General features: G+C 41.4%; 5 protein-coding genes across 18 annotated transcripts; 1 reads left to right on the top strand and 4 right to left on the bottom strand.

Moving 5' to 3' along the window:
• Positions 1–15,060: 15,060 nt before the first annotated feature.
• On the top strand, positions 15,061–18,379 carry LOC138366811 (autotransporter adhesin BpaC-like). The gene is made up of 2 exons (XM_069328095.1): positions 15,061–15,124; positions 17,442–18,379. Exons 1-2 carry the CDS (start codon positions 15,061–15,063, stop codon positions 18,377–18,379), a joined length of 1,002 nt encoding a protein of 333 aa, XP_069184196.1.
• A 25,776-nt stretch (positions 18,380–44,155) lies between these two features.
• LOC123755518 (clumping factor B-like) lies at positions 44,156–56,205 on the bottom strand. The gene is made up of 4 exons (XM_069328096.1): positions 56,199–56,205; positions 55,485–56,033; positions 55,126–55,398; positions 44,156–44,250 (listed from the first exon to the last, which is right to left on the bottom strand). The coding sequence occupies exons 1-4, from the start codon at positions 56,203–56,205 to the stop codon at positions 44,156–44,158; spliced, it is 924 nt and encodes a 307-aa protein (XP_069184197.1).
• Positions 56,206–73,194: 16,989 nt separating this feature from the next.
• On the bottom strand, positions 73,195–88,769 carry LOC123755311 (double-stranded RNA-specific editase 1). 8 transcript variants are annotated; one of them, XM_069327852.1, is made up of 9 exons: positions 88,631–88,769; positions 86,118–86,263; positions 85,683–85,727; positions 82,658–82,742; positions 81,364–81,542; positions 79,052–79,304; positions 75,757–75,893; positions 75,365–75,583; positions 73,195–73,827 (listed from the first exon to the last, which is right to left on the bottom strand). In XM_069327852.1, the coding sequence occupies exons 1-9, from the start codon at positions 88,641–88,643 to the stop codon at positions 73,735–73,737; spliced, it is 1,170 nt and encodes a 389-aa protein (XP_069183953.1). In that variant the 5' UTR covers positions 88,644–88,769; the 3' UTR covers positions 73,195–73,734. The 8 variants fall into 8 exon arrangements, with proteins under 8 accessions (XP_069183953.1, XP_045593766.1, XP_045593764.1 ...); XM_045737810.2 differs by lacking the exon at positions 73,195–73,827 and having other exon boundaries at positions 75,317–75,559; positions 75,757–75,884; XM_045737808.2 differs by lacking the exon at positions 73,195–73,827 and having other exon boundaries at positions 75,317–75,583; positions 75,757–75,884.
• An 8,911-nt stretch (positions 88,770–97,680) lies between these two features.
• On the bottom strand, positions 97,681–115,869 carry LOC123755312 (double-stranded RNA-specific editase 1). Of its 7 annotated transcripts, XM_045737820.2 has the most exons (10): positions 115,739–115,800; positions 113,522–113,659; positions 112,846–112,921; positions 108,019–108,188; positions 107,130–107,214; positions 103,312–103,490; positions 100,551–100,803; positions 99,136–99,275; positions 98,719–98,932; positions 97,681–98,303 (listed from the first exon to the last, which is right to left on the bottom strand). In XM_045737820.2, exons 4-10 carry the CDS (start codon positions 108,082–108,084, stop codon positions 98,212–98,214), a joined length of 1,029 nt encoding a protein of 342 aa, XP_045593776.1. In that variant the 5' UTR covers positions 108,085–108,188; positions 112,846–112,921; positions 113,522–113,659; positions 115,739–115,800; the 3' UTR covers positions 97,681–98,211. The 7 variants fall into 7 exon arrangements, with proteins under 7 accessions (XP_045593776.1, XP_069183956.1, XP_045593775.1 ...); XM_069327855.1 differs by lacking the exon at positions 113,522–113,659 and having other exon boundaries at positions 99,136–99,266; positions 115,739–115,818; XM_045737819.2 differs by lacking the exon at positions 113,522–113,659 and having other exon boundaries at positions 115,739–115,818.
• An 8,128-nt stretch (positions 115,870–123,997) lies between these two features.
• RpS2 (ribosomal protein S2) lies at positions 123,998–135,372 on the bottom strand. The gene is made up of 5 exons (XM_045737822.2): positions 135,309–135,372; positions 131,402–131,615; positions 127,349–127,456; positions 125,916–126,089; positions 123,998–124,353 (listed from the first exon to the last, which is right to left on the bottom strand). The coding sequence occupies exons 2-5, from the start codon at positions 131,612–131,614 to the stop codon at positions 124,030–124,032; spliced, it is 819 nt and encodes a 272-aa protein (XP_045593778.1). The 5' UTR covers position 131,615; positions 135,309–135,372; the 3' UTR covers positions 123,998–124,029.
• Positions 135,373–144,179: the final 8,807 nt, after the last annotated feature.

Consider the following 144,179-nt stretch of genomic DNA (forward strand, 5'->3'; position numbering starts at 1 on the left):
GTAGACGCACGCATACACACAGGAACACACATACACAAGAACACGCACTCATACACAAAGCATACACTCACCCAAAAACCCTACCCTCCCCTCCCCTCCCCTCCCCTCCCCTCCCCTCTACAACACACTTGTGGAACAAAATCTCCAGCGCTGTTGTCTTGACGTACTTCATCTAAGACTAAAGTGTCTCTCCCATCTGGCCGCTTCACACAGTTACTGTGAGGCCCTCGGTGACGCCTCCAGGTAACTCTGCCGTCTAACTCAGTAAAGTACCCCAGGTAACACCTGGTAACTGAGGGACAGGCGGATAACTAAGAGACAGGCGAGAGAGAGAGAGAGAGAGAGAGAGAGAGAGAGAGAGAGAGAGAGAGAGAGAGAGAGAGAGAGAGAGAGAGAGAGAGAGAGAGAGAGAGAGAGAGCGAGAGAGCGAGAGAGCGAGAGAGCGAGAGAGAGAGAGAGAGCGAGAGAGCGAGAGAGAGAGAGAGAGAGAGAGAGAGAGAGAGAGAGAGAGATAGAGAGATAGAGAGATAGAGAGAGAGAGAGAGAGAGAGAGAGAGAGAGAGAGAGAGAGAGAGAGAGAGAGAGAGAGAGAGAGAGAGAGAGAGAGAGAGAGAGAGAGAGCGAGAGAGAGAGAGAGAGAGAGAGAGAGAGAGAGAGAGAGAGAGAGAGAGAGAGAGAGAGAGAGAGAGAGAGAGAGAGAGAGAGAGAGAGAGAGAGACAGAGAGAGAGGGAGAGAGAGAGACAGAGACAGAGAGAGAGAACACACGGCCAAGACACTAGCATAACATCAGAGACACCGACGGACCCCATCATTTGGTCTGGTATCCCATCCCTGTGATGAGTTGCTCCTGCCTCTCTTCCTCCCCCATCATATCATCAACATGATGACCAGTCCCATTAGCATGCACCCATTATGCCATTACCGTAATGGTGTACTCCATTTTGATGCACCCATTACACTATGCCTATTAGTTTATCGTGCACTACTGGGTGCTAACACGAATTGTTCCATTAGGTCTATTCAGAGGACTATTTTGACATGATAGTTAAAATAAATCAATATTTCATAGCAGTTAGACTGTTTAACTGTTATAAAAGACAGTTAGTTAACTGTAGATAGTTAGGTTAAACCCCCCAGTCATCACATGATGTCAATTACACATACATACATACACACACACACACACACACACACACACACACACACACACAGAAACACACACACACACACTTGGTAGAGCTAGGAACTATCTCCCCCAAAAAAGAACTGGGAAACAAAGGGCTGGCGAACCGAAAGGGAAATTATGAGTAGATGAGAAGTTTCCTAAGGGATATACCATGGGACCCAGAACTCAGAGCTAAGTCTGTACAAGACATGATGGACTATGTCACCCAAAAGTGTCAGGAGGCTGTAAACAGGTTTATCCCGGCCCGACAGGAAAAAAACCGAGAAGCAAAAGAAGAATCCGTGGTTTAATAGGGCATGTAAGAAAGCAAAGGAACTGAACAAATGGGCGTCGTTATCTTGACGTTATCTTGAGATGATTTCGGGACTTAGCGTCCCCGCGGCCCGGTCCTCGGCCAGCCCTCCTTTTTGTTATACCCCCTCCCCCCCCTCCCAGGAAGCAGCTCGTAGCAGCTGTCTAACTCCCAGGTACCTATTTACTGCTAGGTAACAGGGGCATCAGGGGGTGAAAGAAACATTTTGCCCATTTGTTTCAGCCTCCACCGGGGATCAAACCCGGAATCTCAGGACTACGAATCCGAAGTGCTGTCCACCCAGCTGGTAGGCGTGGAGGAACTTTCAAAATAACAGAACACCAGAAATCAGAGAGAGATGCCAGAGAACCAGGAACAAGTGTGTTAGTGTGAGAAGAGAAGCGGAGAAAAAGTATGAAAATGATATAGCTAATAAAGCCAAGACCGAACCAAAGCTACTACATAGTCACATCAGGAGGAAAACAACATTGAAAGAACAGGTGATGAAAACTAAGAATGGATGAGGACAGGTACAGAGAGAATGACAAAGAGGTGTGTGAAGAACTCAACAAGAGGTTCCAGGAGGTATTCACAATAGAACAAGGAGAGGTCACTGCGCTTGGAGAGAAGGCAGTAAACCAGGCGGCCTTAGAAGGGTTCGAAATTACAAGAGATAAGGTCAAGAGGCATCTGTTGGATCTGAACATGAGAAAGGCTGTTGGCCCGGACACCATCTCACCATGGGTATTGAAAGAGTGTGCAGGAGCACTTTGCTTGCCACTCTCCATAGTGTATATAGTAGGTCACTGGAGATGGGAGACCTACCAGAAATATGGAAGACGGCCAATGTAGTCCCAATATACAAAAAGGGTGACAGACAAGAGGCACTGAACTACAGATCAGTGTCCTTAACGTGTATACCAGGCAAGGTGATGGAGAAGATCGTGAGAAAAAACCTAGTAACACATCTGGAGAGAAGAGACTTCGTGACAACCCATCAACATGGGTTCAGGGAGGGTAAATCTTGCCTTACAGGCTTAATAGAATTCTACGATCAGGTGACAAGGATTAAGCAAGAAAGAGAAGGATGGACGGACTGCATTTTTTTGGACTGTCGGAAAGCCTTTGACACAGTACCCCATAAAATGTTGATACATAAGCTGGAGAAACAGGCAGGAGTAACTGGTAGGGCGCTCCAGTGGATTAGGGAGTACCTAAGCAATAGAATGCAGAGAGTTACAGTGAGGGGTGAGACTGGCGTGAAGTCACCACTGGAGTCCCACAAGGCTCTGTGCTTGGACCTATCCTGTTTCTGATATGCGTAAATGATCTCCCAGAGGGTATAGACTCATTCCTCTCAATGTTTGTTGACGACGCCAAAATTATGAGAAGAATTAAGACAGAGGACAGCTTGAGACATCAAGAAGACCTGGACAAGTTGCAGGAATGGTTGAACAAATGGTTGTTAGAGTTTAACCCAAGCAAATGTAATGTAATGAAGATAGTTGTATGGAGCAGGAGACCAGATACAGGTATCATTTGGGAGATGAAATACTTCAAGAGTCAGAGAGAGAGAAAGAACTGGTTGATATCACGCCAGACCTGTCCTCTGAAGCCCATATCAAGAGGATAAAATCAACGGCATTTGCCAGGTTGGCTAACATAAGAACGGCCTTTAGAAACTTGTGTAAGGAATCTTTCAGAACTTTATATACCACATATGTCAGACCAATCCTGGAGTATGCGGCATCAGCATGGAATCCATATTTATTCAAGCATAAAACTAAACTGGAAAAGGTTTAAAGGTTTGCCACCAGACTAGTACCTGAACTGAGGGATATGAGCTACGAGGAGAGACTACGGGAATTAAACCTCACGTCACTAGGAGACAGAAGAGTTAGATGGGGACATGATCACCACATACAAGATTCTCAGAGGAATTGATAGGGTAGATAAAGACAAACTATTTAACACAAGGGGCACACACACCAGGGGACACAGGGGGAAATTGAGTGCCCAAATGAGCCATAGAGACGTTAGAAAGAATGTTTTCAGTGTCAGAGTAGTTGACAAATGGAATGCATTAGGAAGTGATGTGGTGACTCCATACACAGCTTCAAGTGTAGATATGATAGAGCCCAGTAGGCTGAGGAACCTGTACATTAATTGATTGACAGTTGAGAGGAGGGACCAAAGAGCCAGAGCTCAACCCCCGCAAGCACAACTAAGTAAGCAACTAGGTAAGAACACACACACACACACACACACACACACACACACACACACACACACACACACACACACACACACACACACACACACACACACACACACACACACACACTCACTTTCTTATGGGAAAGAGTGATCACGTCCTCTTGGACATTAAATGCGCTATGCGAAATATTCTAGTATAGAATGGGGAGAGTGAAACAGTTGTTAAACTCGATTTCAAGAGAGGACACTATGGGGAAGATAAAAAAAAATTCATGGGTATAATTGGACAGACTTGTTGCTAGGCAAGGAAGTAAATGAGATGTATGCCAAATTTTGCGAAATATACGATGACGGCACACAAACATTCATACCAAAACAGAGCTGCAGACCGAGGAAACAGGGTTGGTTCAACAGGAATTGCGAGAGGGCCAGAGATAAAAAAACACAAACATGGAATCATTATAGGAAGAGGGCCAAACCCCCAAACACACCAGCGATACAAAGATTCAAGAAACAACTACACGTCAGTAGGGAGAGAGGCAGAGAGGAACTTTGAGAACGGCATAGCAGACAAATGTAAATCAGATCCAGGCCTTTTCTATAAATTCATTAAAAGCAAGCTGCAGGTAAAGGATAATATTCAGAGATTGAAAATGGGGAACAGATACACGGAAAATGAAAAGGAAATGTGTGAAACATTAAACGTAAAGTTCCAAAGTGTGTTTGTACAAAATGAGATCTTCAGAGAACCAGACACAATAAGAATTCCAGAGAATACAAAGAGGTGTCTAGAGACGAAGTGAAACAAGTGCTCAAGGAGCTAAGTAAGAACAAAGCAGTTGGCCCAGATAGAGTTTCACCATAGGTTCTGAGAGAATGTGCACCTGAGCTCAGCATTCCACCAGCTGATTTTTCAGGCATCCCTGTTTACAGGAGTTGTAGCTGATGTGTGGAAAAAGGCTAACATAGTTCCAATCTACAAAAGTGGCAGCAGGGAAGACCCCCTCAATTATAGACCTGTATCATTGACAAGTGTAATAGTCAAAATATTGGAAAAAATAATAAAAACTAAATGGGTAGAACACCTGGAGAGAAATGATATATATTATATCAGACAGACAGTATGGTTTTCGATCTGGAAGATCCTATGTATCGAATTTACTCAGTTTCCATGATCGAGCCACAGAGATTTTACAGGAAAGAGGTGGTTGAGTTGACTGCATTTATCTGGACCTAAAAAGGGCTTTCGACAGAGTTCCACATAAGAGGTTGTTCTGAAAACTGGAAAATATTGGAGGGGTGACAGGTAAGCTTCTAACATGGATGAAAAATTTTCTGACAAATAGAATAATGAGGGCAGTGATCAGAGGCAATGTATCGGACTGGAGAAATGTCACAAGTGGAGTACCAGAGGGTTCAGTTCTTGCACCAGTGATGTTCATTGTCTACATAAATGATCTACCAGATGGAATACAGAATTATATGAACATGTTTGCTGATGATGTTAAGATAATAGGAAGGATTAGAAACTTAGATGATTGTCATGCTTCAAGAAGACCTGGACAAAATAATTATATGGAGCAACACTTGGCTAATGGAATTTAATGTGAATAAATGCCATATTATGGAATGTGAAATAGGAAAACATAGACCCAACACAACTATGAGGGGTCTATGTGAGAAAATTAAATTATGTGAGAAATCTTTAAAGAATTCTGATAAAGAAAAAGATCTAGGGGTGGTTCTAGATAGAAAACTATCACCTGAGGACCACTTGAAGAACGTTGTGCGAGGAGCCTATGCTACACTTTCTAACATCAGAATTGCTTTTAAATACATGGATGGCGAAACACTAAAGAAATTGTTCACGACTTTTATTAGGCCGCAGCTAGAATATGCAGCGGTTGTATGGTGCCCATATCTTAAGAAGCACATCAACAAACTGGAAAAGGTGCAAAGATATGCTACTAAGTGGCTCCCAGAACTGAAGGGCAAGAGCTACGAGGAGAGGTTAGAGGCATTAAATATGCCAAAACTAGAAGACAGAAGAAAAAGAGGTGATATGATCACCAGAGCCAGAGCCAGAGAGCCAGAGCTCAAACCCCGCAAGCACAACTAGGTGAGTACACACACACACACACACACACACACACACACACACACACACACACACACACACACACACACACACACACAGGGGGGGGCCTCGTAGCCTGGTGGATAGCGCGCAGGATTCGTAATTCTGTGGCGCGGGTTCGATTCCCGCACGAGGCAGAAACAAATGGGCAAAGTTTCTTTCACCCTGAATGTCCCTGTTACCTAGCAGTAAAATAGGTACCTGGGAGTTAGTCAGCTGTCACGGGCTGCTTCCTGGGGTGTGTGTGTGTGTGTGGTGTGGAGAAAAAAAAAAGTAGTTAGTAAACAGTTGATTGACAGTTGAGAGGCGGGCCGAAAGAGCAAAGCTCAACCCCCATAAAAACACAACTAGTAAACACACACACACACACACACACACACACACACACACACACACTAATAATTAATAAAAATAAACCACTACGTAAAAAAAGGAGAGAAAAAATATGAAAATGACACAGCATCCAGAGCAACGAGGCATCCCACACTAATGAACACTCACGTAAGACGAACACTAACGATGACCCAACAGCCAATCACACTACTGAAAACATAGGGCGGTTACACAGAAAATAACAGAGAAGCATGTGAAGCTGTAACGAAATATCAGCATGTGAAGCTGTAAGGAAAGCGTCCATGAAGTATTTAAGAATAGAGAATACCCGGCAGAACTAATAGAACTAAAAGAGGTGAAGATAATGATTGAAGATAAAAAGAAGATAATAATAAGAAGTCCGGTAATTAAGGGGAGAAAACACTAAGCCAGTATGCACTATAGAGCACTTGGAAGGAACGGGAGAACAAGGAGCTGGGATAGGAGGACGGTGAAGGTATCCAACCTCTTGGACCGCTGGGGATCGAACACTAAGCTAGGGTGAGGACAGAAGAGGCGAGGAGACAACTGCAGGAGCTGGATAAGACGATACAAAGAGAACACGTGACAAGACGGATACTGGAAGACTCACCTAAACCTTCCCTTGACACCGTTCTTAAACTCATCGCTACAAACGGGTGAATTGCCAGAGATATAGAAGACAGCAACTGTGGTTCATATATACAAAAATGTAGAGTGTGGGAACCGACCTGTGAGATTTATATTTATTTGATTTATATGAATTTATATTTACGTTAATTTATATACTTCGATAGCAATTTGTATAATGATAAGTGGACTGTATTTCTGCAATAATCTCTTAATCTCACAAATCGATCCTCTACACATTAGGGGGGGTTTATATTACACATATGCAGCCAATCAAATTACAGTAATAGCTACATACATTGATGAGGTTCCTTATCTTATAGTACAGCAGGTTAGTCCACCAGGTATAACTAGGGTGTAGACACCTAATTATCCTCTTTGAGGTAGCTTCCATATCACCCAGTAACTGGTGCACAAATCTTGCATCCTCGACTTGACCTGTCAAAAGTGCGCTAGCTGTGAAGCCAGATACCTATATATGACAAGTATATCAGAGAAAACAGTACATGGAACATGAAGACCTGGCTTAATTACCTTTAGTTTGAGGCTTCCATGTGATCTAACCGGATAACCCTACCCAATGACATTAATGGCCACTAATGATAGATAATGGGTTTCGGATAGACACTTAACTTGAATTTGTAGACAGCGTGTTGATAATGGTACACTTTTAGTTTCCATAACACTACGTCCAAGTAAATTTAACAGGAGCCGAATTTGCTCCCGTGTGAGCCTCTGGTCTCGTATAAACAACAATGGCTCCCTCCTTCCTCCCTCACGCCTGGCCTACTTTGTCCAGATTTCAGAAAGTGATAGAAGGGTCACATTTACTCTACTTTAATATTGATAATTAAGTTAATTTATATAAGATGTTTTTATGATGGTAAAGTCCAAAGACTAATGTATTTAAGAATAATTCCCAGCAGAATAGCTGGTGAATTATAATAGTATGTGGTGATGATATCCCGTTTTCTTTAGACGGTAATTCCACTACAAGTTACGTTTTCTATGGGTAACTTGTTGGTAATACAGCAGCAAATATTATCTGTCTGTATGATATATTAAATGGTGTCGGATTTTCCGACATAATTCCCCAGGGGCTGCTCACGGGTCGAAGTCCTAATTAGAACAGACGAACACCGATACTCCTCCTTCGAATTATTAGATTAATTTGATGTTAGTAGTTAGTAATCACACATTTGTGCGTCTGTTCGTGCAGGACGGATGTCCCGTACTAGAGTTGCAGGGGTTAGAAGTCTAATGCGATTTCATTTCCCTGTCAACTCTTGAAAGGCTAATATTCAAGCCTTATTACATATTATTTAACCCAGAAGACTGGATGTGATCAAGTACTACAGTCAAGTATGATTCAGGGACTGCAGTGAGATCAGTGACATTAGATATAACTTGAAGTTTCTTCAGGTAACTGGTCACTGATATATAAACACTGAGGCCCATTGAATACATCTTGATTAAATAATAAATGTATCAAATCAGTCATCAGATTTATTGGGGTTTAATTTAGTTAATTGATTCAGAAGATTGAATAGCTCATCATTAAAGTAAAGTATAGTTCTGAGACTGCAGTGGGTTCAGTGACATTGGTCGCAGTGACTTGTAGCTGTTTTAGGCTACTGTTCACTGATTTGCCACTGAGGCCTCATGAACTCCTCTTCAGCTTTAAATGATGATACTAACATCAACTTCTGTTGGTATAGTCAGCTGTAATCTCCTTAGTATAATGCTACTGGAGAAATATAATCAGCTGACAAATTTAGATTCTATTGGTATTGTTTATCTGCAGGCATAGGTCTCCTCAGGCTTGATACTGGGCCTGAGAGTAATTTACCTCCTGCAGAGTTTAACATGGTTATACCCTGATATTTAGTAGGGCTACCGATGAATCGATGACAATAGTCTGTCCCTACAAGGAGACCGAAGTCAGTGAGGTGATCAGACTTAATATTATCTGCCAATTTTATTCCTCTATTTCTCAGGAATTTGGCTGTTGCTCTCAGACCTTGAACTTGTAGGTCTACTGGTATTTTGTCCACCACAATGGCTTGTACTCGACAGATGTACCTGCCTAAACGTACTGATGGTTGTACCACCTGGTAGACTTGAGGTCCTGCATCTGTTACAAACCCTGAGATGTTGAATGACGTCTGGGCTACAGGCCTTAATTGTAATTCATCTGCCAACTTTTTAGTGATATATGTTCTCTGGGATCCTTGGTCAAACAACCCACGGGTATGGACCTTGGCCCTCTTATTCAGGATGGTAATTTGGGCAGTAGGCAAAGTCGTATTACCTTTAGACTTTGCCGATTGGACACTCTTTGTTTGTTGCACCTTGCAGTACTGTACTGTGGTGGGAATGCTATCTTCCACCTTGGGGTTTGGAGACGTTGTTTTGGTGTCTCTGCACAATGCTGCATGGTGCTGACCTTTGTTACACCTATTACAGGTGTGTAATTGGGTCTCACAATCCTTGATGTTATGTTTCCTGAGGCACCTCGTGCAATGTTGCAAATCTTTGAGTCGCTCAACACGGGCGTCACTATCAGGAAAATTAGGGCAGTGGTACATTGAATGTTTCTCATTGCAGAACAAACATGTTCCATAGTTTCCAGTACCCTTTGGTGTCACGTTCTTGGGTGACACAGTAACTATAGGCTTGGAGGGTCCCACTGCATATACGCCCACACTGCCACTGTTCCACTTTGGTGTTGAATTATATTGTCTAGATTGATTTGGAGTACCTTTGGTACTCTGTGGTTTACTATTATTGGTTTCTGAGGGTTTACTTGGTGGTTTTAATTTGTCATGTGTTCGTAATTGATGAACTACTGACTTTAAACCTTCAGATATTTCATTCATGGATAAGATACTTTTATTGTAATGAGCACTCATTTGTCTCAATATGTCCCTAGGTATTTTCTCCTGGACAATTATTTTCAAGACCCACTCAGCCCCGTTTGTATCTGCTGTCAGGCTGAGGGCATTGATCAATGATTCTATCTCCAGCTTGAAAACTTGGAGTGAATCAGCTGAAGCCTCCGGTGGGGGTAAATGCAACAGCTCATGAACTAAATGTGATGTTCTTACTTCTGGATCAGCATAATTATCCTTGAGGAGTTTTACTGCCAGATCATAGCCGTCATTAGTTAATCTCAGATGGGATACTACTGTTTTAGCCTCACCTGATAATTGGCCTTGCAAATAAGAGAATTTACTACTCTTTGGTAAAGATTGTTTTGAGTCTACAAGGTCAACGAATTTGTTCCAAAATTCGTCCCAATCTTCCTCATCTTTTCCTGAGAAAGTGGGTAAATTAATTGGAGGGAGTCGAGCTTCTGCTTGACTCGTATTAGATGCAACTGTTGTTGTTGTTGCTGTTGCCTTGTTCTGGGCAATTAATTTGACATAAGGCTGTAACGTGGCCTGAGTCTGATCTTCATAATTCGCAAGATCAACCATAATGTCGTCTATTTCTGTTTCTGATAAATTAGTGTTGGCAAGTTCAGCCACATATGTTGCTATTTGACATTTGATTTGCTCAAATTTACCTGCAGCTGCTTGATAATAGCTTTCCAGGTCAGCATAATCAACTGTTGATTGTTGTGACAAATCTTCACATTTCTTGATCTGTCTTGTTAAGTGGCCTTTAAGACCTGCAAGGGTTCTTTTCATTCTCCCTGCATTATCCATACTGGCTAGTTGGTAAAGCCTTGTGGGACTTGTACTTGGGCTGCTCATAATACTGAACAAACTCTAATGATAGCCTAGGGTAAAATGCACTCACTAGGCAATAATCCTACCTCTACTAGAGGTTAGCACTTAAAATTAATACACATTATATATATGTACAATCATACACACTAATGATTTGAGTGATAAACCAGTGTCACTGGAAGTACCTTTAGGTTAGCTCTTCAATATCACCCTAGGATGGTAGAGACACTAATTAATCACTCAAAGGTGTAATGATCATAAGTAAATTATTATATACACAACTCAACTCGAGTTGTTAAAAATTACACCCAAAATAGGGTCTGGACCATTCATTAATGGTGTTAGGTTGTTCAATATAGTACAACTGACTATAGTAATAATGGGACTAGGATGAACAATAATAGTTCAACTAGTCAATGGTAATATCCTACCCTGTTGTGGGTTGGCAATTAGTAAATATTATACTGTGATCACTAGTGCAATATATATTAAATAATTCTCTATTTTGGAGAAATAATATACACAATTATTGTTAATAGCCTCTTAATTAGCCTCTATGAAACTTCTATTATTATCTAGAAGTATTAAATATTATTAGTGACCTCGCGAAATAAACTCCACAAAATTCGTAGATAATCTCTCGCGAAATGTAACACCACGAAATCCGTGAACAATCTCGCGAAGACACAGTCACTAATTTGGCTGGATTCTATATTAGCGCTGTCATTTCACGAAATAACACGCCACCAAATCTGTGGGTGTGCATGAAACCGCTGACGAAGGCTGAACTGGGCTGAGGGAGGCTCCTGAGCTCCCACGAGGCTTCGCCGCTGTCTTTGACTGGCTGGCCTTTGTTTAAATAACACTGCACTAGTATATTTAATGAATCCACTGGATAACTGGTTCATCCGGTACTAAGATGACCAAATGTGGGTTCAAAGGACCGAATATTCCGGTTCCGAAGGTCCAAATAATGTGGGAACCGACCTGTGAGATTTATATTTATTTGATTTATATGAATTTATATTTACGTTAATTTATATACTTCGATAGCAATTTGTATAATGATAAGTGGACTGTATTTCTGCAATAATCTCTTAATCTCACAAATCGATCCTCTACACATTAGGGGGGGTTTATATTACACATATGCAGCCAATCAAATTACAGTAATAGCTACATACATTGATGAGGTTCCTTATCTTATAGTACAGCAGGTTAGTCCACCAGGTATAACTAGGGTGTAGACACCTAATTATCCTCTTTGAGGTAGCTTCCATATCACCCAGTAACTGGTGCACAAATCTTGCATCCTCGACTTGACCTGTCAAAAGTGCGCTAGCTGTGAAGCCAGATACCTATATATGACAAGTATATCAGAGAAAACAGTACATGGAACATGAAGACCTGGCTTAATTACCTTTAGTTTGAGGCTTCCATGTGATCTAACCGGATAACCCTACCCAATGACATTAATGGCCACTAATGATAGATAATGGGTTTCGGATAGACACTTAACTTGAATTTGTAGACAGCGTGTTGATAATGGTACACTTTTAGTTTCCATAACACTACGTCCAAGTAAATTTAACAGGAGCCGAATTTGCTCCCGTGTGAGCCTCTGGTCTCGTATAAACAACAATGGCTCCCTCCTTCCTCCCTCACGCCTGGCCTACTTTGTCCAGATTTCAGAAAGTGATAGAAGGGTCACATTTACTCTACTTTAATATTGATAATTAAGTTAATTTATATAAGATGTTTTTATGATGGTAAAGTCCAAAGACTAATGTATTTAAGAATAATTCCCAGCAGAATAGCTGGTGAATTATAATAGTATGTGGTGATGATATCCCGTTTTCTTTAGACGGTAATTCCACTACAAGTTACGTTTTCTATGGGTAACTTGTTGGTAATACAGCAGCAAATATTATCTGTCTGTATGATATATTAAATGGTGTCGGATTTTCCGACATAGAGAGGGATAGGAGCCAGTGAACTACATAGCAGTGGCATTACCAACCATGTCATGCCAGGTATTAAAGAGAGTCACACACACTCTCTCACACACACACACACACACACACACACACACACACACACACACACACACACACACACACACACACACATGTGTGTGTAAATATTTTCAGATATATAAATAATTATTATAAAAAATAAATATTTTCAGATATATAAATATTTTCAGATATATAAATATTTTCAGATATATAAATATTTTCAGATATATAAATATTTATTATAAAATATAAATATTTTCAAATATATAAATATTTATTATAAAAAAATAAATATGTTCAGATATATCAAAGATGGGGGGAACCACCTAACCATTAACTGAGACAGGGTCAGGTAATTGACAATGACAGAATGGGTGGCATTCTAAATAAGTCCATTATCTCTGGATTTACAAGCAAACAACTTACAGATAAGCCAGAAACGCTATGCGTACTAGTGGCTTTAGGTATTGTATGCACTAGCTCTATCTCTAAATCAATCAGAATGTTTGTAACTCTGCATCTATGTACGTACTTTTCCTAAATAAAATATTATTATTATTATTATTATTATTATTATTATTATTATTATTATTATTATTATTATTATTATTATTATTATTATTATTATTATTATTATCTGTGTAGGTAGTGAGAAAATGGGAAATTGAATTGTTTACTTATTAACAGGGAGGAAGTTATTAAATACAGAAACATTGGAGCCAAACAAGTCCCCAGGACCAGACGAAGTCTTTGTCAGGGTCCTTAAAGAATGTAAGGAAGAGCTGAGCGAGCCCTTGACTTTCATATTAATAAATCATTGCAGTCGAGCAACGTGCCGGAATCATGTAGAGTTGCAAATGTTTTGACAATCCTTTAGAAGCGAAATAGATCACTTGTATCGAACTATCGGCCAATTAGCTTAACATCTATTGAGGAAAAGCTCAAGATGTTTAAGCTTGAGGAAAATTGCTTAAATCTAAAATCACAATAACTATTCGTCCACATCTTGAAAAACATAATATAATAAAGAATTCACAACATGGCTTTACAAACTTGCCGTCACTTTATTCCAGTATATTTGAGGCCGATAATAGAGAACATTATAAGGTTTTTACCTTGATTTTAGCAAATGGTTGTTTAAAACGTCTATGTTCGTGCTTTACTCCTAACTCTTTCTACTGCATCTCTTGCAGGCCCAATCGCTTCATGCCGCCGTTCAATCCCCGACCGTCCACAAGTGGTGGATCACCATTCCTTCCCCCCGTCCCTTCCCAAATCCTTAGTGCTATATAGTCGTAATGGTTAGGCACTTTCTCCTGATATGTTTCCTTCCTTTCATCTCTTCCAGCGCTAATACAAGTATCGGATTTGTTCAAATTGCCAGACATAATATCACTTATATTGCACCAAAATTCCTTCTTGACGGCGTTCTGGGAGTTCTTCTACTTCCAGAGTTCTTCTTCTAGAGTTCTTCTACTTCTGACTTGTGAGAGCTTGGTCCACCAGGCTGTTGCTTGGAGCGGCCCGCAGGCCCACATACCCACCACAGCCCAGTTAGTCCGTCACTCCTTGAAGAAAACTATCTAGTTTTCTCTTGAAGATGTCCCAAGAAATCACTTTGACGTGGTTAGACTTAGACTGATGAGAGAATCAGTAGGAGCCGTGTGGAGGATTCGAACCCAGCCGGAATGTTTGGGAAGACTTTCGAGAAGCGAAACGAAGCCATAAGGATCACCTTCGGACGTTCCTGAACGACCAAGTTTCTCAACGTCCTGCATAAGGCAAGACTTGGCGCCTTCTTATATTTACTTTGAACAAAATCAATGTTGAAGCACCAGGGGCCAGATTCACGAAGTAGTTACGCAAGTACTTATGAACGTGTGAATCTTTCCTCAATATTTAACAGCTTTGTTTACATTTATTAAACAGTTTACAAGCATGAAAACTTTCCAATCAACTGTTATTATTGTTATAAACAGCCTCCTGGTGCTTCGGGGCTTATTAACTGTTTAATAATTGTAAACAACGCCACCAAAGATTGAGAAAAGATGTACAGGTTCGTAAGTGCTTGCATAACTGCTTCGTGAATCTGGCCCCAGATCTCGTACCGATGAAATGAATATTAACATTGTAAATACACAGTCAAATTCTCTAACCATTGTACAAAAGCCCTCCAAACTTTCTTCGTTTACGAGAGCATTCCTCGAAATGTATTATTAAAACTTAACTGAATTTAGAATGCCGCAGAGTTACCATCTTTACCCGGAGGGAAAAAAGAAGCAATTCCCTACACCATGGGTGGTTTCCCCTCTCTTAATTATTCTCCCTCCTTTTTACCCAAGAACCCAATTAAGAGCTCAGCCCCAGCTTCGTCGTGAAGACAAGTGAAGGCAGATAAATATTCCAGTCACAGAGTAGTCCCTCCTGCAGACCTGTGGCCTAATAGCAGCAGCGGTCTTCACCAACCCGATGCTCGGACGGTAGTGCCTTCTTGATGGCAGTGAGGACTGCTGCCTTGAAGGTTGGATTCGTGCAGGATGGTGACTCGTATCTTGAAGGTTGGACTCCTGAAGCTGGCTCGTCCTAGGATACCGTCTAACTAAGCTGGCTCGACCTAGGATACCGTCTAACTAAGCTGGCTCGCCCTAGGATACCGTCTAACTAAGCTGGCTCGCCCTAGGATACCGTCTAACTAAGCTGGCTCGCCCTAGGATACCGTCTAACTAAGCTGGCTCGCCCTAGGATACCGTTTAGCTAAGCTGGCTCGCCCTTGCCGAACGCCTGACAAGTCCGGACGATCTCCGGGGTGGGAATGGGTTTATTAGCTTGAGTTTACCAACGGTGAAGACCGCGGCGCGTGTGGGTAACAGCTGTGTTTAATGGGAGAGAACGGCGCAGTCTTCCTGTTAATGAGATTCTTAGCAGGATTGGCGCGTTCTGTCCTCCTGCGACGCCTCGATGCCCACTCCCCACTTGACGGGTTCCCGCGTAAAGTCATTATAACCAAATATAAAATCACGCCTGCATCTTGGCGTCGGGTAAGCTGATGTAGAAGTCAAGTACAATGGTGCAAATGGTATTGTTGGCACTAAATTGTTAGAATTATTGTTCCATAACGAGTATTTAAGTGTATGGTGTAACACGAGACCATCTGTCGGCAACATTGCCCTGAACCCTGGCTAGGGTTTAGGGTTATGGTCAAAACGAACACACGACGGTTCAACAAAAGCTCATTTTCTGCTTGCCAAAACTATTAGGTTAGGATGCACTAGTTTAACTTAGGTTGTGCTAGGCTTGGTTGAGTTAGGTGAGGTTGGGGAGAGTTAGGAAGGTTTTTAAGATAGGTTGAGGAATGGTTTTGTGTCCGGCGTGTTAGTTTAATTTATTTATTAAGCGCTCCATGACTAGTCTGTGAGCGGTGATGGACTCCGTACCCCATCCTGTGGGCGGTAGTGGACCCCACACCCATCCTGTGGCGGTAGTGGACCCCACACCCATCCTGTGGGCGGTAGTGGACCCCACACCCATCCTGTGGGCGGTAGTGGACCCCACACCCATCCTGTGGCGGTAGTGGACCCCACACCCATCCTGTGGGCGGTAGTGGACCCCACACCCATCCTGTGGGCGGCAGTGGACCCCACACCCATCCTGTGGGCGGCAGTGGACCCCACACCCATCCTGTGGGCGGCAGTGGACCCCACACCCATCCTGTGGGCGGCAGTGGACCCCACACCCATCCTGTGGGCGGTGCAGTGGACCCCACACCCATCCTGTGGGCGGCAGTGGACCCCATACTGACCCAATTAATTGTGTCTTTACATAATACCTTGTGAAGACGGTAATAGGTTATATGTAGGGCAAACATCCAAAGAGTGCAAATTTAGAATTTCGCAGCATTATATTACCCTCCTAATATATATATATATATATATATATATATATATATATATATATATATATATATATATATATATATATATATATATATATATATATATATATATATATATATATATATATATATATATATATATATATATATATATATATATATATATATATATATATATATATATATATATATATATATATATTAGGAGGGTAATATAATGAAACCTTCCGTCACCCGCTGACAGATGCCGGGCTGCAATCTGTCAATCTTCCTAACGTTAATGAGATCAACTCTTCCATCAACGTCAACGCCATCAACTTTTTTTTATTTCATGTATATATACAAGAGTTCTTACATTCTTGTACAGCCACCAGCACCCATAGCGTTTCGGGCAGGTCCTTAAATCTTATTTTTTCACGGGAACATAACCCACCAAATCGTTTAACAACCAGGTACCCATTTACTGCTGGGTGAACAGAGGCTAAAGTTAAAGATTGGTGCCTAGTTAATCCTCCCCGGCCAGGATACGAACCCAGGCCAAAGCGCTCGCGAAACGCCAGGCGAGCAGCCCGTCCTCCAAACAAATACCCAAAAGTGATTCCATCCACCCGCCAAACCCCAGCTGTTTATGAATGAAAAACGGTTTACACACGACTCACAACTGATTTCGTTCGAACACTTCCGGAACAAGTGCTTCACTGACGACTTTTGTTCAAATCACAACGCTGTAAATGCTTCACCCACGTACTACCAATACAAATAATCGCCAACAGAACCTAAACACCTAACCTAACCTGTGTCTATGCCTAAGCAAATATATGCACAATATGGTAATATATTATAATATCAATTTATATTTGATTAAATTCCCGTTTTAAATACACTGCATGTAAAAATTTATGAATGCGTCTGTGGGGTCGACCGCTGGATGGAATGGACTTGAGTCGAGGACGGGTTGAGGCGAGTGTTTCCACTTCGCCAAGGGGACTGCATCAACTCTTCCATCAACGTCACCGCCATCAACTCTTCCATCACCGCCATCAACTCTTCCATCACCGCCATCATCTCTTCCATCACCGCCATCAACTCTTCCATCACCGCCATCGCCATCAACTCTTCCATCACCGTCACCGCCATCATCTCTTCCACCACCGCCATCGCCATCAACTCTTCCATCACCGTCACCGCCATCAACTCTTCCATTACCACCATCAACTCTTCCATCACCGCCATCGCCATCAACTCTTCCATCACCGCCATCGCCATCAACTCTTCCATCACAGCCATCAACTCTTCCATCACCGCCAACAACTCTTCCATCACCGCCATCAACTCTTCCATCACCGCCATCAACTCTTCCATCACCGCCATCAACGTCATCAACTCTTCCATCACCATCATCAACTCTTCCATCACCGCCATCAACTCTTCCATCACCGCCATCAACTCTTCCATCACAGCCATCAACTCTTCCATCACCGCCATCAACTCTTCCATCACCGCCATCAACTCTTCCATCACCGCCATCAACTCTTCCATCACCGCCATCAACTCTTCCATCACCGCCATCAACTCTTCCATCACAGCCATCAACTCTTCCATCAACCTCACCGCCATCAACTCTTCCATCACCGCCATCAACTCTTCCATCACCGCCATCAACTCTTCCATCACCGCCATCAACTCTTCCATCAACCTCACCGCCATCAACTCTTCCATCACCGCCATCAACTCTTCCATCACCGCCATCAACTCTTCCATCACCGCCATCAACTCTTCCATCACCGCCATCAACTCTTCCATCACCGCCATCAACTCTTCCATCACCGCCATCAACTCTGCCATCAACCTCACCGCCATCAAATTAACACTTTATGCTCTTTTTTACGTTCAGGGAGGAACCGTGAAATTTGTGAAGTGATTAATATTAGCGTAGAGCGTATACACCTTAATGGAGCAATTACCTGATAGCATAACATTGTTAGTGACTGTTGCTACTGGTGACTTAGGTAAGGCTAAGTTGGATTAGGTAAGTTAGGTTTTAACCTAAGATAAATATCCTTTAGTAATCCCTCTATTGTATTAGATTACCTGTTGTATATACATCACTCAACTGTTCATCAGGTGACGTGTTTAAGAAAAGTCAGTTAGTATATATATGCCTAGAATATTTCTGATTTTTCTGAGTTATTAACTAACTTCAGTTGTTAAACTACTATTTAAACCCCAGCTTGGTATATAATGCAAATTAACCGTCTTTTTCCCCTAGTTCCTTTAAAAATAAACCGTCTTCTCCCTGACTATCCTAAAGGAACGATTGGATACACACACACACACACACACACACACACACACACACACACACACACACACACACACACACACACACACACACACACACACCGGTTTATCAATTAATCTGTATTACACACTTCATCGTTAAAACCCGAGACCTGGTAAGACGTTCATCTGTTAAACTGTTGACACACACTAGACAGCACACACACACACACACACACACACACACACACACACACACACACACACACACACACACACTGTTGTTGGGCTCCGCCTGACACACTAGATAACTCCTCCCTCTAATGTAAAGCCCCGCTTGGCCACTCAACATGTTGTTTATCTATTAACATGTGCTAGATATCAACTTCTCGATCCTCCGGCTGGGCTCGTCCAAGCTGCAGCCGACCACAAACATGCATTCCTCAATTTTAATGCATTGTGTAATCAAAAACATTTATTTTCTTCAAATATAAATTGATAGTTGAGTATTGTATTATTTTTTTTGTCATAGGCCAAGGTTAGGTTAGGTAAGGTGTTTTGATTTTGTTAGAAATTATTTGTGCACAGCCTGCCCTTAGGCAGGTCTCGTCCAAACAGCGGCCGACCCCCTAATGTGTATTTTAAAATTGAACGTGCTGTATATTCAAAAGTTTTTCTCATATATGCATAAATATTATAATATAATATATTGCAATTTTGCGTATAGTTAGGTATATGTGTTTAGGATGTGATGGCACTTATTTGTATTTCCTGTACGTGGGTGAAATATTTATAGAGGTGCAATTAGACCTGTCTCGGGCCAGGTTCGTTAAACCGGCGGCCGTCTCCTAAGACACCAATTTTAACGTACAGTGCATTAAAAATTGGTTTGTTCTCATATATAAATGAATGTTATTATACATTATAATTCTATGTATAGTTAGGTTATGTTAGGTGTTTAGGTTCTGTTGGCGATTATTTGTATTTGTAGTACGTGGGTGAAGCATTTATAGCGTTGTGATTCGAACAAAATTCGTCAGTGAAGCACTTGTTCCGGATATGTTCGAACGTCAGCAGTTGTGAGTCGTGTGTAAATCGCTTTTCATTCATAAACCAGCCCGTCCTCCAAACAAAGATCCAAAAGTGATTCCATGCACCCGCCAAACCCCCTGTTTATGAATGAAATGCAGTTTACACACGACTCACAACTGCTGACGTTCGAACATATCCGGAACAAGTGCTTCACTGACGAATTTTGTTCGAATCACAACGCTATAAATGCTTCACCCACGTACTACAAATACAAATAATCGCCAACAGAACCTAAACACCTAACCTAACCTATCCTATGCCTATTTATACACAATATGCTAATATATTATAATATTAATTTATACTTGAGAAAATTCCCGTTTTGAATGAACAGCATGTTAAAATATATGAATGCGTCTGTGGGGTTGACCGCTGAATGTAATGGACTTGAGTCGAGGATGGGTTGCCATGATCAGCCCGTCCTCATAAACAAAGGCCAAAGTCCATTCCATGCACTCGCCAAACCCCCTGTTTATGAATGAAAAACGGTTTACACACGACTCACAACTGATGATGTTCAAACACTTCCGGAACAAGGGCTTCACTCACGAATTTTGTTCAAACCACAACGCTGTAAATGCTTCACCCACGTACTACCAATACAAATAATCGCCAACAGAACCTAAACACCTAACCTAACCTAACCTGTGTCTAAATATGCATAATATGCTACTATATAAACAGTATTAATTTATATTGGAGAAAATTCCTATTTTGAATGAACAGCATGTTAAAATTGATGAATGCTTTGGGGTCGACCGCTGGATGGAACCGAGTTGTTCTGAGGACAGGGTGCTTATACCGTATTTAAATTTCAATTATATTAATTAGATATATTTGAACAGCTAAGGCTTAGCGGCTAAGCTATCAAAATGAAGCTTATATTTACGTCAGTCTTATGATGCATAGCAAACTAAGACTCATTATAATTCCACAAGGAGCTACGACCGTAGCTCAGTCGATTAAGGCAGCGTCTGGGATGCTCTCGGACGTAGGTTCGAATCCTCGCCACGGCCCTTGTGGATTTGTTCATGGCTGGCAAGTGCAGTGTGTGTGTGTATTTATTATTTGTGTCTGCAGAATCCAGATATTAGCTCTTGGACCCCGCCTTCCTAACCATCTATTTTTCCTCTATTATATCCACTACATAAATTTAGCTCTAACACGCGTTCGCACACACACACATTCCCAGGAAGCAACTCGTAGCAGCAGTCTAACTCCCAGGTACTTATTTACTGCCAGGTGAACAGGTGCATCAGAATGAAAGAAATTGTTAATTTGTTCCCGCCTCCGCCGGGAATCGAACTCGGGCCATTAGGACTACGACCCCCAAGCGCTGTCCACTCAGCCGCGAGGCCCTCTGTGGTGTGTGTGTGTGTGTGTGTGTGTGTGTGTGTGTGTGTGTGTGTGTGTGTGTGTGTGTGTGTGTGTGTGTGTGTGTGTGTGTGTGTGTGTGTGTGTGCGTGTGTGCGTGCGCGCCTGCCATCCAGTACTCCTACCATCATCCCTGGTATTGACTCGAGTAATCAACCCGCCCTCAAGAGGGCTGCAGAGTAATATAAAACGTGTGTCAATAATTTTGAGAAGAGTGCTTCAGAAATCAGTGAAGCACGGAAAAGCTGGAGAACGTCATCAGTTATGAGTCATTAATCATTTACACGACCACTTACGGAACCTGTACATTTTCCTTTATTCATAGCGGTTTGGGTTACATCTATTAAAACACTCTACGAGCTTCAAAACTTCACAACCCGAGCTTAATATTGGTATAAACAACCTCGTAGAACTTCGGAACTTGATGAATTCTGGCTCAGTTGTAAATTACTTTAATTATTAAACATGAGAGACGGATTTCACATGGATCTGATGCTTTTGGTAACTAGTTCAAGGGGGAACGGAAGGCAACTATTAGGAGAGAGCACCAAGCCATTACCACTGTAGCACTTGGAAGGGGGTCAGGATAAGGATTTAAGATGGGACGGGAAAAGGAAGGAATGGTGCCCAACCATTTGGACGGTCGGGGATTGAACGCTGACCTGCATGAAACGAGACCGTCGCTCTACCGTCCAGTGCAGCTAGTTGAAGCAGAGAACACACACAGCCGCGCCTGTGTTTACCATGAGACAGGTGAGAGGTGTGAGTTGCACTAGGGATGAGAGCGGGAGGGGTGAGGGGTGAGGGGCGAGGGGTGAGGCGTGAGGGGTGAGGGGTGAGGGTGAGGGGGAAGGGGGGGGGGGTGAACGTGCCGACCTCTCCACCACCTCTTTAAACAGGCAGATTTACGACCGCAAGTCTCTCAACGCCTCTCCCGCCACGAACGGTGGTTGAGGCGGCCGCCGCGGGGGTCACCTCCAACCATAGGTCAACACGGGTCACCTGGGAGGTCAAGTTGCGGCGCGGGGACCTGGCAGAAGAGCTCTCAGAGCTCAAGGCAAAAACTCCGAGGAAAAGATAGATGGTAAAATATGGCGGATGATATTTATATGTGTACATTTGTATGCATGTGCCCGCCTACCTGTCACTGATCCCTCTCTGTCTCTCCGTCCATTTGGACTGGTTGGTAGAGCCTTCGCTTCGTTCCGGGTCGGTGTTCGATCCCGATGGTCTAAGTGATTGGTCACCGTTCCATCACTTTGTTCCATATCCTTTCCTTCCGAGTGGTATAGTCACTCTGGCTTAGCGGACTCTCCCGGCAACAGCGTCTTGTCAACAAAGCCTTAAATAGTGTCGCTTAAACGCCTACTCCAGAAATATAAGACACAGGTTCCCGGAGGAACCATAGAAGGCAGGCTTCTGTTAAGGCGCGCGTCTGGGGGGAGGGCCCAGGACGCTAGTTCGATCCTACCATCCTGCTCCAAAGATATTCTCATAGAATGTCACTTTACTCTGACTTCAGTGTGTGTCGTGATACTTCAGTAGCACAGAGCTGTCACCATCACCACAGCCGTCACCACCACTACTACAATCATAGGTCACCTCACTATTGCCACCTCAATCACCACAACTACCACCATAAGAATGCTTCCAACCACACGGTGGTTTCTATAGGCCATTGCTCCTCATGCCTCTCCGAGGGGGCCAGGTCATCACCACCACTACTACAATCATAACTACCATTGCCACCTCAATCACCACAACAACCACCATAATAGTACTACCCTCACTCCCACCACCATCTGTATACCCTCCTGGCCAGACTAGAAAGGAATTACCCTAACCATCCCTCACATCCCCTCACAGCGCAGGGGATGTGAGGGCGTGGGTAGGGTAATTATGAGGAGGAAGCACTAAGCCAGTATGAGTATACAGCACTTGAAGGGATATGAAAACAAGATATGAGTTGCGATATGAGGACGGAGCGAGGGAACAGTGTATATCCTGCTCGTATATCCTGCTCTCCAATCCTGGGTTGGCCGCTTCTGTGGTTGCAAGGCTGCAACCACAGAAGCGAAGCTGCGATTCTGTGGACTTGCCTTTAAGTCCCAAAGGCAAAATGCTAGCTAGAGAAGCAACAGTAGTGTATGGCTGGCACTGGGATTGCCAGAGTACTTGGGAGTCTGGCAACGGGCGGTATGTGCAATGGACCGGTGGAAAGGGAGTGAGAATGTGAAGTCAATTAGTGCAGTTATCTCGTCCCAAATATGGAACCTTCCTTCACTTACCGATGTGTCATATCGAATCAATTGTAGCTGGCTTACGTTCAAGGTGTTGCAGTGTCATAGCTGCGTCCTTATTGCCATCCACGAAGACATCTCTCTAAGGTAGGTGTCAGCGCAGCATCTTCACTGCGACCCACGAAGACATCTCTCTAAGGTAGGTGTCAGCGCAGCATCTTCACTGTGACCCACGAAGACATCTCTCTAAGGTAGGTGTCAGCGCAGCATCTTCACTGTGACCCACGAAGACATCTCTCTAAGGTAGGTGTCAGCGCAGCATCTTCACTGTGACCCACGAAGACATCTCTCTAAGGTAGGTGTCAGCGCAGCATCTTCACTGTGACCCACGAAGACATCTCTCTAAGGTAGGTGTCAGCGCAGCATCTTCACTGTGACCCACGAAGACATCTCTCTAAGGTAGGTGTCAGCGCAGCATCTTCACTGCGACCCACGAAGACATCTCTCTAAGGTAGGTGTCAGCGCAGCATCTTCACTGTGACCCACGAAGACATCTCTCTAAGGTAGGTGTCAGCGCAGCATCTTCACTGTGACCCACGAAGACATCTCTCTAAGGTAGGTGTCAGCGCAGCATCTTCACTGTGACCCACGAAGACATCTCTCTAAGGTAGGTGTCAGCGCAGCATCTTCACTGTGACCCACGAAGACATCTCTCTAAGGTAGGTGTCAGCGCAGCATCTTCACTGTGACCCACGAAGACATCTCTCTAAGGTAGGTGTCAGCGCAGCATCTTCACTGTGACCCACGAAGACATCTCTCTAAGGTAGGTGTCAGCGCAGCATCTTCACTGCGACCCACGAAGACATCTCTCTAAGGTAGGTGTCAGCGCAGCATCTTCACTGTGACCCACGAAGACATCTCTCTAAGGTAGGTGTCAGCGCAGCATCTTCACTGTGACCCACGAAGACATCTCTCTAAGGTAGGTGTCAGCGCAGCATCTTCACTGTGACCCACGAAGACATCTCTCTAAGGTAGGTGTCAGCGCAGCATCTTCACTGTGACCCACGAAGACATCTCTCTAAGGTAGGTGTCAGCGCAGCATCTTCACTGCGACCCACGAAGACATCTCTCTAAGGTAGGTGTCAGCGCAGCATCTTCACTGTGACCCACGAAGACATCTCTCTTGGGGTCGATGAATGTTGTCACGCTGGTGACAACCTCAAGCCTTAGAGGAAGACGTAGTCGTCAACGAACAATTCGGTACAGTACATCAGCACCCGCGGGTTCCTTATTTGGGACGAGAGAGGTGGCACTAATTGTCGCGACTTTCTTGGGCTGCCTCTGCATGGATCTTACATGTTTAGCTAGTCCTTACGGCCTCTAATACGTTAACCTTCACGGGTCTGACCACGGCTGCAAAGGTTACGTTTGTCTCATTGTCCTTGCTATTATTTATATTTCCCTCACTCTCTCCTATTTTGTCTTAGTTCCTCCCTCCTCCCTTGCTTTCAATCCTTCCATGTTCTTTCTCAGCTCTTCTAAAGCTTTCCTTACTCATTTATCCACCTCAGTCTTATCATTCGTGTCTCTTGAGACTTTCATGAATGGATAGAAACGGAGTGAGACAGGAGGTAGAGAAGACACACACGAGCTAGACAGCATGTAGGCTGAGTGCTGACAGACTGGTAAACAAGACACAGGCTGCTTTCAGGCAATAGACAGTTTGCGGGCGGGATTCTGTAGAAAGAAACACGAAATTCGGGGAACGCAAGAGAGATATACGAGGCCAGGATCATAAGAGGAACCCGAAGTGGACGGGGAGCAGGCTGGAGCCCACAGTCTGGAACGTGGGAGCTGCCAGGCGAGGCAGACGGGGAGCAGGCTGGAGCCCACAGTCTGGAACGTGGGAGCTGCCAGGCGAGGCAGACGGGGAGCAGGCTGGAGCCCACAGTCTGGAACGTGGGAGCTGCCTCAAGGAGGTGAGTGTGTGAGGCAGCAGACCCGCTCCTCAACCACACTCCTCCACTCAGTTCTTCACACCTCTCATCGTCCTCTGTCTCTGTCTCTCTCTCTCTCTCTCTCCAAGCTATTTCCTGACCAATTTATCCGCTCATTTGACGAGAGACATCAGCTTATTTAACTAACTACTCTACAATTACTGTTCTCGAGTTTTTAATTACCGGGACAAGTACAGGTAGTTAAATAAATAGTTGTTGTCAGTAGGTGTGTTGGAGGAATGTAGCGGACGACTTGGGCCTCGGGTCTTTGTGTACTGGGGAGAGAGACAGTCGCTGTTTCGCAAGATGTGAGGAAGAGGTCGGTATGCACTGAGACACTGATTAATGTCTTCCCGCAACACACACGGCGCTCGGGGGGTCGCAGTCCTAAGAGGCCCGGGTTCGATTCCCCGGCTAGGCGGAAATAAATGGTCATAGTTTCTTTCATCTGATGCGCCTGCTCACCTAGTAGTGAACAGGTATCTGGGAGTTAGATAGCTCCTACGGGTTGCATCTTTGGAATGTGTACGGAATGTGTACGGTTTGGAATCTTTGTATGTGTACGTGTGTGTGTGTGTGTGTACTCACCTAGTTGTGTTTGCGGGGGTTGAGCTCTGGCTCTTTGGTCCCGCCTCTCAACCGTCAATCAACAGGTGTACAGGTTCCTGAGCCTATTGGGCTCTATCATATCTACACTTGAAACTGTGTATGGAGTCAGCCTCCACCACATCACCTCCTAATGCATTCCATTTGTCAACCACTCTGACATTAAAAAAAGTTCTTTCTAATATCTCTGTGGCTCATTTGGGCGCTCAGTTTCCACCTGTGTCCCCTTGTGCGTGTGCCCCTTGTGTTAAATAGCCTGTCTTTATCTACCCTATCAATTCCCTTCAGAATCTTGAATGTGGTGATCATGTCCCTCCTAACTCGTCTGTCTTCCAGCGAAGTGAGGTTTAATTCCCGTAGTCTCTCCACGTAGCTCATACCTCTCAGCTCGGGTACTAGTCTGGTGGCAAACCTTGGAACCTTTTCCAGTTTAGTCTTATCCTTGACTAGATATGGACTCCATGCTGGGGCTGCATACTCCAGGATTGGCCTGACATATGTGATATACAAAGTTCTAAATGATTCTTAACACAAGTTTCTGAATGCCGTTTGTATGTTGGCCAGCCTGGCATATGCTGCAGGAGACAGGTCTGGCGTGATATCAACCCCCAAGTCTTTTTCTTTCTCTGACTCCTGAAGAATTTCCTCTCCCAGATGATACCTTGTATCTGGCCTCCTGCTCCCTACACCTATCTTCATTACATTACATTTGGTTGCGTTAAACTCTAACAACCATTTGTTCGACCATTCCTACACACACACCATTGTGTGTGTGTGTGTGTGTGTGTGTGTGTGTGTGTGTGTGTGTGTGTGTGTGTGTGTGTGTGTGTGTGTGTGTGTGTGTGTGTGTGTGTGTGTGTGTGTGTGTGTGTGTGTACCTATTTGTACTCACCTATTTATGCTTGCGGGTGTTGAGCTCTGGCTCTTTGGTCCCGCCTCTCAACTGTCAATCAACTGGTGTGTGTGTGTACTCACCTATTTGTGCTTGTTTGCAGGATCGAGCATTGACTCTTGGATCCCGCCTAAATGTGTGTGTGTGTGTGTGTGTGTGTGTGTGTGTGTGTGTGTGTGTGTGTGTGTGTGTGTGTGTGTGTGTGTGTGTGTGTGTGTGTGTGTGTGTGTGTTCACCTATTTGTACTCACCTCTGCCTGCTGGAACGAGCATTGACGCTTGGATTCCGCCTTTCGAGCCATCTGTTGTTTACAGCAATGACTCCTGTCCCATTTCCCTATCATATCTAGTTTTAAAATTATGAATAGCGTTTGCTTCCACAACCTGCTCCATTAGTTCATTCCATTTTTCCACTACTCTCACGCTAAAAGAGAAACTTTCTAACATCTCTGTGACTCCTCTGAGTTTCCAGCTTCCACCCATGTCCCCTTGTTTCGTTGGTATTCCGTGTGAATTTTTCGTCTATTTCCACTCTCTCAACCCCCCCCCTAAGTATTTTATATATTTCTGTCATATCTCACCACTCCCTCCTTTTTTTCTAGTGTCGTCAGGTTCAGTTCCTTCAGGCGCTCTTCTTATCCCATCCCTCGCAACTCTGGGACGAGTCACGTTGCAAATTTCTGAACCTTTTCCAGTTTCCTTTGTGTGTTTCTTCAGGTGGGGGCGGCATACTCTAAGACTGGTCTCATGTCGGCAGTGTAAAACACTTTAAATGCCTCCTTACTTAGGTTTCCGAAATGTCAACATGCGAAATGCACTGAAAGAAGAAATTGCGGAAGCCACATCCACAAATTTAACGCTAGTTTCGTACGTCAGAAAACGATATTATAACGCACCGGGTACAACAAGGGTGTTAGGCGGGGCATGAAGAGCTAGACGTCACCCCCGGCCGTCGACACCCTTAGGTAAGCCCTGCCCCAGTAAACACACTGGCAGGCAAGGGGGTGGGGACCAGGCGCTGGGTTTATGCTTCCTAAGTTGGGGTGGTTGGGCCTGGGGGGCTGAGCTGACATATGAATATTGTTATATAGTTACAGACTATACACCGGCGAGACGCCAACACCCGCCTGTCACCGAGCGTCAGGGCTCATCACCGCGCCACTCGGGGCCTCCACAGGGCTCAGCCAAGCATACAGGTGTTTGCCGTGGTCAGTATACAGCTGCCTGAGCACATTAGGGCAGGTTTATATGGGGGTATTAAAGGTAATAAATGGGGGGAGGTAGTTGTGTATGCAAGCGCTGTCGTAAAAACTAGTGGAGTGAGGAGATGAACGAGGTAGGCAGAGGAGCCCCCCTGTTACCCCTGGCTCGCTCGCTAGCTCCTCCTCCACCCTCACCGCGGTGACGCTACAACACCGCCATACAGGCGGGACCAAAGACCAAAGGCGGGACCAAAGAGCCAAAGCTCAACCGCCGCAAGCACAATTAGGTGAGTACAGCCGTTGCACCCCCTCCCCCCCCCCAACACCACCACTACCACTGCAGGTATCGCAGAGAGAACTAATTTGTATTTGATATGGTTCCAACACTAACACCAGAGGAACACATAAACAGGATAACATCGGCAGCATATGGGACGCTGGGAAATATAACAACACCATTTAGAAACTTAAATATCCTTTAAGGCAATCTACGGAACATTTGTTAGACCAATATTGGAATATGCAGCACCGGCATGGAATCCCCAACTTGTTAAGCATAAAACCAAAATTCCAAAGTACAAATGTTTGCAACATTACTGGTGCTAGAGCTAAGAGGGTTAAGCTACGAGAACTGGCTAACTGGAACTAAATATCACAACCCTCGAGAACAGAAGGAACAGAGAGAATATGATCACAACATACAAGATAATGAGAGGAATAGATAAGGTGGACAAGAATAGCCTCTTCACATTGAGAGAATATAGGAGAAGAAGACACAGGTGGAAGCTACACATAAGGTCTTTATCAGACCTCAACACAGACAATTAAATTAACAATTACATCTATCCTGCACACCTTATAATTACAATGTCAGCTAGTTACAGAGATTTTGTCATCTCAATAGCTATGTATTTACCATTAAACAATAATGGTAAGTATTTTCGTTAATACAGAGCTGTTGACCACCAGCTGTTGATGTTGAGCTGGTTTATAGCATGTAGCACTTACGAACCTGTACATCTTTTCTCAATCTTTGGCGGCTTTGTTTACAATTACTAAACAGTTAATGAGCTCCGGAGCACCAGGAGGCTGTGTATAGTAATAACAACAGTTGATTGGCACGTTTTCATGCGTGTAAAGTGTTTAATTAATGTAACCAAAGCCGTCACAGATTGAGGAAAGATGTACACGTTCGTAAGTGCTTGCATAACTAGCTTCGTGAATCTGGCCCTTGGACCACTGAGGCTCGAGCAACAGACCTGCAAGAAGCGAGTCCGCCGCTGTACCCACCAACCCAAAAGGAGACGCCACCGCTATTATTACCAATACACATTTTTTTTTTTTACCAACTTTACAAAAATATTCGATAAAATCGTTTTTTTAATAAAGATTACTTTTGCTAAGTTCAATATTAAGTACTTGCCGGTTATGGCTTCAGAAAGGTAACTTTGGGGTTTTGTAAACAATTCAACTAGGGACTTACATAAACAACGTACCTAGGGACCTTGTAAGTAACGTAACTAGGGACCTTGTAAATAACGTAACTAGGGACCTTGTAAATAACGTAACTAGGGACTTTGTAAACAACGTAACTAGGGACTTTGTAAACAACGTAACTAGGGACTTTGTAAACAACGTAACTAGGGACTTTGTGAACAATGTAACTAGGGACTTTGTGAACAATGTAACTAGGGACTTTGTGAACAATGTAACTAGGGACTTTGTGAACAATGTAACTAGGGACTTTGTGAACAATGTAACTAGGGACTTTGTAAACAATGTAACTAGGGACTTTGTGAACAATGTAACTAGGGACTTTGTAAACAACGTAACTAGGGACTTTGTAAATAACGTAACTAGGGACTTTGTAAACAATGTAACTAGAGGTTTCTAAACAATATAACTAAGGGTTTTGTGAACACTGTAACTAGGGGGGAGGTTTGTAAAAAAATGCAACTAGAGGCTTGTAACAATGTAATTAGGGGTTTCGTAAACAACGTAACTAAGGGCTTTGTAAACACTGTATTTACTCTTTTGTATTATCCTATGAATTCTTTTACAAAACCGCATGGATGCTTTTAATTTCCTCGTACAGGTCATCAACTCCGCGCTGCCTGATTGGGCTAAACAAAAGAGTACAACTTCTGCTTTCTTGCCTTCTAATTCCCAGTGATGGATGGACTGGTGGGTAGAGGTGTGTGTGTAGGGGCCTCAGGCTCCCTGCTGTAGTGTCTAGCTCCTCCATAAACCCCATGGCTTTACTGACTGCTGACAACAGTCCTACCTACCTTCCTACCTACCTACCTACCTACCTACCTACCTACCTACCTACCTACCTACCTACCTACCTACCTTCCTACCTACCTTCCTACCTTCCTACCTACCTTCCTACCTTCCTACCTACCTACCTACCTACCTACCTACCTACCTACCTACCTACCTACCTACCTACCTACCTACCTACCTACCTACCTACCTACCTACCTACCTTCCTACCTTCCTACCTACCTTCCTACCTACCTACCTACCTTCCTACCTGCCTACCTGCCTACCCGCCTACCTGCCTACCTACCCACCTTCCTACCTACCTACCTACCCCATCCAGCCAGCACGTACACTCCCTTCCCTACTATCTATCCCACACTTCCATCCCATGTCCCTTGTCTAACCCACCCTTCCACTCACCATACCTTCTAATCTACTACCCAACCTAACGAAAACTTCCCTCTGTTTCTCTATTCAACTGACCAACCCCACAAGCTTTCCAGCTCCTAGCCCTTCTACCCAACCCTCATCCCAGAGAGATAGGGAGGGGGACAGAGCAACCCCTGAGAGATAAACACAGAAAACACACACACACACACACACACACAATATCATGCCCCGAGAGACACACACACAACAACCCCTGCACCCTCCCAGAGACAGATAAACACAGACCTCCACTATACCACCCTCAGAGAAAGGTCGCGACACCTGATATACCGTTCACTATACCAGTGTCAATAAATTCTCTTGTGTAATGCTCAATACAAGTGAGCGGGTAATATTTATGGAGGTGGGTAGCATCAGTGACTGCCGGAGTGATGCATCAGCCCACACGCGGACGTCTGCACACTTACCATTTGTCTTTCATGCCAAAAACAAACGGATACAAAGCAAGAAAATGGAAGAGACGAGAGAGAGCCGCGCATATATCAAACACACAACGGCGTCACAACGTTATTTTTACGATGTAACAACGTAATAACTTTGTTACTACACTGTCGTTATCTTGTGTGGTTTTCCCTGAGTTGCATATAGATTTAGATGTATCTATATCTATACAGGAAATCTCTGTCTGATAAGGCCAGATGTTTAAGGCTAGTCTCACCCAACTTTCCACTGTGTTTTGCTGTCGGGTACGTGCCCAACATGGTCGGGTCGGGGTCGGTACTAATCAAACCAAGTACAGTGTGGCACATAAGAAAACCCCCACAAACTTACCAGGCAACTCTGGGACCAGCTTATCCTTCGAAAAAAAATAATAATTGTCGTACCATATCATAAAAGATATGCACTTATGTCAGAAGAATTTTCCGCACGATTCTACTCATTATACTTGACCTGTAATAGGCCACAATGTGTTTATAATGTTATCAACACCGGATCCCCTGACTAGTTACACCCTTCCATCCCTCCCCCTTCCTCCATACACGTATGTCAGATGAACAAAACCACAAGGGCCGTGACGAGGATTCGAACCTGCGTCCGGGAGCATCCTAGACACTGCCTTAATCGACTGAGCTACGACAGGGCAAAAGAGTTACGTGTAAACGACAGTTACGTGAAAAGACATACGTGTAGTCACGTATGTCAGCATGTATCATGTGTCAGTGTATCACATGTCAGCATGAATCATGTGTCAGTGTATCACATGTCAGCATGTATCATGTGTCAGTGTATCACATGTCAGCATGTATCATGTGTCAGTGTATCACATGCCAGCATGTATCATGTGTCAGTGTATCACATGTCAGCATGTATCATGTGTCAGTGTATCACATGTCAGCATGTATCATGTGTCAGTGTATCACATGTCAGCATGTATCATGTGTCAGTGTATCACATGCCAGCATGTATCATGTGTCAGTGTATCACATGTCAGCATGTATCATGTGTCAGTGTATCACATGCCAGCATGTATCATGTGTCAGTGTATCACATGCCAGCATGTATCATGTGTCAGTGTATCACATGTCAGCATGTATCATGTGTCAGTGTATCACATGCCAGCATGTATCATGTGTCAGTGTATCACATGTCAGCATGTATCATGTGTCAGTGTATCACATAGTATGAATCATGTCAATATGCTTCACCTGACACATTGTATATATCATGTATGCATATCTATTGCAAATTAGGCCTATATAATAGGTTTCCACCCCTCTAACCAGTCCTTCATTTACCATTAACTCATACACCTACTTGGGCTGGACGGTAGAGCGACGGTCTCGCTTCATGCAGGTCGGCGTTCAATCCCCGACCGTCCAAGTGGCTGGACACCATTTCTCCCCCCCCCCCCATCCCAAATCCTTATCCTGACCCCTTCTATGCGCTATATAGCCGAAATGGTTTGGTGTTTTTTCCTGATTATTCCCCTTCCCTGCCCCGATGAACATCATACACATGATCGTATCATACACAGCTGTCATACGAACATGTCATACGAACATGTCACTCAAAGCTGTCACGCAAAGCTTGTCATACGCACTCTTTACGCCCCCTCAGCTCTAATGATGACCCCACATTAACACCTAGTTAATCACCTCCATTCATTAGACTTTCAAAGTAATCTCTCCACCTACTTTTAATCTCCTTTAAGACCACCACAATAGCGTAGTGACCAACCAGCAAGTTTGGTATTGGACTTAAGACCTATCAACTTCTGGAGGGTTAAGACCTATCAACCTCTGGAGGGTTAAGACCTATCAACCTCTGGAGGGTTAAGACCTATCAACCTCTGGAGGGTTAAGACCTATCAACTTCTGGAGGGTTAAGACCTATCAACCTCTGGAGGGTTATTAAGACCACCACAATAGCTTAAGGACGAATCAGGAAATATACTCCAGTCCTGAACCTAATTCAGAACTAAAGTAAACTGTCAGTGTATATACACAATGCATATACTCTGTGTGTGTGTATATATATATATGTATATATGTATATATATATATGTATATATGTATATATATATATATATATATATATATATATATATATATATATATATATATATATATATATATATATATATATATATATATATATATATATATATATGTCGTACCTAGTAGCCAGAACGCACTTCTCAGCCTACTATGTATGGCCCGATTTGCCTAATAAGCCAAGTTTTCCTGAATTAATATATTTTCCTTAATATTTTTCTTATGAAATGATAAAGCACACCATTTCATTATGTATGAGGTCAATTTTTTTTTACTTTAGTTAAAATTAACGTAGATATATGACCGAACCTAACCAACCCTACCTAACCTAACCTAACCTATCTTTATAGGTTAGGTTAGGTTAGGTAGCCGAAAAAGTTAGGTTAGGTTAGGTTAGGTAGGTTAGGTAGTCGAAAAATAATTAATTCAAGAAAACTTGGCTTATTAGGCAAATTGGGCCTTGCATAGTAGGCTGAGAAGTGCGTTCTGGCTACTAGGTACGACATATATATATATATATATATATATATATATATATATATATATATATATATATATATATATATATATATATAAATATATATATATATATTATATATATATATATATATATATATATATATATATATATATATATATATATATATATATATATATACAGCTCTCGGTGAATTTATTCTATCTCTTGCGCCTCTTCATTCGTTCCTTATATTCTTATGCTTAATCAGTCCACATATCTTCTACTATTATAATGTTAATTCCACGTGTCTATCCGGACCTAGTAAGAATAAAGTCAAAGGTTTTCCCTTATTAATGTTAATGTATATCGCTTCTTAATTATGAATTACTGTATTAATTAGATAGACGAGTTCACCTGTGTTGCTCACCTTGAGTCGACCAGTGAGCATTGTGAGTGAATGAAGACATTTATAGAGCTGACCAGTGCAAGATTACAGCAACTGCAAGGTAAGCCAGTTCACAACTGTAAGGTGTGGCTTACAGTTGTGAAGTCTTAACTACAAGATTATGCCGCTGCAATATTGGCATTTGTCAACAGCAAGGTAAGCCATTTGTCAACAGCTCTGGTAGGCACTTGTCGACAGCGAGGTAAAACTCTTAACAAAAAGCCAATCTTATTAATCAACAACTTTAATGTATGATGTTAGACAGCTGCAAGATAAAAGTAATGAGCAACTGGTTTTGTAGCCCCTCAGAGCTAAGGCATTAACATGGTACCTGACCCATAACAAAACATGGTCTTTGACAACAGAAAGAGCGAGACATTTGACCCATGTAAGACATTTGAATGCAAAGTAAATCCTTATTAGCCACACTAAGGTAAGATCATTGCCTCTTACAAGTTGTTCCTATATATATCAATCGAGTTCCCAGCAAGTGCACAACGAAATATTTACGTTATATGAACGCAATAACGTCAATATGACGTCGTGGTTACGTTTTACTGGATATTGGTACATCACATCAATATTCCACAGGAGCTTCGAGCTCAGCTTTGATCGACTTGCATATATTAATGAACAATGTGCAGTAAAACAGAGTAGAGACAGGGCCTGGACTAGCGGCCACTCATACATCATTGTGGAGTCCGCTCCGGCTCCCCCCCCCCCCCCCCGTTAATGTTCACTCACAACCCACACTGAGCCTGGGGAGGGTGAGTGAGAAGAGTTAGTGGCGAGTTAGTGAGAGAGGGTGAGAGAGTGGGGGGGGAAGGGAGAGAGTGAGGAGAGCGAGTGGTATGAGTGTATGAGGGTGAGGGTCAGTAACGGGGAGAGTGAGTGAGATACCAGAGTGATACAGGACCGTAGACCTGTGACTGCATAATAAGTACGAGTGTGCTGGCAGCGCTTCCACAATTAAATATTACGATTTGTCTGCCTAATTAGCCAAGTGTTCCGTTGGCAGTTATTCATATTCAGAGCACGTGGGTAAATTACTTGAGGAGGAGCACATAACACAGAAAATGAATGAAGTATGGTTCGAGAAAAGTTCGAATGGAAGCCGTTGAAGTCGTGCGTTAGAGCTGTTCATTCATAAACCAAGAGGATGGTCTCTAGGTCGGAAAGTTTTTGGATCAATGCGTCGTGGGGACGCATCGAACCCGCGAGTCGTCCTTGTTGCTGTTTGATTTTGCGGCCACAACGGTAGCGGTGACGGATGTGCCTCTGCGTTCCCTCGTAGGGTAAAACGCCAAGCCTTACGGCTGTATATACACGGCGCCTGTCGCTGGGAACTAACGCCATCTAGTAAACACATTGTCAGGCAGATGTTTGGGAGTCCAGGAAATCCCTCATGGGGGCAAGCAACGGCTCCTACCCCCACGATGAGGATACTGGACTGGCCGTCATTGTTGTCGTTAATTTTGGGGCGACGACGGCTGGAGAATCAGATCTCAGTCTTCCCAGTTTCGGGAAATGGCGGAAGGGGTTGGAATCTCCCCCCCCCCCCCCTACAGTCTCTTCAGACGACGGGCGTGGCCGGTGGCGAAGTATGTCTTTATCTGGTGTCGTCGTCCCCTGCGCCAGCTCCGTCTAGCAGAACGAGGACGTTGAGGCGGGAAATATGTGGAACGAGAATATGTAAGCGACGAGATCCACGGGTCGTCTCGCCTTTAGATCAACAACAACAACGTCTCACGAGCCTCGTTATTTACGGGTCATGATGTGGATTAGGCCTTCTGGGCGAACCACTAAACAACGTAAATAGATCAACATGCCGGAGAGGAGAGAGCCGGCGGGTGGCCCTTGCATGTATCCTGATGCGCCTTACTAATATCCATATATCAGCCTCGCTCCGTTATTAAGGAAATGGCGAGCAACAGCTGTGCTACCTCAAATGAAGGTAATTCCTGTTATTCTCAAGTTGTGACACAGTGAATTAGGATTACCACCTAGCTCCAAGTCTTCATAATTATAGACTTTGCCCGCCTAGAGCATCCATCGAGGAAACTTCCCACTATTTACAAGCACAGTTCTTTAAAGTTCATTCCTATTGTCACTCCTTCGAGATAATCTTAGATCTAAACAACTCATATGCTGACCACTCCCGTACTGCAATAGATCCACTTCTGTAACTCCTATCGTCAAGTTGCACTATCGTAAATTGTTTCCACTGAGCTGCCAATTACAATACCTTGCCCACCTCACTGCTACTCTAACACGCTTCCAACCTTGAGTTATAAACGTGTCTTATCTCACATCTTGTTTTGATTGTTCTCAACTTATCAGTTCCTAAGCTCATAATGTGCTGCTGGATTCATCAGATCTTTAGCTCATAATGTGCTGTTGGACTCATCAGATCTTTAGCTCATAATGTGCTGTTGGATTCATCAGATCTTTAGCTCATAATGTGCTGTTGGATTCATCAGTTTTTTAACTCATAATGTGCTGTTGGATTCATCAGATCTTTAGCTCATAATGTGCTCTTGGATTCATCATTTTTTTAACTCATAATGTGCTGTTGGATTCATCAGATCTTTAGCTCATAATGTGCTCTTGGATTCATCAGATCTTTAGCTCATAATGTGCTGTTGGATTCATCAGATCTTTAGCTCATAATGTGCTGTTGGATTCATCAGTTTTTTAACTCATAATGTGCTGTTGGATTCATCAGATCTTTAGCTCATAATGTGCTGCTGGATTCATCAATTTTTTTTAGCTCATAATGTCTTGTTGGATTCATCAGTTTTTTAGCTCATAATGTGCTGTTGGATTCATCAGATCTTTAGCTCATAATGTGCTGTTGGATTCATCAGTTTTTTAACTCATAATGTGCTGTTGGATTCATCAGATCTTTAGCTCATAATGTGCTGCTGGATTCATCAGTTTTTTTTTAGCTCATAATGTGTTGTTGGATTCATCAGTTTTTTAGCTCATAATGTGCTGTTGGATTCATCAGTTTTTTAACTCATAATGTGCTGTTGGATTCATCAATTCTTAGTTCACGGCGCCAAGGACTGGCACATTAACTATAGCAGCAACACCCTACGGGCTCACCATAGCCCGTGATACTTGAAACATTTTGTTCCCAGTAGCTGAGTGTAAAACAACAACAACAACAGAGAATTTCACCATTACCCGCGGGGTTACTCTACCATAGTGACGCCCACCGCACCATTACCCGCGGGGTTACTCTACCATAGTGACGCTCACCACACCATTACCCGCGGGGTTACTCTACCATAGTGACGCCCACCACACCATTACCAGCGGGGTTACTCTACCATAGTGACGCCCACCACACCATTACCCGCGGGGTTACTCTACCATAGTGACGCCCACCGCACCATTACCCGCGGGGTTACTCTACCATAGTGACGCTCACCACACCATTACCCGCGGGGTTACTCTACCATAGTGACGCCCACCACACCATTACCAGCGGGGTTACTCTACCATAGTGACGCCCACCGCACCATTACCCGCGGGGTTACTCTACCATAGTGACGCCCACCGCACCATTACCCGCGGGGTTACTCTACCATAGTGACGCTCACCACACCATTACCCGCGGGGTTACTCTACCATAGTGACGCCCACCACACCATTACCAGCGGGGTTACTCTACCATAGTGACGCTCACCACACCATTACCCGCGGGGTTACTCTACCATAGTGACGCTCACCACACCATTACCCGCGGGGTTACTCTACCATAGTGACGCCCACCGCACCATTACCCGCGGGGTTACTCTACCATAGTGACGCCCACCGCACCATTACCCGCGGGGTTACTCTACCATAGTGACGCCCACCACACCATTACCCGCGGGGTTGCTCTACCATAGTGACGCCCACCACACCATTACCCGCGGGGTTACTCTACCATAGTGACACCCACCGCACCATTACTCGCGGGGTTACTCTACCATAGTGACGCTCACCACACCATTACCCGCGGGGTTACTCTACCATAGTGACGCCCACCGCACCATTACCCGCGGGGTTACTCTACCATAGTGACGCCCACCGCACCATTACCCGCGGGGTTACTCTACCATAGTGACGCTCACCACACCATTACCCGCGGGGTTGCTCTACCATAGTGACGCCCACCACACCATTACCAGCGGGGTTACTCTACCATAGTGACGCTCACCACACCATTACCCGCGGGGTTACTCTACCATAGTGACGCCCACCGCACCATTACCCGCGGGGTTGCTCTACCATAGTGACGCCCACCGCACCATTACCCGCGGGGTTACTCTACCATAGTGACGCTCACCACACCATTACCCGCGGGGTTACTCTACCATAGTGACGCCCAACGCACCATTACCCGCGGGGTTACTCTACCATAGTGACGCCCACCACACCATTACCCGCGGGGTTACTCTACCATAGTGACGCTCACCACACCATTACCAGCGGGGTTACTCTACCATAGTGACGCTCACCACACCATTACCCGCGGGGTTACTCTACCATAGTGACACCCACCGCACCATTACCCGCGGGGTTACTCACCATAGTGACCCCCCCCCCCCCCCGCACCATAATTTAGTTACCGCCTTAACACTGTAGCCATGATAATGAGTGTGATTATGTTGTTAAGGTAATTAGTGCCTGGTGGAGCCTCGCGCGCCCTCAAGTGACGATCTAAGGCACAAGGAGGTAATTTAAATAAATATAAATATTGTTCATTCACGTGTTTATAAATAAACAACTGTTCTCACCTAGAACAGTTATTTTCCTATGCCTTGTTAAACACCTGTGTGGCTTCGAGCAATACTTCTGCTGAACGATTTAAAGTTTTATTTTTTCAAACTAATAATTCACAAAGTAAAAATTTCAATTAGATAAATGAACGATATATTTTTAAAGCGAGCGAACAAATTTGAAGGAAGATATTTAGAGGACTAAATTTACTCGCAGGAATGATGGAATATTGATGTGCGCAAATGACCTTGTTGGGTTGTTTCCTTTTTATAGTTGACTCGTTAGTGTATAATAACTTGTTGACTTTATTCCCAGTGTATTACATCATGCATTATGCATGTTGAGGTTAATGTTGTGGGGTACAGAGCCTCTTGTGGGGTACAGAGCCCCTTGTGTGGGGTACAGAGCCCCTTGTGGGGTACAGAGCCCCCTTGCTCTGTACCTTACAGACCTGGGTGGGGGGGGAGGAAGGGGACGTCGATATAGAGGACGGGTTGCGATATAAGCCTAACGTGTATGAATACACTCTGGCTTCCTGTCCCTTGACACAAGGAATTATTAATTACTATTATTATTATTATTATTATTATTATTATTATTATTATTATTATATCGTGACCAATGCTTCTTAGTCCGAGTGAACGTCGATATTACGGTGCTTGTAATTTCACTTAAAACACCTGATTTTTAACGCAATGGTCGATAACGACACTATTACGGTGCATTAGGTGTGAGGAGAGGTTGGCCTGACACTTTGTCGGTTTGTCCAATTAACTTAGTCTAAAACACATGACCTTCTTACCCGTAGTTGAGCCTCTTAGCTCTAGGTTGACCTTCTTAGCCGTTGATGACCTCGTTAGCCGTAGTTGTCCAAACTACTCTAGCTAGCCAATCAGCTTTGCTATATAGAGGGGGGGGGGTGGCAGAAGGTAAAGGGTCGTCCTGCAGGGTGGTCACAACACCCACCAGGTCGTCCTACAGGGTGGTCACAACACCCCACCACGACACCCTCCTGGTGGTCGCAAGAACACACTGGTCGTCGTACCAATCACCTGCTATTAACCGGTGTGGGTTTATATCCGGCAGGATCACCGGCCTCACCTCAGCGACTATAATTAACACCTGAGGTATGTTGGTGATGATGTCCGCTGGTCACGTGATGTCCCCGACGACGTCCGATGTCCGCCAAGATTTATGAGGCATAAATCCACTTTTATATTCCTTTACGAACGAGTAATTAATTTGATCCATTCAGGTGCGCTGTCAATCAGATAGCTGCCGGGGTGGGGGATGAAGAGTACCGGATTGGTCATCCTCTAACCACCAAACTAACCAACAAACGACTGACTAACAACCTTTGTTGGCAGGTCATCGACTGCCGAATGTGTGGACGGGGAAGGTGGAGAGGGCGTGTGTGGACGGTGGAAAATAAGAAGCTGTGTTCAGGCAGGAAAGACTATAGTTCCCAAGTGAGTAATCTGTCAAGAGGACCAAGGTGAGAGTCCGTACAGTGACTGCCACCCAGCAGCCAGTGGTCCCACCACCAAGCAGTCAGGGGTGGGGTCCCACCACCAAGCAGTCAGGGGTCCCACCACCAAGCAGTCAGGGGTCCCACCACCAAGCAGTCAGGGGTCCCACCACCAAGCAGCCAGTGGTCCCACCACCAAGCAGTCAGGGGTCCCACCACCAAGCAGTCAGGGGTCCCACCACCAAGCAGCCAGTGGTCCCACCACCAAGCAGTCAGGGGTCCCACCACCAAGCAGTCAGGGGTCCCACCACCAAGCAGCCAGTGGTCCCACCACCAAGCAGTCAGGGGTCCCACCACCAAGCAGTCAGGGGTCCCACCACCAAGCAGCCAGTGGTCCCACCACCAAGCAGCCAGTGGTCCCACCACAAAGCAGTCAGGGGTCCCACAACCAAGCAGCGAGGGGTCCCAGCCACCACACCACCATGAGCATAGCGTCGCCCCCGTCTCTCAAGGGGCCCACCTGTTGATGCGAGTGCCCTCCCACCGCCCTCCAGGGTTTAAGACCTATCACCCACCACCTGCTTATTAAGGCCGCCACAAGAGCTAATTGTCCAACCTTGGCTTAGGATTAAAGTCAAATTTCAGGGTATCCAGAAGCTCATTGTTTACATTGTTGTGTCGTTGGTAGAATACCGCTGGAAGGTATACTTCCCTCCCTCCCTCCCTCCCTCCCTCCCTCCCTCACTCTCCCTCTCCTTCCCTACCTCCCTCTCTCTCACGTACCGCTCTGGTTTACTTTTAAGACTGCCAATATATGGTACATAATTGTTCGTTTTTTCCTGCTGAAATTTGTATGAACTATACAAACTACAAATGTAATAGGAAAACGAAATAGCATAATCATTATTAAGCTGGAGAAATTGCTGACCTGGAGAGCGTGCAGAGATCCTTTACTGCTAGTAACACTCAGTTAAACATCTAAAGTACTGGGACCGACTAAAGAGCCTAAATCTGTACTCCCTTGAGTGCTGGCGGGAGAGATACATAATAATTTACACGTGGTAAATATTAGAGGGGCTGGTCCCAAACCTGCACACAGAAATAACATCACATGTGGGGTCGGTGGGTGAGTGGACAGCACGCTGCACACGTAATCCTGTGGATTCGATTCCCGGTGCCGTCGAGAAACAATGGGCAGAGATTCTTTCACCCTGATACCTCTGTTACCTAGCAGTAACACCTGCTAGTACCTGGGAGTTAGTCAGTTGTTACGGCCTGCTTCCTGGTGTGTGTGTGTATTTACCTAGTTGTATTCACCTAGTTGTGCTTGCGGGGGTTGAACTCTGCTCTTTCGGCCCGCCTCTCAACTGTCAATCAACTGTTACTATTATTTTTTTTATTCCCCCCCCCATACCACACACACCCCAGGAAGCAGCCCGTGACAGCTGACTAACTCCCAGGTACCTATTTACTGCTATGTAACAGGGGCATTAGGGTGAAAGAAACTCTGCCCATTGTTTCACACACACACACACACACGGCTGCTGGAAGACAGAAGAGTTAGGAGGGACATGATCTCCACATTCAAGATTCTCAAGGGAATTGATAGAGTAGACAAAGACAGGCTATTTTTCACAAGGGGCACACGCACTACGGGACACAGGTGGAAACTGAGTGCCCAAATGAGCCACAGAGATATTAGAAAGAACTTTTTCAGTGTCAGAGTAGTTGACAACTGGAATGCATTAGGAAGTGATGTGGTGGAGGCTGACTCCACACAGTTTCAAGTGTAGATATGATAGAGCCCAGTAGGCTCAGGAACCTGTACACCAGTTGATTGAGAGTTGAGAAGCGGGACCAAAGAGCCAGAGCTCAACCCCCGGAAGCACAACTAGGTGAGTACACACACACACACCAGTAGTTACAAAGCGTCATATGACAAAGATTACATGGGAGACGAGATATCACTAGCGTAGGTCTCATCCTGTAACTACCCTGAGATAATTACACCCATAATGGAACAAGCCCGCGGGTGTGGCCTGCCCCTCGCCCCAGTGTGTGGGGGGGGGGGGAAGGGGGAGGGGGAGAAGGGGGACAAGGAAAAGGGGGCAAGGGAAAGGGAGCGATACAGCAAAGGTAAACTGTGTTTTAGGGACTCAATACATGACACAAAATGAAAACACCAACGGATACAAAAACCTTATTGAAATTGAATGCTATAAAAACAATTTCGAAAGGGGAATATTGTATAAAACAATAATTGTTGAAAAGAACTATTAAAAAAGCGTGAAAAAGAGAAAGAAATAATGAAATATGGAAAACTGAAATTAAAAATATAACCCCTAAAGATAAGGTGTTTGTCAGGTGAAAGCACTAAGACTATACATCACTTGGAAGGAATTTGAGGACAAGGATATGCGATACAAGGATCTCTGATATGAGGACAAGGATCTGGGATATGAGGACAAAGATCTGGGATATGAGGACAAGGATCTGGGATATGAGGACAAGGATCAGTGAGATATGAGGACAAAGATCTGGGATATAAGGACAAGGATCAGCGAGATATGAGGACAAAGATCTTGGATATAAGAACAAGGAGGTGAGATACGACAGAGGCGAGCCACGAAGTCTTCACGTATCCCTTTCCCACAGGGTGTCCATACCGAGTGCCCGAGGGACACCTTAGTGTAAGTCTCCCAGAAGCGTGCGGCCTCCTGCTGGTGTGTGGACAGGTAGAGGGGGAATAAAGATCTGACTGGCATACACATCGAAGGATCATGCCAGCAGCTGGCTCCAGCATCTGGGTGACGGCAGGCCCCTCATCAACAAGTATTGTCGTTGCAACAGAAGCACTGGAGCTGGGCCTCATAGAGAGAGAGATTTACAGACATGCGCGGTGGTTGATACCTGGTTGATACCTGGTTGATACCTGGTTGATACCTGCTTGATGGGGTTCTGGGAGTTCTTCTACTCCCCAAGCCCGGCCCGAGGCCAGGCTTGACTTGTGAGAGTTTGGTCCACTAGGCTGTTGCTTGGTCGCTCCTAGCAACTGGACTTGGAAGTTCTTAGCATCGGAGACAACTTGAGGAAACGTTTGGCGCTCCTGGAATTTCTCAAGAATTTCTCAAGAATGACGCCCCTCGTCTTGCATTCTTAATTAAAAGTGACCGATTGGTGTTCGCTTTGCTATCAGCCTTTTGATTGGTGTTTGCTTCGCTAGCAGTCTTCTGATTGGTGTTTGCTTCGCTAGCAGTCTTCTGATTGGTGTTTGCTTCGTTGGCAGTCTTCTGATTGGTGTTTGCTTCGCTGGCAGTCTTCTGATTGGTGTTTGCATCGCTAGCAGTCTTCTGATTGGTGCTTTCCTTTTCTAGCAACCATTTGATTGGTACTTTCCTCTGCCAGCAGCGCTTTGAATAATGCTACCAAACACCTTCAGCTTGTCGCAATGAAAGGAATTGTCACTGGCTTTTGTTCGTATCTACCCAAATCACCGTGTTGACAGTTTTCAATAGCTCCTGGTCAATCATATTCACTCTGGAATGTCTTAACCTCCGTAGTAACTACAATTTCCTTTATATCGAGGATGTAAGTCAAAATGTGTTTGTGTGAAGTTGACTTCCACATTCTACACAACATAGTTCAACCAGTCAGTAAACTCAATGACAAAGCGTGCGGCCATTTTGCAAAATAACTGCCACGACTGTCAAGAGCTGGAACTCTGCTGTGTCAATATCTAATTCCTTTTGTAAACCTGTACAAAATTTGATGATTGTTATCACAAAATGCACATTTGTCATCACAAGACGCACATCTGTCATCACAAAACGCACATCTGTCATCACAAAACGCACATCTGTCATCACAAAACGCACATCTGTCATCACAAAACGCACATCTGTCATCACAAGACGCACATCTGTCATCACAAGACGCACATCTGTCATCACAAGACGCACATCTGTCATCACAAAACGCACATCTGTCATCCCAAAATTCACATCTGTCATCACAAAACGCACATCTGTCATCGCAAGACGCACATCTGTCATCGCAAGACGCACATCTGTCATCACAAAACGCACATCTGTCATCACAAATTCTGGCAATGCTGCCAAGGTGGACATGAATACGAGCCGCCTTGGTACATGCCAGTAGGCCAGTAGGCTTTCTATACTTTCCTAAATGCCTATGTTCTAACGTTCTTAAAATACTGTGGTGTTTACAGAACACTTAATGTGTTACAGAACACCTGTGGATGTTCTTACTGCACAGAACAAGTGCCCCACCCAGACCCTCTAACGTCATATACCCGGTGGATTGGTCCGTCGGGAAATTTGAGTGTTCACACAAAGGCGAAGGCACATGTTTAACATTCTCCAACCCACATGAATATTTTATTTTCAAATAAAACGGAGAACGGAGAAGGACAACCAATTTGCGACCGTAAACTTGGACTGGCGAGAGGTAGATAGCTTTAACCCCATTACTGAAACTTTAGCCACCTTCATTTTGCATTTGAAATTTCTCACATTTTCCGTTTTAGTGGTTCGTCATGCGGGTCGTTGTTGTCTGTTGGTTGGTTTATAACGCTTAATATCCTTCTCTTGGTGTGTCTGTTGGTCTGTTTTATAACGCTTAATATCCTTCTCTTGGTCCGTTTGTTGGTCTGTTTATAGCACTTGATATCCTTCTCTTGGTCCGTTTGTTGGTCTGTTTATAGCACTTGATATCCTTCTCTTGGTCTGTTTGTTGGTCTGTTCAGATCACTTAATATCCTTCTCTTGGTCTGTTTGTTGGTCTGTTCAGATCACTTAATATCCTTCTCTTGGTCTGTTTGTTGGTCTGTTCAGATCACTTAATATCCTTCTCTTGGTCTGTCTGTTGGTCTGTTTATAACACTTAACATCCTTCTCTTTGAACGTCTGTTGGTGTCTTGAAGGCTCAGAAATCCCTTCCTTTGCATTTCAGTGAGGCTGGACATTCCTCCCCTGGGGTATCCATAGGATATTGAATGGTTGAACGCTGATTTGAAAGCACAATTCCTTCGGAAGTGCAGGCGAGGAGTCACAATAACGTGGCTGAAGAATGATGACCAAACCACACATTAGAAAGTGAAGGGACGACGACGTTTCGACTTGAGAATGGTCCAGGACGGACCGAAACGTCGGCGTCCCTTCACTTTCTAGTGTGTGGTCCTTCGGAAGTCTTGCAAGGTATACATCGGATCTTCTGGTGCTAGTCTTTATGGTGTGTGTAGTTCCCATTCTCTCCATCTCTTCTTCTCTCTTCAAACACTGAAACACAGTGGTCATTGGCACGCTTTTGGCACATTATGTTCACTGTTCTCAATGTTCGTCTTATTACGTGTGAACATCAGGACAAGCTTCGCTGTGTGGTCTTACCTTTGTCTCTGTGTCTCCCCTGTAGCCCTGTGTTAGACAATTATCTTCAGACGCATCTACTAGATTCGGTTTAAAAGTTCCTTCTCACCTTTTCATATCTATTATTTCTGTTTACTTATTATAATTATTATTATTATTATTATTATTATTATTATTATTATTATTATTATTAATTTAATCGAGATTTAAGTCTATCATTACTTGAGGAATTTCATCAGTTTGTGGGATGTTATTACAACATGCTGGCTTAATAACAATTGTAATTACGCAATGACAAGTCTAACACATTAGTAATATTCCCTACTACTAAAAATTAGGACTAATGTGTAAAATAGAGGTTGGACAACAGACTGAATGACACACTACTGGATTCTGGGTGATTGGTTGAACTCAAGTCAACAATGGTCTATCTCCTAGGCTGCCATCCGAGGGTACCGGGTTCAATTCCCGGAAAGGACTGAAACAATTGGGCACGTTTCCTTTCATCTGATGATCCTATTCACCTAGCAGCAAAATAGGCAGCCGAAAGTTAGGAAACTATTGTGGGTTGCAGCCTGGGGGGAAAAGCCAGTAACTGACCAAGGTTCTAGGAGTGGGACCTCATTGATCAGTATAACTACAGGCTTCCTGTCCCCGACAACAGGAATTATTACAATATCTGTGTTTTCCTTTTATCAACAGCCGAGTAAAATAGCAATGATCTTGAAGATGAGACTTTTGTAGCAGAATACTAAGAGAAATAGGAAGCAGGTAATAAGCTAGTTTAATAGAGCTAGATGCCATGTTCTGGGCATGGTTAGTTTGTTATCTTGCACGTCTCGGACATGTCCATCACAATATATTATTTATCTTGTGACAGGTGAAGGGTCAATATCTTGTGACAGGTGAAGGGTCAATATCTTGTGACAGGTGAAGGGTCAATATCTTGTGACAGGTGAAGGACAACATCTTGTGACAGATGAAGAACAATATCTTGTGACAGGTGAAGGGACAACATCTTGTGACAGGCGAAGGTGTCACATCTCATTACATGTGACAGGTGAGTATCTTGTGATAGGTGACAAGTGAAGAACACTATCGTGTGACAGGTGAAGAATACTATCTTGTGAGAGGGGTGAAGGCGACTGAAGGACCAGGGCTGCTGAAGGAGACTCTCCTAGGACACTGTCCCTCTTGAAAGACCGGTGTACAAGATGGAGAGAAGCAGGCTTGGAAAACTTGGGAAACGCTGAGCTGGGTAAGGGAGTACCTGGAGGACAGACCACGGAGAGTCACAGTGAGAGGCGAGGTCTCCAACTGGAGGAATCTAAGTAGAGGGGGGTCCCCCAAGGCTCGGTTTATGGGCCATTACTGTTCCTAATTTATGTTAACGATCGACCCAAAGGAGTGAGCTCGTACATGTCAATGTTTGCAGACGATGCAAAGATAATGAGGCAAGTAAAAACAGAGGAGGAATGCAAAATGTTACATGAAGACCTTGACAAACTCCAGAAGTGGGCTAACAAATGGTTGCTGGAGTTCAGTCCCAATAAATGTAAGGTCATGAAGATGGGGGAAAGAAGAAAGAAGACCAGAAGGTGTTCACACATAAATGGAAGGCAGCTACAGGGATGAGAGAGAGAGAGAGAGAGAGAGAGAGAGAGAGAGAGAGAGAGAGAGAGAGAGAGAGAGAGAGAGAGAGAGAGAGAGAGAGAGAGAGAGAGAGAGAGAGAGAGAGAGAGAGAGAGAAAAAAAAGTTTTAGAGGACATAAACCCATCACTAACACCAAAGGCACACACACACACACACACACACACACACACACACACACACACACACACACACACACACACACACACACACACACACACACACACACACACACACAATAAAAAAAAAAAAAAAAAAAAGTAGTTAGTAAACAGTTGATTGACAGTTGAGAGGCGGGCCGAAAGAGCAAAGCTCAACCCCCGTAAAATCACAACTAGTAAACACACACACACACACACACACACACACACACACACACACACACACACACACACACACACACACACACACACACACACACACACACACACACAGTAACACAGTAACACAGTACCACCGATAGTATACGGGACGTTAACGAACATTAGAACGCCGTTTAGAATCCTAAATCAAGACTCTTTCAAGCCTATCTATACAGCTTTGGTCAGACCAATACTGGAATATGCAGCACCTTACGAAGCATAAAACAAATTAAAAAAAGTGCAGAGGTATGCAACTAGATTAGTGCCAGAGCTAAGAGGGGTAAGCTATGATGATAGGCTGAAGACATCACAGCCCTGGAAGGCAGAAGAAACGGACATGAACACAACATACAAGATACTAAGGGGAAGTTAGGATCAATTTGGCCAAGAAGATACAAGTGAAATGTACTGAAAGAAGAAGTTGTGGAATCCACCTCCATTCACAACTTTAAGGACAGGTTCGGTGAAGAATTTAAACGTCAGAATAGTTCAAGTATAACGCAGCAGGTACAACAAGGCTAGTAGGCGGGGCATGAAGAGCTAGACCTCACTCCCCCGTAGACACATATAGGTAAGGACGATCTTGTCAGGTGGAGGAACACTATCTGGTGACATGTGACAGGTGAAGAACACTATCTGGTGACATGTGACAGGTGGAGGAACACTATCTGGTGACATGTGACAGGTGAAGAACACTATCTGGTGACATGTGACAGGTGAAGAACACTATCTGGTGACATGTGACAGGTGAAGAACACTATCTGGTGACATGTGAAGGAGACTATTGTGTGACAGGTGAAGGAGACTATCTTGTGACAGGGAAAAGATACTTTTGTGACAGTTGAAGGAGACTTTAGTATGTGACAGAGGAGGGAAAGACTATCTAATGACAGGTGAAGGAGACTATCTAATGACAGGTGAAGGAGACTATCTAATGACAGGTGAAGGAGACTATCTAATGACAGGTGAAGGAGACTATCTTGTGACATATGACACGTGAAGGAGACTATTTTCTGACAGGTGAAGGGGAGACCTCCAACATACGAGAGGTCCTGTCCATGCTGCAGCTCTGCGGTATGTGTTAATGGTCCTATACAACATATACGCGGCAACTCCTAATAACATACACCATACATATTTATATACACCCCCACGTGGTAATGGTGATTGCTGCCACTGCCTGGCGAATCCTGAATGAGCTCATTCGTGGGTTGGGTTGTGTTCACCTCCGGTCCTCTCACAGGGGCTCCGCCATAGGACCTCCTTCATAGGACTTGCAAGACATGACAGTCTATACAGGATCTCCAACGGTCCTCTCTAACTGACCCCCACCCCCCACCCCCTCGCACCCCCTCCTCCTCACCCGCCACCAGCGCTACCACCCATCACCACTATCACCACCACCACCACCCATCATCACCATCACCCCATCATCACCACCACCCACCATCACCACCACTCACCATCACCACCACCCACCATCACCACCACTCACCATCACCCCATTATCACCAGCACCCACCAGCACCATCACCACTATCACCACCACCACCCACCATCACCCCCCATCATTAATCACCATCTGCCATTAGCATGTAGTGTTATACAGCCTAAACATGCAGCAGGTGTGCTGGCCTCCTTAGACAAGCTAGTTCCTGGCACATTTACCTGCACCATTTAACACGTGTATTGTGAAGGATAGATTTTCCTAGATTTCAATTCCTAATAAGGTAATTGACGGGTTGTATATCTGTGTTATCTTGCCTGGTCTTATAGCCGGACGATATATTTGGTGCCTCAGTAATATAGCCGACAGCTGGGCTTCATCTGGGGAACGATAACTTGCCAACGTTATATACCCAATTTAGATTTGTTTGAAGGGTCTTAGTAATGTAACTTATATACTTCTTGTCTCCAGAACAAGAAAGTTCACAATCATCTTTAAAGCGACCAGCCACCTGTATTTACTTTAGGATGACGTGCAAGACATTTTCCACAGGAGTGGATCAATCAAAGTACCCAGAGGTTCATTCCTCTCTATGGTATGTTCACAGGAGGACTGATTGTTGACGACAATCTACAGTAGGAGGTTCGGTTACTTAAGTAATTTTCAATGATGTGCAGAATAGTCTCATCAAGTCTACCTTACACTCTCGTCCTCTATACTAAACTGTGTCAGAGGATCACAAATACCCAAGGTCATGCCATATATCCTCTCCAAACGTATCCTCTCGATATGTATCCTGTCCATATGTATCCTGTCCGGATATATCCTCTCCGTGTGTATCGAAACTCTTGTTCTATTTTGCGGTCAACCGCAGTATCAGATCTGATGTGCTTCTTTTATCTCTAAAGCCAAAAAAGAATTTAGTGGATAGTTTATATCACGCTGACTTGTACTGTCACACGAAAGATGTATTCAAATATCTTTCCAACGCCTGAGAGTAAGGATATTTGACAAGAATTTTTTAGTGATGACTTTGATTTTGTGTACAGCTATAGCCTGATCTTATTCCGGATTACTGGCCAGGTTTCTTGGACAATTCAAGCTAGAAAGAGGACTGCAAAGGGAACCGTACATCACTGAAGGATGTAGGGAATAACAACCAGGTCCTAGATCCTTGCTAACATTTGTTTCAACGACAAGATTTGCTGCTTTCTCTGTTGTAATGTTACAGGAACATGTGGAAATGGGTAAAGAAAAGAAAACACAGGGAAAGAGCGATCTGGTTCATTAAGTTGCGACTTGTTTGCGAAGTGGGAAGCAAAAACTTCAGCCTTCTCCATGGCACTGGTGGCTACAGAGCCATCAGGTGTGTTTAGAGCTGGTATAGAGTCACCAGATGCTAGTCCTTGTTGTGCCCAACCACTTGGGCTGGACGGTAGAGCGACAGTCTCGCTACATGCAGGTCGGCGTTCAATCCCCCGACCGTCGTCCGAGTGGTTGGGCACCATTCCTTACCCTCGTCCCATCCCAAATCCTTATCCTGACCCTTTCCCAGTGCTATATAGTCGTAATGGTTTGGCGCTTTCTCCTGACAGTTGTTGTTGTTGTTGTTGTTGTCCTTGTTATATTGCGCGCCATCAAGCTTTACTGCGCACTAATCAACCTCATAATTAGTCTAGATAAAATCCTCATGTCACCTATCAATGATCCATTTTTGTATGTGTTTCATATGGTTTCTTGAAATATCATGGAGAATCTTGGCTCAGTGAGGTTGTCTTTTCTTCAAGCTATTTCAGGCCCTTCTAATCGACTGTAATGCTGCTGCAATATATCTGACAGTTTCGATCTACCCCATGTACTCCCCCCCCCCCTCCGATGGTCCGAGGAACTAGTATAACCACTACCTCAACTACTGAGCACGATACTCATTCAGCACCGCTCCTGTGCCAGGTAAGTCCACTGCGGGCTCACCATAGCCCGTGCTACTTGGAACTTGTTCCGAGTAGCTGAATCTATAACAACAACAACTGAGCACGATGCAAGAGTTGTCTTAACTCCTCTCGGGTACCTATTTACTGCTAGGTGAGCAGCGGCATTCGAAGAAAGGAAACGTGCCCAAACGTCTCTGTCCTGCCGTGGGAAGCGAGCCCGAAACCTTGTGGCTGTGAACCGATGCGCTGACCATTGTGCTACAGAATACCTGTTGTACCTGCCTGTTAAGTCGTCCCTGTAACCTGCCCGTTGAGTCGTCCCTGTAACCTGCCCGTTGAGTCGTCCCTGTAACCTGCCCGTTGAGTCGTCCCTGCAACCTGCCCGTTGAGTCGTCCCTGTAACCTGCCCGTTGAGTCGTTCCTGTAACATGCCCGTTGAGTCGTCCCTGTAACCTGCCAGTTGAGATGTTGGTGTGGCTGACTAACTGGTCCCTCCCTCTCTTGCTCACCTCTCTCTAATTATTTATATTATATATTAGTAGTAGTAGTGGTGGTAGTGGAGGTTGTTGTTGTAGTAGTAGAAGTAGTAGAAGTAGTAGTAGTAGTATTACTTTAGGTGTAACTGGGCAGCACTTCGGTAAGCAGCCATCATACGAACCACACAAACGTAACTGAGAACTTGATCCTTCACCAATATCATAAGTGGTCAACACAAGTATTTGCTTCCAAATTTGGCAGAGATTGTTGATTCCCAGCGCTCACTATTGCTTCCTGCGGTGAGTCCCAAGGCCAGAAGGGTGGCGGACGGCTGGGTACGGAGCCTCACCATCACCCACCTGTCAATCATTGTCCAGGGGTGCGTGGGAGATGAACAGACTCCCGGGGTGAGGTAGGAGTCCCAGCCATATTGTCCCAGGGATGCGTGGGAGATGAACAGACTCCCTGGTGAGCCAGGAGTCCCAGCCATATTGTCCCAGGGGTGCGTGGGAGATGAACAGACTCCCTGGTGAGCCAGGAGTCCCAGCCATATTGTCCCAGGGATGCGTGGGAGATGAACAGACTCCCTGGTGAGCCAGGAGTCCCAGCCATATTGTCCCAGGGATGCGTGGGAGAGGAACAGACTCCCTGGTGAGCCAGGAGTCCCAGCCATATTGTCCCAGGGATGCGTGGGAGATGAACAGACTCCCTGGTGAGCCAGGAGTCCCAGCCATATTGTCCCAGGGATGCGTGGGAGATGAACAGACTCCCTGGTGAGCCAGGAGTCCCAGCCATATTGTCCCAGGGATGCGTGGGAGATGAACAGACTCCCGGGGTGAGCCAGGAGTCCCAGCCATATTGTCCCAGGGATGCGTGGGAGATGAACAGACTCCCTGGTGAGCCAGGAGTCCCAGCCATATTGTCCCAGGGATGCGTGGGAGATGAACAGACTCCCTGGTGAGCCAGGAGTCCCAGCCATATTGTCCCAGGGATGCGTGGGAGATGAACAGACTCCCTGGTGAGCCAGGAGTCCCAGCCATATTGTCCCAGGGGTGCGAGGGAGATGAACAGACTCCCTGGTGAGCCAGGAGTCCCAGCCATATTGTCCCAGGGATGCGTGGGAGATGAACAGACTCCCTGGTGAGCCAGGAGTCCCAGCCATATTGTCCCAGGGATGCGTGGGAGATGAACAGACTCCCTGGTGAGCCAGGAGTCCCAGCCATATTGTCCCAGGGATGCGTGGGAGATGAACAGACTCCCGGGGTGAGCCAGGAGTCCCAGCCATATTGTCCCAGGGATGCGTGGGAGATGAACAGACTCCCGGGGTGAGCCAGGAGTCCCAGCCATATTGTCCCAGGGATGCGTGGGAGATGAACAGACTCCCGGGGTGAGCCAGGAGTCCCAGCCATATTGTCCCAGGGATGCGTGGGAGATGAACAGACTCCCGGGGTGAGCCAGGAGTCCCAGCCATATTGTCCCAGGGATGCGTGGGAGATGAACAGACTCCCGGGGTGAGCCAGGAGTCCCAGCCATATTGTCCCAGGGATGCGTGGGAGATGAACAGACTCCCGGGGTGAGCCAGGAGTCCCAGCCATATTGTCCCAGGGATGCGTGGGAGATGAACAGACTCCCGGGGTGAGCCAGGAGTCCCAGTCATATTGTCCCAGGGGTGCGTGGGAGATGAACAGACTCCCGGGGTGAGCCAGGAGTCCCAGCCATATTGTCCCAGGGATGCGTGGGAGATGAACAGACTCCCGGGGTGAGCCAGGAGTCCCAGTCATATTGTCCCAGGGATGCGTGGGAGATGAACAGACTCCCAGGGTGAGCCAGGAGTCCCAGTCATATTGTCCCAGGGATGCGTGGGAGATGAACAGACTCCCGGGGTGAGCCAGGAGTCCCAGTCATATTGTCCCAGGGGTGCGTGGGAGATGAACAGACTCCCGGGGTGAGCCAGGAGTCCCAGTCATATTGTCCCAGGGGTGCGTGGGAGATGAACAGACTCCCGGGGTGAGCCAGGAGTCCCAGCCATATTGTCCCAGGGATGCGTGGGAGATGAACAGACTCCCTGGTGGGGCATACAGGGTAAGACTGGGTACAGGCTCATGACCCTTCTCTCCGTCTCATACACTACTTAATTGGCAGATAAGCCACTCTAAAGTCCATCTCACAAAGTCCATCTCATGAAGTCCATCTCATAAGTCCATCTCACAAAGGCCATCTCACAAAGGCCATCTCACCAAGTCCATCTCAACAAGTCCATCTCATAAAGTCCATCTCATAAAATCCATCTCACCAAGTCCATCTCACCAAGTCCATCTCATAAAGTCCATCTCACCAAGTCCATCTCATAAAGTCCATCTCACCAAGTCCATCTCATAAAGTCCATCTCACCAAGTCCATCTCATAAAATCCATCTCACCAAGTCCATCTCATAAAGTCCATCTCACCAAGTCCATCTCAAAATCCATCTCACCAAGTCCATCTCATAAAGTCCATCTCACCAAGTTCATCTCCCCAAGTCCATCTCAGAGGTGATCACGCGACCCCTTCTACCTGTCTTGGGTTGTTCCAACACTAACTCCCTAGTCGTCTTGTTTTCCATAAAATAGATTAAGAAGCAACAACCCATTTCCTTCTAGAGAAAGAGCTGATGGTTACGCCAATTTCTTTTTTTTTTACGATCTTTCAATCTTACGGCTTTCTTCACCTTATCGAAAACCTTCCAACTAAAATATTGCCATTCGCTGATGCCAATTTATATGTTAATTTTCCTTGAGCGTCGGTAATTCGGAAAGCAAATATTGAACAACAGTTGAATATTGTTATGAAAACAAATGGTTACAAAAAAAAAATCACCTACGAATTCAATGTGCTTCATATTTTGGGGCGTGTTGGTGGTTGGATATATATTGTGTTGGTTATTGGTAATTGCTCCGCCAGCTGCTGGGCGCCACCTCTTCAGGAAGCATCGCACATCTGGCTGCCGTACCCACAACAATGATGGCGGACCATCGTCCGTCTGGCTTCGTTCACTTGTGTTCACCCTCGTACTGAACATCCATTCAGCATCGGGTGTAGCTTTGTTCACTTTCTCCAGCGTCTCGTGCTCTTATGCCTGCTTATTTACTACTACATGCAGCTTATGTTCATCTGTTCATTGTTCCACGAGGATTTGTTCATGCAGTTCTCTCAAACTGTCTGTCGCTGCACAGTCTTGTTCTATTGTTCGTTGTACTGCATAAGTTTTCATATTCTTTCACTACCTGTGTGGTTGTGTTCACTTGTTCACCACCCCACGCAGCCTTCTTGTTCGGAGCTTCAAGTACAATATTGTTCACATGTTCAGAACCCTACAGTTTTTCTCAATTAACCATTACCTGTGTAGTTTTGATTATCAAATGCAGTTTTGTTTATTGCACATGCAGTTTCTTTCACTGGTCCACTGTCTTGCTTACTGTCTGGCTCACTGTCTGGTTCACTGTCTGGTTCATTGTCATGTTCACTGTCTGGTTCATTGTCATGTTCACTGTCATGTTCACTGTCATGTTCACTGTCTGGTTCATTGTCATGTTCACTGTCTGGTTCATTGCCACGTTCACTGATACAGTTCACTTCGTGTTCACTGTCTAGTTCACTGTCGCATCCACTGCCTGGTTCACTGTTGTGCTCACTACTTGGTTCATTGTGTTCACTGGTTCATTTTCGGATTCACTGTTGTGCTCATTGCCTGATTTACTGTCGTGTTCACTATCTGGTTCACTGTCGTTTTCACTATCTGGTTCACTGTTGTGTTCACTATCTGGTTCACTGTTGTGTTCACTATCTGGTTCACTGTCGTGTTCACTATCTGGTTCACTGTCGTGTTCACTATCTGGTTCACTGTCGTGTTCACTATCTGGTTCACTGTCATGTGCACTATCTGGTTCACTGTCGTGTTCACTATCTGGTTCACTGTCGTGTTCACTATCTGGTTCACTGTCGTGTTCACTATCTGGTTCACTGTCGTGTTCACTATCTGGTTCACTGTCGTGTTCACTATCTGGTTCACTGTCGTGTTCACTATCTGGTTCACTGTTGTGTTCACTATCTGGTTCACTGTCGTGTTCACTAACTGATTCACTGTCTGATCCATGGCCGCGTTCAATGTCGCATTCACAGACTGGTTCACTATCATATTCAGTTCCTGATTCGCTATCGGTTTCACTACCTGCTTCACTGTCATGTTCACTACCTGATTCACTGCCAGGTTCACTACCTGGTTCACTGTTGTTCACTGCCAGGTTAACTAACAGATTCAATACCTGTTCACTGTAGTGTTCAATACCCGGTCATCGGTTTTTTCCACACAGGTGAGTGAAAGATCAAACGAGGTTGTTGTTGTTGTTGTTATAGATTCAGCTACTCGGAACAAGTTCCAAGTAGCACGGGCTATGGTGAGCCCGTAACTTACCTGGCATAGGAGCGGGGCAAGTAGCACGGGCTATGGTGAGCCCGTAACTTATCTGGCACAGGAACGGGGCACATCAAACTAGGTCTGACTCCTCTTAATAATAGGCTAGGAGCTTCTCCTTCCTATAAAACATCTTAAATCTCACCTTGCTAGTTTTCCCTGGAACACGATCCGCCCATCGGTTTACAACCAGTTCACCCCAATTACTGCTGGGTGAACAGGGGCGAACGATGACTGGTGCCCAGTTGATCCTCCTTGCCCAAGCTTCAAACCCGGACCAAATCACTAACATATCTAACCTACTGTCCTTTGTCCCCACCTTGTTTATATGTCTTGGTTGTCTTGTGTTTTGTTTGTCTTCTTATTGTTTTGTTTGTCTTAGTTCTTAATGTTTTGATGCATTGGTTCTTACTGTTTTGTGTCTTCTTACTGTGTAGCTTTTATTGCTTCTTGTTTTATTTGTCTTCAGGTTATCTTGAGATGATTTCGGGGCTTTTTTTTAGTGTCCCCGCGGCCCGATCCTCGACCAGGCCTCCACCCCCAGGAAGCAGCCCGTGACAGCTGATTAACACCCAGGTACCTATTTTACTGCTAGGTAATAGGGGCATAGGGTGAAAGAAACTCTGCCCAGTGTTTCTCGCCTGCGCCTGGGATCGAACCCAGGACCACAGGATCACACGTCCAGCGTGCTGTCCGCTCGGCCGACCGGCTCCCTTGGTTTTAATTATTTTGCTTGTTTTGACTTGTATTGTTCACTTTCTCTAGGTTTGTATTGTTTTGTTCACTGTTTTAATGTAGTGATAAATATGTTTTGTTTCTTCACCGTTTTCCCAATATCTTCTTCGTTCTCTTGTTAATTTTCGTGTTTAATTGTATGGTTAATGTTATTAATTTTCCCTATTGTCTTGTTAATTAGTACTATTGCCTTGTTAATGCGTTATTGTTATGCTAATTTGTCTAATTGTTAAGTTAATTTCTCCTATTGCCATGTTAATTTAAGAGCATGAGAACATAAAAAAACAAAAAAAACTACAGAATGCCTATTGGCCCATACTTGGCAGCTCCCATTTATATCAACCCAATCTCATTCGTATGTATGTCTAACCTACGCTTGAAACAATCAAGAGCTCCTACGTCTATTATCTTACGGGGTAATGTGTTCCGCAAATCCACAACCGTTACCAAACCAGTATTTACCCAGGTCTTTCCTAATTCTAAATTTATCTAATTTATCATATTGTCTTGTTAATTTTTCCTAAATTAAATTTCCTAAAGCCTAGTGAGACATCCTTGAGTTAGCCTAATGAGACATCCTTAGGTTAGTCTAGCGAGACATCCTTGGGTTAGTCTAGTGAGACATCCTTGGGTTAGTCTAGTGAGACATCCTTGAGTTAGCCTAATGAGACATCCTTAGGTTAGTCTAGCGAGACATCCTTGGGTTAGTCTAGTGAGACATCCTTGGGTTAGTCTAGTGAGACATCCTTGGGTTAGTCTAGTGAGACATCCTTGGGTTAGTCTAGCGAGACATCCTTGGGTTAGTCTAGTGAGACATCCTTGGGTTAGTCTAGCGAGACATCCTTGGGTTAGTCTAGGGAGACATCCTTGAGTTAGTCTAGTGAGACATCCTTGGGTTAGTCTAGCGAGACATCCTTGGGTTAGTCTAGCGAGACATCCTTGAGTTAGTCTAGTGAGACATCCTTGGGTTAGTCTAGCGAGACATCCTTGGGTTAGTCTAGCGAGACATCCTTGGGTTAGTCTAGTGAGACATCCTTGGGTTAGTCTAGTGAGACATCCTTGGGTTAGTCTAGTGAGACATCCTTGGGTTAGTCTAGTGAGACATCCTTGGGTTAGTCTAGCGAGACATCCTTGGGTTAGTCTAGTGAGACATCCTTGGGTTAGTCTAGCGAGACATCCTTGGGTTAGTCTAGTGAGACATCCTTGGGTTAGTCTAGCGAGACATCCTTGGGTTAGTCTAGTGAGACATCCTTGGGTTAGTCTAGCGAGACATCCTTGGGTTAGTCTAGTGAGACATCCTTGGGTTAGTCTAGTGAGACATCCTTGGGTTAGTCTAGTGAGACATCCTTGGGTTAGTCTAGTGAGACATCCTTGGGTTAGTCTAGTGAGACATCCTTGGGTTAGTCTAGCGAGACATCCTTGGGTTAGTCTAGTGAGACATCCTTGGGTTAGTCTAGTGAGACATCCTTGGGTTAGTCTAGTGAGACATCCTTGGGTTAGTCTAGCGAGACATCCTTGGGTTAGTCTAGTGAGACATCCTTGGGTTAGTCTAGCGAGACATCTTTGGCTTAGTCTAGGGAGACATCCTTGGGTTAGTCTAGTGAGACATCCTTGGGTTAGTCTAGCGAGACATCCTTGGGTTAGTCTAGTGAGACATCCTTGGGTTAGTCTAGCGAGACATCTTTGGCTTAGTCTAGGGAGACATCCTTGGGTTAGTCTAGCGAGACATCCTTGGGTTAGTCTAGTGAGACATCCTTGGGTTAGTCTAGCGAGACATCCTTGGGTTAGTCTAGTGAGACATCCTTGGGTTAGTCTAGTGAGACATCCTTGGGTTAGTCTAGCGAGACATCCTTGGGTTAGTCTAGTGAGACATCCTTGGGTTAGTCTAGTGAGACATCCTTGGGTTAGTCTAGTGAGACACCCTTGGGTTAGTCTAGTGAGACATCCTTGGGTTAGTCTAGTGAGACATCCTTGGGTTAGTCTAGCGAGACATCCTTGGGTTAGTCTAGTGAGACATCCTTGGGTTAGTCTAGTGAGACACCCTTGGGTTAGTCTAGTGAGACACCCTTGGGTTAGTCTAGTGAGACATCCTTGGGTTAGTCTAGTGAGACATCCTTGGGTTAGTCTAGTGAGACATCCTTGGGTTAGTCTAGCGAGACATCCTTGAGTTAGGTCTATATTTTCCCGTTTATTTCTAACAAGTTACCGGCTTCTACATTCAAATTTAACTTTGTCTTCAATAACCACCTTTTTTCCTTTTTTGTTAACACATTTATGTACAACTGAAAACTCACTTCTGGGGTGTGAGTTTTCAGTTGCATATTGTCCTGGGGACCATTCAGGCTTGTTCGCACATTTATGTACATCTGCATTTGTGCAGCTGCCCTAGACTATATGAAGGGGAGTAGTGTCAAGCACTTGCAGGGGGCCCAGACACACTTCAAGATGTTACACGCCCACATTCACTCCAAACATCTTATCACCTGCGGGCTCCTCATGCCCGTGCCACCTCTTGTGGTGGCTTAATCTTCATCAATCAATCAGTCAAAAACTAGCTGCTTGATGCGTAAAATCCCCATCACCAAAGGGGGGGGGGGATTTGTCATACAGGGTCCAGTCCCATATGGTGACAGGATCGCCGAATTTAACTAACAAGGTTTAAATATTTAAAACTCGCTTCATGCAGGTCGGCGTTCAATTCTAGACCGTCCAAGTGGTTGGGTTCCTTTCCCCCCGTCCCATCCCAAATCCTTATCCTGGTCCCTTCCCAATGCTATATAGTCGTAATGGCTTGGCGCCTTCCCTTGATAATTCCCTCACCCCAGAAACAAAATATCATCTGCATATATGATTGGAGTTACCCTATTTGAGTATCTCTCGGACGTTATCCAATTCATTAATATATTAAATTGGGGTGGGACTTAACGCTCCTCCCTGAGGTGTGCCGAGCTCAAAACATCGGTGCACGGACTTTTTTTATTATTATTATTATTATTTTCTACCACAGACGTGGCCAGACTTTTACAATGCTAACTAGCATATATACATTTTCTTCTGTCCTCCATGGACAGGGATAGAGATGCGTTAAACATATAGTTTAGGAGTTTATTGAACAATCAACCACAGAAGGTGATTCAGTGCTTTTAAAATGCTAAGCTAACCTGCATGGTCTACGGCAGATTTCCTCCCTCTCATGGAATATTAGGTCTAATACTCTTGATACCACACCTAAGCATTTCTTTCATGAAGTTAATCACCTGTCCAGTGTAATAATCGACCATTAACGCCCAAGTTAGTACATATATGATGAGCTTGTTCGTCTCATCAAAGGCTCCTTGTAAGTGAATAAATACTCTATAGTAATCCTTTTCGTTAGATACTCATTTAATAATACAATTATAGGTAATACACTCGCCCCTTGGGGCAAAATTAATTAAAATTATGAACTTTTGCCTCTGAGGAATCCAAACAGAATACTGGATAAGTGATCTAATACCAAGTATAGGTCTATATAAAATTGTCCTCTCCATCATTGTACAGAAACACGAGGTTAAGGCCACTGGTCTGTACTCTCCAGTGGCTTTATGGATAGGGATGGTTACATATTTTTGTTCATTTACTGGGAAAACTGCCCTCTGTGTAGCTAATATTAAAGAGGTATAACAATTGGCTTTACTCTATAACAACTAAATCGTTAAGCAGACGATGAGTTACCGTAACGTGGCTGATGATATGATGACCAAACCACACGTCAGAAAATGAAGGAACGACGACAATATCTCCCACTGATTCCTGCTGTAAAACATATGCTTTTTAACCCATAACGTTATAAACACATGGAACTGCCTACCCGCCGAAGCCGTAAATGCCAAACAATGCTGAATTTTACAATCCAGCTTGAAAAAAATAATCAGAATAAATGGAGAGACCTTTGAAAAGCCGGTGGGTTCCTGTCCCCGTCGAGGACACTAAAGGACCAGTGGGATTACTGCAGTGTTTCTGCAGTAGGCCTACGGGTGTTCCTGCAGTAGGGGAGTACTACAATTCAGGCTACATGGACCATGTAGGTCCACTGCTATACTGCGTATAGCATGGACCAGTAAGCCTACTGCGATATTCCTATCTTGTATGAAAAAGAAGGCCTACTGCAGTATTCCTCTCCCGTGTCGTTTTAAAATACACAGTACGTTAAAATTCATGAATGTGTTATGCCGCCGCAGCTTTGAGGAAGTCAGAGGCCGCACCTCGGAGCAAATTAGAGGGCGCAACTTGGAGGAAGTCAAAGCCTGGTGGGTCAGTGTAACTGATCTAAGTAATGGTTTCCCGGTGTGTAACCAAGTTTATGGTACCCAGGCTACACACCTGGGACCCAGTTAATGCGTCCCAAGTGTGTAGCCTAATAATGGATCCCATATGTGAAGCCCAGTTAATGGTTTCCAGGTGTGTAGACTAGGTAATGGCTGCCAGGTGTATAGCCTAGGTAATGGTTCCCAGGTGTAGGTGAATTCCCGTCATATTTCCCCAATGATACCTCTTTTTCCCCCCATTGTTACCTGTTATCTTACTGTTATGTCTACTGTTTATTTTAAGTAGCTGTTCTCTGTTATTGTCCCTACTATTTTCCCTGTTGTTGCCACTATTATTTTCCTTAATGTTGCCCCCTGCTATTCCCCCCTGCTGTTGATCCTACTATTTCCCCCTCCCCCCCCCTACTATTTCCAATATTATTTTCCTTGCTGCCCCTATTATTTTCCCTAAACGTTGCCGCCCCTACTATTTTTCCCTCCTGATTCCCGTACTATTTTTCCTCGTTATCTTTGTTATTGCCTGTGTTGGTGCCTATGTTATTACTACTGATAACACCCCAGTTGTGGCCCTTGGGGTTGTGCTTGTTGGTGCCCCCCCCCCCCTTGTTCTTACTACGGCTTGTGTTGTTATTGTTATCGTTCTTATTTCTGTTATCATCGCCGCCCTTGTGTGTTGCTATCTATCTTTGTACTCCCAGTGCGTCTAGTTCTCGTAAACACTATCACGGTGGCATTCTGTTGTAGCTTACAGTTATGTGGGCTACAATTCAGTACACTGTATTAAAATAATGTAGGCTACAATTCAGTAACTACAGTAATGTAGGCTATAATTCAGTAACTACAATAATGTAGACTACAATTCAGTAACTACAGTAATGTAGGCTATAATTCAGTAACTACAATAATGTAGGCTACAATTCAGTAACTACAGTAATGTAGGCTATAATTCAGTAACTACAATAATGTAGGCTATAATTCAGTAACTACAATAATGTAGGCTATAATTCAGTAACTACAGTAATGTAGGTTACAATTCAGTAGACTACAGTAATGTAGGCTACAATTCAGTAGAATACAATAATGTAGGCTACAATTTAGTAGAATACAATAATGTAGGCTATAATTCAGTAGACTACAGTAATGTAGGCTACAATTCAGTAGACTACAATAATGTAGGCTACAATTTAGTAGACTACAATAATGTAGGCTACAATTCCAGCTGCCATGCGACAGAACCAGGTTACCGTGCTGCTCCTTGGAGACAATGTATACCGGGTCCTGTAGCATAGTAGTCAGCGTCTTCGGTACACAGTCGAAGACCCCGGGCAGAACAGGAAAGCGTGTGGGTGCCCGTTTCCTTTCACCTGATGCCCGCTGTTCGCTTCGCAGTAAAACCTCGGGGTTAACACAACTGTTGTGGGTTGTATCCAGAGATATATAAAATTGGTATATAATCGGACACATTTCACATTGAGACGGTGGGAAGGTGATAGTGAGGAGTTGATTGGTCGCTCGCCAGATGTCAGGCCTCGTCAGGGGGGTGTTGCCGGCGTGGTCTGGCGGCAGTGATAACACTTCCCACCTCTGTTCTTCAACTCTTTCTGGCCCTATTATTCTCCAGCCAGTGTTAGACCTGTATACTTACCCAGTACCATTCACTGATTCCATCTCCTACGGTTGATTTTCTCACAGACTAACCCATACTCTTAGTGTTGACATCACTCGGATATTTCCGCAACCATTCCTTGATATGAGGTTATCCGAGACCGCCAATTTCACTTAGAAATTAATAATAACTAAGATGCTAGAGAAAAGGGCTACATGATTTCAGTAGTCTGCAAGTCAGTACCAATTTCATAAGATCGCGTGTCAATTACGAATTTCTCGCTGATTTTTTTGCAAGCTTCTGCTCCCTTGTTTTCGTAGCGCTCAAGCCAGTCTCCGGCCACCAGCATGAGAAATCTTTTCTGATGAAAAAGCAACTTGCTTATACCATCAATTACCGATATAAAAACTACAAAAAACAAGTCGTAACTACATGCATGATAGAATCAAATTAATAATACAAACTCAGTTATTTGCTGTGAAATTAAGTAAATTACGACCCACGCATTAGTCATAATGATAGGCTATTAACATACCTTTCTGACGAAGCGCAGCGCGCTCGACAAAGTGGGCAGAGATGGATATCTCAGCCGTGATCCTCACTTGTTGCAACCGAAAGGTACCAGGTTCGATCCTTATGCATGACGGACACGTTTGGGCACTGTTTCCTTTCACCTGATTCTTCTGCAAAAGGGTACCTGAGAGTTAGGCAACTGTTGTTAGTTGCAGCTTGAAATATAAATAAATATCTTTGTGCTATAACTCATATGTTTATAGACGTTTATGATTGCCATAGCATTCTGAATGAACTAAACTATTACACACAGAGATCACACTAACGTGATTAAGGCAGTGTCTGGGATGCTCCCGGACGCAGGTTCGAATCCTCGTCACGGCCCTTGTGGATTTGAACTAAACTATAAATCGAACACAATAAAATTATGGATAATAAGGCAAGATAATATACGCCAACCTATTTTTTGGGCGTTGCCTCACTTATGACTATTTTTTACCCTTCCTCCACTTGCCACTTCGTTGTTGTTTTATATTTAGCTACTCGGAACGAAATGTCCATGTAGCACGGGCTAATGGTGAGCCCGTACAGTCATTTCTGGGTTGTTGTTGTTACAGATTCAGCTACTGCGAACAAAAAGTTCCAAGTAGCACGGGCTATGGTGAGCCCGTAGTGGACTTACCTGACACAGGAGCGGGGCTGTGCATTTCTTGGTTGTGTTCTTGCTATAGATTCAGCTACTCGAAACAAGTTCCAAGTAGCACTGGCTATGGTGAGCCCGTAACTTACCTGGCACAGGAGCGGGGCAAGTAGCACAAGCTATGGTGAGCCCTGTAGTGGACTTACCTGGCACAAGAACGGACGCATTTCTTGGGGTGTAGGGTTTTTATATAGCATTATGGCACTCGTTCCCACCAACCACAGGGCATGGGAATAGGTGAGTGCCCCTTAAGCACACATTTCCCTACCAACACAAACTAAAATATATAATTGGTTAGTTGGCACACCTCACTCACAAGTTAAGATTTTACGTCTCCGTGGTGCAGTGGTAAAACACTCGCCTGGCGTTTCGCGAGCGCTTTGTCATGGGTTCGTATCCTGGCCGGGGAGGATTTACTGGGCGCAAATCCTTAACTGTAGCCTCTGTTTAACTCAACAGTAAAATGAGTACTTGGTTGTAAAAACGATTCTTCGCGGCGGGGATCGTATTCCAGGGACCTGCCCGAAACTCTACGCGTACTAGTGGCTGTACAAGAATGTAACAACTCTTGTATATATCTCAAAAAAAAATGATAATAATAATAATGGTTAGTACAATAGAAAAATCTTTTATATTTGTTTGTTCTTATATAAGACACAGCACACAAAGGGAGGGGAACACAGTATTTATATCATTAAAAAAGAACTAAAGCTGAGGGCAAAACGACAAACTGCCTAAGCGGCAGGTATGATAACTTTGACGACAACATATACATTGATTTGACTGACAGTTGAGAGCAAACATTTGACTGATTGACAGTTGAGAGGCGGACCGAAAGAGCCAGAGCTCAACCCCCGCAAGCACAACTAGGTGAATACACTAGGTGAGTACATAGAAAAATACTTCGAAGTGTAGGCTCCTCGCAAGGCCCCAGAGCGAGAGGGTTATTATGTATGTGCACTTCAATCCCCGACCATCCAAGTGGTTGGGCACCATTCCTTCCCGCCGTCCCATCCCAAATCCTTATCCTGACCCCTTCCCAGTACTATAAAGTCGTAATGGCTTGGCGCTTGCCCCCCTGATAATTAAAAAAAAAATTATCATGTGTGCACATGGGGGGTCTCTCTGGCCGTCCCTTAATAAGAGATCAAATAAAAGATAGGGTAGTTAGCCAACTGTATAACTCTTTACTTACCTTACATATTTTAGGTCCTTTATCCACCTAGTATCCACCTCTGGTTAATGTATCCCCCTTTAACCTTTGGTTAATGTGTACACCTGATTAATGTATCCACACTTAATGTATCCGCCTCTGGTTAATGTATCTACACTTAGTTAATGTATATACACTTAGTTAATGTATCCACCTCTAGTTAATGTATCCTTCCCCTTTAAAAATTGCCTGTCGGAGGGCAGGCAGCCAGTATATATACATACAGTACATGTTTGAAGCTTATATTGGGATTCCCCCAGGGTCGAAATACTGACCCTACCCAGGATGTGACGCCATAACAAGCTGACCTAACTCCTGGGTACCTATTCACTGCTCCGATAGGAAACGTGCCCAAACTCTCTGGGTGTGTAAACTCCAAGTGTAGAAAACTGGGTGGAAACTCTCTGGGTGTGACAGGATAGTATTTTGAGGCAATATATAACATTTGGAAGGAATGAGGATAAGGATTTGGGATGGGACGGAGGGAAGGAATGGTACTCAACCGCGTGGACGGTCGAGAATTGAACAGCAACCTGCACTGAAGAAAGACCGTCGCTCTACCGTTCAGCCCAAAGCGGTTGGATAGCGAGGGACGAAGAAACCAAATAGGAGATACTTTGCAACACGTTTCAACTTCAATGACCACATCTGAAGAGGCTGTAGGAGGCGGGGATTCCAACCCCTTTCGTCATTTCCCGAAACTTGGTAACCGGAAGCGGATCGAATCCTCCTGTGGGCGTCGCCCATAAGACAACAAAGATCTTCCTGCCTCCGTATCCCTTCAAAGGCTTGTCAGATCATTTATGTGGCTTAAATAATCAGTATTTAGTGTTAACAGCCCTCTACTTTTACTAATATCTAATTATGTAGTCAATTTAAGATTACCACAAGAATAAGGAGTTATTTGCTATTAAACTACACAAATGCTAACACCAGTGAAAATATTATAATTTTCTAAGTATTATTATTGAGATAAATGTGGATTATTCATAATTTAGTATTCATTTACCTACGATATAATTATTATAGTTATGGGTGAATCATTATTCATTTAATCCCTGATATGCAACCCGACGAACCTAATTTGTTTGTCTTAGAGCAATCTTTTCGTGCATGCATTCCCCTAATATTTCGATGAGGGTATAAACACATTTATGTATGATGTATAGGATATAAGTTGATACTTCCTCACGTCCAGAATAATGGCCAAATCATAGGGTTAGTATCTTAGTGGAGGATTTTTTTCATTTAATTTTGTATATCAGTGGGAATTTTTCACATTCACTATGGAAGACGTGCACAGCAATCCTTCAGCAAGTTAATTCAGGTCAACAACATAATGGATGACGTTGCGGAAAGCCTTATCCTTGGTCGAGTCCCCCCATAAACTGTTATAACAAAACCAAAGAATGATGGTTCAGAAGGGAATACTAATTTTGATAATTCCAACCCCCCTACTAATGATAGGCTGATGATTTTGAGTACAGTATTAAGGACAACAATACGTATGATCAATGTAATATAACTGGGAAGTCAGAAGAGCAGTTACTGACACTTAAAGGTCAGAAAGCATGAGTGTAGAGAGCTATGGACATGTTTAGAATCGATAATTGTATGTACGGGCAGCATAAAACATCCAGTGGGATATCAATATCTATGGCAGGGTGAGCTGAAGGCAATGAATCCCCCAATGTTGAACATTCCAATTGTAAACTATGTCTATGTGAACAAGAGCTAAAACAAGAACCCCAACACTATATCTGTGATTGCTTTGTTATTAGTGATTTCAGACCAAATTGTATGAGGTATTTTAGCTCTGTAATTACTTCATACACTCAGGAATATTGGAAGATATTCTTGTGATGTACTCAGATTTTGCTAGTAGAGGCTAATAGATCAGCCTTACATTTCATGTTCTCTCCTGATTCCATGTAGGACTGGCCATCCTGTGAGGTGGGGATGTTGGAGGAGCTTGTAGCTGTTTTTTTATCTATACTGTGTAATCTTTCATACAGAATAAGGTAGCAGCATATTATTTCTGTGTATACCCAAGCTTGTTAAAAAAGAAAAACATTATTTGAGAGGAATCTTGTGGAAATTTGTAAAAATGATTATAATATAATATGTCCATGATTCAGTGCTTAGCTCTTATAAAAATCATGAAGTTATTATTTAGTCAAATTTAATTTATTGTTTGTATTGAGGCAGGTATTTTCTCTTCAGATTCCATGTATGACTAACCATCCTGTGAGATGGAGATATTAGATAAATTTATAGCTAGTTTTTTTTATCTACATTGTGTAATCTTTCATATAGAATAGGGTAGCAGCACATTGCTGTTTATACCTAAGCTTGTTACTAAAAAAAATGCATATTTTATTTTTGCAAACAAAAAAGTTGTTCTTGTAAACTGGATTAAAAACACTATTGAAGCATTATGTGGATCAGACAGATTGGATTTAATGAACTTTTTATTGTTTAATATTAACATAAAATGCTGAAAATTTTAGAATACAATAATTATACTACTTCCTGATTACATTTCTTGTGTGTGTTTGTGGACTGGCAGGCAGGAGGGTTATTCAATCGACAAAATATTTAAGTTTTTAAAAGTCAGGATAAAGTATAACATTTGGAGTTTACAGTTCATGCTCTATGATGATGAGGTAAAAACTGTTTTGCTTAGAATTATATAAACTATTTGTAATGCAGTGTTTCCTTTATAAAATAATAAATATATGTATGACAATTGTACTTTATATAATATAATAAAGAAAAAATTCCAGTGGGGGTTAACACCTCTCTGAAACGTGAAAACTTATTAATAATTCAGATCACACTATAATAGCCTCGTTTTTTTAACAAATTAAGCCTTCGCGACCATAGATGTGTGATGTATACAATATTAATGCTTATGTAAGAAACCACTCCGCCAATAAGTGAATAAGTTAAGACACGATGACCACCTGCCCGCGTTTCTCCAACCCAAACTCCAAAAATGATACCAATAACTAGCATGGATGGAAGTACAATATATGACCAACAAATCTTCGCTTTGTATATTATTACAATTCTAGGCATAGTAAAACAAATAAAGTTAACGTAATCAGTTCTAATTAAGCAATTCCATGAGTAATGTAAGCGATTTTAGGCCTAGAAACAATATGCACAAACATTTTATTGTCTGCGAGACGCTCAAGCAAGGTTGGTTAGTTGCCTCAAAGCGGTCCGTCTAATTACCGCAAGCTACCACAAGCTTCACTAAGCTTCCTGGCAATACGTTAGTAATGAATAAATATGATATATTTACTCATTATAATGTTGGTGCTGAATGTACAACACGAAAAAACATAATTTTAATCTGAAAAAGTATCTTTTTATAAAGAAATTAGACGAAAATAAAGAGCAGGTGACTGGCACGGCCAATTTGGTGACGCCAAATCAAGTCGACGATCCAAGCGTCGATTAGGTTAGGTTAGGTCAACCTAACCTATCATATTTATTCATTACTAACAGTATTGTCAGGAAGCTTTGTGAAGCTTGTGTAGCTTTGTGGTAGCTTGTGGTAATTAGACGGACCCCTCAAAGAGCCCAGAGTCCACAGGCTCTTTACTTATTAATAACTAAATTGGTCAAGGCCAATGCAAGATTATTTTGCATCCTAGGCAAGGACCGACTACTTGCAAAAGAAATTCTCAACTTTGATTTCCAAAAATAAATGTTTCGTAGAAAAAAATCAAAGCACAAAACTTGAAACTGCTAAATTTAGTTTATATATGACAAGATTAGGTGATACTGAATTTGTATTCATTATTCAGCTTTCATATGCATACCAACTCATTCTCACACTCTTATTTCACTCTACACACTCACGTTACTCATAATTACCTGAGAAAATAAGAGAAAATGACAAAAATCACTGAAGGACAAGACGGCCTCAAGTCCCCACGTGTCGATCGATCAGCTGTGACGAATTTCTTGGTATGATCAATGAAATGTTTTTATTATATTTTTTAATTTATGTTCGCTTTTCATGTATTTTTTGTGACAAAAAGGTGTTAATTAATTAATGTGGTGTATTTTAATTAGTTTTTTTTTATTGGATTTGTCTTGAAGACTATATGTTTACCGATTTTCTAACATTGCAAAATGCATTTCTTAAAAGTTCGAGGTCGCATTTTAGTTATTTTATATTTTTCTTTTTGTGTTAAATAACTAAAATACTAAATTTGTATGAAATTTATGGCTCTCAAAGGTCAGTACTGTGCCCCTTCTGAGGTACACTGCGCCCTAGAACCCCATGATAAATGTTTAATGAATGTAAATATGGCCGCCATGATTGAGCCAAGATGTACAGGTTTCGCAAGTGGTTGCGTAAATGCCTGATGAATCTGGGCCCCACTGCTTAATGACAATGTTCAGTGTACCTTCGTGTCTATTTTGTAGGCTGTAGTCATCTTGTAATATACGGTGTGGTGATTGTAACTGTCATGTCTCCCAGTGGGGGTCACGTGTGTGGAGACTTACAGTCTGTGTCACAACCGTCCTCAGTGATGGTGGTAAAGTACCCACTGATTATGAGAATTTGGTTGACTTTTGATAACTTCGGGGTCGCATAATTCGCACATAAAACATGGTCTGTGGACTTTTCGTAGTTGTTAGTGGTGTGGCCATCATTCCTAAATATGACGTCAATGTCGAGAAAGTGGATATAATTATTAATTAACGCTCTTTTAAAATAGACTTTCACAACGGACTGTTTCATCTCGTGTACTGTTGAGTAATACGGCTGTTAGTGTCGTGTACTGTCAGAAAATATCATCAAACAACAAACAGTAGTACCAACGATGAGTTACAATAACGTGGCTGCAAGACTTGATAACGTCCCGTCTGCATTTTCAGGTGTGTGGGTTGGGTATCAAGAGTTATATAAGTATATCACGCTCTTGGTGTAATCTTCATTCACTATTGCCCATTTGATTATGTTCATTTATTATGCACTCATGCCGGCGGTAGTGGAAAATGTTAACAAGCACATAAAAAGAATCACGAACCAAACCAAAAAATTTCACACAATAAAATTGTCGAAGAAAATTTCCAGAATATGAGCCCTAAACTATACATAGCGATTCAATCTCCAGATTTGGATTAGATCAATTTATTTATTATGTACCCTATACCCATCCCGTGGGCGGTAGTGGAAAGGGGTACAGAGGAACATAATGGGTTCAGGAACTGAACCCCATAGTTTGTTTAGCTTAGAATCTTGTGAAGCTAGGTACACAATTGTTAATATTACATACACATGTACTTATATACACATACATGTACACGGGTGGAACACTAACAAGGGGACACAGGTGGAAACTGAGTACCCAAATGAGTCACAGAGACGTTAGAAAGAACTTTTTCAGTGTCAGAGTAGTTAACAGATGGAATGCATTAGGCAGTAATGTGGTGGAGGCTGACTCCATACACAGTTTCAAATGTAGATATGATAGAGCCCAGTAGGCTCAGGAATCAGTACACCAGTTGATTGACAGTTGAGAGGCGGGACCAAAGAGCCACAGCTCAACTAGGTGAGTACGTATACATATCAATAATCTTTTTATATCACAAGTGATTCCACAAGAGGCTCACAACGGTCACTATACAAGACACTTTACATCTATGGCGAGTCACAGTTACTAGTCTTGCTGCACACCCACCCAACTGTGCGGCAGCTTTTATCACGTGCAGGCTGCACCTACAGTAAGCAGATTTTAGATACTTCGCTAAGATTCCTGACAGTTTTGTATATACGCCTCCAACTATGTAACTTATACTGAAAACAAAATATGTGAGAATACATACATAGACATGATAGGACGCGAATCTCATATAAAACTGTTAAAATACATACTGAACAAAATGAAGGATATTAATCCAGACCACCTCTTTAAAAAGTTACACGAAATACATACAATGGACAATAGCTTCAAGCTCAATAAGTCACAATGTTGGACAGAAAATAAATGTTTTTTCACTCATAGTTATAAACGCGTGGAACCGCCTACCCGCTGAAGCAGTAAATGTCAGACAGACCATTTCAAAATTATCAGATTTTGAAAATGGGGGACATTTGACAAGCTACGGCCTTCCTGTCCCCGTCTTTGCCATTAAATAGATGTCAGGTAAATGCATACACACATTCTTATATACTGTATTGGCGGCCCAGACAAAGCTACCCCCTTGCCGAAGTTTTTCTTTTGCAAAATTGTTATAAATATACTGTATTGAAATGTTATCGAGTACCCAAAGTCGAATTTAACTCAAATTGTGTAATACTGAGGAACAATCGACTTACTTAGATCATATGATGTTGCCTAGTTGACCCAAAAATGCATATCTGAAAGTGTTATCTAAATGTATCTATTAATGTACAACACAATTTGTCGAAATCGTTATTAGAGGAATTCGACAACTTTCTGAAAAAACGTGAGAAATTTATTTTATTTATATACATATAAAATACAGAACATTCAGATAAAATATATTACCAATTGCTCTGAATTAGTTTGAGTTTTTTTACTACAATTTGTTTTTAATAATTGTTGGATTCCAATTTAAAGAATATTTAAATATATACATGAATGCAATTATCAAAAGATGGCACCAAGCCGGGAAAACTATGTAGCACCAGTTAAGGAAGGAATAATCAAAATGACTAGTTAGGCAAGATCTATGGTGTCTCACTCTTTGGTTAATATACCGGTAATTTATATCCTTTAATATACCAGTAATACAAAATGTGAACATAAAAGTTCACATTTTGTACATTCCATCCCATTTTGGTCTACCCATAGTAGCTATAGGTTTTATCTATCATTTTGATCGAACCATAGTATAAACGTTCTACGAATTTTGAAGGATGGGTTGAAACATTTAGCGAGACCCTTGCAAACCACACAGAGGAACTATTAAACATGTTGAAAGCAGAACTGGCTATTAGTGCAGCTGGTTGAACCCAGTGCGTGTGTACTGGGTTCGACAGACATATGGGCGTCTCACTTTACTATGCATCTTTTTTTTTTTTTAATGGCAAGGATAAACACAGTTTTTCGGCGATCCTCAGATTATGTTCACTGGACTATTTGGCCTAAGTAAGTAATGATCAAAAGAAGGCACCAAGCTGGGAAGGCTATGTAGCACCATCAAATTTGCAGGATATTCAAAAGGGGTTAAATATCACCAAGGATGCCATTACGAGAACAAAAGCGCATAAGGCGAACAATATCAACGGTATCAGATTCACCAAGGATTCTACCGAGGGACTAGTGACCGCGAGGGACGGTCGGGAAGCAACACACACGTCCTGAAAGTCAGGACATTGGTATATAGTGTAAATGTTTTACATAAATATATTTATAGTATAAACACTAAACGTTATTTTTTAAACAAATCCTAGCCTAATTATCCTTCCGTTATTTGTGAACCAATGAGATGTATAAAACCAGGAATAAAGGTGATAGAAGTATGAAGTGTATAACAACTTACAAGAGTTGCCCATGTTATTATATGTAAGGCCCCTATGCGAGCCACCTTGTTACATGCGAAATTCGCGTGATATTCCAAATTATAGTACTTGTAATTTATCCCAAGTAATTATGGGAGGACGGCCTAGGAATTACCCGGGTGATTATTTGCACGTGTGCTTTTCAGATATTCAGTACAAGCCATGGACGATCACTGCAAATTAAAATATAAATATATATAATGGTATTACGAAGTCACATGTCTCATTTCAGGATGTCGTCATCCTTTTGTATTGTTCAATGGGGTTTCATGTTCCCTTTCCAATTCTCGTTAACTTGCACACTAATTACAAACATCACTACTTCACCTGAGTCTTCGTAGCACCAAGCAAGGTAATGAAAGACCTATGTTTTACTCTTTTTATTTTCCTGGATTTTCTATCTTATTTCATACTTTTGAAACACGATACAGAAACTACATTGATTAGAATATTCTCTTTAATAAATAAATCATTCTAATAGTAACAAAATCAAAACATTTAACAAATGAAATTTACCAATTTCATTATCTTGAGTTACATAAGCAGTATGTAATTTCATCCTGGTAAAACAAATTTATTAATAAAAATATATATATTACTGTATAAAAAAAAACTGCATGCTAAACTGCCAAAATATTTTGTATTTCTTAGGCTAGGATTTCCAAGCATACATGGCAGCTCAGTACAGTAACTGGTCAGCATCATGTAATTAATTGCTATGGGTTAATTAAATAGGTTACAAGAGCTATTAGGTAGGAAGGTTGTAGGTCAAGTGCTATCTAGCAAATGTATATGCTTGTGGGATACTCTTAAGATACAAGTGACTGACAAATATCACTTTTAACACTTTGGTTATGTTATTCTAGGTTAAGAATTGTGGAGATCACCACCTATGTGTGTTACCAAATTAGGCTGGAGTTTCAAAGGTCGACTCGACACCATACAGTCCCAGGATTGCTTCCTTGGCCAAGAAGAACTTTGCTTTTTTCACATTAGGGTCCTGAAAAAAATTATTCAAATTTAATAATCGTAATATAATTACTGTTCTTACACTTTGTATAGCATGAATAAATAACCCTACAAACACTTCCATCATATACAGAATGCACAATTTCTTTGTCTAATGTCTCCCAAGTGTACTACACTAGCTTTATATTTTCAGCCTTTCTTTAACAACGTTGCCATACAACTTATTCAAATGAGCCCTACTCCATTTTTATGTCTACCCATGCCAACTCGCAGTACTTAAGCATATTTCTTTAACCTTTAAAATGCACATATCATTACAAGATTGACTCAAGTGTGCACATCTTCCTAAGACATGTTTAGGTACGGTGCAACATATGAAACTACTGCAGGAAGGGGGGGGGGGGTACATACGATGTGATGATGTAAATGAGAATTTACTGCTTCACCACACCTAAAATAATTACAGGATTTTCATGCCCATACCACCCTCTTGGGTGGCCTAATCTAAATCAATCTAAACCTAAATAAACTAAGGCTTATTTCGATTACCTAAAATATGCGATATGAGTAACTGGACATTTCCTATATATTGTTCTTGTGTGCAGAGATAATTTTGCCTTCAGAATCTAACACCTGGACTTGCTAAATGTTGCTATCTGTTGGTGGCAGAATCAAATGTCTCCCAAATTGGTAGCATCCTAAATTGGCAAGAATGCCTCCCTAAAATCCACCCATACACAAACCTACAAATATTTTTACGTGAGTATGGTGTATGTTATTTTATTTACACAATAACATAGCATACAAGATATATATGTCATACCTAATGGCCAGAATGCACTACTCGGCCTAGTATGCAAGGCCCAATTTACCTAATAGACAGTGATTTTTGTTATTTAAAAAAATTCCAATTGGTTTGAGTTAATATTATTTTATTATATTAAGAACATGAATAACTTACGTACTTAGTTATGTTAGTGTAAGTTAGGTTAGGTTTGGTCATATTTCGACGTTAGCTTTAAATTAACACAACACTTTCGCTCGGCGACGACTAACTTAAAAAACCTTTTAACTTAAAAAAAATTAAATAATATATTTAGATTTACTAGGAAAAAAATCCTAGTAAATCATAAGATTCACTAGGATTTTTTATTTAATGCATATTCTTTATGTTGTTGTTCATCATTAGGAGTCTCTATTGGTTATATTTATATAATATGCATTGAGTGCACATATGGCTTGGAATTAACTTACAAAATGCCTGACATCGCATTGTGTTTCTTGGGTCACCCAAGGTAAATACGTCTCGTGCTACAAGCCCTTATAGAAACTTTAAAGATTTAAGTTTTGCTGTTAAACCCTTATAATTACCAAGATTTGACATTTCTCTGGCTATTATTATCTAATCATACTTTATACAAAAAAATCATTAATTAGAAGGATTTGGGAGCACAGCTGACAAAAGTAGGTATTTTTCTTGAGACAAAACCCAAATATAGTTTATCCCACCACACAGAATTAGGAGTCAACTATATCTAAATCAGTAGTTTAAAAATATTTTTATTAACCTCACCTTCTCCAGTAAACTCCTTTCCATCAATTTCAGCCGAGACAGTAAAGAAAGGCTTGCTCTCGCGCATCGTCTGAGAAACAGAGTACTGCACTGCAGGTTTCATCTGATGCAGGACCATGACAGGATGCATTCCGGCAGCATTTTCAGGGACTTGCTTGGCTGGATTTGGCACTTTCACAGGTTCTGTCGACTGGAAAGACAAATTTGTGTCCGGCTGAAAAAAAAGAGAAAAATCTAGATCTTAAACAAATTAAAACATTCTCTCCAAATCTGGATGAGGAACATCTCAAATCCTAAAAACCTGGAGGTATATTATGCCACTGTCTAAAAACAATGGCTAACATTAATTTATTCAAATAATACATTTCAAAGAGGAGCATGTCTTACTTTTGCATCAGTTGCAGGAGTGTTTGGTGCACGGCCTCCTAGATGAGCACATATTGCTTCAGCAAATGCAGCAGCTTGTGGAGACTCCTCCTTCACGGCACTTCCTCCCACAGGCTGATTTAGGAATGCTTGAAATCCTGCAAGGTAAGAAGCAACTAGATCCTACAAAAATGGAGCAATTGGGCACATCATAAGGCTTTACTAATAAAGTACAGTACTGTAATGTGAATAACAGAAGTCACAATCAAACAAGATCTAATCCACTGAAGTGCATATGTGATGAAAAGATTAAAATTCTGAATGCTTAAGTGTTATTGCAACTTGTAACAATTCATATCTAAATTGTGAGATGCTTTCTTGCATTGCAAGTATAACATTTTCACAGATTATATAATCAAGAGTGGTAAAATAAAAATACGATCAAAACTGTATTATCAGTTTTGTATTCTGTATTATCAGCCCCATTTAGTTGCTACCAAAGGCAAGATCCTACTGACCCCCTTGTTAGGATCTTGTGCTGTTATGTCAGGTCAACAGCCTGTACCTGCACAGTGAAGACCTTTTTACATTGTCCTTGCCAGATCATATTGGTGTTGTGAAAAGATTAAGAGACTACTCAATTCAGCTAGAAATTGCACATATAAAATTCCTAAGTTTCCTAAAACTACTTGGCATCTGTCAAGCACAGTCCACCAAATAACCACCAAATAACAAAGTTCACAATCCCCAACTGTCACCAGGTGGAAGAACTGACACCACAACAAATCATCTACACCAACCAATAACTACTTCAGAGCACAATGAGGACTGTCTCCAAGGTACAACAAACACAAGCTATGGTCAACCCCCTTCCCCAGAGGGACACAACCTTCAAAAGTAATAAGTAGCCTAAGAACAATGTACACACACACACACACACACACACACACACACACACACACCTGATTTTACAAACAAACCAGGAACTCCAGGAGGGAATACAGGAACTAAGCATATTACTAAAACAATAAATAACAAAGTTCATGGTGATATAGGATGCAGTATTTGGAAGGGGCTATGAAGAGATTTGGAGTGAAAAATAACGAAGGGAGAGCGGTGCTTACTTTTTTGTGTCTATAGGGAGGGTGAACAAGATTTAGAGCCCCATTTAAAAGCTACTGTACCTGGAAAATTTATATCTCCCAACTTTCTAGCACATTACTGTATTTGTTTATTTTTAAACTGTGAATGGTGGTGGCTTCCATCATCACCGATTCAAGCTCATGCCACATATTTAACACTCACTAGATATAAATATTACATTATATTTCCCCTTTCTGTTTTCCTCATCTCGAAAAAGACGGTCTAGACCATGGGTTCTCAAACCCCAAATATTCAGCCAAGAAATTAGCAGGAACTTGTTAATGCAGAAGGATTCTTGTATTACAAAATTGTATTTGCTTGCCTGATTCATTTACTCAAATCCTATCTACTCTAATCCTATCTCAATGCATGAACACCATAACAAGTGGGATCTCATGACTGCAAGATGCCAGCACTGTGGTCTACACTCATCCGAGTAAATTAATAAACAACCTCCAATACAAATACAGTATAGTATTTCACTCGATTAACATTCACCAAATAAAAACCTATTTGATAATTGTCGACCAAACCACACTAGAAAGTGAAGGGACAATGAAGTTTCAGTCCGTCCTGGACCATTCTTAAGTCGATTGTCATGGTCCAGGACGGACCAAAACATCGTCGTCCTTTCACTTTCTAGAGTGGTTTGGTCAACATATTTCTGCCACGTTATTGTGACTCCTCGTCTGGCCATTTGATTATTATTTCAAATTATAACCTGTATATTTCAGTGGGTCACCTAATATGACCCATTTTGTAGATTATCCATAAACTGTTTTGATTTCTTCTGTTCCTGCAGCTAGGTTTTTTGGCCAAGCATCAATGATAACTGCCTTGTATGTATGTAAATACACCAAGTATAATAAAAAAATCCATTTTGTAATGGCAGTTACTATAAACAACAGGAAATTTGCAGTTTAACAAATGCTGGTTGTCCAGCATTATTAATAATACAATAATCATAAATTATTCTTGTTCAGAATACTATTTTCCACCACATGTCTCAAGGGACAGCAGGTGGTGGCATGCAGCTGACTTACTTCACCAGTAACTTCTCTTGCCTCCCTCCTTTCAGTACTTATATACACCACAATCAATCCGATTATACATTGTACATAAAGGAAAATAATAAATTTACAGTTTTGTAATGCCAAAAGTTATAAATAACAGCAAGTTGTATGTAACAAACAAGAGCTCAATTTTGGTAGACGCGAGTGTGTGGTGTTCACTTAACCTTTCAAGAATGAAAATGGCTGACCGTTGCCTCAATCCTTATATGCCTTCTAGCTGATCTCGTCCTCTTCATGTAAATATTTTTGAGGTACGTTAGCCATTTTACTGCTGCATTTTTTTTTTTTTTACCGCTATAGGACAAATATGACCGATACACATTTGTTTATGAAATTTATTGATGGGTGCATCAATAAATATTGCATTTCTCGCATCTATCACTTTACTTGGGACAAGATAGGCTTATTTGGTTATTCTGCAAAAGGTTTTTTACTTTTAAATTATGAGTACAATATGCTAGTTTGAACAACAAACCACTAGTTGCATTTCCCATAAATCCTGATGCTGATAGGATACATGAGAAACATATAGAGATCATATTCCTTCTGGCTAACTTCCAAACATGGGTAGGCAATTTAAAATACTCTTCAAATAAATCAAGTGGCTGTATGCAGATAAAATACTACATAAAAGTTAGATATTACTGAACAATAAAAACTATGATTCAAAGATGCAAAGAAAATGTCTCAATAGGACTGGTTCCAAATCTGCACACACAGATAACACATGAAATCAGAAGGCTCGGCAGGATGCACAAAATAGCCCCATTAAAAAGCAGAAGTGCAGTAAGTATGCTAAGATAAACCTCAATCAACATCAAAGACCCAAGACTTTTCAACACTCCCTGTACACGAGGCCGATCTTTCAGCATTCAAGAGAGACCATGATAAACACCAAGGGATACCTGATCAACCAGGCTCTTGACTCATATGTTAGACTATGCAGATAAAAGAGCTGCATTGAACAGCCTGATTGACCAGCCAGGAGACCTGGTCAGAGACCAAATCACAGTCGATGTTGATCCTCGAACTCCTCAACAGATACTGTATATAACAGGTATGCTGCAATGATTCAAATGTACTAACTTAAAAGTTCTTACCAGGTGGAACTGCAGTGCCGTAAGGCTGGGCAGGGGGAGGGCACATGCCAACTCTACCCTCACGCCAATCGTTGAACAGTTTATATATGGCAAATGATGCAAGCGTAGCCCAAGGGGTCTTATCTTCCTCTTGATTTTCTGTAGAATTTGCAGTGACGGGTGGTTTCACAAAGCTTATTAGTGCCGCTTCTGCTGCCGCTTGCTTTGCCAGTTGTTTAGATGACCCAAAGCCTCTATATTTTTGTGTTTCAGTCTACAAATGAAGGAGAGACATATTTATAGCCTATGATTTTTAAAAAGCCTGTTTTTAAATGCAAATTTAAAACATATACAGTACATAAAAACTTCTTAATCCTAACATACATTAATTTTACTTAATATAAATATACTGTATATCTCAATTATTTATGAAATACCACATTTATAAAATATACATTTTACTACCAATCTACATCATTTTACCTCCAAAGTACAATAAACATTAGGCCAAGAAAAATAAATGTTTCTGGTTTAGCTGATAAAACTTAAATTTTATGTAAGTTCTCCCCCACAAGTCAACAAAAAAATAAACATGGTACAGCATACTCCTACTTTTCCTAGTACTAACAATGTATATAGTGTAGTGTGAGTAAGGTAAGGTATTGTTAAAATTTCCAATCTAGGTTCAACACTAAAAACAGATGTTGACCAGACCACACACTAGAAAGTGAAGGGACGACGATGTTTCGGTCCGTCCTGGAACTTTCTCAAATCGATTGTTTCGAGCCCGTTCAATTTGTCACAATCGACTTGAGAATGTTCCAGGACGGACCGAAACGTCGTCGTCCCTTCACTTTCTAGTTTGTGGTCTGGTCAACATACTTCAGCCACGTTATTGTGACTCATCGCCTGCACTAATACTAGATGGTTTATTTATTCAGAGTATAAAAACACGAATAATCTGCAATATGATCAGATTTCTTTTGTTTTTATCTTGTACTGTATATTTACGCATCGTGTTGTCGAGATTATCGAGTTGTGTCTATGGCAAGCAGGAACCACCCCGTAGTGCCCTGTTTTATAGCAATTTTAACTATTTATTTCTCCCGACTTTTCAAGTACTGTATTGTACTTCATGCTTGCTTTGAAAATTGTCAATGATGGCTGCTACCACAACCTCTGGTTCAAGCCAATTCCACTCGTTACTACTGCTTACAAATCTCTCTATGCCCGCTTTGGCTCATCTGTTTATAACTTCATCTTTACCCCTTAATTCTATTATCCCCTAAACCCTTGAAGACTATTTTTATTCAATCTGTCCATCCCCACCCCCCCATCATTTACACTATGATCATATTGTCTCTTACCCTCCTCTTACAATGTCATTAGTTTTTGCTCACTGAATATATCCTCATAGCTCATTTATCTTACCTCTGATTACTCATCTGCCATCACTATTTAAGCATTACAGTATGACAATATTGTAATTCATTCCATCAATCTCCAAATACCAACAAAATGTATTTTGTTGGCATTTCTATATGTATTTTCATAAAAGCCTTTTTTTCCTTGTTGGTTTTTGTTTTTAAAAACATGGGGCCATGTGGTTGCACGGCTCTGAACTCTTTCCTGTAAGTCCTGAACAGTTTAAAGCATTTCTCCGTTCATGTACGTGTGACCTCGCTCAAACTACATGGGGCTGAAGTACATTTATTGCATGCAGAATATTATTTAATCCCAACAGGGCCATGGCAATCTTTTTTTTCATCTTTTTAGTGCCACTGTAATACACATACAAGTTTATAACTAATCTTACCAGAAGAGTTGAGTAGTGAAATAATGTCTTGACTCACAAACACAATAATACAATTACATATCTTAACCAACCTTTATCTAATGCAGACTTGACCAAACATTACAAAATAAATTTTTCACAAACTTCATCATTTTGTCTGTCAAAAACTTTATAAATATATATGACTATTATTTGTCATACACACACAATGATCAAAATCTGCACACCAAATGTCTACCAGTCTATATAAAAATTCAAATAAATTAATTTAGTGTGCATTTCTTTATTTTGACCCTTGCATACGATAAAATGATCACTGGCAAACAATGTTGCTGAACTTTTATATGCAAGATCACAATTGAGAAAATGTAAAATTATAAATAAAAAAGGTAAGTTACTCTTACCAATGTGCACTTTGGGGGAGTGTGCATATGTATGTGTACACCCTACCTCAGAATCAAATCTTCCTTGGCCTACTAAATACAAAAAATATAAATAGCCTATCATATACTTGATAATTGGCCAACATTGGACATACCCCATTAGAAACCTCTACAGATATACAGAATGGTTGACCGACTCCTCCCTCCTGCTCCGTTGTGTACGTCACTCCAGGCCGAAGTTCGTTGAGGCACATAACTGCATTCTTAGGCTGCACATACCTCCGGATCTTAAGATTCTTGGCTCCTGGCACCTTCTTTCTCTTGATCTTGATGCCTGCCACCACATATTAATTGAAAGGTCGCAACACACTTGCCATTGACATGAAAATCAACGTGTCTTAGCTTGCAAGTGAATACAACAAGATACCAAGTTGAGATCTTTAAGCAAAGTTAAGGCTATTGGGCATAAAACATCTCCCCACTCAATGTGTGTTCAGATTTGCATGCCAGATTGTAATATAATAAATTTAGGTGGAATGACTGGGTAGGATTCAGTACCTGGCGTACTTCCCACCTCAGTCAGACATCCATGACAAGTGTGGGCAACACGATTCAATTAAAGTCTCTGAAAATGTCTCTACGACTGTTACGTATGCACCCAGCCTCATGCATGGCAGCCAACGAGGGACCTCTTGCTCAATCCCATTCTGAACCCAAAGACAAACGTACACACAACTTTGCTAAAAGCAAAGTACCGTAACAACAGAATCCCCCGCTGGCTTTCTGGAGTGCTACAATTAACTAATGTCGTGAGGAGACATAACAGGTCATGGGACCAAAGATGACCTTGCGCGGCCATCAAACTAGCCCGCTGTCAAAACAAAGAAGAGTGCCAATAAATAACATGCCAATTAATTTACTTGAATAAAAATTATATCCTCTATTTAAGAAACCCTCTCCCTTTGGAAAAATACAGCTGTATAAACAGCTAATCCAGTACACTGAGAAGTTGCAAAAACTAAAATAAAGTGAAAAACAAAATTACTTTCTTAAATTGTACAAACTAAAATCTGTTTCTAAAACTAGACACCAACTTCTAACTCAAAACATCCTTCTGTTAAGTGTAAAATGAAACAGCTCGATGCAAAAAAATTACTCTGCCTAACAATAGCTCGAAAATCCAGGTTACAAGCCTTTGTTATTTATCAATGGAAAATGGTTAAAAGGTAAACAAAGCATTACTTAAGAAATATAATTTTTTTTAACAAACTTTGAGCTAATCTTACATAAATATTTTTTACCCTAAAATTTGAAGACTGAAAAATTAACATAATCCTAAACTCATTAGCGATTAGCAAGAGAAGTTCTCCCCCATTTCAAGAGATTCTGCCTGGGAAGCATTAAACTAAGGAGTTAATCAACATGCTTGAAACATCATATCTTCCCTACCTCCTGGCTTCTCCCAGGGACGTTTCCTGTTTTCTGGCTGCTGTTCTCCCTCTTGCATTGAGGTGTCACTATCAGACACGGGAACCTGAAAAAATGCACTCCATTAAACATGGACAAAGAGAGAAAGCAAATAACTGAAGGGATTGGAAAAGTGGGATGAAAGGTGTTATCAAAGTGTAAGGAGAAAGGGGGGGGGGGGTCAGAGACACTATGAGGAAAGGAAGAGGGAAGTAGAAGGAAAAGAGAGAGAGCATGTTTTGTCACTTGAGGCATAACTCACATCATACTGACCATGTAATTGGTATCCGATAATATTTACCCCACATTCTTTCACAACTTAGGGTTACCACCATCAGTTTCATAAACCTCTCCTCATCTTCACCTACTGATCACCTCATGCTGGTTACATTATCATAACCCTTGTGATACAGCTTTTGACCAGACATGGTTGGCAACACCATCAGCCAGGTTATTGAGTCCCAACTAGCAACAACTTATAGTCCCTATAATTTGCACATAGCCTTTATGGACAAAGTTAAGGCTCAAAATATGATTAGATTTCTAAATCAGCAGAGATCTTTCTATTAACCTCTTAGCTGTGACACCATTTTTGGCCTCACCTCAACCAAGGATAGAAAATTATTTTAAAATGTTATTACCTGTATATATATTTAGTAATAAACATGTTTTCCTAGCTGTGCAATCAAACAAAAATAAACAAGGTAAGCAGAGAAGAATGGAGAATAAGTGCAAAACTTAAATAAAGGAAAGGGAGAAATATAGGTGAACCAAATTACACGTAAAGAAATAGAACACGGCCACACAGCCAAGACAGATCACACTCGCTAAGAAGATTAGAGCATTTAACTGGATAGAGCAAGGCAAGTCAAAAGCAACAAAGCCAGGACTATTAGGCATGTTCGTGTTAGGCATGTATGGATGAGATCCAATTAAAACCAGGATGGGATCTCTGAAAAGTAGCACTTTTTAACAATTCTTTTGTTCTTTAAGCATGTCATTAAGAGTACAGTACAGCCAAGAGGAATAGAAAATTGAATAAACACCAGAAGCATTTTAAGCAGGACCAGTGTGTACTAGATTACTACAAAGTATGCTAGTTTGCCTGAAGGCACATTTGATATCATGAGGATGAACAAAATTCTAAGTTTTCAGGGAGATTGATAAGGCAGACAATTTGGCATGGGGTGTACTCAAAGGGACACGGGTGAAAATCGAGAACGCAAATGAGCACATTTTTTGTTGTCAGAATAGTAAACAAATCAAATATACTAAAAAGTAAGGTGGACAAGGCAGATTTTTCTTTTTTTTTTTTGTATACCAGTTGATTGAAAGTTAGGAAGAGGAGCCAAAGTTCAACCCCTTCAAGCACATTTAGGCAAGTAAAATTAGGGAAGTGCGCACGCACACATGCGTTTACAAGCGGAATGTGGAAAAGGAGAACATAGACCTTACACAACCTATAAATTATGTGAGAAATCATTAAAGAATTCGGATAAAGAAAGCGATCCAGGGATGGTTCTAGATAGAAAACTATCACTTGTAGACCATACAAAGAACATCATATAAGGAGCCTATGCTACACTTTCTAATTTCAGATTTGCTTATAAATACTGTACATGGATAGTGAAATACTTAAGAAATTGTTCACAACTTTTGTTAAATCAAAGCTACAAAATAAGTATATGGAGCACCACTTGGCAAATGGAATTTAATGTTAATAAATGCCATGTTATGGAATGTGGAATAGGAGAACATAGACCCCACACAACCTATATATTATGTGAGAAATCTTTAAAGAATTCTGATAAAGAAAGAGCTCTAGGGGTGGTTCTAGATAGAAAACTATCACCTGAGGACCACATAAAGAATATTGTGCAAGGAGCCTATGCTATGCTTTCTAACTTCAGAATTGCTTTTAAATACATGGATGGCGATATACTAAAGAAATTGTTCATGACTTTTGTTAGGCCAAAGCTAGAATATGCAGCTGTTGTGTGGTGCCCATATCTTAAGAAGCACATCAACAAACTGGAAAAGGTGCAAAGACATGTAACTAAATGGCTCCCGGAACTGAAGGACAAGAGCTACGAAGAGAGATTAGAGGCAATAAATATGCCAAAACTAGAAGATAGAAGAAAGAGGCGATATAATCACTATGTACAAAATAGTAACAAGAATCAATAAAATTGATTGGGAAGAATTCCAGAGACCTGGAACTTCAAGAACATGAGGTCATAGATTTAAACTAAACAAAGCTGCCGAAGAAATATAATAAAATTCATTTTTGCAAACAGAATGGTAGATGGTTGGAACAAGTTAGGTGAGGTGGTGGTGGAGGCCAAAACCATCAGTAATTTCAAAGCATTATGTGACAGAGTGCTGGGAAGACGGGACACCACAAGCGTAGCTCTTATCCTGTAACTACACTTAGGTAATTACATACACACACACACACACATACAAATACTGTATTTAATGTGGCACTAATGTGACTGTATTTAACAGGATATGTACATAAATTCATTGCAAAACTGAGGAAATTAATTAAGGGGAGGGGAAAAAAGAGGGAGATGTTCAATTATATTACAATGGAATGGACATTATATGCAGTAAAATATTCATGAAACCATTTGCATACATTTATACATATAAAAAATACTACAGTACTGCAAAACAAAGTCACATTTTTACTAAGAAAAAATTATAAAGCCCTTTTTTTCAAATTCAATGATAGGATTTGCTGTCTGTTTTCTTTATACAGCAATAAAGATCAATCATGTGCACATTTTCACACAAAAAACACATACAAAAATAAATGAGAATGATGAAATGTTTATAAACCTTTGTAGTCTCACCCATGTCACACAAACCAGTGCCTAAATACATTTATTTTGCATTCATACTCTTAAAACATGCAGTTGAACATTTTCATGAGGTTATAATGCTAAAATTACAACTCGACAAATCCAAAGAGTATAAATATTTCATTATCCTGGAAGCTGACCTTTGGTAAGTTCATGCGTACATTTCCCGTCGTTTGCCAAATTACCTGAGGAAACAGTATTCAAGTAATTTTTGCTTTCTTTGTTGACACAGATATATCATATGCAAATATTTTAATTATTAAATTTATACTGAAATGAGGAATGTTAAAATGTTTATAAAATCTGTATAATCAGCAACACCGAGCAATACTCATAATACATATACTGTACTGAGTAGTGCCAACTGTTTTTATATGCAGCAGAGCCTACAATAGTAATTTTCAAACAATAATCATAATTATTACCCTTCAAATAACTTTGCAAATATAAATTAATTACACACTTCCAACTCTTACTCATTGAGCCACTCAGTGGCGAGTGTGGAGGACGTGACATCAGTGAATGCTAATAACTTGCACCATATTATACACCTTCACAATCAAGAAATAACTCACCTCATTACCAACATCCATTTTAGAATCCATTGGAGCAGGCAGGTTATCCTGATAAAAGTCCATTGATGAAGGCTGTTGATTATTCACCGAACCTTCTTGCAAGTCACCAGATTGAGCTGGTGACCGCCAGTTGCCACGACCACGACCTGATAAAGTATAATGTCATTACACTTGAGACTTTTACAAATACTGGGTTTTCTTATACTATGTATTCTTTTTCAAAATATTTAACATGACTCCTTTCCTACATTATGGCAGCCAATAAATAAGATTGAATTATATATGAACAAGTTTCCAAGAATCTTCAAGAAGCAGAGCAAAATATTTTATATACAAGAACATCATAATAATGGGCACTGTATAAACCACCCAACTATTCTTTCCAAACAATGTCATGTCTACCCAGGTCTTTACCGAATATTAACTTTTGCCAAAATATATCCAGTTTCGACTTCTATTCAGTGTTGATACATTTAAAATAATATTTGTCACCTTTGTTATACCCATTCATCCATTCATATATTTTAATCATGTCACCTAATATGCTGGTTAGCATTTTATAAATGAATACAGTACTCATATCTATGATAGCAAAAAGTCTTGCTCTTCAACTTTCTACAGAATATAAATACTGTAAACCATTTTAATCACTTTCATAAGGAAAGTTTATAATTCCCGAGATTAACTACGTCATCTATGTTGTCTTGGAGTAGATTTTAAAAGAGCAATCTTGCAGGTGGGCAAAAATTAATTCACATTTAAAAGTGCTTGCTATAATAAAGTATTCGGGTAAGTAATTAAGTAATTATTAAAGAAGGCACCAAGTCGGGAAGGCTATGTAGCACCATAAAAGTAAAATACTGTACATAAAAGTATTCAAGATCTGATCATACTTAGATTGAGTATCAGATGGATCCCCCTTGTTTTTTCTTGTTAACAATAACACTTTGAACTAGCCTAACTTGCCAGACTGAGCGAGAATTGACAATCTAATTATCAGTTTGGAGTGTGGATACAAGGAGATGGGCAATTTTTACTACGAGTGCATACTTGGATATAGGGCAAAATCCTGGGGACAGCACGGTGTTTGTCCATTCTCCCTCTTCCCCCACTCCCCATAAAAACCCCATATCACAAAGGAGCCTAGAGGCAAGCCTATGAACTATAGTCTGGCAGGAAGGCGTCTAGTGGTGCCTGCACAAATAGAAGAGCAGCTTGGGGTTACCTGGTCTGCTCAGACTGGTTGAGCTAGAATTTGAAAATTGCATCCAAGGGTTTTTTGGCACCACGGAACTTCATTCATTGCTGCAGACTCAGAGGGTTATGATATATCCCGGTCAGCTGTCAGAAAACAACACTAACCAGCCTATTTATGACTCGGCATAACAAATAATAGTCAAAGTGGCAAAAATCACCTCCATGCAATTCAGAGGGAGGGAAGTAATTATCACGGAAAAGCACCAAGCCATTACGACTATATAGCACTTGACCCCAACGGAAGGAGTCGGGATAAGGATTTGTGATGGGATAGGGAGAAGGAATGGTGCCCAACAACTTGGACAGTCGGGGATTGAACACCAACCTGCATGAAGCGAGACCGTCGCTCTACCGTCCACCCCAAGTGGTTGTGCCATGCAATTCAGAACTATTGCAAAAACAATGTTGCAGTAATATAATTTAAGACCAAGTTTAACCAACTGCTTTAGCAGAGATCAACTAAGGAGCCTGATAATACTCCTGTATTTCCCTCTTATTGAAGGCAGTAAGAGTTAAGGCAGTATTGTGGATTTTTTGCTTTGAAGAGTTAAGCATAGGTGTCATTCTCAGGGAACTGACCGGGATTATTCTTTTTTCCCATAGCAGTCAAACCTGGCACTGTTTTGTACCCCTATCTAGTATGTAATATTTTATTTATAGAAGTGTGCATACATGATACATGAACAGAGAATGATACATAGGTGAGCAAATACAATTCATAAAGCCTCTAGTATGCAGAGTTTCGGGCATTGTATATATAATACCTATTGGCATGTTTATACATATCCTCGGGAAAAATGAAGGGCCTTGTCAAGCTACTGGCCTCCTGTCCCCATCGAACCCACTAGATAAACGCGTGGCCCTCAGGTAAACTCAGGCAAAATGTGTTGCGGAAGCCGGTCTTCCGGACCAGGGCTCAAGCCAGGTTAAACTTCCCTTCAACTCCTGCTACACACACACGTCAAGGCCTAATTAAGAGCTAGAGGGTGGTCGGCCTATATTAGAGAGTGGGCAGCTCACCAGGGCTCCACGGAGGAGAAACACGCTGCCACAATGGAGGCAAAGCGGGCCGGGTGCGGCGCAAATGGCGGCTTTCAGCAGACCATCGATCTTCTCCAAACTGGTTCCTCGCTACACATACTTCACCATTTACACATTACCCACACGCACCAAGGCATCAAGATGGCCGGCACGATAGTACCTCAGTAAATATAGTCTAAATGTGTGGCTTGGAGGGTAAAATGAGGGTGACTTACCTCTGCCTCTCATAATGATGCTGGGATGCTCGCTGCTCGACGGCTCTGGGGATGGAGTCAGGCTGCCACAACCTCGCCGCCAACCTCTACTAGTTCTCACTTACACTTCCTTACCCCACACTAAATTATCCACCTTCACCTATATATTAAAATATTAATATTTATCATGAAGAAAATTATGTAGAATAAGATATTGGTCTGGCAAACTTCTAGGAATTGTTATGAGAATAAGTTTGGTTGGTATGCTTGGTATGGACGAAAACGGGAACGGTATAAAAAAATAAATCAATCAATTTAAGGCAGACTGAAATAAAAGTCATAGGTTCATGAGCCTTTACGGCTCTACACACACACTTGACGGGAGACATCTCCCGTCACGCAGGATGCAGTCGCACCTCCACAGATCTCCAGTATCATCTACTGATACTGGTGATGGCTCAAAAGGGCCACCTCTTACGAGCTACTCATGCCCGTGCCACCTTTTGGGTGGCTTCATCTTCATCTTAATACATTTACAAGGGAGACATCTCCCGTCATGCAGGGTGCATTCGCACCTCCACTGATCTCCAGTATCAGCTCTTGATACTGGTAATGGCTCAAAAGGGGCCACCACATACGGGATATTCATGACCGTGTCACCTTTTGGGTGGCTTAATCTTCATCAATCAATCAATTACGGTTCTACGGAGTTCGTTGTACAGAATCCCGACCCTGAGTCTAGTCCCTGTGCCGCAGTGCTAAAGCACTCGCCCAGCACTTCGCAAGCACTTTAGCCGCGGAGGATTGACTGGGCGCCAATCCTTAACTGTACGCCTCTGTTCACGCAGCAGTGAAGGGGTATCGGTTGTTAAACGATTTGGTGGGTCGTATTCTAGGGAATATTAGGATTAAGGACCTGCCCGAAACGCTAAGCGTTCTAGTGGCTCTACAAGACTGTTGTTCTTGTTTTAGATTTAGCTATTCCGAGGGAAATGTCCATGTAGCATGGGCTATAGTGAGCCCGTAATTTAGTTTGGGTATTCGCGATAACTTTGTTACTGTGATATTTGAATCAGTCTTAATTAAATGGAGGTAGGGCTATCTCCTTTTCTCCCGTGTCTTTTCTGCTTTAGTTTTAGCTCACTGGTTTTAGTCTTGTTTTAATAACATTATTTTTGTGGCAGATATATTTTTTACAGTTCTTACAAGACTGTTAGAACTCTTGTATATATAAATATTGGCCATATGGAGTGCTTATCACATTCCCTCTTGAACACTGTGAGGGGTCTGCCACCACCCTCGTCTTTGATGAAAATGAGTACTTTATGGTGACCGACGACGAAGGGTACCGGTCACGGGAGAGTAAAGATGTTAATTACTCTAGGGGTGGTGGGCACCATACCCGGACAGTCACCTATTATATCTACACTGTCACAGAGTAGTGTGGAGGGTGGAGGGGGAGAATACGGTCGACTCCCACTATTCACTGGCATCCAAATAATTCTAAAGGACTTTTGATAATTGTAGGCGGGAAGAAGATAATTTATCATGTGACAGTCGTGACCACAACTTAGGGAGATGCCCACAGAGCCACAGAGACGTTAGAAATTTTTTTCAGTGTCAGAGTAGTTAATAATTGGAATGCACTAGGCAGTGATGTGGTGGAGGTTGACTCCATACACAGTTTCAAATGTAGATATGATAGAGCCCAGTAGGCTCAGGAATCTGTACACCGGTTGATTGACAGTTGAGAGGCGGGACCAAAGAGACAAAGCTCAACCTCCGCAAGCACAATTAGGTGAGTACGGAATACTTGGGCCTGGCAACTCTCTATGAATGAATAAGCAGGAACGAATGCACAGACCAGATGGACAGTTTATTAATATACATTTATTTAATTAGTTTCAATTTAAAAATCATAATTTATCTTCCTTATCAAGAATTATCAACACTTGTGATGTTGGAACATAATAGACCAGTACTCACTCAAGTTCACGTAAGTTTATTGAGAAAAGGAAGTACATCTCAAAAGGATTGAGTGGCTAAGGCTATTTCTACCCTCGTCTATATAAGGTCCCTCAAGGGGCACACAAACCCATACAGTACACAATTATTACTCATGTTCTATATTTAACATTCCAATGTTAATCACATGGTATACTTTGAGATCTCTTATTGATTATGCTACCCCCCGTCATGTCTTGTGTTGGTAAAGGCGGTACTAAACAAGTTGGAGAAGGTACAAAATGAAGAAATGCGAATAATACCAAGATTATTCTCATAGCCCAAAATAAACTACAGGTATTACTAGTACTCACTCAAGATACAGCAGTGATGAAGCTTCCGTCAGTCCTCCTCTCCCTGTGATGCCCAACACTAGAACTCCTGTCTGGACTATGGCACAGAACACACTGATTGATGAAGATTAAGCCACCCAAGAGGTAGCACGGGCATGAACAGCCCGTAATCTCTCTCTCTCTCTCTCTCTCTTGTAACCAGCTTTTTTCTTTTATATCCCTCAATCCATAACTTTCCGTTGAATTGATAACTAATCAATCTGATAACTTGAATCTGATAACTTCTTGGAACAAGGGATTAGCCCGCCAACCTTAGAAACTACCCAAGGTTCAAGTACGTTTATTGAGACAATAAAATACTTCTCAAAAGGAGAGAGTAGCTTGGGCTTTATCTACCCTCCCTTACTTCAAGTCCCTCAAAGGGCGCACAAATCTAGTGAGTACAAATCCACAAATCACAGGACAAGAATCACATTTTATATTGCAGGTTAATGTAGTAAACACAGCATATAAGTGTTACACTCTTGGGGTAAAGTGCTTGTATCTCCTAAGTAATCTGTCTATCATTCCATATCACACATCCAAACAATTTGATGTAGTACACTACTTATTGCCTTATTTCTATAGCTATTAATAAGTTGACACTCTAATGCAAAATGTTCTAAGGTCTGGGCGTGTAGCATACTAAATAATTTACACTCCTTATCTTTTTCACTGACATCAACACCGATATTGCCAAATATATTTGTATTCTACTCTTAATCTAATGTAAATTGAATCCTTCCAAGTAGACTTTCCTCTATCATAAGTGAAGGACGAATTTGTATTTATTATTGCATAATTCTTAAGTGTGTTACTACTGTCCACCATTGCCATTCTCTTAACATTTTCTTCATTCTCTTGGATCATCTTGATTGTTTTTATTTGTTTCAAAGTTGTCTGACATACATTATCAACAAGAATTATTTCCTGGCTCTCTTTGCTATCTCATTCAACAATATTCCCACATGTGAAGGGATCCACATGAATCTTACTTTATACCCATTTTTTTCTAATGTCTTAACATTCTCTCTCTACACTCAACCACAATATTCTGGTATACATCATAAATATAACATTAGAACGTAAGACACTCATATATGATTTCTTATTATACTTTAACATACATTGAACAAATCCACAAGGGACGTGATGAGGGTAGATTTGTTCATTAATAAACAGTATCACGCTATTGGGATTTGTGTATTTAAGTAAAGGCGATGAGGTAGAGCATTTGGTTAACAGCCCGAGTGCATGGGGAAACTGTGAAACCCCCGGTTGTGCATCGGGATCCTCGTGAGGGCAGTAGCAATCCAGGTTGCAATTTTTTTACCATGTCGTGGTACAGTTGACTAAGGCGCATCTGGGAATATTCCGTGCGTAGGTACGAACCCTCATCACGGCCCTTGTTATCTTGAGACTGATTTCGGGGCTTAGCATCCCCGCGGCCCGGTCCTCGACCAGGCCTCCTTTTTGTTACACACCCACAGGAAGCAGCCCGTAGCAGCTGTCTAACTCCCAGGTACCTATTTACTGCTAGGTAACAGGGGCATCAGGGTGAAAGAAACTTTTTGCCCATTTCCCTCCGCCTCCACCGGGGATCGAACCCGGAACCTCAGGACTGCGAATCCGAAGCGCTGTCCACTCAGCTGTCAGGCGCCCCTTGTGTATTTGTTCATTTGATATATCGTTATTGTGATTTCTGTGTGTATTTAACATACATTGTTTATTACTTTCCACCTTTTGAACTGAGAAGATTAATTCATTAGCTCCCCCACCTCTCATTAATCTAATGACAGTGGCTAAATTTCTCTCTGAAATTCTATCCCCAATACTCTTCAGATTCAATACTGTCTTCATTATCTCAATAATAGCATTTCTTGGGCATTCTAAGACTATTCTCATGGCTTCATTTTGTACATTCTCCAACTTGCTCAGTCTACCTTTACTAAAACAAGAAATGACAGGTGCAGCATAATCAATACTCAAGTATATCATTCGTAGCACAGACTCCCACTCCCTCCTCACAGCATGCCAAGGCCTTCAGAGGTTGTAATCTCTTCCGTCATTGACCAGTCTGTTCATTTCAGCTTCCAAACTCTCATGGGTATATCCAACATACGTGCCTAAATAGTTATATACAGTATATTAACTATATTTTTATAATTTATTTCCAATATAATAAGCCTCCGACTTCTACATTCAAACTTAGTTTTGTCTTCATTAACTACCAGTCCCATATGGTGACGCAGATTTCCAAAATTATTCAACACCGTTTGAACATTTGAAATATCTTTGCCTGAAACAAAATATCATCGGCATATATGATCGGAGTTAGCCCATTTGAGTATCTCTCAGATGCTATCCTATTCATTAGTATATTAAACAGCGTGGGACTCAACACTCCTCCCTGAGGTATGCCAGGTTCAAAAGATCTTACATCTGACATACAACCTTGATACCACAGTACCTGAGCCTTCCTTTCGTGAAGATAAGACCCGAGATGAGATTTCTGTGACCTTACCTCACCTCCCTGGGAAAGTCTCGTAAGTCAGGTACCCCACAAGTCTCCACTCAAGTAACCTCAACAACTGTTACACCACTACGGGCTCACCATATACCGTGCTACTTGGAAATAATGTTCAGAGTAGCTGAATCTGAAACAACAAACAATGCACTGCACATCTCCTGTGCCAGGTGAGTACGACGGGCTCACCATAACCTGTGCTGCTTGGAACTTTTTGTTCAGAGTAGCTGAATCAAAAACAACAACAATGAACAATGCACGTTTAAAGTATAATAGGACAGCGTATAAGAGATCCTTATGTTCTAATGTTACAAAGTATGCCTTTCAAGAATGTAGTACTGTACTTCCAAAGAAACAACTACCACCACCATGGGAGGAATGCAACGTAGATGTAGTAATTATTCCCTCTATTCTCTTCCATGACGAGTTTTCACACTTAGATTTGCCGCTGTCTGAGTATTCACCGAGACACAAATCCAACATTTTAATTAACACTGCTTCTTGCCCAACACTTGTGCACCCACTATATTTAAAGGTAATGCTATTATTGACCACCGTCTTCAACTCCCATTTTGTAACCATTTTACCTTAGCTTTTGTTCCAACATTTTCCACCATATTAGGTTGAACACAGCCATCTGCTATCATTTTATTCCAGGCATAGTTGATGCAGTCGATATTGGTAACTGTGATGTTGTGTACCTTGACTTCAGCAAAGCTTTTGATAGTGCCACATGAAAGACTAATTAAAATGATAAGTGGCTCATGGTCAATATCCCTGACTTGATGACTTCTTTTGATAATTATTTACTTACCAAAAGTGACCACTATAAGTTTAATAACAGGCTTAATTCATGTCCCTAATGGAGAAACCAGAGCAAGGATTCGTCAAGCATTTGCTTACCCTTTTACGAAACCTCTACATCCTTCTCCAACAACTTAGATGGGTCGATACAGCGCCGGCACTTGATGACTTCTTTGATAATTATTTACTTCTTGCAGGTCGGCGTTCAATTCAAGTATGTTTATTGAGACAAGAAAGAAATACATCTCAAAAGGATAGAGTAACTTAGGCTATTTCTACCCTCCTGCGTTCAATCTCTGATGGTCCGAGTGGCTAGACTCCATACATTCCCTCCGTCTTTTCCCAGCTCCTTGTCCTCATATCGATTAATTGACAAATATTAAGCCACCAAAAGGTGGCACGGCCATGAATAGCCTGTAATCCCCATCTTTCTTCCAAGTGCTATATTCAGTCGTATTGGCTTAGCCTAGGTTAGCCATATCTGAAGTCAAAATTCAGGACACCTCCACACAGTCACCACGACCCACCTTGCCCCGTCCCAACACACTTCGGCCCCTTGGTATTATACATTTAATGTTACAATATTTAAGATCATTTTAATTCTTCCCGGACGCAAATATTGACGTCTGAATCCAGGACATGCCCTAGAAAATACCGACGGATAACAACCCTAGGCCTTAGCCATTCTTCTGATAATTACCTTACCTTCCTGAATTATGGCCCTTTAATTTATTAAACAGCTTGCGAACTCCGAAACTCATATCTCCTAATCCATTTCTTCATTAATTTAACATGTTGCATGATTTGTATTGTTATAGGAGCTGCACATCTAAGATCTTGCATTTGTCAAGATCAAGAAGTATTTGCCATTAACATTTTGATGATCGCAGCTTAATTCGCGTTTGTGTTTCTAGTTAAGCAAAAACGGTTCCATTTTTAACAAAACAGAAATCAGCGTCAATTTTGCAAGACCTAAATATAGTTTTCTCATTTTTGTTGATATTCATTACAAACTAGTTGACCCTAAGATGGCATTTTAGACATTTCTAAACTGTGAGCGAATTTGTTAAGCCACTTATTTTTAACAAAATCAGAGTTGTTTTTACATTGTGTAGATATAGTGAATGATTATCTCCTGATTCTGTCCCTGAGCTTGTATGAGTGTGGTCTGCATTTTATATTGAACCTCTGACTTTCTTTGAAGAAATGGCCGTAGATTATATATTCCCAATTTAAGTTAACTTTTCTTTATCAGACTGCGGTTCTGACAAAAAGGTGCAGATATTCTTTTTTTTTTTTTTAATAAAGTGCCAGTTAATCGCGTGGCCAATACTTAACCTAGCGAGGGAGAACCTCTCTATTTCACGTTATGGTGGCAGGAAGGCCACAAGAACACGGCACATTTAATAGTACACAATGTATTTGCCAACGGTTAGATTTATTCATAAATGTATTCCTACCACGAGCTGCCGAATTGTAGCTGCAGCGGCATCCAGCAGGTCATTAGTCAACTATGCAGGTCATTAGTCAACTCAACTATATGGCTAAAACTCAACAAAATTGTCAAATCTGTTATGATGTACAGCAATATCGGATCTACACCAGGTATGGGATTACTGCCTGCGTTGGCTGTAGGAGCTTCTGAAGAAAGTCTGAGGACAGGCTCCAGATATTTTAGGGTATTTACTACGTACATTAATAAACAGTCGACGGATAAACACCAGCGATCTCTTTTTGCATTATAGTAACCTGGGTCTAGTTTTACCATATCAATGGCGCCCATGGCCAGCTTAATTGGCTTCATAATTCCGCAGTTTGGTTTGAAGTTACCTATGCCACTACTCGCCATATAAGTGCTTTGTATCATTTTACATAACCACTGGTTTAAGGCGAATTACTTTTTGTCTTCAATATTCATCAACTTTTGTTATGAGTTTTATTGTTGATGCCTAAAAGTTCTGCACTTCATAGAAAGTACTGCTCGAACATCTGGCTTCATTCCTTTGCATACTGTAATTTAAAACCACCATGTACACGTATCAATCTTGCATAAGAACATAAGAACAAAGGTAACTGCAGAAGGCCTATTGGCCCATACGAGGCAGCTCCTATTCTATAACCACCCAATCCCACTCATATACTTGTCCAACCCGTGCTTGAAACAATCGAGGGACCTCACCTCCACAATGTTACGCGGCAATTGGTTCCACAAATCAACAACCCTGTTACTGAACCAGTATTTACCCAAGTCTTTCCTAAATCTAAACTTATCCAATTTATATCCATTGTTTCGTGTTCTGTCCTGTGTTGATACTTTTAATACCCTATTAATATCCCCCCGGTTATGTCCATTCATCCACTTGTAAACCTCTATCATGTCACCCCTAACTCTTCGCCTTTCCAGTGAATGCAACTTAAGCTTTGTTAATCTTTCTTCATATGAAAGATTTCTAATTTGGGGAATTAACTTAGTCATCCTACGCTGGACACGTTCAAGTGAATTTATATCCATTCTATAATATGGCGACCAAAACTGAACTGCATAATCTAAATGGGGCCTAACTAGGGCAAGATATAGCTTGAGAACCACACCAGGTGTCTTGTTACTAACGCTGCGATTAATAAATCCAAGTGTCCGATTTGCCTTATTACGAACATTTATGCATTGATCCTTTTGTTTTAAATTCTTACTAATCATAACTCCCAGACCCCTTTCGCAATCCGACTTCGCAATCACAACACCATCTAGCTCGTATCTTGTAACTCTATCATCATTACCTAACCTCAGAACTTTACATTTATCAGCATTAAACTGCATCTGCCAATCCTTTGACCATTTCATGTTCATTGAACAGACAGGCTGGCCAGTGTAGGCCTAAATTAAATGCTTTAAGATATACAGTATTAGCATTATAAATACCTTGTAACATTTTCAAGTCTTTTCATGGGGTATAGTGTAAGATATGTTGTATGATTAATGGAGTTTAATTTTTGGGAAGCTGGGAAAAGGGTGGATAAAGGTTGGGAGACGATGGCAGGTTGGCGAGAACAAAGCGAGACCAAGGGGATGGGAAGGTAAAGGTTATGGGGAAATAGGTGAATGTCACTGTTCGAATGTGGAAATGGAAGGGGGCACGAGAGGGGGAAGAGGTAAGACAGGGGGGTGAGGGTAGAAATGGAATGAGGGATCGGAAGAGACTATCCCGGGCACTGTGTGGGTATCTACTGCTCAGCCAACCCCTTATAATCAAGTTAATGACCTTCCAATGTATATTTAAAGAGCAGTCCTTTCCATATAGGATTCAACAATTTCTGGGTTCACTTCAACTTTCCACTACACAGATACTTAGAAGTGAGTTCATGGACATGATAAAAGTAGGTCTTCAATTTCAATAACGTAAGTCTTCAATTTTACTATTTTTTATTTCCTAAATTTTTCTATTTCATACTTTTCAAACATAGAAAATACATTCATTAGAATATTCACTTCTATTTGGTAAGAGACATTCTTTAGAGTAAGAAAATGAACATTGATATTTAAATAAAACAAAAATGAAATTGACCAATTCCATTATCTTGTGATGTACATAAGCACAGCAAGTTTTATCAGGATCAAATTGCTTATAAAAAGCAAACCATGTGTTATGAACTGCCCAAATAACTATTTACCTCTTAGTTAATTTTTAAGTATTTATACAGTAACATAACTGATCAACTTGATTCACATGGGTTATTAAAATTCATTGCCAAACTTTAAAGGGTCTACAATAGCTATCAAGTGCCATCATTGTAGGTAACGGGCTACCTAGCAAATTTATACGCTTGTGGGATACTCTAATGATTAAAGTGTGACAAACATCACTGTACAACTTTGGTTACCTTATTCAAAATTAAGAATGGCAGAAAACACCATTCTTAAGTCATGTGTTGCCAAATTAGGCAGGTGTTTCAAAAGTTGACTCGACACCATACAGTCCTGATATTGCTTCTTTGGCCAAGAAGAACTTTGCTTTTTTCACATTTGGTCCTGAAAGAAAAAGATGGGAATTTATACCATTACTAATTTTACTTCCATCCCCTCCGACTGATAAATCAGACATTCTGCAGATCATTCCACAGTAAATTATGCAGTATATATTACTGGTATACTGTATTCATATCAACTTACCAGAAAAAAGTAAGAGCCCAAATTCACTACAACTCTTAATGAGGATATAACATTATAAACCAATTTTTATGACAAAAGAGTATAAAAACTAAATATTTATTGCACATTTTTATCTAGAAAATGGCCAGTTCTGTTCAGAGAAGTACCACAAGCATTTATCTTAAAATGTATATAAAGATCAAATGTTAACTCTCCCTGAATTGTTTTGATTCTAAACCATCTTTTCTGTCTAAATGCAACTTAAAATAATAAAGAAACAGCATGAAATGCCTACCTTCTCCAACAAACTCCTTCCCGTCAATGTCAACCGTAACACTAAAGAATGTCTTGCCCTCGCGCATTGTCTGAGAAACTGTGTACTGCAATCCAGGTTTCATCTGATGCAGGACCATGACAGGATGCATTCCGGCAGCATTTTCAGGGACTTGCTTGGCTGGATTTGGAACTTTCACAGGTTCTGTCGCCTGGAAAGCTGAATTTGTATCCGGCTAAAAAAAAAAGTAAAGAAATTAACCCATCTCATAGAAGCATAAACCAAGCAGAATAAATGTGAATAATAAAGCAATATTACACCAAAACATTTAGAAAGTAGAGCATTCATAAATGCTGATACACCATGCTATTGCCTAAAGAGCAGTGGCTATATTCATTTGCTCAAATTATACATGGCATGAAGAGCCCATCGTCTTACTTTCACATCAGTGCCAGTAGCACTAGGTGCACGACCTCCTAGATGAGCACATATTGCTTCAGCAAATGCAGCAGCTTGTGGAGACTCCTCCTTGACTGCACTTCCTCCTCCGACAGGCTGATTTAGGAATGCTTGAAATCCTGCAAGGTAAGAAGCAACTAGTTTCTACGAAAATGGAGCAATTGGGCACATCTTATGATTTCAATAATATACTAACTGGATTAGTGCTATATTTACCCCAACTATAAGTAGGAATGCATAATGGCGAGATATCTGGAGTGAATGCATGTAAGGGTGACTCATACGTCGGGCTGTGAGCAGCCGCGTTCAACAGCCTGGTTGACCAGTCCAGCAACGAGGAGGCTTGGTCGACGACCGAGCCCCAGAAACACCTCAAGGTAAGGGAGGGGTGTCAATGCATTTGAGTGGAGATGCACCTGGTGTCCCAGCAGCAAAATCCACCCCTCCCACCAGTCGGGATAAGCACTACCTGGCCAACTAAATCTGTTAGGCTTTACTAGTGTGTAGTTCAGTGATGAAGTAAAGTAATACCCTCTTACTGTCACTTTCATCACACATTTGCAATTTATTACTACACAGTATGTGCTATTATCAGCATACCAGTGAAATCCTCATTGGCAGTAATAAATGATGCTTTTCACAACATTTACAAATAATGGTACACTAAACACTTTTATAGTAACTCATTAACTCTTAAGAGTTACACGAGACACTAATTAGCAATTTCTCCTCATAATTACCTTGCCTTTTTACCTATTTTTGTATTATACCCCCCCCCATGCTCCCCTACAAAGCTCAACACTATGAAGCATTGAAAAACTGCTACAAACGCTACGGGAAATAAAACCAAATTTTAACTTTCATAAAATCGCACAAGTCACTATAGGACATAGTATTTCTTCAAGGGTGGCACAGAGTCTAACCCCGTCTGACCTAGGACACTTCCACACCCATATGTCACCCTTCAATGTTGGTCTAAGCTAGCCCCAACTGTCTGGCCATCTACTTTGGTCAGACACATACTTCCATACATTATGTAGGGAACACAAGAATTAAAGATACTCTTATGATTAACCACTGTGCTGCGCCAATCAAGAAATCTCTTTCTGAGAGTTGTACTATTTTATTTTTTAATTAGGCTATATATTAATGTTTTTTTTAATGTTTTCATCACTCTTTTGTGTTTTGAAATAAAAAATGGTCGAGTTTGGAAACATTTTGACATTTAACTTTACCTGAATATTGATAAAAACCAACAAAAATATGTCCTTAACAATTGCACTATGAAGTTTTTGTCAAAAACAGATGTGCAGTGCAGGGTATAAACTACAACTAATCTTAAACAATTGCAAAAAGCCTCTACACTGCAATACAATGTAATCTGAAATTCTTACCAGGTGGAACTGCAGTGCCGTAAGGCTGGGCAGGGGGAGGGCACATACCAACTCTACCCTCACGCCAATCGTTAAACAGTTTATATATGGCAAATGATGCAAGCGTAGCCCAAGGGGTTTTATCTTCCTCTTGATTTTCTGTAGAATTTGCAGTGACGGGTGGTTTCACAAAGCTTATTAGTGCCGCTTCTGCTGCTGCCTGCTTCGCTAGTTGCTTAGACGACCCAAAGCCTCTATATTTTTGAGTGTCCACCTACGAAGGAAGAAGAGTCACATGAAACTAATGAGTATTGAGATTCATTGCTAAACATTTAAAGATATACTGTAAAAATATTAAAGATGATCAAATGTCAACATTTATAAAGCCGAGAATTAATAACCAAAATAATATTTTAGCTAAATAATATTTTTAGCTTAGCATTAATAACTAAAATATTGAATTTGTTCAAGCAAAGTCACTTAATTTACTGTGCATTCTCCTCCATCCTATTGTGTTTTTGTCATGTTAGCATTAGAAATCTAAGCCCTTTAGCAATTATTTTAAGCTTATTGAACAATATTGGTTAATATTTGCATTTGAAATAAAATGCAGTGTTCAAAATATGAATACAATACATGTAATATGAAACATAATACATAACAGGTGCTAGTCATTCTATAAGAATCTGGAATGTATATAATCTTTATATCAGAAGCAATGAAAAACGTGAGATACACTACATGGTGAGAAAGTTCCTGACAAACACTGCATTAGTCATTAAATCTTCATTTATTTTTCATCCAAAATTTTTCTTTAGGAAACTAAATTGCCACAAAATGGGCAAATGATTGAACCCATGAAAAAGGGCCAACTTTACTATGTGCGACTCCGATCCAAGTGCCTTAAAAAAAAAAATACTAGTGCCAAAATTGCCAATTACAGATTAAAAAACCATGCACCTTACCCATTTCTATGAAAATTAAGGATTGTTCAATTACTGTACTGTTCTGAAAGTTTTAAATTAAAGCTATTTTCTTATTAAAGACAATTCACCAATTTGAGGCCCATAATTATTGATTGTAAATATAAGAGATAATTTTTTTTCATTTGGGAATTAAATCAACAGGGCAAAAAATCTGAGAAATTTTGTTTGTGCTGCATTTTGAAACCCAAACACACAATTCCTTGGCATGTTCTATAATTATATTTATGATGCTCTATACATTTGGAACACCACTAACAAATTTAATCTAAACTTACATAAAAATAAAATTGAAATGTTACAATAATTATTTTTAAATAACTTTACATTATGGAATTTGCCATAGGAACAAATACTGTATATGAAAGAAAAAAAATGTAAATGCAACATATGCTTTCAATATCAAATACCCAAGAACAGCACCAAGGAATTTCATGTACAGTATTTTAGAACAATAAATTTGGCCCTTATTCCATATCATTGTCCTTTTAAATTCTAAATCTAAATAAAAACTGTTGTTTATGGTTACCATTAATCATTATAACACCCATAATAATGACAGTCTGCAACAATGAAGGGTTAACAATCAACCAGATCTTTTCACCTTTCCCTCTATTGTTACCGAACATCTGCTTACCCGACTTAAACTTCTATCCCGATGGCCAGATGTCTGGACAAATGTCACAGGGTGGAAAAATTGATTTTAATACATTTGGGAAAACAAGCATTGCTACTTATATTCTCATAGTCAAAGGGGGTTAAACTAATAATCATTTCTCATTTCCCTACATGTTGTTTACAATACACGTACAGTATTGTGCAAGTTACTGGAACTGAACATAGCTCAAGCACCAGAATCGGATGAATAGCGGTATTCATCAGAGCAAGCAGACACGAGAAAACAATCAGCACATGACAAAAGCACCCATACCGTATTTATATTTATCTGGCATACAGTATTTGTGCATTACACTAGCAATTATTCAGTATAATGTATTTAAATATAAATGTGTGTATATACATGTATATGCTGCAACTGCATAAAATAAAGATGTTAAACTAAAGCAGGCTTATTCATACTTGGAAATGTGTACCCCTGGTGTTTAGTGTAAATGTTCAAAAGATTGCTCTACTGACTATTCTAGTTAATAGAGCAACCTTGGAACACTCATTTCACACACCAGGAGTTCTTCAAGCACCCAAGTTTGAGAACTCCGTGCTGCGAACAGTACATAAATGGACATACTTAATGTTAATAATAAATGTTATGCAGTTACAAGCACTAGGAGAAGCACTGTTTGTTATGGTTAGGCCATTTATTAAGGTTCATATGTTCTATAATCCATTGTTAATCCTTAATACCCTCAAGCACTTTGATATTGGCCAAGTACTGTTCGTGCAAAACAAAGTATATTAAAGAAGTTTTAAAATTAAATATTGAACAGGGTTTGTACAATAAAATTACTGTATTAGGAACTTTATATTCACACTATCAAAGTAAGACTCCAATTACTTTTAAATAGGTAGACAGGGAATATTTTAATAACTACCTATATTTTCTTTAGTCTTGTGAGTCTTAGTCTTCTTTCATGTGAGTCTTTTGCAAAATAGATTTTGCAAAAGACTCACATGATGGGTGGCTGGCAGTGATTAACAGCCATCTTTAGTAACTCATACCAACAAGTGCTTTTGGGCAGGTTCTATACCTTGCCTCAATTAAATCTTTGCCCTACTTAATTCTAAAAACAAAAATTAATTAGCCTATCATATCCTTGATAATTGGCCAATACTTGACATACCCCATTAGATACCTCTACAGATATACAGAATGGTTGACCGACTCCTCCCTCCTGCTCCGTTGTGTACGTCACTCCAGGCCGAAGTTCGTTGAGGCACATAACTGCATTCTTAGGCTGCACATACCTCCGGATCTTAAGATTCTTGGCTCCTGGCACCTTCTTTCTCTTGATCTTGATGCCTGCCACCACATATTAATTGAAAAGTCGCAACACACTTGCCATTGACATGAAAACCAGCCTGCCTTAGCTTGCAAGTGAAAACAATAAGATACAGTACTAAGTTAAGAGATTTAAGCAAAGTTAGGCCATTAGACATAAAATACCTCCTCACTCACTGTGTTCAGATTTGCATGCTAGATTATCACAATAAAATTTAGGTGGAATGACTGGGTAGGATTCAGTACCTGGCGTACTTCCCACCTCAGTCAGACATCCATGACAAGTGTGGGCAACACGCTTCAATTAAAAGTCTCTGAAAATGTCTCTACGACTGTTACGTATGCACCCAGCCTCATGCATGGCAGCCAGCGAGGGACCTCTTGCTCAATCCCATTCTGAATCTGAAGATAAACCTACACACATCTTTGCTAACAGCAAAGCTACAACAGAATCCCCCGCTGGCTTTCTGGAGTGCTACAATTAACTAATGTCGTGAGGAGACATAACAGGTCATGGGACCAAAGATGACCTTGCACAGCCATCAAACTAGCCCGCTGTCAAAACAAAGAAGAGTGAAAATAAATACCATGCCTATTATATTACATTAAAAATTATATCCTCTATTTAAGAAAACCTTTCCTCTTTGGAAAATACTGCTGTACAAACACTGCTAGGCCCGGTATACAGTGGTCAAAGGAAATATCTAAGTAAAAAAAAGTTAGTTATTAAACTGTACAAAATAAAAGCAGTATCTATAACTAGACACAAACTTTTAACTTTATTATGCTGGCATGTGTAAAATGAAGTCCTTGATACATTACACTACCTAATGCTGTTTGGAAATTCTTGGTGCAAGCCTTGCCAATTTGTTGAAAGAAAATTAGAAAGTTACAAAAGCAAAGCATCTCTTATGGCATTTAGAAATACAATTACTGTACTAATTTCTTGTGTTAAGATTTACATTCTACTAATACATACACTACACATACATTACATCAGTTCTCATTTTCAAAGAGTATGGGGGCCATCAGCTCAAAGATGGGACCAATATAGTGAAAGGATATAGATATTTTATACACATATGAACTTTCCAACTGATAACTTGCTACAATATACAGCATTGGAAAAAAAACTCCAACACTTACACTGTTCTCATTGCAAATTATGTACGACAAATACATTCATTCCCTTTTAAGAAAGCAATTCCACCAAGTCATGTCCCTTACTATATCTTTTACACAACTTCCCATCACACCCCAACATTCTCACACTATTGCCAATGTGAAACCCACATTCCTCTTGTACAGTTAAATTCACTTCATATAATCTATTCAATCATTATCCATCTATATATGTTGGCTCCAAATGCACGCATTGCGTCAGTGATGGCTGACTGGTGGGTGGATGGACGATGGAAGCTGAGGTGGGAGGCAGTATGAATGAGGGGGGGGGGGAGAATCAGTGAGAGAGGGGGGAGAGAGATGCTAGGAGGAGGGGGGAGGTATGGAGAGATGTTAGGAGGTAGGGAGAGATGCTAAGAGGGAGGGGAGGTAGGGAGAGATGCTAGGAGGTAGGCAGAAGGGATGGAGTAGTGAGAATTAGGGAGGGAAAGGCAGGCTGGCAGGCACAGGCAGGCAGGCAGGCACAGGCAGGCAGACAGGCAGAAGGCAGGCAGGCTAGCTTGCAGGCAGGGAGTGAGTGGTAGTCCACCGGTTGAAACCGCGTGACCTTGAGAGATGGATGTAGGGGGGGCGGGTGGTTTGTTGGTGGTGGGGTGAGACCGGCTCATTCCGAAGATTAAGCTAACACACACTTACCCGTTAGCATGATGGCAGGGGGGGAGGCAGGCTGGCTGGAAAGGAAGCAGGCTGGGCAGGCAGGCTGGCTGGCAGCTGGGAAGGAGGCAGGCTGGCAAGGAGGCAGGCTGGGAAGGAGGCAGGCTGGGAAGGAAGCAGGCTTGGCAGGAGGCTGGTGAAGGAGGCAGGCAGGCAGGCTGGGAAGGAAGCAGGCTGGCAGGCTGGGAAGGAGGCAGGCTGGCAGGCTGGGAAGGAGGCAGGCTGGGCAGGCTGGGAAGGAGGCAGGCTGGCAGGCTGGGAAGGAGGCAGGCTGGCAGGTCTGGGAAGGAGGCAGGCCTGCATTCTCTCCAAGGTGGGAAGGAGGCAGGCTGGGAGGGAGGCAGGCTGGAAGGAGGCAGGCTGCATTCTCTCCAAGGTGGGAAGGAGGGCAGGCTGGGAAGGAGGCAGGCTGGGAAGGAGGCAGGCTGGGAAGGAGGCAGGCTGGGAAGGAAGCAGGCTGGCAGGCTGGGAAGGAGGCAGGCTGGGAAGGAGGCAGGCTGGGAAGGAGGCAGGCTGGGAAGGAGGCAGGCTGGGAAGGAGGCAGGCTGGGAAGGAAGCAGGCTGGCAGGCTGGGAAGGAGGCAGGCTGGGAAGGAGGCAGGCTGGCAGGCTGGGAAGGAGGCAGACAGGCAGGCTGGGAAGGAGGCAGGCTGGGAAGGAGGCAGGCTGGGAAGGAGGCAGGCTGGGAAGGAGGCAGGCTGGGAAGGAAGCAGGCTGGCAGGCTGGGAAGGAGGCAGGCTGGCAGGCTGGCAGGCTGGGAAGGAGGCAGGCTGGGAAGGAGGCAGGCTGGGAAGGAGGCAGGCTGGGAAGGAGGCAGGCTGGCAGGCTGGCAGGCTGGGAAGGAGGCAGGCTGGGAAGGAGGCAGGCTGGGAAGGAGGCAGGCTGGCAGGCTGGGAAGGAGGCAGGCAGGCAGGAAGCGATATATGGGTGTTGAAGTGAACTGTGAACCACGTGACCTTTGAGAGTGTGTGTGTGTGTGTATGGGTTTGGGGTGGGGGGTGGGGGTGGTGTGTCGGTGGTGGGGGGAGAGGGGGAGGTGTGTCGGTGGTTGGGGGAGAGGGGGAGGTGTGTCGGTGGTGGGGGGAGAGGGGGAGGTGTGTCGGTGGTTGGGGGAGAGGGGGAGGTGTGTCGGTGGTGGGGGGAGAGGGGGAGGTGTGTCGGTGGTGGGGGGAGAGGGGGAGGTGTGTCGGTGGTGGGGGGAGAGGGGGAGGTGTGTTGGTGGTGGGGGAGGGACCGGCTGACTCCGTAAGCCTAGCCACACTCCACAGACCTGTGACCCAGATTTGTTTCTTAAATGTACAGTACATCATCGTATATTTTAGGCAGGATGTGCCTGCAGGCTGGCAGGAAACATCCAGAGGATGTTTGCCAGACGTCTTAATAATCAGTTAGGAACAATTAAGGACTTTTATAAAGCGGATCAGGACTTCACTTATTGATGAGTACAAACAAAACACGGTCGCATTTACGCCATGAACCTGACGATTTTTTCCCCTAGAGTTTTTTTCATAAATTTTTCGGATATATATATACTGTAACTATCTCATTATACAATTCAGTCCTTCTCTTTGTTGACTTTACATTTCATATTTGCATTCTATAATTGTTCATTTCTACTGCTAAAATTCTGTTTTTCACAAAGGTTCATTTTGCATGCTACTTCTCTATATTAACTTTATTAATTACATAATTATAAAAATTTAAATGAAAATTTTCAAATGAGCAAGTCAGTGAAAGTTTTCATTTTCAAGAGGGACACTCCAAACGACATCAAGTCAAGGAGAGAAATTATGGCAAGAGGACCGAAACAGACATTCTTCCCTACCTCCTGGCTTCTCCCAGGGACGTTTCCTGTTTTCTGGCTGCTGTTCTCCCTCCTGCATTGAGGTGTCACTATCAGACACGGGAACCTGAAATCAGCAATTTGTCAAACATAGAAGTGAAAAGAAATGACAACATGGGGCAAAGAGTTGGATAGAGGGAAGGAATGTGTAAGTGTGCAGTACGAATGATTCAGAAAATTGGGCATTGTTAAACCATTTATTTATTTGTGGCACTACTCATGATGCACCATCTACATATCTGAAAATATGTACTTTAGATCCTTTCACATATGACAAGTTGATTACTTCATGTTGAATTGAGAAATATTGTCCCTGTGACTGATTCTGAACAGACATCATTGACAGCATGACCAGCCAGGCTGCTCATACTTTTAGCTTTCTAGAACATACACAAGTCCCCAAATACACTTTTAAGAAACATGAACAGCTGTAGCTTGGGCACTACCCAATTCACATAGTGAACTGCTGACTTCCTAACCATGACATTTTCTACATTAACTTAGCATTTTGTTCATACTTAAGATAGTGTACCACCTCAACCTAACTGGTCTAGTCAGACTATTCCGTCAGGCATAATCCCTTACACAAATTAAGCAGTATCCAAATATAAAATGATTTACTATATAAAATTGTCGAATACAATTCAAAACGTGGTTAGAGAATTAATGCCTAGACAATCCGGTTTCTTCCATTTAATTTTTTTTAGAGTTTTGGTCATTCTTCCCAGTAGACAGACCAGAATTCTGGTATCTGCTAGACTACCCAATACCTGAATTTGTAAAGTTTCCAATATTTTGAGTTCCTACTGTACTGTAAAAACAACAAAAAACAGAAAATGGAGAGATTGGAAATTTTTCTTTAATCACTCACCTCATTAGCAACATCCATTTTAACGTCTAGAGGTGGAGCTGGATTATTTTGTTGATAGTAGTCCATTGATGGGGGTTGCCGATCGTTCACTGCTGGTGCAGGGAATGGGTCAACTTGGGGTGGAGAATCGTTTTGGGGAGCAGAAGAGCGCCAGTTACCACGACCACGACCTAATGTTAAAATTACATTGTTTTAAAAATACATTAGGTTTTATAATGTACCTATTTAGAACATTTACAAGCTATGTACATCTAAAGAAAAGCATTATGGCAGCCAATAATCAAGAATGATGAATGATAGATAAATTATTATAATTTTTCATCAGTGCGAGTGTGAAGCAAAATAAGTCAAGGCAAACAATTGGAAATGATTTAGAAGCATTGGAAATAGCATGAAGAAAAATAAATGTTTTCAGAGAACCTTTAGTAAGCCACAATTTACTCAAGGTAAGAGCTGCTGTGTTATGTCTAGATCATGGACATCCAAGGAGGAGATATCTTGGACATAAGTCACAGTAGATTTTTTGAAGGGAAGCTTTCATTGTCAATATTACTATGGAGGTCATTAGATACAATCAATGTATGACTACATGATCACACATGACTGTCAAACAAGAACACCAAACCGCAAACTACACAATGAAATTGCCCTTTAACAGTGAAAATTGTATACAGTATATATAATTTTGGTCTGCCTGCCTGCCTGCACACCACATATCGTATATATATACATTTTAACGTAGTGCGTAAGATTTTAAAGTTCTGCGGCTACATGGGGGTTCACATCAGGTTCCTCAGGGCTCTAGTAAACAGATGCTATTTAAAAAAAATCGTGGCTAACATTCCCAGGTGTGAGAGCCTCAGTACTGAGTGAGCAACAAAGGCTGGCGTACGCAGTATGAGCTAACAGCACTGCTGTTCAGCCTAAATCGCCTAAATCACAGCATCGCCAAAAAAATCCAATATATATGCAAATGCTATCATTTAGTGATGACAGTATTACACAAGATCTTGACTGTAATAAAGACTGTGTACAATGTTCAGATATCAGTGAACACAATGCTGTTGAAGATTTTCACAGCACTAGCCACAGCACAATGCTATTGTTTGGTCCATCTAAGAATCTTGAAACGACTTATGTTCCTTTACAAAATAGGCTTGTGGAAACTTATTCATTTACAGGATTTAGTGACCAGAACTCTGATAATAGCAGCATTGTGGTGATAATTAGTTATGGGCATAGTATGGTGGGAGTAGGAATTTTGGTGAGGAAGGAGGCAGCATTAGCTGGCTGGTGTGTGGCAGCCACTGTTATACCATACCAGTTTAATGATTTGTTATGGTGAACACAATTGTAGATACTAGTACTGTACTTGTGTATAACGTGTGTATATACAGTAATGTAATAACAGCAAAAAGAGTATGCTGGGAGTAGCCATTTTGGTGAGGGAGATGATGTCGTCTGCTGGCTAGTGTGTGACTTGTCATGCAGTGTATGGTGACCACTATGATGTATGGACACCATACTAGCTTAGTTATATAGTTATGGTGAACAAAACATGTAGATACCTATACAGTATATAACATGTGCATATTGTGTAATAACACAAACAGTGTAGTGGGAGGAGGAATGTGGGCGAGTGAGATAGCGTCATCTGCTGGCTGGTGTGTTGGTGGCCACTATGCTGTTTCGATACACCATACCAGCTTAGTAGTTCGTTATGGTGAACAAAACATGCAGATACTGTACTTACAATGTGTATGTAGTATAATAACAGCAAAAATATTTTTCGTTGTTTTACGAATCACTAATATACACAACATATCACACTACACACTATTGAATAATATCACTAAAAAAAATTAAGACATTGAAATAATTAGGTAATAATATCTTTGTGGCAACTCTCGCCTGACAGCTCGGGTGAAGGAGACCGACCTCGAATGCCTACTCTATCAGCATCTGAATCTTGCCAGACTTCCTCGTCCTATTGCAGCCAAAATATGTCACCCATGATCTTTTTATTATTTTTCCTGTGATCAGAGGAAAACATTTTAACAATCTTTGAACAACAAAAATTTAATTTTTTTCTTGTGCATAGCAGTGTTGTCAGCTATAATTAGCAGCACTGCCCAGGGGGTTAAAGATTACTTTACAGATCTGTACTGCAGACGTTCAAGTCAACAGAAACATACATATACTGTATAAATATTCCTTTGTGCCAGCAGCATTTAATGAAACTAAACCCAAAAATTGCTAGAACATCTTTAAATATGCAACAATTAAGCATGTAAATAGACAACTTCTTAATATACACATCTATAATACAGTACACATTTGGAACAATACTTTTTAATGTAAAATTACACAATTATAGTATTGTACTAGGAAAATCTCATGGAAATTAACTTTCTTTAAACAGAACTATACAATATTGCATTTATTTGTCTATTTTGGGCAGATAAAGATGATGACAAAGGTGAAAAACAGAAGACCCCAAGAAAGGTGAAATATTGAGTGAGTATGATGTAGCAGAACACTGGTCCCACAAGAAACCAACAAATTATGCTACAGTATTTTCAGATGAAAATAAAAATTTAGCAAGCTTGGGTTGCCAAGATGCAAGCTACAGGCACGCAGGGTACCCTAATGTTATTATGGCCATCAGCCTGTGTCTTTATCAATGACCTTTTATTTAGAGTAAAATAGGTTGGATACTCAAGGTTAAAATAATAATTGAATGGGTACAATTGACATAGCCAAATCCAATTATTTTAAATTTTACCTGAAGTACATTTAGAAAACACACTAAGACTTATTTTGGGTGATGAGCCAGGGTGAATTAAATTTAAAGTTATAGACAACAGTACAAGGCCTTTAACAACCTAGATTTAATTTTGAAATATGCCGTGCAATATAAGTAAACCTACATTTAAATAAACTGGTGAATAAATACAATACAGTACAGTATATCCATTCAGAGCCTCGCTACGATATATTGAAGGGACAAGATAAAGGGGCAAAGGAATGGCTTCTTTATGACCATCTTAATCCAGGGGAAGCACTGGAGAAGGCTCAAGACTAAGCAGCCCAAGATCACAAGGTAACATTCACTCTTCAGAGCCAGAAAACAAATGACCCATCAAGGAAATATTACTTGTATAAGATCAGCTTATTATTCAACTAATGGCAAGAACACTTAAGTGATCTCCAAAGCTTTTGTTACTACAACTGGCACATATAAAATAGTTTATGAAAAGAATGGCAAATTACTGTACAGTAACTTTAGGTACAGTGAACCAATCCACAAGGGCTGTGATGAGAGTTCGAGCCTATGTCCGAGAGGATCCCAGACGCTGCCTTAACCGACAATGTTTTGGTACAGTTCTTTTATAATAAGTGTAGTTATAAACAATACTGTTCACTATTTTCCCACCTAGGGTCATATTTCCCCCCCCCCCCCCCAATGAGATTTTACAGCATAAACTAACAGCTGGATCATAGCCAGAGGTTCAGGAACTCTGGCTATATGATAACCTTGCAATTACCTTCCAATGATTTCGGGGCTTAGCGTCCCGAACCTCAACTAGGCCTACTACAATCAAGCCTACAATGCACATGATGTCACAATAACATGACTGAAGAAATGTTGACCAAACCACACATTTGAATATGATGAGATGATGACTTGATTATTTATTATTTATTTATATACAGTATATACAAGAAGGTACATTGTGGGTTATAATTGTCCAAGACAGACTGAAACATCGTCTCCTCTTCATCTTCTAGTGTGTGGTTTAGTCAACAGTCCTACAATGATAACTAAAGTGCAAGTTCCTTTTCAACAATTCACGATGGATGACAAATACTATTGTGTTACCACCAAAATTTTTATGCAATCTGCTATTTTCCCCCCGCATTAGCACATAAGAATAGACAACCAAGCTTAGTGTCCGATGCAAGGCTGCTGTTGCACACATACAACCATCCCACTAATGTGTGCCGTACATATGCTTTAACCCAGCAACACTACGTGTCAGGTTGCCCAGTATTGTAGCTTGTTCCATAACATCTATGACCCTCTTTCCAAACAAATGTTTACTTAATAATCTATTTAAATCCAAGCGCTCCCAATTTGTATCATTTATGCTTTGATTTTTTGTCCTTGTATTTGGTGTGTTGTAAAATAAATATTCCAGTGGACTGGCATTAAAATTTATGTATTGCAATAAACATTTACATATACAGTACTGTACATACATACCAAAACTATAAAGGAAATAAAGGAAACAGGGCCAAACACCTAGCATCTGCATAGCAGTCAGCCAGACAGTGGAGATTAGCTAGAAACAAAATGTTTAATGTTAGGTAATTATGATTACTACAAAAATCTTTTAATTTATACCTTAGGTTAAAAAAACCTGCAATCTTTCAATTTTGAATTCCACATTTGAATGCCAATACTTGCATGTTCAACAAACAGCAATTTTATCCTAATTAGATAGTACAGCACAATAGTGTATTGTATATTGTTATTACATATTTTACTGTAATTTCAGTGTGCTTCATAACTGTACAGTACTATAAATTATAATGCATGATATCTCGGTTCTACAAATTGTATCTAGTAATCGCCATGGTTTTTAGTCCTGACCCATGCAGTTTTGGGAGACTTATCTGAATAGCCAACTGTGTAATCAACCAAACCCCTCAAACTACTGTATATAATATATTGTACTAAAATATAGCCACTTTAAAAGCTAGGCAAAATTTAAAACTACATTTCAGTGCTTATATAAACCGGTTATGCTAATGGAACCATACGCTATTGCAGCGCTGAACTATGTTGATCTCCGATTCCTTGACTCTTCGGCAGCTCTCGATGGAAGACTCCAAATACCTGGAGACATGGAGCTAGTGTAACAACTTCCTTCTACAATTAATTTTTAGACTAAAATTTCCAGTGACTAGTAATTTTTTTTACTAATGATTTTCCCAACCTAGGCTTTAATTTTAAATAAAATTATTTACATAAATAGAGCACAGTGAATGTAACAAATACGAAGTAATTTTTGTTTTTGTTAAGTGTTACTTCCATCTTAACCATACAGCATTCAAGTTAACAATACGGTTTATGTGCTTGATAAACAACAGTACACAATCAGTCCTTAAACCAGGTTTTAAATATACAATACTGTGAAGTTCATAAGAGCTAAGTGCAAAACTATAGTAAAAATAAGACAATTGAATTAAAGGGAGGTTTTATAGATAGAATAGCAGTCAAAGCAGAAGCATCCAAAGCCTGCACTGGCATTAAAACTATGGTTTTAGTTTTGTTGATCTTAGATCACATACCTAGGTAAAACAATTTTAAAAATGTTTCATTAGGTTCGGTTAGGTTTCTTTAGTGGCAATGCCTTTACCAGGTTCAACTTTCTGCAGGTCTTAGACCCTACTTAGTAAAGGCTATAACAATCTTTCTAATTACTGTACTTCTTACCTGTAGCTGCTTTTAAGAGTTCTCCACTCACACCTCAACCAGTGGTAAGGCTTTTTTTGGGGGGAGGTGATACAGTAATGCAACTTAATCAGTAAGGTTGTTGCTGGCACCAGGACAGCCCCACAAAGCCATCAAAACCTGACCGATCAGACAACAATTGCATTAACAATCTGTCTTTTAACGCTTCAACCTTTATTTTGGCAATATTTAAATTACTATACTGGCTGGTAGGTTGAAAAGGCGAAGGTCTCACGAGTGCTTATGGCACCTCCACTAAATCACTGGGTCTACTCTACAGGGTGAGTACTACTCTACTCTTACAAGGTGAGTACTGGGTCTACTCTACACTTCCACCCATATCTCACTCCAGAATAAAACCATGGTTAAAACAAAAAGGGTCATCCTAAATGGACATGAATAATTGGGAAACAAATTTGAGTTTAACTACAAGGCTCCATCTTGGGCCCAGCTCTAAGTTATATAGAGTATCTAGATTAGAACATTACAAATCACATTAAATTTGGAAGTGACAAAGTTCCATGGTAAAGTGGAAAATGTAAACAATATTGAGGTCTTACAAGTGACCTATATAAACAAATAGTCAAGAGACTGGCAAACACTATGATACGAGTATTTAAAAATTAGATGTTTTGCATTTAGGGTATATTACAAACATCTATGCACAATCATACCATAGGTTTATGAAAAATCAAGTTACATTTTTTTTAAGTCAAAAGTTCGTTACGTGACATTTAAGCTGTACAATTCTTTGGTGCAAAGCTATCTGGCAAATTGAAGCCAAGGAAAACAAATCACATAATACACACTTCACCAGCAGATTTGAAAACATATGTATTACAGAGATCCTACAAGTCTTCTGGGCTTGGTACCTTCCAACATTTACCCGACCTTACCTAACCGAACCCAAAGAAACTGAACCGATACCAGCATTAATAGCCCCCCCCCCCCAAAAAAAAAATTAAACCCCCAAGATATCCTAACAATAATAATTTGTGTTAGAGGGACAAGCAGCCAGTGTACTTATATATGTTAGGCTTATATTGAGGTCCTCTCCAAGGTCGAATGACTGACCCTCTGCAGGATGCAACCCTACAGCAAGCTGACTGCTTGTTGGGTACTCCTGGGTACCTATTTACTGCTAGAACAGATGCATTAGGTGATAGAAAACATGCCAAACCATTTCTGTCCCGCCTGGGTTTTGAACCCAAATTCCTGAATGCAAATCGTGCACAAACCTGCCTGGGTGCAATATAACCATGCCCCACATAAACGTGGAGACCACCTTCAAACATGCATCTCGGCATCTTAGTTCAATGCGGCAACAAAGATCACCCCAGGAGCAAGTTCTTATTAGGAATGGTCAAGGATCTCTTTACTACCATTACAAAGCGGCAATGACAGGATCAGCCAGACTTATAATGCAGACCAAATTAAGACAATTCGAACCACTTCTTTAAAACTTACAATGTAACAATTAGGCATATTACACACGGAGTAACAGCTTCAACCACAACAAGATAATATAGTACACATTTGTGTTTTTTCACCCATGAGGAATTATCTACTTGCCAAAGAAATAAAAGGTAGAGAAAAAATCATCAGGGATAAAAGAGGAGGTGGGAGAGGGGTATTATTGAGCCAAGCCGCCGGCTTCCTGTCCACGAGACGTCGTCCCATAGCTAAATTCCGGACACGCCCCTGCCCGACACTGTGCCCTTCACACACCACTCTTCCCGCTCTTCTCTACGGCTCTTCTCGTAGTGTACAAGACGGCCGGAGACAATTCTCGTCCCGCCGCATGCGACCAAACTTTACCGCGTCTTAGTGTTGCGGAAGCCGGTCTTCCGGACCAGGGCTCAAGCCAGGTTAAACTTCCCTTCAACTCCTGCTACACACGCGCGTCAAGGCCTAATTAAGAGTTAGAAGGTCCCCGGCCTATATTAAAGAGTGGGCAGCTCACCAGGGCTCCACGGAGGAGAAACACGCTGCCACAATGGAGGCAAAGCGGGCCGGGTGCGGCGCAAATGGCGGCTTTCAGCAGACCATCGATCTTCTCCAAACTGGTTCCTCGCTACACATACTTTACCATTTACACATTACCCTCACGCACTAAGGCATCAAGATGGCCGGCATGATAATACCTCAGTAAATATAGTCTAAATGTGTGGCTTGGATGGTAAAATGAGGGTGACTTACCTCTGCCTCTCATAATGATGCTGGGATGCTCGCTGCTCGACGGCTCTGGGGATGGAGTCAGGCTGCCACAACCTCGCCGCCAACCTCAACTAGTTCTCACTTACACTTCCTTACCCCACACTAAATTATCTACCTTTACCTATATATTAAAATATTAATATTTATCATGAAGAAAATTGTATTTAATTGGATAAGGATTTGTATATTTAACAAAAATATTTGTTTGTGGATATAAATGTGTGGGTTGCTTGACATGTAAGAAAACGGAAACGTTAGACAACAAAAATCAATTAAATTTTGGATAGACTAATATAAAAAGGTCGTGTGTTTTGTTTTGTCGATCAATAATTTTCTTTCTCCCATTTACATATTCTCTGATTGATAATAATGAATAAAATAATAAACCCACTCAAAAAATGAAATTTAAATTCTAGCAAAATCAAGTCAAGAATACCTCTGAATCCTCCACAGTGCCTAGTATTTACCTGAATTTACCTGAGAGCCACTAACACTAGTGGCTACGACGAGAACAAGAAGCCGGCAATTTGTCAAAGATCCCTCCGTTTCCCCTGATTTTTTCCAGTTGTATTTTAAAACCTAAAAGAGTTTTTGCATTTACGGCTTCGGTGGGTAGGCAGTTCCATTGGTTAATAACCCTCTGGATGAAAAAGCATCTCCTATTCTCAGTCCTACATTGTTGAGCTTCAAACCGTTGCTTCGTGTTCGTGTTACATCTGACCTTTAAAAAATTGTTCAGATCAACATCCTCCAAATTGTTCAGTATTTTAAAAGTTTCTATGAGATCCGCCCTCTTATGCCTGGTTTGCAGTGTTGTTAGCCCAGTTGCCTGAACCGTTCCAGATACGAGAGAGACTTAGCACTGGAATACTTTTTGTTGCCGGTGTTGCACCTTCTCCAGTAGTAATGTGAACAATGAGTGATGATGAAACTCCATGGGAGAACACGCATCACGTTCAGTACAACCTGTTCATACATCTATAGACACACATCACAAACAATAAACATATTACCGAACATTCTGAGAGATAAACATATACATTTCTTATCCTCATAGTTTCTTACCTGGTGCTTCAAACTCATACTGTATCTTGTACTACCCACTTCTCCAATGTTAGTACCTCGTCGAGACCACTAGAGAGATACCCGAATTTGCCCGAGGGCCACCCTCGAGTAAATTCAGGGATACCATGGTACCACCTACCCGACGAAGCCGTAAATGATAAAACATTGCTCGATAAAATCACCAGGGTAAAAAGGAGACATTTGACAAGCCACCGGCTTCCTATCCTCACTGAGAGTGACCCTCTGGTAAATTCAGGTAAATCTTAGCTAATTAAATAATCCTGAAACGTTTGCTTATTGAAGACAGGGCTGTGTTAGCAGCATTATACTCTCCGAGCAAAGCAATGCACTGCCCACTGGGTGGGCACCCAGTGCCCACCCAGATGGTGGGCACTGGGGCCCATATGCCTGTAGGCCTATACTTACAACCACGTTCTCGTCTGTGGACCTTCCCTACTATGGTAGGGCTCTCGGTGTGCTTAGTAGAGTTAGGGGGTGTTTATCTGGTTAGGTGGGGTGTTTGCTAGGCCTGTGGGTACACAACTGGTCGGACCCTGGTTACACAATTGGTCGGGAAATGGTCCTTTCGGACATGAGACGATTCGGCTAAATTCATTTTCTGTTTTAAATCCGGATGTATTGTTTTGCTAGGCTGTATTAGGTTCGGTTATTAAGGCTAGGCTGCATTGGGCTCGGTTGGATTAGATTGGTTTGATTTGGGTTACGTTTGGTTGGGTTGAGCTAGGTTAGGTTTCAAAATTCAAAATTCCACTACACCACGGAGCAGTCTCTGTGGCGCAGTGGTAAAACTCTTCGCCAGCGTTTTGACCTGCTGGCCGGGAAGGATTTACCGGTCGACAATCCTTAACTGTTCACTCGGCAGAGAATAGGTTGTTAAACGATTTGGCGGGTCGTATTCCGGGGAAAAAATTAGGATTAAGGGTCTGCCCGAAACACTATGCATGCTAGTGGCTTTACAATAATTTAAGAACTCTTTTTTATATATAAATAAAAAAAATACAAAAATCCGCTGACGAATCTTCTTGTGTGCGATGATACTTGTATCTGGCGTAATTAAAATATTAACTTCAATAATTCGTTTGTGAGACAATATATGACATTCAGATCTATAAATTACTTTAGAAAGGCCTATAATGCATATATAAATATTAATTTACACACTCCTGGCGCTATACGATAGAAATTTCAATATGGCGTTGAAATAATTTTAGGCAGAGGGTCTCTGGATCGGTTGGACGCTTACGGTTCATTGACTACGACCCCGTCAGTTGTCAGGAAGCAGCGGCGGTGTGAGCATCGTCGTTCCCGTGTAGGTATGGCTGATAAATTTTTTTTTTTTTTTTTGCTATCTGAGCAGTTGGGAGGTACGCATGAAAATATTTATTTATTTATATATATGGTCAACCTCCACTTAATGCATTATACATTTGTTCGCTATTCCGTATTTTTTTATCATCCAGGTTCTGTAGTATTCAAATGTTTGTATTCCACTAATGCTAAATAGTCTGTCCTCTCTCAGATTTTGAGGATCATGATTTGCCAACATTATATGGGGTAGGATATTATGTAGAATAAACTTTCCCAGTGTTAAACCACCCCTTCGTCAGGCTAAGCTCGTTAATGCGGCGGTCGTCCCCTCCCCCCCAACTCTTCTTGAGTTATCTTGAGATGATTTCGGGGCTTTAGTGTCCCCGTGGCCCGGTCCTCGACCAGGCCTCCACCCCCAGGAAGCAGCCCGTGACAGCTGACTAACACCCAGGTACCTATTTTACTGCTAGGTAACAGGGGTATAGGGTGAAAGAAACTCTGCCCATTGTTTCTCGCCGGCGCCTTTGATCAAACCCAGGACGACAGGATCACAAGCCCAGCGTGCTGTCCGCTCGGCCGACCGGCTCTCTCAAGACACATTTATTATCGACTTTCATGTACTGTGTATTAAAATAGTTTTTATCGTGAATAAATTAGTTTTATATTCTATGTTTAATTAGGTGTATAGTAGGTTCGGTATTTAGGTTCTATTGGCAATTATTTGCACTTGAAGTATGTGGAATTTTTTTTTTTTTTAACCACAGACGTGGTTAAAAATCATCATCTCAAGATAACCTCAAGATAGGGGTTTATTGAACAATCAACCACAGAAGGTGATTCGGTGCTTTTAAAATGCTAAGCTAACCTACATACGTAAATAAATAGATACACAGATTTACGTATGCCCGACATAAAGTGTTCGATGTATCTTTTACATGGTGTCATTAATGTGCATTTACAAAGGTGAAATGTAATTCTGATCAGCTTCCATATATACTTTATACACATACATATACATACACAAATACACATGTGGAAGGTGAAGCATTTACAGTTGCCTGTCCTCAGGCCAGGCTCGCCTACGCGGCCGCCCGACCCAAAGCCACATTCGTCACTTTTATCCCACTGCATATTCAGAATTATTCTCGCGTATAAGGTAATATTATTTCATCAAGTTAATAGTTTTAAAAACTAAGTTTAGTGACAAGCGACAGTCCAGTGTACAAATACTGGAATAGATGAACAACTTCCCAACAGGGTGGAGCGTGGACACCCCTCCAGCTAGGAACTGAATTTACCTGAGGGCCACTAACACTAGTGGCCTCGATGAGGACAGTAAGCCTGCGGCTTGTCAAAGGTTCCCCCATTTGCCCTGATGACGTCTACGGCTCATTTTAAAACCAGCTGTATTTTTTTCCAGCTGTTTTTTAATATTTTACTAGCTGTATTTTAAAACCCAGAAGAGTTTCGGCGTTTACGGCTTCGGCGGGTAGGCGGTTCCACGGGTTTACAACCCTATGGGTGAAAAATCCTCTCCTGTTTCCTGTCCAACATTCTGACTTGTTGAGTTTGAACCCGTTGCTCCTTGTTCGTGTAACATCTGACCTTTTGAAGACATTGTCCCGATCAACATCCTCCAAATTGTTTAGTATTTTATAGGTTTCTATGAAGTCGGCCCTGTCATGCCTGGCCTGCAGTGTTGTTAGCCCTGTGGCCCTCAACCGTTCCTGATACAACAGATGACTAAGCTCTGGTATGATTTTTGTCGTAAGACATAGCTCCATAGCTCTGGTAAGACATGGCTCCAGAGCAGCTTTGTCTTTCTGAAGATGAGGTCTCCATGCCTGGATGCAATATAATTCATGTGGGGGCGCATTAGAAACTTATACAATTGAAGGTCTACTTTCTTTTCCTTGAAGGTAAAGGTATGCATGATTATTCCCAGGGTTTGGTTTGCTTTTTTACTGCCACTCCAACTTGTTGTGCATGGTCGGGCTTCGGTTCGTGCATGGTTGTGATCCAGAGATTGTTTGGTTTGTTCATGCTAGGCTTGCGGTTACACAACTGGTCGGGGTCCGGTTACACAACTGGCATGGGCTTTGGTTACACAACTGGTCGGGCTCCGGTTAAATAACTGGTCGGGCTCCGGTTAAATAACTGGTCGGGCTCCGGTTAACTAACTGGTCGGGCTCTGGTTAAATAACTGGTCGGGCTCCGGGGGTGTCACTTGGGCTTCCGGTTGTTCATGGTCGGGCTTCGGTTCGTGCATGGTTGTGCTCCAGGGGTTTTGTGCTATTGCCTCATGTTTCATTGCTAGATCATCATCATAGTTTCTTTGCTTTGGCTGAGTACGTTTATTTTCTAGGGCTTCATTGTTGTAGTTTTGCAAGAGTTCCAGGTTTCTTTTTTTATAGGGCTCAATTGTTTGTTTGCTTTGGCTCCAAAGTAAGTTGTTAAGGCAAGGGGGGGGGGGGCGGTTGTTAGGTTGGGCTAATGAAGGGTTTGTTGGTAGAGCTAGGGATGGAGTTTAGTTGGGCTCTGAAGCTGTGTTTGTTTAGCAGAGCTAGGGAGGGAATTTGGTTGGGCTTGGTTTGTGCTTGGTGTGGCTTGGATGAGACATTTGCTTGCTAGGCTTGCAGCTACACAACTGGTTGGGGTCTGTTATATATATATATATATATATATATATATATATATATATATATATATATATATATATATATATATATATATATATATATATATATGTCGTACCTAGTAGCCAGAACGCACTTCTCAGCCTACTATGCAAGGCCCGATTTGTCTAATAAGCAAAGTTTTTCTGAATTAATATATTTTCTCTAATTTTTTTCTTATGAAATGATAAAGCTACCCATTTCATTATGTATGAGGTCAATTTTTTTTTATTGGAGTTAAAATTAACGTAGATATATGACAGAACCTAACCAACCCTACCTAACCTAACCTAACCTATCTTTACAGGTTAGGTTAGGTTAGGTTAGGTAGCCGAAAAAGTTAGGTTAGGTTAGGTAGGTTAGGTAGTCGAAAAACAACTAATTCATGAAAACATGGCTTATTAGGCAAATCGGGCCTTGCATAGTAGGCTGAGAAGTGTGTTCTGGCTACTAGGTACGACATATATATATATATATACATATATATATATATGTCGTACCTAATAGCCAGAACGCACTTATCGGCCTACTATGCAAGGCCCGATTTGCCTAATAAGCCAAGTTTTCCTGAATTAATATATTTTCTCTAATTTTTTTCTTATGAAATGATAAATCTAACCATTTCATTATGTATGAGGTCAATTTTTTTTTATTGGAGTTTAAATTAACGTAGATATATGACCGAACCTAACCAACCCTACCTAACCTAACCTAACCTATCTTTATAGGTTAGGTTAGGTTAGGTGGCAGAAAAAGTTAGGTTAGGTTAGGTTAGGTAGGTTAGGTAGTCGAAAAACAATTAATTCATGAAAACTTGGCTTATTAGGCAAATTGGGCCTTGCATAGTAGGCTGAGAAGTGAGTTCTGGCTACTAGGTACGACATATATATATATATATATATATATATATATGTCGTACCTAGTAGCCAGAACGCACTTGTCAGCCTACTATGCAAGGCCAAATTTGCCTAATAAGCCAAGTTTTCCTAAATTAATATATTTTCCCAAATTTTTTTCTTATGAAAAGATAAATCTACCTATTTCATTATGTATGAGGGCAATTTTTTTTTATTGTAGTTAAAATTAACGTAGATATATGACCGAACCTAACCAACCCTACCTAACCTAACCTAACCTATCTTTATAGGTTAGGTTAGGTTAGGTAGCCAAAAAAGTTAGGTTAGGTTAGGTTAGGTAGGTTAGGTCGTCGAAAAACAATTAATTCATGAAAACTTGGCTTATTAGGCAAATCGGGCCTTGCATAGTAGGCTGAGAAGTGCGTTCTGGCTACTAGGTACGACATATATATATATATATATATATATATATATATATATTATATATATATTGATATAATAAATATATATATGTGTGTGTGTGCAGAAATAATATTAATAAAACAATTAACATCGTGTAGTGTACTCTATATATCAAAATATACTACAGTACTTTGAAACCCGTATCAGTCACTAAAAAAAAAAAAAAAAATTGGGCTACAAATTCGCTACTTTTAGTTCGTCAGCTCGCTACTTTCCGCAATTTGGATCTGGCAACCCTGCACCACCAGGGTGCAGGGTTAAGGTTAGACGTTGCAGCTGTCTAATCCCCAGGCACCTGTTTCCTGCTAGGTGAACAGGGGCATCAGGGTGAAAGAAACTGCCAATTTGTTTCCGCCTCCGCCGGGGATCGAACCCGGAACCTTACATCAGCCCCGTCATGTCCGGTTTACAGTGTCGTTAGCCCTGTGACGTTGTCATTCCTAGTATGATCGACTTTGTTCAGGAATGATTTTAGTCGCCCGGCGTTAACTTTCTCATAAACAGACGAGTCTTTCTTAAGATGAGGTCTCGACCGTGATTGGATACAGTAGGTCAAGTGGAGGTACGCCAGATTTATAAAGTTGTACAACTATACCTTCTTTTCCTTTAAGTCAATATTTCGTTTGACATTTATTTCACTCGGCTCCCCTTGATGCAATTCTGTGATTGGTAGATTCTGACTCAAAAGGTAATTTTTCATGTGTATTTCTTCCATGCCGATGCCATTTGCACAACTTCTAAAAGTTATGGTTGACATTTCCTCAAGGTTAGTTATTTTATTAGGATAAAACAAATTTCAAGATGGTCTTATGAACTTTGCATGGTTGTTTTACGGTGCACCACGGTACACACGTCTTCCCTGGTGCCAAAACGAGAGCAGGCAAAAAACTTGGGATGTAGAGGAAACAATTTACTTTAGATTTTATTCATAGACTAAAGTGGGAAATCAGAAGTACTCTAAATAAAAAATACTGTACTTAATAGTAACTATGTATTAAAATTTATATGACGGTAAAATACATATGGATAACGCATTTATGTTGGAAACACATTGCTTGATACGAGCTACTTTCACCTTGTATAAATCTTTTTAATTTAAATTACTTGTGAAATCAGGTACTTTATGATTTTGAATAGGGAATAAGAATAGGGAATAAGATAATTTTTAAATTCGTTACTTACGAGGACTGGGCACTCTTACTTGCATGGCGTTTGCAGATTTAGACTTGAGGGATAACAAATTTTAAACCCCCATAAATATTACAGAAAACTAAATTCTACTAAAATTGTCCAACCTTTTGCTATTTCACTTAAACAATTTTCATTATTTCCTTTCAATACACACCTTTCCAATATCATTAAATTTTACCGGCCATGTAAGTTTGTAACTCATGACCGCCATGAGTTACAACTATATATTATGTTTTTCTATATTTACAACTATATACATGTATCACTCTTTTTCAAACAGCCCCGCACAAAATGTTATAATAATGGTTCATAAAGTGTACAAAACCTCAGAATATAGCACATGAAACCATTCCGAGAGAACCTATATTAAACTGCACAAGTTCCCATGCATAATTTTATCAATGTACCTTTTATTACAAAGCACCTCCCAGCAGCATCAGAACATTTAATTCGGCACATTTTGCATTAATAATAATCTGCAAATTCTCAACTTATGTAGAACCCTAGTCAATCATCCACCATTCCTCTTAATTCAATGCTAACGTAAATTTCAATGCTCGTATGTCCTATCATGCAATCGTGACAATTGACAAAATAATCTGGCATAAAACCTAAACAAAGGTACCCAATAAATCATACAAAAATTGGACAAGAAGAGGAAATTTTACACCGATCTTTTATTTACGGGAAAACTTTAATACAGTTTTGTTTCCTGGCGCTGTTCAGAGCTTATCTTGTGATATTTTGCCAGGTAATCGGTGAATTCTTGGTAAGGAGATTTTGTAAATACAGTCTCCTTCCACAAATCTGGAGTGAGGTATGCGTAGGTCTTGGCAATAGCAGCATACGTGGCCTTGGCAAAGTTACCCAAGGTAGCAGTTTGTCCTCGGGCACTGGTATAGCAATCTTCAATACCAGCCATCTGCAGAAGCTTCTTGGGAACAGAGGCTGCAACAATGCTAGTACCACGTGGAGCAGGGATGAGTCTCACCAAAACTGAACCACATTTGCCAGTCACCTGAAAAATAAATTGTTAAAAGTTGGAAAAGCATACATTGGGAAAACTTATTACAAAAATACTTTACTGTAAAATATATGCATTTTGATTATAGTAAATTCAATAAAACGTATCTCCAGGCTGGCACATTTCAGGATGAGAACCTGTAATGAATACAAGGGAGGTGACAGAGGGAAGGGTGGTTGAGAGAGTGGGGAAGCACATGCAGTGATGGCGGCAATTGTTGGAGGTATTGGAAGTTATTTTAATTAATTAATGACAAAATTTAGTAACGTCAGATGGGGTCATAGGTTGACAAGGATGGTAGTGTACAAAAAAAAAAAAAAAAAAAAAAAAAAAAAAAAAAAAAAAGTTTAATAATGGTCTTGGTAGTATTCCAAGGCCAATAAGGAAGGCTTAGTAATTAATGTTACTTAAAATTTGTCACTATGGGCGAGTTTGAATTTTGAAGCAACTATTGCCTTTATCACCAGACGATATTACTGTGTCAAATTTCCTTATGCAGTCAATGCTATTCTGTTCATGCGAGCTTCCAGTACCTGGATAATGTTTTGGAAGTTGAACTTCCCAAGCCTGGCCTGGGGCCAGGCCCAACTTGTCAAGAGTTTGGTCCAACAGGATGTTTGGGGGAGCCAGCAGATCCACATATCCACTACAGCCAAGTCAGTTCGGCTCTTGTTTAGGGAAGATACTGAACAACCTCTGATGTTCATAGTGTTCTCTGATTGTGCCTATGGCACCTCTACTCTTCACTGGCGCCATTCTACATTTCCTATCCCATTGTTCACTAGTGTTGTGCCACGGTAACATCCACTCTCAGGTTCTTTACTACTATTCCTGTAATTAACATCCCCATTAGGGCTTATTCCTTCTGGTCTTATCCCATTACCCTGCACTTGTTGGAGTCTGTGTATGCCCAATACTATTTGTTTTCTTTTTACTTTCCTTACTAAATAAGCATCATCTATAATGAGGACGTGTACAAATGCTCTCACTCAGGTAGGTTATTAATCCTCAACTTACTGCTTGATGGGTCCAGAGATGTTCTACTACCCGGCCCAAAGCCAGGGTACTGGTCATTAATTTGTTCAGTAATTTGTACCACATTAAGTGGTACAATCGTTATAGGGGAAAAATAGGAGAAGTGGATATAACAGTATCGTTGGATGCAATGACAAGGAAAAATCTTACAGCATTTTTTTGAAAGTCCTGGTGGTATCCTCTGGAATTGGGGTACTTTAAGTAAGTTCTATGAACTACCACTACCTCTCTTCCACACCTTCACTTTTTTTTTTGTTAATTGACAATTCTAGGGCACTTGGCTCTGTTCAACTTTTCAAGCATGCACACCAGCTTTCAGATTTCACTTTTAATGAACAAAATGCCCAATTGCAGTCACAAAATATTTAGGACTATGCACTACTGGATCATGATATACTCTTACCCTTACTGGAGAGGGGGGGGGGGGGGGGAGAGAAGAGAAGGAAAAAAAAAAGGGGGGGGGGGGGGGGGAAGGTTGGCAAAGCAAAAACATTAAATCAAGAAAACCAGACAGTGCTTACCTTACAAGGTACAGTGTGGGGCTTGCCGATCTTGTTACCCCAGTAACCTCGCCTAACAGGGACAATAGATAGCTTTGCCAAGATAATGGCACCACGAATAGCAGTGGCAACTTCCTTGCTACATTTCACACCAAGACCAATATGTCCGTCGAAGTCTCCAATGGCAACAAATGCCTGAAATTCAATACAATTTTAGGATACATGTAAAAAATGTTTTTAAATTATTAAAAGGAGGGATCAAGTACATGGTTAATACATTGATTAGATAACTTGTGGTTTGCAGGAAAAAGCTAAGATTCAAACTTTTCTACTTGCCTTTACTTATTTATCGTTTTGGGGCGAGGTAGCGTACGTACACTACATATGTGGAGGGAGAATATGCATGCATGTATACAGGAGGGAAGAGGATAGGGGGAAACATGCACACGCACACTGTCTAGTATATAAAAAACAAGAAGGGCTATTACCCATTTTTTCCAACCTCAAAATTTTTTTATTACAATAAAATCCTATTTCTTTAGCCATATTTTATAGCTTTACTTTACCAATATCAGGCAGCTAGTCAGTTTTTTCTTAAATTTCAAAAAAGTTACCAATGACCGTACAAAAAAAAAGAGCTATTAATTATTAAAAGATGAAGTGACAACTAGCATTTGGTTTTGTTTTCTTCTCTCCCAACCACTTGGGTCTGGATGGGACCAGACAGACTGACACATTTCATGCAGGTCAGCATTCAATCCCAGTGTCCCAAGTGGTTGGGCAACACTCCCTTCCCCCGTCCTATCGTAAATCCTCACCCCCCCACCTTATACTTTCCAAGTGCTATACAGTCGTAATGGCTTAGTGCTTTCTCCCGATTACTTTCATTGTTTTATGGTATGAAAAACAAGTCAAAGGAAAATATATACAAATAGTTATATAAATAAAAGATAGTTTAGGATTTATTAAGCATTTTTCATGGGGAAATTCTTATCTCTAATAAAATTTCATAGCTTTAACTCGGCAATCTGTTACCTCTTATCACTTTTTTTTTAAATTTTCACAATACAGAATACTGACAGGCTTTACTTTTGCTGGAGAAAACATTAAACTCAAAATTCAACAAAATAAATTAAAACTATGTACAGAAATAGAATTCCCAATCAAGTTTACAAAGACACCAAACAATTATCAATAATATTTAGTTCACCAACGCATCCAAAATATCAGTACAGTATCGCCATATAAAAAAACCTATTCTGATAAATTTCATCATCATCACCAGTGTTCTCTGACGAGACATTCACTAGGACTGGATGGTAGATTAATTTAAAGTGATTCCTTAGCACCTTCATGACCCTGAAGAGATACTAAAGTTTGAAAATTGTCACACAGACGTATCTTAATTTAGGGTGCAGCATAACAAGATACAGTAGTGGGTAATGAATGCTTACCTTGAAGCGAGTACGCTGTCCAGCACGTGTTTGTTTCTGGACAGGCATGATCTTTAGTACCTCATCCTTCAACTTAGGTCCAAGGAAAAAGTCAATGATCTCAAACTCCTGCAATAAAAAGAACACGTTCAATATATTTTTCAAGGAATATCACTGCAATTACAGTTTTGATTGAGGACAATCAAGAAAAGTACTAATGTACCAAACCTGTCACACCTCAAGACAATATAAAAAATGCAAGGCAGCAGGAAGAAATATATACAGGTATACTGTCCTAGCTCTTTCTTCCTCACATCTTAGCTTTTTTTGTACCTAGAAAAGGAAGTTTTTACTTGCTATTAGCTTCTTAACCCTTTCGCGTTCCGCGGCTGCCACCCCTCATTTTTCTCCCGATTCTGAGCGAGTGAGTATGGCTTGCGTTATGTATTAAAATATTTGTAAAAAATTCAATAAATTCAATCTGATCAACTTCTGGGTGGTTTCAAAATGAGCACCTTTAAATTGCACACAGTTCGATAACAAAATGAAAGACAACATGAAAATTGATGTCAGAACACACTGAAGATATTAATAATTTTGTGGTGACGAGCGTAGTGTCCAAAAGTTAAAATATGTGTTAAAATTCCATTTATTGTTCTATTATTATGGGACTAGTTTTAAAATACGCGCCTTTATTTTGTGAACAATTTGATACCAAAATGAAACATTTAACACATTCAGTTTGATAACAAATTTTCGAGTATATACATTGGCAGGTGTGTCGATAGGTGCTCATTCATGGGTAACTTGGCTGAATTTAGACTTTGCTGTGGGGAGTCACGCCAGGCTTTTAGACCTTATATGCATATACCCCTATAGAGAATTCTATTGTGAACACACTGATACCAAAACGAAAGATGTAGCACAAGAAATAAGATGAGAAAACTAAAACGAGTACACACATTTTACCGATTTTGCGCGCTCACGGGTAACTTTGCCGAATTTAAACTTTGCTGAGGGGAGTCACGGTGAGCTTTTGGACCTTATATGCACATACCCCTATAGCGAATTCTATTGCAAACACAACGATACCAAAATGAGCAACGTAGCACGAGAATTAAGGCGAGAAAACTAAAACAAGTACACACTTTTTGGTGTTGCCGCGCACTCTCCCGAAATGTCGGGACCATGACATCACAGTCATGCGGCGCACCCACCTGGAGTGCGATAGTGTTAACACTTTCACTGCCCCAGCGAGTCGACTGCCATGCACCTCAAGATAGGCCGAGCAGTGCGCGCTAACTCGCCACCATCCACAAATGTTTATACCCTTTAGTTTTCTGACCTCAATTTTCGTGCTACGTTGTTCAATTTGGTATGAAATTGTTCACAATAGACTGCTCTAAAGGAATATGTACATATAAGAACACACAAGTCTCACTTTCCTATACTTTAGACCCACCGCACACTGCAAGGTAGGCCCAGAACTCGCCACCACTCCAACATTTATTCTCTTTTTAAGCTTTCTCATTTCAATTTTTCTTGCTAAGTTATTCAATTTGGTATCAAATTGTTGACAATAGAATGCTGTAAAGGGATATGTTCATACAAGAACACACAGGTCTCACTTTTCTATACTTTTGAAGAAAACCCAATAACTCTTCCCCTCATACACATTTCTTTCAGTGCTTGCACCATGGATTGGCTCTGTTCTTTATCAGTATCCGTCTGGAAGTCAATTTGCAGTGTTTATAAAGCCAGTAACAACAAATACCCAAGATAAAATAACCAGAAAGGGAAACTTTTTGACTCAATGGGAGGACGCTGCTGTCACAAGCAAGGTCACGAAAACTGAGCATCCAGCATGGGTGGGCGCCCACATGGCAGTCAGGATGTCACGTGGGGTATACAGAGAATGGGCAGAGGTTGGGACGCATTTTAAAACAAGTGCCATAGTATTCAGACAAATTAATTTCTACAAATTTTTAGAAATCATTGACCCCGTTTGCATCGGCCATACTCCGTATTTTGGATTTATGCCGCATTTTGTGGCATCAGGCAGCAAGTGTTAAGCTATGAATTGAGGTAGCACCTACTACTAATTTCTAAGCATGCCACTAGTAGAGTTCTCACTTCATTTAAGTATTTTGTACTCTTGTCTTGTTCATTTGTATTCTCAACTTCCACCTGCAGTTTTTTGTCCTATTTTCCTTATACAGTACTGTAATTTGAAAAAGCTGGTTAAGAGCAAATTAAGTGTTTATTTGGTTTTAAAACAAAGTTGAAAATAAACACATTTTTATAATAAAAAGCATCAATGCTAAAATGGAGCATGGACGTAATCACTGACCCAATGATTCAGTGTATAGTACATGTTCTCTAAATTCCCTCTAAATATTTCCAGTTTTGAAAGACAAAGCAAGTATCAAGCAGTACCAAAGGCAGGAAAGCACGCTTTTCATAATCCACCTTGTCATTTCCCTGGCTGATGTTATGCTCGGTGAACATTAGGTCGACAAACTATTCGCAGATCTTTTACATAGGTTTCGTTGAAGGAAAGCTACAATAGGCTAATTCTGTATTTTTGTCTTGACCATGCTCTTATGGAGTCACTTTAATATAATCACTCATGTCCTTCGGGTTATCCTATCTTCCACAGTACAAACAAATCTTTTTCGCTAACTTACTGCAGGGAACTTCATTAAAAGCTTCTTTTACTCTAGCCCTCATAAGCACCTAGACAACTTTATAGCAACGTTGCCAAACAGATCTTATCCTTTCCAGATTATCAGGCACCAAATGCTTACTGATAATTTTCTACAGTAATGTACAGTATTTTATTTGCATGTATATTAGCAATAGCAATCTAGTTAAAGCTTCCTGCCTATCCCAATTATTTTAAGGTCTGTTCACTAGTGTGAACAGACATTTGAATTTTGAAATTTTGAATAGAATTTGACTACCCACATTTCCAAATGAACATAACACTTTTGATGATCCTACTTGCCCGACTAGAAAGTACCCAACATTTTTTTTTTTTTAACAACCATGAGATCTGGTCTGGTCTGGAGGGAGCCGGCAGCTGAGCGGACAGAACACTTGACGCGTGATCCTGTGGTCCCGGGTTTGATCCCGGGTGCCGGCAAGAAACAATGGGCAGTTTCTTCCACCCAGATGCCCCTGTTACCTAGCAGTAAATAGGTACTGTACCTGGGAGTTAGTCAGCTGTCACAGGCTGCTTCCTGAGGGTGGAGGCCTGATCGAGGACCGGGTCGCGGGGACACTAAAGCCCCGAAATCATCTCAAGATGTCCTATGGTCCCTCTACCCTTGTTCATTACTTCTCGTTCCATTAAAAGGTAGTTACTACTTCCTCAACTACTGCTATGTTACCCAGTATTTATTGTCAGGAGATACTCCACTATCTGCACTCATTTTATTTTGAAGAATTCCTAAAATCTCTAGTTGCAGGCAGCAACATGGTTACCTTTGTACAATACAATATATTAAAGTTTACACTACATAATTTAGACATGTTTGACCTCTGCATAGCCAAATAATACCAGTGTCACTACAAATCTACATAAAAAAAAAGAACTGGCACCTGCCAACAATGGTTATTACAGAAAGCATATGTACTGTATATGTATGCTTTGAAAATGAAGTAAAAGTTCTGAATACTACAATTATGTTTCAGGTTCATTACTAACCTTGTTCCTTGTAAATTATTTTCAACCATTGGCTAATTAAAAGAAATGGAAAGCACTTAAAGCTATTGAATTGCATAAACAAATTTGTACGAGGGTAACGGGGCAAATGTACAAGACCAGTACACCAGCACGAAGCCCACCCTTACTCTCCCTGCTTGCATCATAGAACTGTCCCATTGGTCGAGACAGCACTAAAGTGTCACAGGTTATAACAGCTACAACTAAGGTAAATCAATCAATAACAGTATTGAAATACTATTGATTGTTGATATCCAATGAACATGGATCTTATTTACAGTGGAAACCTTTCATTGCATCTCTACTTTTGTTGGACTGGGCTTCACTGAAAAGTATGCGTTTCTTACCTTGATGGGAAGGGAGAAAAGATAAATCTCCTCCAAACTTCTAATCTTTGCATCCTTTACTAATCTTCCAAGCTTGGTAATGGGCACCCATTCTTTCTCATTCTCCTTGCCACGTCCACGGCCACGTCCGCGACCACGGCCACGACCACGCCCTCGTCCACGGGTGCCAAAGCCACCTCTGAAGCCTCCACGGCCAGATCCGGAGTCTGCCATTCTATAAAAATATAAAAAGCAAAATATGTCACTACCTGAATGATTACAGAATATTGCACTGTAATGAGATGAAGTGGAGATAATAACAATGATGGCAGTAAGAGCAATTCTAGTAATAAGTGTTGGTAGAATTAGTGCTACAATTTCTACCAACACCTAATATTTCAATTTCAAATTATGGCATAAAATACAATACATATGTACGAGGGTAACGGGGCAAATGTACAAGACCAGTACACCAGCACGAAGCCCACCCTTTCTCTCCCTGCTTGCATCATAGAACTGTCCCATTGGTCGAGACAGCACTAAAGTGTCACAGGTTATAAAACTACAACTAAGACATATAGCATTAAACAGTAAAACATTAAATTATGAGGTTGTTACACCTATATTTCCAATATAACTATTTTCATTTTTTCACAGAAAAAGTGTTCCAATGAAGTTATACAACCAACCAGCCATATTATAAATGCCAATTCTATTTTATTTCATGCATAAAGAATTTATTCTAATAATTAGGTAGTCAATTGTTCCTACCAGTGCAATTTTTGTTTTTACTTTCAATGAAAAAAAATAATTTCTACATCAATTTGTTTTTATTGTTTATTATTACAAGTTTTAAACAAAAACCAAGGCCCTTTACACATTTTATCATCAATCATTATCATCAATCATTATAACACTTAAGTGATAACCAGCCTGCATATGTCAACTTTTATTGTAACCAAATTGATGTAAGCATAGGACCCAAATTCACATACTGAAGGAAAGAAAAACAAATTGCACCCCCTCCCACACTGTAGATCAAAATAGGTTAGAAATACATTTATCATGACACCATTGCAACTGAATAAAAAAATCTACTAGTATGTATTTGTGAATTTTATGTAAAGATTTACACTACGTCTTTCGCACTTTCCTGTGTGCTTTGTCAAGGTCTCGAGTGAATAGTTAGGACAAGATTTGCATCTCAACGACTAATGCATTAGCCATTGGGACAAAAATCTCGTCCTAACCACATACAGCACTCAGACGACAAAGCACACAGGAATGTGACTAAATCTTTGCTTTAAAATAAAATTCAAATACAGTACACAAGTATGGATTTTATTCTAATGTTACAATGTCTGTGAGAAGATGATTACCATTACAATTGTTATCATGATTAATAATAAAAAGTATAAGCTTTTTTTTAACACATTTACAGTACTGTACTGGATATATTTTAAAAGGGAAGAATTATTCAGGAAAAAGCACCAAGCCATTATTATTATATAGGATTTGGAAGAGATCAGGATAAAGATTTGGAATGGGACATGGAAAAGCAATGGTACCCAACCACTTTGAAGGTCAAGGATTGAACCCCGACCTGCATGAACTTAAGTCACTCTACTGTCGAGCACAAGTGGTTGGACAAAAGACAAGTCAAAACTGGGAAATGGATCGTACTTTATGACAGGACCGATTTATTTTGTATTTGTTTTATTACAGTTGTTAACTACTTTAAAATTAAAAGATTTCTAATTACAATATGAAGTGCACTTTCTTTACAAATTTTAATACAAACTTGAAATACCAGTTAAAAATTGCTGACTAGTTATATTTATAGTGTCTCAATTTTAAAACATTTTATAACAAAAAAATAAATTATGATTATACCGCTGTAGAGATCATGTTTAAAATTATCTGCCTGGAACATTACTTACATTATGGGACTGCTATTTTACAAAAATTAAACCCAATCTATAACTGAAATGTTTAATCCATAAAACGAAACATTCATAGCAACGAAAACAAAGGTACCACCTTTACACCTGGGACTATTAAATGTTAAAATTACAACACTGTATCTATGCTTCTAATTATAAAATAAGAGATCCTAGCCCAAGACAGCAGAGACGGTAATCCTAAAGCCAAATAATTTAGTAATCCCAATTTTGATAATTCATTTTCACCCTGCAGAGTATAGAAAAAAAGCAATATAAAATCAGCCTAACAGAGCATTGAAAGATCTTGTACCGTCCCTCCAAATCAAATGAAAATGGTCCAAGACACTTTAAAGACAGTAAGTCAGAGGAACCCAAAAAATTAGCTACAAAACATAGGGGGGAAAATCAGATTCTCTCAAGATGCAAGGAAAAAGGTCAAACATTTTTTTTAAACGAAACTAACTTGCTATGTAGGGGGAAGGGAACTATCAGGGGGAAAATGCCAACCCATTACAACTATATAGCACTTGGAAGGGGTTAGGATAAGGATCTGGGATGGGATGGAGGAAAGGAATGGTGCCCAACCACTTTGGAAGGTCAGGAATTGAACACCAACCTGCATGAAGCGAGACCGTCCTCCTACCGTCCAGCCCAAGTAGTTGGACGGCAGAGGTAATAAAAATATTTGTTATGCTATGTAGCGTAATAAAAGATTTATTCATTGATTTATACCAAGGGTTACCCAACATTGGAGGTACCTGGTGCTGGTGTCCAGAGCCCTTGTGGGGCTATTCAAACGGCAACATATCGTACGTGATTCAACTAAAAAAATTTTTTAGTCTCGCATTCTGAATACTGGCAACATCAGGTCACGACAATATGTGCAGAACACACGTATATAGCCTACTAAATTTTCCCAAGATGCATACCATTTGTTTCCATCAAGGTAAATATTTCAATTTTAAGCATCCGGATATTAGCAACTTTCTCTTGGTCTATGTTTGATGTACTGTTGGTGAGCTCTAACAAACCTCATTACACAAGATATACAGCATACTGTATATCGTTGGATTAGGCCGTTATCTTAGGTCTGGTAGGTTTTAAAATTTAACGAAATCTTGGGTACGACGTGACAATTAACATACTTGAACCATACCGTATCTTCAAATAGGAAATCTGAAGGCCATTCCAACTTCAGCCTGCCCTTAATAACCTAATAAGATTTTACCATTGAAAGCAATTTAAAGCCAGAACAAATAAATGTTTGAGGTTTAGTTAGTGTCCAGCAGTTATAGGAGGCAAAAATTATCTGGTTCCTACGTCATTGAAACTTTATACACGCCTATTAAGATGCTAATTATATAAAAATACATATAAATACAGGGACCAAGGAGCCAAAGCTCGACCCCAGTCAGCACAACTAGGCGAGTACAGTAGTGTGTGCAGCGTGTGACGCCACTGACGTCATCACCTCTGCTCGGCTACCTTGGTGGTACCTTCATACTACTTTCACTATTATAAATGAACATTTCGTTCTTCATTGTTATATAGTTATGCCAGAACACAATACCTATATAGAACACAGCCCTAATTATACCTATACACTAGAACACTTCGACATATTACGTACGCTATGTTTTACTGTTTATACCAAACAATCACCTAGTATGTGGCACAACAAAGGGCGCAGTGCACAATTAAGGCCTAAACTACTGCAGGGATTCATTAAATGACCAAGTATTAGTGTATAAATTATAGATAAACTGTGAACAGAGGAAAGTGTACCACAGCGAAGCCCAGCACCCAGAACCGCATGGTAAACACATCACAATTTTATGTATTATCGGCCGCAAGGAGACAAATTATGCTTTAGTAACACATTAAAATCTTTCTCAAGCTGTTTGGTAGAATAACCAACCACATTTCAAACATCTTACATGGCCGATAACACCCGATGAAAGAAGATACAATATTTCACTACTTACGTAGAGGACTTGTCACGAATGAAAGAATGTCCGAGAGCGGACCCTGAATTCACCTACCATGTTTACCAGTAAAATCTTTTAAAAAGTTATACTTTCAAGAACATTAAAGGTTTTGTTGTGTTAAATACAAAAAAATAATTTTGTAGATTTAAGCAATTATTTTAAAATTATATATTTTTGTTATGGTAGATGCTGTTGTGAACAATGTTAACATTACTGGAACACGTCTGCAGCTTGAGACAGAAAACGAGAAATGTATGAGGATAGACTTTATTATTACAAACTCAAACACCCGAATTTACCTGAGGGCCACTATCACTCTAGTGGCCACGATGAGGACAGGAAGCCGGCGGCTTCTCAACGGTCCCCACATTTGTCCTGATGATTTTTTCAGGCTGGATTTTTATAGTTCAGCAGAATTTTGGTATTTATGGCTTTTTCTGTAATTTGCGAACTGCAGTACAAAAATTAAGCAAACCAAATCCTAAAAGTCAAACGAAATATTGACTTCAAAGAACAGAAAGTATAGTTGTACAGCTGTATAAATCTGGCGTACCTCGTCTTGGCTTATTGTATCCAAGCATGGTCGAGACCTCATCATCAGAAAGACTCATCTTCTTAGGAGAAAGTTAACGCCGGGCGACTAAAATAATTTATGAACTAAGTCGATCATACTAGGAACGACTGAAGGCCACAGGTCTAACGACACTACAAACCGGACATGACAGAGCTGATCTGCTATCGCGGCCCCCTACATCATCAACAACAACAGGGCTAATCTCATTGAAACTTTAACAAAAAATGAACAGTATTTGGAAGATATTGCTTGATCCAGACAACTTCAAAGGGTGAGATGTAACACAAACAAGAAGCAACGGTTTCAAGTTCAACAAGCCACAGTGCAGGACTGAAAACAGGAACTGCTTTCACACCCATAGAGTTATAAATTATAAAATCTATTATAAACCCATGGAACCGCCTACCCGTCAAATCCGTAAATGCCAAAACGCTGCTGGATTTCAAAATCTAGCTGGACAAAATCACCAGGACAAATGTGGGGATCTTTGAAAAGCAGTCGACTCCTGTCCTCGTCGAGGCCACTAGAGAGATAGTGGCACTCAGGTAAATTGTGGTAAATATGTTGTTGCTGCGCTGCATTTGTTGTGATTGTGGTGGTGATGTTTTTCTGTTTTGCTCTTGTTGTTGTTGTAGTGTTGTAAGTGTTATTCCTGTTGTTGCTGTGTTGCTCTGGTAGTTGTTACTGTGTTACTCTTGTTGTTGTCGTGGTAGTGTTGTTAATGTGTTGCTCTTGTTGTTGTGATGGTGTTGTTGTTGCTGTGTTCCTCATGTTGTTAGAATTTATAATAAACTGTGTCGGGGGACAGCAAGCCAGAGTGTATTCATACACGTTTGGCTTTTATCGAGTTCAGGTTTGTTATTGTCCATAGTGACTTACAGTTTTGTTAATGTCCATAGTGACTTACAGTTTTGTTAATGTCCATAGTGACTTACAGTTTTGTTAATGTCCATAGTGACTTACAGTTTTGTTATTGTCCATAGTGACTTACAGTTTTGTTAATGTACATAATGACTTACAGTTTTGTTAATGTACATAATGACTTACAGTTTTGTTAATGTACATAATGACTTACAGTTTTGTTAATGTACATAATGACTTACAGTTTTGTTAATGTCCATAGTGACTTACAGTTTTGTTAATGTACATAATGACTTACAGTTTTGTTAATGTACATAATGACTTACAGTTTTGTTAATGTACATAATGACTTACAGTTTTGTTAATGTACATAATGACTTACAGTTTTGTTAATGTACATAATGACTTACAGTTTTGTCAATGGCCAGACTGACTTAAAGTTGTTGATGTTCAAAGAGGGTCTGAAGTGCCTCTAGATGTGGTTTAGGGCACAGGTGTTAATTTAAGTATTTGTAACCTGTAAATCTTGTAAATAGTAATTCTTATTTTTGTATATAATGACTTTTGCCCCTGTTATGTAAGAAAGTAAACAGATAGTGATGTTTACTTACCGTTGTCCCTTACCCTAGACAAACTAAATGAGGCAAAGTGCAGTTTATTACTGTAACTAAGTAAGAGAGGAAGTCAAGATCGATGAACCTTACTTGTGTCGCAAGAAGTTCGTTCTTGAGCTTTAATAAATTTGTTGTTAAATGCGTTATAATTTTTAATGTACATTTAGTGTCATGTCATGTCATGTAGATTAATTTTTAATTTAGTATCATGCCACTCACCGCTGGCCTCACGTCACGTTCAAAAGACTACTCACCTATCATGTTCAGGAACATCCACTCTACCTTCCTCAAGAAACTCATAAATCCCTCATAATTTCACACACACAGAGATCACAATAACGTGATGCATCAAATGAACAAATCCTCGTCACGGCCCTTGTGGATTTGTTCCCTCATAATTTCCTGTACATAAATCTAGTACCCTGTTGTTGGTGCATGTGTTTCTCTCTGAAAACATTGTCTTTCAAAGCCTTCTTACCCCTATTGCCCTCGTCAACCACTCACGACTGACACCAACCTTGACATAATTCTACATACGATCACCAGGACATCTGGTGATAAATCTATACTCCCTTGAGCGCAGGCGGGAGAGATACATAATAATTTACATGTGGAAAATAGTAGAGGGGCTGGTCCCAAACCTGCACACAGAAATAACATCACATGAGACCAGAAGACATGGCAGGATGTGCAGAATACCCCAGTTGAAAAGCAGAGGTGCAACAGGTACTCTGAGAGAGAACTCTATCAACATCAGAGGCCCGAGACTGTTCAACACGCTTCCACTACACATAAGGCGCATAACTGGCAAACCCCTCACAGTGTTCAAGAGAGAACTGGATAAGCACCTCCAAAGGATACCTGATCAACCAGGCTGTGACTCATACGTCAGGCTGCGAGCAGCCGCGTCCAACAGTCTGGTTGATCAGTCCGGCAACCAGGAGGCCTGGTCGACGACCGGGCCGCGGGGACACTAAGCCCCGGAAGCACCTCAAGGTAACCTCAAGATAAGGTAACGATAGGCACCCCCCCCCCTTCCCTTTTCCATAATCATATCTAGTATTAACTTGAACCTATTTTTAAGTTCTTGGAGCCGGTCGGCCGAGCGGACAGCACGCTGGACTTGTGATCCTGTGGTCCTGGGTTCGATCCCAGGCGCCGGCGAGAAACAATGGGCAGAGTTTCTTTCACCCTATGCCCCTGTTACCTAGCAGTAAAATAGGTACCTGGGTGTTAGTCAGCTGTCACGGGCTGCTTCCTGGGGGTGGAGGCCTGGTCGAGGACTGGGCCGCGTGGACACTAAAGCCCCGAAATCATCTCAAGATAACCTCAAGATAACCTCCTCTCTTTGACTGCTGCCGAAATCGTTCCATCTAACCGAGAGGTAACAAAAAGGTTGGGTCCAATTTCTGGGCCAAATTGTACCCATCTTGTTCATTGTATTACCTATACCAGTGCAAGAAAACATATTCACATCCAATTACGTGGATCTCTTGAACACAAAATCCTGCCTCCATATCTTATTTGAGAATCTCCAACACCCAAGATTTTCTTGTGTTCCTTATTGAGATGCCTCGTCGCCCTACTTGCTGGATCCCTGCTTAAACTCTACTTCTGAAGCACAGGAACAGGGTTTCGCTCAAGTTCTCTTCTTTGCTCTCGCTCAAGTTCTCCTCTGGGCTCTCGCTCAAGTTCTCCTCTGGGCTCTCGCTCAAGTTCTCCTCTGGGCTCTCGCTCAAGTTCTCCTCTGGGCTCTCGCTCAAGTTCTCCCCGGGTTCCTGTGTAAGTTTTCCTGTACAACGGAGAAATGGTTCGTCTTCTCAATCACTGCCTTCTTCGAGGGAGTCTTAAGGACTCGTGAGGGTACTTCTCCGTTAGTAAGACAGGAAGGGGGGGGGGGTTCTTTGGGACTCGGGAGTGTACTTCACAACTAAGCCAGGGGTCTTAGGGCTTGTGAGAAGCCAGACAGATTACCTTACAATGAAGCCACGCATGAAGTCAGAATCCGGATATGGGATCAGATTTCCACAGTTGGATCTAAGTCTATCGAGTGTCCATGTAATCTGTTCTCAGGTGCGGATTAAATGTTTCTGGTGTTCCATTGTGCACAGACGAAGGCAGCTTATATTATTTCACAAATAAATTAAATCATATATATATATTTATATATTTATATATAGTTAGGCTGCAAATCCTACAAACAATTTGTATTGCACTCTAGCTTAGATTAACAATATCACACAACACCCGCAACACATACACGCACATAAAAAATACACACACACACACACACACACACACACACACACACACACACACACACACACACACACACACACACACACACACACACACACACACACACACACACACACACACACACAGAACCAGGAACGAGTACGTCAGGGTGAGAAGAGAAGCAGAGAAAAATTTTGAAAATGATATAGCAAACAAAGCCAAGACCGAACCAAAGCTACTCCACAGTCACATCAGAAGGAAAACAACAGTGAAAGAACAGGTATTGAAACTTAGAACAGGCGAGGACAGGTATACAGAGAATGACAGAGAGGTGTGTGAGGAACTCAACAAGAGGTTCCAGGAGGTCTTCACAATAGAACAGGGTGAGGTCACTGTGCTAGGAGAAAGGGAGGTAAACCAGGCGGCCTTGGAGGAGTTCGAAATTACGAGAGAGGAGGTCAAGAGACACCTGCTGGATCTGGATGTTAGAAAGGCGGTTGGTCCAGATGGGATCTCACCATGGGTACTGAAAGAGTGTGCAGAGGCACTTTGCTTGCCACTCTCCATAGTGTATAGTAAATCACTAGAGACGGGAGACCTACCAGAAATATGGAAGACGGCGAATGTGGTCCCAATATACAAAAAGGGCGACAGACAAGAGGCACTGAACTACAGGCCAGTGTCCTTGACTTGTATACCATGCAAGGTGATGGAGAAGATCGTGAGAAAAAACCTGGTAACACATCTGGAGAGAAGGGACTTCGTGACAAATCGCCAACATGGATTCAGGGAGGGTAAATCTTGCTTACGGGCTTGATAGAATTCTACGATCAGGTGACACAGATTAAGCAAGAAAGAGAGGGCTGGGCGGACTGCATTTTCTTGGATTGTCGGAAAGCCTTTGACACAGTACCGCATAAGAGGCTGGTACATAAGCTGGAGAGACAGGCAGGTGTAGCTGGTAAGGTGCTCCAGTGGATAAGGGAGTATCTAAGCAATAGGAAGCAGAGAGTTACGGTGAGGGGTGAGACCTCCGATTGGCGTGAAGTCACCAGTGGAGTCCCACAGGGCTCTGTACTCGGTCCTATCTTGTTTCTGATATATGTAAATGATCTCCCGGAGGGTATCGATTCATTTCTCTCAATGTTTGCGGACGATGCTAAAATTATGAGAAGGATTAAAACAGAAGAGGACTGTTTGAGGCTTCAAGAAGACCTAGACAAGCTGAAGGAATGGTCGAACAAATGGTTGTTAGAGTTTAACCCAACCAAATGTAATGTAATGAAGATAGGTGTAGGGAGCAGGAGGCCAGATACAAGGTATCATCTGGGAGAGGAAATTCTTCAGGAGTCAGAGAAGGAAAAAGACTTGGGGGTTGATATCACGCCAGACCTGTCTCCTGCAGCACATATCAAGCGGATAACATCAGCGGCATATGCCAGGCTGGCCAACATACGAACGGCATTCAGAAACTTGTGTAAAGAATCATTCAGAACTTTGTATACCACATATGTCAGGCCAATCCTGGAGTATGCAGCCCCAGCATGGAGTCCATATCTAGTCAAGGATAAGACTAAACTGGAAAAGGTTCAAAGGTTTGCCACCAGACTAGTACCCGAGCTGAGAGGTATGAGCTACGAGGAGAGACTACGGGAATTAAACCTCACTTCGCTGGAAGACAGAAGAGTTAGGGGGGACATGATCACCACATTCAAGATTCTGAAGGGGATTGATAGGGTAGATAAAGACAGTCTATTTAACACAAGGGGAACACGCACAAGGGGACACAGGTGGAAACTGAGTGCCCAAATGAGCCACAGAGATATTAGAAAGAACTTTTTTAGTGTCAGAGTGGTTGACAAATGGAATGCATTAGGGGGTGATGTGGTGGAGGCTCACTCCATACACAGTTTCAAGTGTAGATATGACAGAGCCCGATAGGCTCAGGAATCTGTACACCTGTTGATTGACGGTTGAGAGGCGGGACCAAAGAGCCAGAGCTCAACCCCCGCAAACACAACTAGGTGAGTACAACTAGGTGAGTACACACACACACACACACACACACACACACACACACACACACACAGCCCTGAATAACCAAACCGGTTCCAGTACATGATCCTAAGACTAAATACCAACATAACAATATCATACTCGAACAATGGGGGTATTTTCAGGCTTTCTGAATTAAACAGAATTTCGGGCACTCCATTGCGAGCAAACCTGAAGCAAAATTACCGCCTAAAAGTGTAATCCGGATTTAGATATCGATCCTGGGATTAGTGCTGTTGTCAGACTTCCGGAGGGTCGCCCCCAACGCTGCCAACCTTTGCTAACAAAGCTACTCATTCTACTGCCGTTATTATCATCTTCAACTAAGGCAGTCTGTAAATAAACAATAGTTTTAAACTGTTCAGTCGCTCGTTACAAAATATGCAAATAAAAAATCTTGAATATGAGAGAGAGAGAGAGAGAGAGAGAGAGAGAGAGAGAGAGAGAGAGAGAGAGAGAGAGAGAGAGAGAGATAAAGAGAGAGAGATAAAGAGAGAGAGAGAGAGAGAGAGAGATAAAGAGAGAGAGATATAAAGAGAAAGAGAGAGAGAGAGAGAGAGAGAGAGAGAGAGAGAGAGAGAGAGAGAGAGAGAGAGAGAGAGAGAGAGAGAGAGAGAGAGAGAGAGAGAGAGAGAGATATAAAGAGAGAGAGAGAGAGATAAAGAGAGAGAGAGAGAGAGAGAGAGAGAGAGAGAGAGAGAGAGAGAGAGAGAGAGAGAGAGAGAGAGAGAGAGAGAGAGAGAGAGAGAGAGAGAGATGCAACAGACTACCTTTTTGTTCGTTCCAGGAATAAATATCCCCGCGGCCCGGTCTCTGAAAGATATTGCAAATACAGTATAAGAAACACTGAAATCTGAAATAAACACACACACACAGAGTAGGGCACCGCTCCAGTGTCAGGTAAGTCCACTACGGGCTCACCATAGCCCGTGCTACTTGCCCCGCTCCTGTGCCGGGTAAGTTACGGGCTCACCATAGCCCGTGCTACTTGGAACTTGTTCCGAGTAGATGAATCTATAACACCATGAAATAAAGAACTAGACCTCATGCAGTATAACAAACACTCGTGAAGTAGTACCAGAGCAAGCATGCAGTAGCCACGGTTTTCTCTACGGTATTATGGGTGTTCAACTGGACTAATTAATAGGCTTTAAACGGCCCATCCTCCTGTTTAGGTGGTACTTGTAGTAACGATGAGGACCATCGTAAAAGGTCCTTCTTTGAGGGGGGGGGGGGGCTTTTACTTCGGAGGTGTTTTTTCTAGACGTAAAAGGCAATTAGAGAGTAGATATTGGTATTACTGAATTAGGACAAACCGGGAAAGTTTTTGTGTTGATGTTGCAAAGAAAAATTAACCTAACCTTCCTAGGCCTAATTCACGCTATATGAGGCCTAATATAGTACATATATCTGCTATACTAGGCCTAGGGATATTTAAGTTTGGTTTTTAGCTTTATTTTTGTCGGACTCTATATAGTACAAAGTTCTACTATGTAATTGTCCATTACGTCCATATATGTACGATGGTCCAGTTACAAAAAAGTACGATCTAAATAGGAGGATTGAAATTGAAATAAGTTTATTGAGGTAAAATACACACAAAGGGCTGAGGTAGCTCAAGCTATTCTCACCCCGTTCAGTACAACGTGTTCATACATCTATATACACACATCACAAACAATAAATATATTGCCGAACATTCTGAGAGATAAACATACAATTCTTCCTTTACACAAGTAGTATGGTATCAGAGTACACACAAATACATTTATGACTTAAGTAGAACTGGATAAGCACCTCCAAAGGATACCTGATCAACCAGGCTGTGACTCAGGTATCAGGCTGCGAGCAGCCGCGTCCAACAGCCTGGTTGATCAGTCCAGCAACCAGGAGGCCTGGTCGACGACCGGGCCGCGGGGACGCTAAGCCCCGGAAGCACCTCAAGGTAACCAAGGTAGGTATACTGTATAGACAATTTGCAAGAGACATGCAGATAATTTAACAAAAGATGAGTCTTGGTGCATCAACCTTCCCGCTGAACAGGAGGATGGGTTGCTTTAAATCTAATCTTAAGACAAAGGGAATTAGAACTGAAAGAAAATAAAGTGTCATATCGAATAGCCATTAATCAACGCTGATTTATTAAAACATCAACATTGATGTTCATTAATAAATGTCATAATTAAGGTGGTAGCCTATGATGAAATAATAGCATATTCATTAGAAACAAAGCTTATAAATATTAGAAATGGGCCAAAATGCGCAACACGATCAATACTTTTTCATTAATTTTCAGTGAATGAAAAGTTAGTGCTACTGAATGCTTCGTCGAGGGAAAATGAGAGGTCCTGCATCTGGCCGGCCGGTGTCTGGCAACTCTCCCCCTACAGATGCCAGGGTCTGCTACCACCATAACTTTAAATATAACTATAAGACTAATGAACTGTTGTTTTAGAAATTACAGTTCTTACATTTGTATATTATGAATGATCACACTAATATTTATATCTACTTATTGCCTACATC

The sequence above is a fragment of the Procambarus clarkii genome, chromosome 20 (genome assembly GCF_040958095.1).
Source record: "Procambarus clarkii isolate CNS0578487 chromosome 20, FALCON_Pclarkii_2.0, whole genome shotgun sequence".
Classification (NCBI taxonomy): Eukaryota; Metazoa; Arthropoda; class Malacostraca; order Decapoda; family Cambaridae; genus Procambarus; species Procambarus clarkii.

What these genes read in the sequence shown, in the direction of transcription:
- RpS2 (XM_045737822.2), bottom strand. Translation starts at nt 131,614, where the DNA reads ATGGCAGACTCCGGATCTGGCCGTGGAGGCTTCAGAGGTGGCTTTGGC. An exon ending in TTTTCTCCCTTCCCATCAAG is followed by an intron (nt 127,457 to 131,401) that starts GTAAGAAACGCA and finishes TTTTTATTGCAG; the next exon opens with GAGTTTGAGATCATTGACTT. An exon ending in CCCACACTGTACCTTGTAAG is followed by an intron (nt 124,354 to 125,915) that starts GTAAGCACTGTC and finishes TTTATTTTTCAG; the next exon opens with GTGACTGGCAAATGTGGTTC.
- LOC123755518 (XM_069328096.1), bottom strand. An exon ending in ACCAGATAGTGAACACGACA is followed by an intron (nt 55,399 to 55,484) that starts GTAAATCAGGCA and finishes ACAGTGAACCAG; the next exon opens with GCAGTGGATGCGACAGTGAA. An exon ending in TGATAATCAAAACTACACAG is followed by an intron (nt 44,251 to 55,125) that starts GTAATGGTTAAT and finishes AATTTTGTACAG; the next exon opens with GTTTACAAAAGGAATTAGAT.
- LOC138366811 (XM_069328095.1), top strand. Translation starts at nt 15,061, where the DNA reads ATGGCAGTGAGGACTGCTGCCTTGAAGGTTGGATTCGTGCAGGATGGT. An exon ending in TGGTGACTCGTATCTTGAAG is followed by an intron (nt 15,125 to 17,441) that starts GTTGGACTCCTG and finishes CACTTCGCCAAG; the next exon opens with GGGACTGCATCAACTCTTCC.
- LOC123755311 (XM_069327852.1), bottom strand. An exon ending in TCCCTGGGAGAAGCCAGGAG is followed by an intron (nt 81,543 to 82,657) that starts GTAGGGAAGATA and finishes ATGTGGTGGCAG; the next exon opens with GCATCAAGATCAAGAGAAAG. An exon ending in CTGTAGAGGTTTCTAATGGG is followed by an intron (nt 79,305 to 81,363) that starts GTATGTCCAATG and finishes CTTCATTTGTAG; the next exon opens with ACTGAAACACAAAAATATAG.
- LOC123755312 (XM_045737818.2), bottom strand. An exon ending in CGGCACTGCAGTTCCACCTG is followed by an intron (nt 99,276 to 100,550) that starts GTAAGAATTTCA and finishes CTTACCTTGCAG; the next exon opens with GATTTCAAGCATTCCTAAAT. An exon ending in CTACTGGCACTGATGTGAAA is followed by an intron (nt 98,933 to 99,135) that starts GTAAGACGATGG and finishes TTTTTTTTTTAG; the next exon opens with CCGGATACAAATTCAGCTTT.